This window comes from Chanodichthys erythropterus, chromosome 14 (genome assembly GCF_024489055.1).
Source record: "Chanodichthys erythropterus isolate Z2021 chromosome 14, ASM2448905v1, whole genome shotgun sequence".
NCBI lineage: Eukaryota > Metazoa > Chordata > Actinopteri > Cypriniformes > Xenocyprididae > Chanodichthys > Chanodichthys erythropterus.
The window spans coordinates 39,505,855-39,631,072 of record NC_090234.1 but is presented as its reverse complement, the minus strand read 5'-3'; the positions used below and the strand labels follow the sequence as shown (position 1 = coordinate 39,631,072).

General features: G+C 36.9%; 6 protein-coding genes across 10 annotated transcripts; 1 reads left to right on the top strand and 5 right to left on the bottom strand.

The window, feature by feature from the left end:
* Positions 1–10,096: 10,096 nt before the first annotated feature.
* On the top strand, positions 10,097–20,247 carry LOC137036065 (nucleoside hydrolase-like). 3 transcript variants are annotated; one of them, XM_067410013.1, is made up of 7 exons: positions 10,101–10,142; positions 11,133–11,215; positions 11,746–11,930; positions 17,948–18,127; positions 18,237–18,348; positions 19,460–19,596; positions 19,724–20,247. In XM_067410013.1, the coding sequence occupies exons 2-7, from the start codon at positions 11,164–11,166 to the stop codon at positions 20,063–20,065; spliced, it is 1,008 nt and encodes a 335-aa protein (XP_067266114.1). In that variant the 5' UTR covers positions 10,101–10,142; positions 11,133–11,163; the 3' UTR covers positions 20,066–20,247. The 3 variants fall into 3 exon arrangements, with proteins under 3 accessions (XP_067266115.1, XP_067266114.1, XP_067266113.1); XM_067410012.1 differs by having other exon boundaries at positions 10,115–10,802; XM_067410014.1 differs by lacking the exon at positions 11,133–11,215 and having other exon boundaries at positions 10,097–10,142.
* Positions 20,248–20,332: 85 nt separating this feature from the next.
* Positions 20,333–22,538, bottom strand: coa5 (cytochrome C oxidase assembly factor 5). Of its 2 annotated transcripts, none has more exons than XM_067410015.1 (3): positions 22,296–22,538; positions 21,755–21,859; positions 20,333–20,524 (listed from the first exon to the last, which is right to left on the bottom strand). In XM_067410015.1, exons 1-3 carry the CDS (start codon positions 22,395–22,397, stop codon positions 20,483–20,485), a joined length of 249 nt encoding a protein of 82 aa, XP_067266116.1. In that variant the 5' UTR covers positions 22,398–22,538; the 3' UTR covers positions 20,333–20,482. The 2 variants fall into 2 exon arrangements, with proteins under 2 accessions (XP_067266116.1, XP_067266117.1); XM_067410016.1 differs by having other exon boundaries at positions 20,344–20,524; positions 21,776–21,859; positions 22,296–22,529.
* A 934-nt stretch (positions 22,539–23,472) lies between these two features.
* Positions 23,473–84,866, bottom strand: mgat4a (alpha-1,3-mannosyl-glycoprotein 4-beta-N-acetylglucosaminyltransferase A). Its single transcript, XM_067410755.1, has 16 exons — positions 84,711–84,866; positions 84,011–84,327; positions 56,896–57,063; positions 54,475–54,615; positions 47,694–47,827; positions 45,090–45,136; positions 44,846–44,959; positions 40,518–40,593; positions 35,374–35,488; positions 34,207–34,337; positions 33,875–33,982; positions 33,161–33,354; positions 30,278–30,356; positions 29,753–29,813; positions 27,926–28,038; positions 23,473–26,804 (listed from the first exon to the last, which is right to left on the bottom strand). Exons 2-16 carry the CDS (start codon positions 84,102–84,104, stop codon positions 26,778–26,780), a joined length of 1,602 nt encoding a protein of 533 aa, XP_067266856.1. The 5' UTR covers positions 84,105–84,327; positions 84,711–84,866; the 3' UTR covers positions 23,473–26,777.
* Positions 84,867–89,938: 5,072 nt separating this feature from the next.
* On the bottom strand, positions 89,939–94,510 carry creg2 (cellular repressor of E1A-stimulated genes 2). The gene is made up of 4 exons (XM_067409673.1): positions 94,030–94,510; positions 91,870–92,039; positions 91,597–91,710; positions 89,939–90,466 (listed from the first exon to the last, which is right to left on the bottom strand). Exons 1-4 carry the CDS (start codon positions 94,435–94,437, stop codon positions 90,325–90,327), a joined length of 834 nt encoding a protein of 277 aa, XP_067265774.1. The 5' UTR covers positions 94,438–94,510; the 3' UTR covers positions 89,939–90,324.
* Positions 94,511–94,974: 464 nt separating this feature from the next.
* cracdla (cracd like a) lies at positions 94,975–113,034 on the bottom strand. Its single transcript, XM_067408642.1, has 9 exons — positions 112,877–113,034; positions 110,665–110,800; positions 109,320–109,481; positions 109,049–109,099; positions 108,711–108,911; positions 105,065–106,484; positions 102,388–103,358; positions 96,418–96,535; positions 94,975–96,335 (listed from the first exon to the last, which is right to left on the bottom strand). Exons 1-9 carry the CDS (start codon positions 113,017–113,019, stop codon positions 96,133–96,135), a joined length of 3,405 nt encoding a protein of 1,134 aa, XP_067264743.1. The 5' UTR covers positions 113,020–113,034; the 3' UTR covers positions 94,975–96,132.
* Positions 113,035–115,951: 2,917 nt separating this feature from the next.
* mitd1 (MIT, microtubule interacting and transport, domain containing 1) lies at positions 115,952–123,479 on the bottom strand. Of its 2 annotated transcripts, none has more exons than XM_067408644.1 (8): positions 122,954–123,479; positions 122,780–122,881; positions 120,507–120,643; positions 120,315–120,401; positions 120,123–120,235; positions 119,925–120,031; positions 119,124–119,819; positions 115,952–116,084 (listed from the first exon to the last, which is right to left on the bottom strand). In XM_067408644.1, the coding sequence occupies exons 1-7, from the start codon at positions 123,096–123,098 to the stop codon at positions 119,794–119,796; spliced, it is 717 nt and encodes a 238-aa protein (XP_067264745.1). In that variant the 5' UTR covers positions 123,099–123,479; the 3' UTR covers positions 115,952–116,084; positions 119,124–119,793. The 2 variants fall into 2 exon arrangements, with proteins under 2 accessions (XP_067264745.1, XP_067264744.1); XM_067408643.1 differs by having other exon boundaries at positions 119,971–120,031.
* Positions 123,480–125,218: the final 1,739 nt, after the last annotated feature.

Genomic DNA, 125,218 nt, shown 5'->3' with positions numbered 1-125,218 from the left:
GGTGCTCGGAATTCAATGGTGCGTAGCTTCAGATGAGTTTCATTTCAGAGTGCTAGTAAAAGAAATACCTTTTACTAGAAGAGGAGTGCTGTCTACAGTTGCTTCCATTTTTGATCCTCTTGGATTTGTCGCTCCCTTCATTTTAGTTGGGAAAAGAATCCTACAAAGGATGTGTCAAGACAAGACAGGCTGGAACAAACCACTTTCTGATGACCTCAAGCTTCATTGGGAAGCTTGGCTCCGAGACCTTCATAACCTGTCTTCGATAAAGATAGCACATTGCTATGTGCCATCAACATTCAAGGATGTTCAACAATATGAGCTACACCATTTCTCGGACAACAGTGTGTCAGGCTATGGAGGATGTTCATACCTCAGATCTGTGACCAAGTCTGGAGAAGCAAAAGCTAGGGTTGCTCCAACAAAGGTAACAACAATCCCCAGACTGGAGCTCTCAGCTGCTGTGGTCACCACAACTGGTGATCTGCTCAAAAGAGAACTAGAATTGGATGGCATTCGTGAATACAATTGGACCGACTCCAAGGTTGTCCTTGGATATATTAACAATGATGCACAACGGTTCCATTTATTTGTAGCCAACCGAATTCAGCAGATCAGAACAAGCACTGAGCCTAGTCAATGGAGATACCTTGCTTCAGATCAAAATACAGCTGACCACATCTCTCGGGGGTCACTGTAAAGGAACTCATGGGATCGAACTGGTTTACCAGTTTACCAAGATTCTTGTGGCAAAGAGAACTTCCTAAGGAGGACATTACAGTGGGTGAGGTTGACGATGGAGACCCAGAGCTCAAAAGCATCCAGCCATTCTTCCTAAAGGGCATCATGTATCTCATCTACTCATAAAACACTTCCATGAGAAGGTGCAACATCAAGGTTGTGGCATGACCATCAATGAAATCCGCTCCAATGGTGTTTGTATCCTGGGATGTAGTAGTGAAGTGTCATCTCTCATCTACAAATGCATTAAGTGTAGGAAGCTAAGGAAAAGCAATCAGGAGCAAAGAATGGCTGACCTGCCACCAGAAAGGATGGAAGCTACCCCTCCATTTACATATAGTGGCATGGACTGCTTTGGACCGTTCTATGTTAAAGAGGGAAGGAGAGATTTGAAGAAATACGGACTCTTATTCACCTGCATGTGTTCAGGTGCTGTTCATCTTGAGGTGCTAGATGATCATAGCATTTATGCCTTTCTCAACGCACTGCGTTGCTTTATTGTTATACGTGGCAATGTAAGTCAACTGCACAGTGATCAAGGTACCAACTGGTGCAAGGAGAGAATTCTTGGAGTTGGACCAAGAATGTGTGAAAGAGTTAGGCTGTACCTTAGTCATGAACCCACCTGTTTCCAGTCACATGGGTGGTGTCTGGGAAAGACCGATCCGGACTGTAAGGAGTGTATTGATGTCCATCCTAGACCAGTCTGCAGCGAGACTTGACAGTTCTTTCTTAAGAACATTCATGTATGAAGTAATGGCGATCGTAAGTAGTCGACCATTGACCTCAGAACACATCAATGATCCTGTGGGACCAGAACCGTTGACGCCGAATCATATACTAACAATGAAGCCTACTATCATTGCACCACCTCCTGGAGAGTTTGTAAGGGAGGATCTCTATCTTCAGAATTTTTGTGTAAATCGCATGTAAAGTGGTTCTGGCATAAATTTTCGTATTCATTAAAATGTTCCTATTTTCCAAATGTTAGTTGGTACGAAAGAAATCTCAACTGCTCCCAGCCACGCATAAATAGTGCGTTTAACATCCGAACATTTTGCTCATTAATAAGGCTGCATTTTAATTCACCTTAATAAGGTACATATTTACACAGCATTTTGAAAAAATATTATATATAGTAATTACATAAGTTTTTTCTTTTTACTTTTATTGTGAGAGCCAGTAATAGCATCTGCAAACAGAGCACTTTAATCAAATAATGAATTGATTTCAATACGGTTGGGCAAACTAATGGCCCCTTAATTGTTATGGAAATTGTTTCCTATAAAATGTCCAAAATCCTTTGTTTGGTGTCATAATATGATGCCCATATATAGTTGTCAGTCGGATTTGATTGAGAATGAGCGTGCACGCGCGTCCCATTTACGACTGATTGGAATTCATTAACACACACACACACACACACACACATTTCACTATCACTTCTGACGTTTACGAAGTATTTGTGAATCAGAAGAGTTTTCGGGAAGGTCTCTTTACGCGCAAATCACTCACATATTTACTTGCATATTTATGAATGTTTCATGAATGAGACCCATTGTGCGATGGTGGGAGTGTATTTGCTGTCACAAAGCTCTCTGTCTATAATGTTATTTTCCATTAGATGGCGCTTGTGTACTTCAGCACTCATTTACTAAAGCTACTTTTGACTAGTCTAATTTTGTATATTTTGACTATTTTATAATGTTTATTGTGATTTCCATACTGAACTGTTGTTTATTTGTGCAAGATTTATTCTAAGATTTTTTTGTTGTATTTTTTTATTCTCATCGTGCTTTTGTATGTCACTTCCTGTTTTGTCATCCACATGAAGAGATGGAATGATGTAATCCAACCAAGAATCTTCAAGATATAATCCCTTCTCTTAGCTCACAAGCAGGCAAAAGTGGTATGTGGATATATTTTCTGTTTATTTGTGAGTTTAATGTGATGTTTGTTTTCCATGTAACTGAATGTGTGACTGATGTTATGTTGTATATTTCATCCTCTTTTACTCAGTTCTACAGTGTTGACTAATTGGTGTCTGTGTCGATGAGTGCATTAAACATCTGTGAAAAAGGAGCCTCAGCCTTCACATTGTGACTAAGGGCAGCATATAAGGCTTCAGTAGATTCGAGGAAGGAGAGGATAACCCCATAGCGCCACCTTCTGTGACGCAGTGTCTGCTTGGGCTGCTTTTACACTATTGCCACGGGTTGAATTGACCCCAAATAATGTGATATTTAGCCCCTGGAATGCAAATTTTACCAGGGGAGCCCCGCCAAAAACGTTAAATTTACCCCCCAGAACGCAATTTTTACAGTGGGGAAAAAAGCATGTCATTTCACGCTGGGTGTGCTTGGGCGGCATTGGACGTAATCGCTGAACATTTTTTGATTTGGTTCTTCGAAATTAACAGTTCAAATGAACTGTTTCCATCACGAATGCACACACTGCTCCGGGTGTGTTCAGTACTCACTGCTGTGTGTGTGCACTTGGATGGGTGAAATGTATGGAGTCAAATTAATGCCTTAAAGTTTTGCAAAACAAAAAAAAATGAATTGAGCAATAAAAAAAATAAAAAAAAATGTTTTGCAAACAAAAATAAAGAATTGCAAAGGAAAAATAAAGTATTGAACGGAAAAAAAATAAGTTTTGCAAACAAAAATAATAAATTGTAAAATAAAATAACAGTGCAAAAATAAAAATATAATGAATTACAAAAATCAATGACAGCTGTAATCCTATTTTATCTTTGCCACATTTTTCATGCTCAAAACTACTAAATCATTTGCAACGCTCATTTTATTCTGCATTTCAGTCAAGCGTGCGCTCACGATACCGGTTTTCCTTTGCGCTGCACTTTTCTGCGCGGATCTCTTTATGGCACTGGTTTGACGTGGGGGTGGAGTCAAGAAACGGGGCACGCCCCCGCGAAACACGTCATCGGCAGGAGACGCAGATCGTAAAAACCCAGAAATAAGTTTTTATAAGCTGTCAACCCCAAAAACCGAATGTTTAAGGACACAAAGGTGGATACAGGCAGTGAGACAGAGCACAACAGGTCATATTACTATAAGAAATGCGTTGGAGGGGGTCGTAATCGGCGACAACATATGCTAAACAAACCAACAAAAACAAACCAATCATTATTTTTAACCATGTCAAAGAATTATTTCACCGATTACGACCCCCTCCAATGCATTTCTTATAGTAATATGACCCGTTGTGCTCTGTCTCACTGCCTGTATCTACTTTTGTGTCCTTAAACATTCGGTTTTTTGGGATCGCTGTGGGCCTCATTAAGACTACAAGGGGCCCCTGGGCTTTACCTCTTGAGGGGGCCCTTCATCCACCAGCACTATTACCTATATTCAGGGGTTAAATTGGGCCGGGGCTCAGCACATAGGCTTACGAGGGCTCGGCATACGCTTGTCCGGGACTGCGGGACAAGTGGATTTTATGAAGTGAAAGAGAATTTTACTTGCCTGACCAGATAAGTAAGTTAGCTTGATTAAAATGTCAGTAACAACCAAAATGCGAGAATGATTAATCTAGCTTAAGTGGCGACTGATAGTGGATGTACTGACGGTGATATTGCGCTGTTGAGGATCACGTAACCTCTTGAGGAGAATTCAAACCAAATGAGCTCTGTTCACACAAAGTTATCATGTTGCAATAAAAATGCAATGGGGTTTAGCTTGCTATTTACGACATGATAAAGTTAAGCATCACACGACCGAAAGTGCTGAATTGAATATCACCTCGACTGAAATTGACACTAATTTCATACAACAGTTCAATAAACAAGTAGTTAATATCAATCACTTACGTTTTTTGATGCAATATGCCTGTTTTTTGTTCTATTGTAGCAGCGAAAATAGTTCCAAACAAAGCAGAAGCAGCGTATCTCGCAGCTACGCTCAGCCGTTTTGAATGATTCAGCGTTTTGAACGAATCGGTTGAGTGAAGATTCAATCGCCCATTCATAAACAACTGCTTCATTCTTGATTCAGAGTGAATCGTTTGAATAAATGACTCAGTGGCTCACTCATTAAGACGGTCACTTGCCGCCATCTACTGGCGGTTTAATTTAATGTTTAAAAGTATACATTTCCCACCAGCATTTCTTATTTGTTTATTCAAAAATATTTAAAGAATCTCATAACATTATTGAACGCAGTTGTACTTTTTCAGTGTAAATTATTTAATTTGGTAACAGCCCTATGGTGTCTTACTATTTTACTTTATCAAAGAATATGAAATAAAAGATAAAAGATTTGAATAATAGTAAAAAAAAAAAAATTCCCCAGACAAGCTACTTTTTTACTCTGACAAGTAAATGACCCATTTAGTTGTCCAAAGGACAAGCACAAAACCAGGCTTAATGTTGAGCACTGTATTTTGTATTTATATCCTGTCCTTTAATGGTAGCATCACTCTTATATTTGATACTGACACAAAGGAGAAGGCACAGGCCTACAGAAATATTTTATTGTCATCAGATGTAGCTTTCACACTACCAGCATCTATAGAATGATTTTGATCAGCATTTTATTGTTCATAGCAGAGGGCTCTCTCAACTTGTTATATCAATCTTCTTAATCACAAAGTGCACGTTATCAGCCTTTTATTTTGCATGAATAAATGCCATTACCAAAACATCCAAATCTATAGGTCTGTTATAAAATATAAATATCACTGCATTAACTACATATTGGCACATTGTCTGAACTATTTGTACAGGCTACTCATTTCGAAGGCTGCATTCTCCAGAGGTCGCATTTGAAGAATTGAGACCAGCTCATTTAAGAAAAACAACTGTTGAAAGAAAGAAAATACAGCATTTTGCACCTCACGAGGAATAGGCATCAATTTTATTATGGTTAATTTTCTTAAACAAGACATCCTTAATGATGTATGCAGGCTTCAAATGCGAGCTCCGGAGGACGCAGCCTCTGAAATGAGACGCAGATTCGAACAGTAACAAAAGCGCCAGTTTTACCATTTCAATTCTAGCGTGAGTCCTTGTCTTTTGGAAGTGCATGCAAAGTGGATTTGCTTTCACACCGTAAAGATGTCATGTCAACATGTCAACAACACAAACCAAACTCTTCCAGTCTCAGCTTTTTGAAGGCGGGTCAAAATAGATGTTGTTCGCGAGCAACCGGCTGCCATTACGCAAATTTTTACATTGTTATGGGTTTGTAATAGAAAGTGAGATTGGATTGCTGAAGACTCATTTTGGCAGTTCAGAATCAATTCATTTTTTAAGGCAAAAATTACTTTTTTATCCTGTACTTTGATCTTTAAAACACAAGACAAAAACACATGCAAGTTCGACCCAAATGTTTAATGTCATGATTGTTACCATTAGTAGCCTACCATTAGTATTTGCATTAGTTTATCTCCAGCTGGTCACTTTTATCGATTCGTTGCAGCAAAGTTGCATAATTAAAACTAGTGTCATGAGAAAGCAAACTGTATCGTTATGCAGCAGACATATATAAACAAATCAGAAATGCATTTGATTTCAGTTCTCTTTTATCATTACTGCAATACAATAAATCTTATTTAAACAATAACCAGTGTTCTAAAATGGAAGCAAATAATGTATACATACATACAATGTGTGTCTAATGTCAATGTGGCCTTTGTGTAGATATTTAAAGATGGTCATCTTTAAGCATGACTGTTTTATGGATCTATGTTTTCATGGATTTATATGAAATGGTAAGACTTTATAATAAGATGCCATCTGTAAGGTTAATAAAAGTATTGTTCATTGTTCATTTCAACATTTCAACATTTTACCTCATTGAACGTTTTCAGAAACTGTATTTTTGTAAGCTATGATTTGTATTTTTATTGGACTACTGATGACTGCAGGGTTTAGTGAGTGAAGTGTCGCACATTGGTCGATAAGCATAGCGCTGCACCACGTCTTTAAAGTACACATGAAATCAAAATTGACCTTATTTTGTTAACTCAAATTGCTAGTTTTGTGGTGAACAATTCATCCGTGAAAGTCAATCCACACAAAAAAATAGTTTGGCTTTGTAATATTTAATCAAAATCTGAAAATGCTACTCTACTCTGCAACGGTGCCCCTTCTCAGATGACATCAGTTTGACGGCTTGGGTTGTAAACACTTAAACCACTCCCCTCCAACCGTTAGTCTGCTATGAGCGAGAGATGGAGAGGAGGAGCGCTAAAATAAAACCCTGGGGCACTCTATATTCCGTTTCACTTGGAAATAAGTCACAGCACTGGAGAAAAAGTCGTTTGCAACTTCCGGTTCACGCAGACTTTAAAATTCGAATACATTGTCTTCTTTGGGTCTGTTCACACAGAACGCGCTTTTCTGCGCTACTTTTTCTTTGTTTTTCTATGTAAACATGCGCTAGAAGGACGTGCAGAACCGTTGCGCTCGCGTCTTGATGGATGACATGGCGTTCTAAAGCCATGAAACAGTTCAGCTAAGTTAAAAAAGTTTTAAAAAGTGTCTCGAGACCTTGCTGTTTCCCCCATTCCACTGCCCGCGTGTTTCGCGGGGGGCGTGCCCCGTTTCTCGACTCCACCCCCACGTCAAACCAGTGCCATAAAGAGATCCGCGCAGAAAAGTGCAGCGCAAAGGAAAACCGGTATCGTGAGCACACGCTTGACTGAAATGCAGAATAAAATGAGCGTTGCAAATGATTTAGTAGTTTTGAGCATGAAAAATATGTGGCAAAGATAAAATAGGATTACAGCTGTCATTGATTTTTGTAATTCATTATATTTTTATTTTTGCACTACGTTATTTTATTTTGCAATTTATTATTTTTGTTTGCAAAACTTATTTTTTCCGCTCAATACTTTATTTTTCCTTTGCAATTCTTTATTTTTGTTTGCAAAACATTTTTTTTTATTGCTCAATTCATTTTTTTGTTTTGCAAAACTTTATTTTTGTGCAAAACTTTAAGGCATTAATTTGACTCCATAGAAATGCAGAGCACAAAATCCGAGTATTGGACACGTCACTTTCACTTTCACTTCAACAGTTCAAAAGAAACTATAGTTTTTGACCTATGGCATCAAAGTACTGCGAGAGTGATCCGAGAGCAGCTGGCTGATTCATTGGGCTGCATACATCAACAAGGATGTTTTTTTGTGTGTGTGTGTGTGTGTGTGTTTTTTTAACAATTTAAAGGGTCATGAAACCCTAAACTAAATGTTCTGAGAGGTATGTGTGTTGAACATCATTGAATACAATGTTGGCATCTGTTAGATTTAATTGTAGAAGTGGTTAATTGAGATTTTTTTCCACCATTTTCGTCTTCCGGGTTTAAACTGGGTCCACATCACAGACTATAACACTTCGATGACGCATCGGTGTCTCATAATTTTTAATGAGACTGAGTTTTCTTATCCTAGAAGACACTGTCTCTTAATTATTCAGGACACCACGTGATTCTTTCAAATGACAGACATGTCAAACTGTTAGATCACGCAGTAGATGAGAGAGGCATTCATGGGTCTTAAGTGTTTGTTTTTGTGGTGTAAAAGTTCAGGTGTGTTGCATGGCTTTCCCCCTGATGCTGCCAGGCCAAGACAGCCTGCAGGCATTTGGTTGCCATTGATGCAAAAACTTGAGGCAATGAGATCCAGGCAGTCCAGCAATGATTATGTCAGAGATAAAATTTGAATTTGTATCTATTGAAGTATTGTATCCAATAGATGAAGAGTAGATCAAAGTATAAAGAAAGAACAAATTTATGACATTTGCAGAATGAAATGAGAGGTAGAAGAGAAGAAGCAGAAGCAGCCAGAAGTAGAAGACGCAGAAGAGATGTGCAGAAAAAAAGCTAAACAAAGACCCAGTCCGTTTTATATAATAAGCATAGGAAAACTTACATCCCACTCAAACTTATGTTTTGGTCTAATAAGAAAAGGTCAAACAGACTTATCCATTATGTCATATTTGGTTTAATGGCTAGGTCAGAGTGACTGGTCAAATGCCAAAGATGAAAATAGATACAAAAGGTGTTGTTTTGACATCCTTAAGAGAATATTGCAGATCTTGCATTATCTCATGTCTGAAGACTTGGAAACAGACATATTTTCGTACAAAGGTACATTCCTGGGTCAACATATTTTGTTGATCCTGGAACAACATTCCAGTCTGAAAATTTAGTCTTAACCCCATTCCTAACCCTAACCCTAACCCTACCCATAAGTTATCCCAAAAATCAGAGGGAAGTGATAGATGATTAACACTGATGTAAAAGCACTAATTCATGATTTTAAGCCTAAACATGACATAATCTGTAAACTTGTCCCTCAAATCTGATCAGTTGATTTGAATGTTGTTCCAGGATCAACAAAAATTTTGACCCAGGAACATGTTGAACTCAGCAAAATCAGGTTCTGCAACATAACCACATAAGTCACATTGGAACACTTGAAGAACAATTGAATATAGCAAGCATACTCTTAAAGATAAAAGAAGAATAACCATAAAGGAGTACATTAAAGAGTAAATACTTGAAAATATGATGAGGATTTATAGTAGGAGTACATGAATATATTAAATGAAATCAAAAATAATATTGATAAATCACAAGCCATAAATGATTAACATTTATGCATAAAATGCATAAATATGAATATTGACCATTTTGGATACACCACATCGAAACTCTATGTGTTTAGCAAGCGTTTTTCACGAAAGAGCTAAACGGGAGAAAAGTGGACTTAAGGCTCATTCATCCTCTGACAGGCGCTTCAAACAGTGAGATCGCATACAATAAGCTACGCATTAATGGATCAAAAACGAGTGTTTGTTTTTGCTTTGTTAGAGTTTCTGCGTCACATAAGTTTAAATCAAACAGTCAGATCACATAGTGAGATAAATTTTGCATTGTAAGTTTCTGCGTCACACAAGTTCTCTTCAATATCTGTCTCAAACACAAACGCGATTTATCCACTCGCACGCTTTTCTTTAACCGATCAAACGGCTTATAAAACGCCACAAATTGAGTCTCAAGTTATAAAAGATGCAACAGCTTGTTCGTATTCGATGCAGAGAACAAAATGCGAATGGCTGTGCATTTATTTGTGTATTAAATTATAGCAAATGTGTATATTGTGTTGCATGTAATAGTAATTTGCAGCGTGCATTTGTTGGAAGCTTTTTTTATGCTTTTGTGAGCGAAATAAAACTGAATCAGAAGCCGTTGCTGTGTTGTCAGTCTGCTCATACTCCTCCACTCCGCAGCTTAACCATGCCCACTTCTGTGGCATTATTCAAACGGTTGCTTTAAATAAATATAACACCGCCTCGATGAAGGAGGACACAACTTTTGAAACGAGACGGATGTAAACAAGGAAGAGAAAGAAGAAGATCCGATTCGTTGGAAGTGAGTATCCACGGGCATCAGTTTGGACAATAATTTACACCTTAATAATGAACCTTTAAACCACGTAGTTAAAACAGTTAAATGTTAATATAAGATAATTATTAATGTTACAGTTATTCTATCCGCTGATATTTTTATGCTGCCAGATTGGTCGTGTGAACTGTGAAGATCATTGCACTTTGTTCTCTTGCGCATAGATGTAGTCCTACTTTTAGAGAAGTGATTCTTAGAAGACAACAGAGCTGGATTAGCTAAATTAGCTAAAACTTGGTAAAAAGTTAATTTCGGTTTTGTTTTGCTTGTGGGTGGGTTTATACAGTATCTCAGAGCAGGGGCGCCGCCAGCCGATTTTGCCGGGGCTTCAGTTCAGCCCCGAATGTAATGACTGTCACTGAGAAAATATGAAACTGGACAATAGCCTATGTAAACCCCCGAAATCTTAAGTTGCTTTATTTCATTGCGCTTTGGCTTTGCATATACTGCATACAGCCTGTAAAAATAGACCTTAAAAATAATCTAGCCTATAGAATACATTTCTTTGCTGTCGGTAGCCTATGGGCTACTCCGTTTCTTCCTCTCTGTTGAATATGCAGCAGGTAGGGGAGGAGCTAGCACAGTCAACCGCAAGAGTGCGAGACAGTCAGCAAGCAGGAATTTCAGGTTAGAGGTTTCTTAACAGTGTTCTCAAAATATAATTTTTCTTAACACATCTCTCTATTAAAATACGTTAAGCTGTTCAATACCGCTTTTCTACAGTATCCGACCATACACCGGCCGCGCTTTCTCTCTCTCGCACATTTGCGTGCACGATCAGCTGGTGATGATCAAAATAAAAACTCAAGGATTTATCTTTTAAAAAGAAATGAGTACAAAAATATTGTAAAAAAAGATGTTTGAACCCTTTTTAATATCCAGGTACAAGTCAATGCTGTTTCTTTGTTCAATTTGCACACTGTACATGTGTTGAAGCTCTTAATTTTGTGTTTCCAGAGTGCAGCAGATTGATGCATTTAACCTTAAAATGTACAAAATTTTCTCCCGGGGGAGCATGCCCCCGGACCCCCCTACAGCTGGTACGTTCAATAAAGTTTTACAAATTACAGTGTCAAATAATGTACATTTTCTGAACAAGAATACGACAACAAAAGCTCCTTTCATGTCAGTAAAGCTGTTAATAGAAAATTAAAATGTCTTTGGACAAACATAGATTTGGGCTAAGCCCCGAATGTTTACAATGTCTGGCTCCACCCCTGTCTCAGAGTATGGGTTAGTGCTATAGTCTAAAACATTTTTAATGGAAAACATATGAAACATAACCCCTCTTACAGATACCGAGAGCTCGCCACTGCATCAGACAGTTTTCAAGAAACTAAATCCTGCAGAGACCTCATTCATGCATGTAGTAGATACTAACCTACTAATTAGTCACTTGGCTGACATGTTTACCCTAAGTGTCCAACAGTACATTTGTGAAGTGTTTTGCTCAAGGGAACAAAGGCATGAGGGTTTTGAATGTACAACTTTAACCAGACTGGACATTAAATCAGGATACACCACCAACTGTTGTTAACTAAATGCCTTTTGTTGTCATATCGTTGTGTAGAAGCCAGCATGAAGAAACTGCTTGTGGACGTGGACTGTGGTGTGGATGATGCTCAGGCTCTCATGATGGCTTTGGCAGCGCCAGACGTGCAGATCCTGGGCATCACTTGCGTTCAGGGCAACACCTCAGTAGAAAATGTCTGCAAGAATGTCCTGCGTGTCCTGAAAGTGTGTAAGCATCTGGAGGTGAGATATGCTTGGAAAGTAGTCAGTACATATTACAATGAGATAGACATTTTTGTTATCATGAAATGGAAGTTGCAATAGTATTTTCTTTGTTATTGTGATGCATATTCGAGCATGGTTGCGAAGTCTGCATAACAAAACTAATCTAAAGTAGCCAATTGACCATATCCCAAATAACAACTTAAAGGTCCCGTTCTTCGTGATCCCATGTTTCAAACTTTAGTTAGTGTGTAATGTTGTTGTTAGAGTATAAATAAAATCTGTAAAATTTTAAAGCTCAAAGTTCAATGCCAAGCGAGATATTTTATTTAACAGAAGTCGCCTACATCGAACGGCCCGTTTGGACTACATCCCTCTACTTCCTTCTTTAATGACGTCACTAAAACAGTTTTTTGACTAACCTCTGCCCACAGGAATACACGAGTTGCGTTTGTAGAGTGTGTTTGTCTTCATGTCGTCGAAACGCTGTTATTTTCATCCCGCAGTCCAATCACTGGGTCTGATTCTGGCTCAAATTGATAGGGTAAAATTAAAGACATGTTTACAAAACACTGAGCGCGTGCATCTCCACGTTATGGTAAGAGGCGTGACCTTTCCGGGCAAGGAGCGCTAAGATGCTGTCGAATCACAACACAGGAACCGCTGGCGCAATCAGAACTCGTTACGCATTTCTGAAGGAGGGACTTCATAGAACAAGGAAGTCATCAGCCCATTTTTATGACAGTGGAAACAGCGGTATACAGATAAGTAAATTATGTGAAAAATACTGTGTTTTTTTACACGCGAAACATGAACACATGTTATATTGCACACTATAAACACAATCAAAGCTTCAAAAAACCACGAAAAACGGGACCTTTAAAATATGCCACTTCCATACCTAATATGCATATTTAACAGTCACTGTTATGCAAATTAAAAACCACTTGACTATATCATTGTGATCATGAACAACTCAAAGGTTCCCTACCAGTGTATGGAGTTACTTCTGTGTCTTTATTCAATCAGTGTGTTTGCAAGCAAAAATAACTATATTGTAATTAATTAAAGCTATTTTAATTACAAAAATAATTAGTAGCAAAACTCTTTGCCGTGTCAGTAAATATTTGTTTATCTTTGTGCAGTTTTCATCTCACACACACACACATTTGCTCTCTGTTCTGCTGTCATTGTTTGCAAACAATGACCTTTGCTTGCGAGTTGAAACGTTTTGAATTCAGAAATCTAAGCACCAGAATGAAAGACCTGCTTCTATTGGTCACTCTCCATTGGTGCAATAATTTGTGGTCCCACCAGACTGGCTATGACAGAGAGCTATGATAGCTCTTTATAAAGAAATATTAAAGGGTTCGTTCACCCAAAAATGAAAATTCTGTCATTACTTACCCTCATTTTTTTTCCACTCCTGTAAGACTTTCATTCCTCTTTAGAACACAAATAATGATCTTTTTGATGACAGAATATTTCCTTGCATAGACTGCCTTTGTAACTACCACTTTGACTCTTCAAAAACTTCATAAAGAGATCGGAAGACTAGTCCATATGAATCGAGCTGAAATTTTGCTTAGTATGTTTGAATAAAAAAAAAAAAAAAAAAAAAAAAATGACAGAATCAACTCCATACCAGTGTCCCTCCTTCACAAAACTTAACATCTAACACAGATTTATCGTTGGTAGAATATTAATATTTCAGTACAAGCATTTCAGTCAAATATTATTTATGCGACATGTCAAACCTTTTACTCAAGGTGAAAAAATAAATAATTTTTTTTTTTTTAAAAAAACACGCGTTGCAACAGTTTAAAAGTAACCCAATTCCACTGTAAAAATCACTGACTTTGCAACCCTGTAACCAATTAAATGGCTTCTTGAACAAGGGAAAAAAAAAAAAAAGGATTGTGAGACAAACTTCCATATTCTGTAAAACATGTCATATTGCTTCCGGCCTTTTGTATGTGTTTTTTTAAATATAGAGCCGTTTTACTTAAGATGGCTTTAAAGTATGAGCAAAGATGCTTTATTTGCTCATCCTTTAATAGACATTGCATAATCAATGTCAATCAAATATACAGATTGATAATTGTTTTTTTAATATTTATCTCTAACATTTATATATCCAGATCGAATAAAATAGCAACAATAAAAATAGCTAGCTACGTGTCATGAACTGCCTTGAGACACAAAGGTTAAGGATCCAAATGCAGTAGTTTGAGGGTCATCCAAAAACAGGCAATGTACAATAAATACAGGGGAAACAGTCCAAACAATAACAGGGCACATGAAAACAGGCAAACAGGGTAAATCCAAGAGACAGGCAAACTGTTGTCAATTGCTTTCAGTTAAAAGTAGCTAAAACTGGTCACTAAATGTTGCTAGATGACATCATACTGGCGAGTCCACTGATCTATATTAATATAAATATTGATAAGTGGGAGTCACGGAATCTAGATATTAGGGCTGGGCGATATATCGCATGAGATTGTCACGCGCATTTCGTCAGTAAAGCCGGTTCCCTGATTACCGCTAAATCGCCATCACCTGCTTTCAAATGGAGCGGCATTTAATAGACAGAGCCGTAGATCACTGACAAGCCACGCAATATCGCGTTCATATCGCAGATGAATCGCCTTCGATAATGAACGTGATATTGCGTAGTTTGTCAGTGAACTACGGCTCTGTCTATTAAATGCCGCTTCATTTGAAAGCAGGTGATGGCAATTTAGCGGTAATCAGGGAACCGGCTTTACTGACCAAATGCGCGTGACAATCTCATGTGATATATCGTGCAGCCCTACTAGATATAGTTTGTCCAAGAAGTTGCTAGATTTGTCACTAGGGTTTTGAAAAAAAAGTCTCAAAAGGAGTAGGGAAGTAGTTAAATCTAGCGACAAAAATAACTAAATTGGCAGCACTGAAGGCAAACAGGGTCAAAAAACCAAACAACATGAAACCAAAGGAGCACTCAGAAATGCAGTGCAAACAAATACAAGACTTCACAAAGAAGGACAGAGTGAACCAGGCTAATGAGACACAGTTGAATGCAATGAGAGCTGATGAGTCTGGGCAGAGAATCATGGGAAATGTAGTTTGTGAGGGAATGACAATAGCCTGATGTGGAGTGCTATCAAGGGCACTCCAGCTGGTGACTGTTACACTAGGTTACCTGATTACCTAAAAAGGTTAGTTCATCCAAAAATTAAATTTCTGTTAAGTACTCACCCTCATGTTGCCCCAATCCCGTAAGACCTTTGTTCATCTTTGGAACACAATTTAATATATTTTTGATGAAATCCGAGGGCATCTGATGCACACATAGGCAGCAACAACACTGCACCTTTTGAGGTCCAGAAAGGTATTAAAGATGGCAATAAAATTGTCCATTTCCCTTTTTTCCACCAAGGCAGTTTGAGTGCTGGTTCGGAGCCAGAGCCTAGTTTCAAATCAGTTCGTTTTCTTTCGACACACAAAGCACCAGCTCCAAACCAGGAAAAGTGGTTCGTAAGTAGCACCAAAACATTGCTGGGCTAGAAGTAAGAACCGCTTGCGTCAGGGGCTGGGGGCGGGGTTACCGTGACCAACAAGAAACTTGCGACCACCATTTTTGAAATAGCAGCTAATCGAGCTAATAGCAACTTGATTGTAATCTCCGTCTATATACAAATTACGGCAAGCCGTGTTTGGATGCTGATGTAGGTTTGCAAAGCCATGAGCATCAACAGAAACATCCGCGATTGTTGATAAAAGGCTTGTTCGAGATGCATCGGAGCAGCGCGGACCGCTTGGGCGGGTGCCGCGGGAGCATCTGTAGAGCATACGACTCCGTGTGCTTTTGGATCGTTCTCGCGGAGCTTTGATGTTATGCGGTGATCGCTATGCAAGAAGCCGATGCAACTCAAATATGCTGTGAAATATGAAACGTATAGAGTGACGTAAGACCTGGCTCTGTGCTTGCTCTCTAGCCTTTGGAAAGGCAAACTAGTTCTTAGAAGGCTCGTCAGTTGAACCAACTCCGAACTGGCACTAGCACTAGCTCTGAACTAGCACCCGGTTCGTGCTGGTGGAAAGGGGGTACATGTGACTACAGTGGTTCAAGATTAGTGAAAAAGGGGAATCCACACACCAAACAAATGCAGAGTTCAAGGTCCTTTGAGGCACTACAATACAATAGGCAGTACAAACAGGCAAAAGTCTCTAAAGAATGCAAGAGAGGTTTAAAGTTTCGTTAAGTCCAAAAGGATGTTCAGTCTGAAGGCCGGAACACACCAAGCCAATGCCGACAAACTAGTGGCAATGAAAGCAGACTGTGGGGTTGGCTCACGTCGGCAGCGTCAGTCCAAAGTTGGCCTGACACACCAAACCGATGGTCGACACCCGACGGCCAAGTAGCACGTCCATTCTGCGCCTGCGTGAGATGAAATGCCTTTCCGAACCAGCAGGGGGCAGAAGCTGAACAGCCAATCAGAATGATCAGATGGCCCGACTGACCGACGAGCTCAGACGCCGATTCAACATGTCGAATCGGCTGAAAAAAAGCCGATGAGGACCAACTTCAGCCGACGGTGCGGAACACACTGAGGCCGACGAACAAAAACTGCCCAACGGCCGACTGCCGGCTTGGTGTGTTCCTGCCTTTAACTTGAAAAATCCAGGGGCTTTTTTGTAGTAATCTTGGAATACCTGCAAGACACATGAATTCTGTCAATGTCACAAACAGATAAAGTATGGTTCAACCTTAATATTATGAAACAAAGAGAATACTTTTTGTGCGCAAAAACAAAACAAAAATAATGACTTTATTCAACAAATTCATCCGTCTCCTGTCATACTTCTATGCTATTTTCTTTGCAGAGCTTCAGTGTTTATATCCGAACGGTGGCTCAGTATTGGCCGGATCTGGTCACGTGAGCAGCACGATGCATGCTTGTGATGCTGACGCAGGAGCCAGTCAATACTGAACCACCGTTTAGACATAAACACTGAAGCTCTGTAACGAATATGTTCAGAAATATATATTCGGTTATAATTCTAGCTGTTTGCATAGATTGGCTGTTGGCCCTCTAGCGGTTAATAAACAGAACTGCACGCGTCTTGCGGAAGAACATTCTAGCCGGACCTACTGTTCTCTGTGTGTGTCTATGGCGAGTCACGCAGTTACTGTGATACTCTGTCCTACCAGTCTGGTCTGAAATAGTCAGAATATAAACACTTATTATAAGTGTACCATAATGATTCAGAGTAAGACAAAAACACGGTTTGGAAAATGGATTCCTGTTTTATATTCTCATTATATCATTTTTGTAAATTTTTAACACAAAAAAAGTTGCGGAATAACTTTTCAGAACTCCAAGAATAACTTTTCTTACTGCAAAGCAATAGCCTGACTTCATCATACTCATATTCTAGGCAGAATGTGAGTCTGATGCTGCTCCATTGCACTTGAATTATGGGGCGTGTCTTAACCGAACCAGTAAAAAAAAAAAACTCTGCACTCAATTGGACAGACCTACAACCAATCAGAGCAACGCAGCAAGTGACGTATGTTGAACTTGTACTTAAACTTTTGCCGAATCCCGTTGGAAGGACGGCAAACACATCTTTCCCATCGACAAATGCCTTGATTGCGGATCTTTGTTCGTCTTTTAAAATTAATGCGCTGTCAATTTCTTTTATTACAGACGTGATAGCGGAATCTAAACATCTTACTTCTCCAGCAGTCATCGTTGGTGAAAACCGATTCAACCCAAGCGCTCTTTGATGACGTGAGTGGTTACGTAACCGCAGATAGCCTGTCCATCATCGATTAAAGCCCGCCCTGGCAATTTGATTGGCTCGGCCTTCTGGAAGCCGAGCATAATTACTCCACAATGGATCGAGTCTAGACCGAACTTCCCGTCCAAAAAATGTTGTGGGCGGGGTTCGGGCTGGCACCCAGGCTAGCAAAGCAATGTATTATGGTCCAGCACATGACAGCCATTACAGCATAATCAGAAAAGCTGACTGTGTCTCTGAATTGCTAGATTCCTGTATTTTGTGGAGCAGCTAATTCATTCTTGGGGCAAACCGTTGGTTCTGGAGATTTTTACGGCAAAGATGGACTCGGGGACGCCCCAGATCCCGAAGCTCCTGGTCTGGAACTTGTCCAGAAAGAGATCGCTGCATCAGCCATGATCCGAATAGTCAATGAGAATCCTGGAGAGGTGTATATGATTATACAATATATTATTGTACAGTATATTATTAAATATTGATTAATGGAAATAACATGCATTTAGAGTATTTACCATGTGTTGTTCCTGCCTCTCTAAGGTGTCTTTAGTGGCCACGGCTCCACTGACGAATGTGGCTTTGGCAGTGAAACTGGACCCCTCATTTCCCCAGAAACTCAAAGGCCTTTACATTATGGGCGGCAATACAGACTGTGAGTCCCTAAAACTTATTTACACTTGCTGTTTTATCAGAATAGGATGGGCAATATATCCAATATTAGAGCTGCTATGTTTCATTGGTAACACTTTACAATAAGGTTAATTTGTTAACATAGTTAATGTATTGACTAACATGAACTAACCATGAGCAATACATGTGTTACTAAAAAATAGTTGTTCATTGTTTGTTCATATTAGTTCACAGTACATTAACTAATGTTAAGATTTTAATAATGTATTAGTGAATGTTGAAATTAACATTAACAAAGAATAATAAATGTTGTAAAAATGCAGTTCATTATTAGTTCATGTTAACTAATGAACCTTATTACAATGTGTTACCGTTTCATTTATTTCAGTGAAGTTTAATGTGACAGCTTTGATGAACTGATTCAAAGTAAATCTCAACAGTCAATGTTTCTCTAAAAACAGACTTTTATTTGGCAGTGATGTCAGTTTAGCTGTGATGATGGCTTCTCTCAAATAAATCTAAATGGTCACTTTAAACCAATTTACTGAAAATGAATCAAGGCCTTTAAGCAGAATCAGAAAGAGCTTTATTGCCAGGTATGTTTACACATACTAGGAATTTGTTTTAGTGACAAAAGCTTCACAGTGCAAAAAATACACAAATACAAAGATACACAGTGCCAGTCAAAAGTTTGTAATAATAATAAAGATTCTTTTAAGGTTTTTGTTAAAACAATAATATTGTGAACTATGATGCAAAGCTCAATTTTCAGTATAATTTCTCCAGTTTTCAGTGTCACACGATCCTTCACAAATCATTCTAATATGCTGATTTGGTGCTTAATTATTATTGGTGCTCTGTTATTAATTATGGTTCTTATTGTTATCAATGTTGAAAACAGTTGTGTCTGTTCTGTCTCAATTCTTCCTAATTTTTTACCAGTAGTGTATATTTTTTCAAAAGGATGTTTATTTTATGCAATGCAGTATTGCCCATCCCTAAACCTGAATCATGTGTACCTGAAATACAAACATTATAATCAGTCTGATTTGTATTGCTTTTATCTGTCTTCTATTTTAATATTTTTCATGCAGTTTAATCCGGTTAGAAAAATAACAACCGTTTCTCTTTAGCTCGTGGGAACGTCACTGTGTGTGGAGAGTTCAACTTTGCAGCTGATCCTGAAGCAGCTTATATTGTCCTGAATGAATTCATTTGCCCAATTTATATTGCAACCTGGGAGTTCAGCTGTCGCAGTCAGTTACCCTGGGTGAGATCCTCATGTCTTAAATACAGTGAAGCATATAGATGATTGTGTATAATGTAAATACTGTTGGTGTTTATAGATTCTTGTATACACAGCATCCACGTCATATAATTGTGTGTGTCTGTTTCAGGAGTTCTGTGATGTTTGGCTGGCCCAGGACTCAGATAAAGCTCGCTTTATGAAGCAGATCTTTCAGAAGATCATGGATTCCAGCAAGAAGCCTGAAAAGGAGCTGGAGGAGGGACAGGGATTCATCTCTTGTGACTCTTATGCCATGGCAGCGGCCATAGATGACACATTTATTATTGAAACCGAACACAAAGCGGTCACTGTGGAGCTTGCAGGAAACTACTGCCGGGGGATGATGGTTGTAGATCACCTCGAACTTCTGGAGAAGACTCACAAAGCCCACATATTGAAGAAGGTCGACTTGGAAAAGTTTAAAGTGCTCATGATGAATGCTTTGAAATAAATGTTCATTATCAGCAATGTCCATAATTGCATAATGTTACTTTTTTATAAAAATGTCTATTTTTATAAACATCTTTGAAGACATTTGTTTGATACTGGCTACTTTGCTTTGAAACCATGTTGTAAACATTTACCACAAAGTTAATTGGTTAAGATGGCAAACACCTGCTGAAATAAATTTTTGATAAACTACTAATGCTTTAAATATTGTTCTCGTTTGTGGATGCAGTGATTGGATGAGAGATCATTCAGAACTGGAAAGACATTTTATTTGATGAATTCTGACACTGGTGCACTCATAAGCATAATGAGTTAAGGCTTATTTTCTACAAGAAAAAATTGCTTAAAAAGCAGAATATTTACAAGTTTGAGATTTTTCTTGTGTCTTGGCATCTTTATACAAAACACATGTTGTTATTCAGTCTCCTTTTCTGCCTCTGAATCGAGATCGGGTGTCCAGCTGTAATAAAAAAGAAAGGGATTTTAATGTAGCCTACAGTAAAAGACATTCTTAATATGTTAGCATTTGCGCTTGGCTGTAGTTTAACTGGATTAAAACAGAGCTATTTAAAAAAAATAAATAAATGAAATCAAATTGGTCAACACAAAGGACCACAGTGACTTAAAACACAGTTTAACATTATTGTGGCAGTACCACAGAGTTATTGTAGTTAACTAAAAAAAAAAAAAAAAAACTTGAAATAAAATGTTGATTTTACAGTATGTGTAATTACAGCATACTTGCCTAAGAAAGCACTGGGTAATATAAGGGAACTACATGGGTTAAGGTTAGGTTTAGAGATTGGTTAATAAGTTGGTACTAACCCTGAATCTGTTATTGTAATTACTATAATAAGCACATAGTATGTACACTGCCCTCCAAAAGCTTGGAAACGCCCTAGAAAAGTGCGGTTTTGGACAATATTAGCATGAATCCTTTTTAATTTGTGATAATTTTGCACTGATAAGGGACAACACAAACTACAAACACATATTTTATTATATAAACAGTTTATATATAGAAAAAAAAATAATTTTTGATTAATCAAAATATCCACCAATAGCAGCTATCTGACCTAAACTGGGTTCTAATTGGTTCATTGTATTCTAAACTTAATTGGCAATCAATTGTTGAAGCTATTAAGGTGTGCTGACCCAAAAACCTTTTACAAAACTGGGCCAAGTTTAAACCAGTAACCAGGCATCACAGCGGACTTTGACATGTATATATTGCCATTATTATGTGATCAAAATGAAAATTATTATTGGTGGTCTTCAATGATAATGTCAGGTTACTGTAATGTATTTGCACCAAAAAATGATAAGGATTTATGCTGATATCATCCAAAACCACACTTTGCCAGGGGTGTTTCCAAACTTTTGGAGGGCAGTGTATATGTGAAAAAGGACTGTACAATAAAGTACTACCAAAATTTTAATTGAAATAAAATAAAATCTAAAACAACAAATGTTACCTTGCTAACTAAATAACACTGGTACCCCAGTATAAAGTTGCTAATAACATAGTACTGGAAGATTAACACATTTGTGCGTCAATATTCCAAGGTACTTCAAAGTTTTTAAAACGGACACTGTTTAAAAGTTTACATTTCAACAATGATTTGGTGTAGAAACAATTATTTCATTAAAATGTTGTTTTTATTTTAAGAAAAGAAAATTGTGCAAAAACCTCAGCAGCAGATGTACTGACCATGGATCTCTTGCACTCAAAGAAAGCCACCTGCAAGCCTTTGCAGTGTCCTTCCTTCAGACAGTCACTGGGCTTCTTACCTTCCTGTGGACACAATAGACCAGCAGACTTAGACACAGCTGGGGGGGAAAGCAATATCTCTTTACGTTCTGCCAGTGAGCTTTAGGTATTTTGTTGGACTTGCTACTGAATGTATATGCATCATATAGCTTATATTATGCAGTAACCTTTGAAATGGAGACCAGAATATTTTAAGGAATCAAAATGAAAACGTGCAAAAACAAAACACATAGAAAATATTCACTCAAACCAAAAGAATTCAATTATAAATTATACCATTGTGTTGACTATACTAGTTTCACAATATACATTGTGTACAATTTACCATGTTTTAAATCGTGAGTTTTATTTATATCATCGTGTCCCTATCATAACAGGAAAGGTCCATATGAGCAAAAGAAACAAAATCATGACATAGATCAGTGTTGCTGTGTAAGGTGATAAATACCGCTGAAGTTACCTTCACTACACAGTCATGCTGAAGGAGACAGGCTTTGAAATCCTCTCTTACTCCAGCGCAGGCGCGGCCATCTTCCTCTTTATCCTCGTAATATTTGGGCATTCTGTAGAGCTTTCATCCGAGTGAGTTTAAGCGAAATACGGATTTAGAAATGTGGCAAAAAGAACAAAACAAGCTACAGATGTGTCAAATGTGAGATTATTATGAAAGCGGCCATGTTCAATATGACGTATGTGCGGAAGTGGAACGGAAGTGCGTTGTGGGAGTTGTAGTTCGCGAATGTTTCCTTTGTTCGGGCCATAGATATATATATATATATATGTGTGTGTTTGGGCTTACAAATTTCAGCACAGCTCCAAGAATTTGATTGAAAATACTGTTAAATGATGTCATTTTATACTGCCAACAGTTATGCATAGATTTAAATTATTTATGGTATTACGAATTTGACTGCCCTGTAGAAGTGCAAAATATTTACATTAACCAGAAGATGGCGCTAAAATAATGATTTTTGTCCCAAAAATATTTACACACTTAAAGGGATAGTTCACCCAAAAATAAAAATTCTGTCATCATTTACTAACCCTCAGGTTGTTCCAATCCTGTATAAATTACTTTGTTCTGTTGTACACAAAGGAAGATATTTTGAAGAAAGTTTGTAATCGGGCTGCTTTGGGGCACCATTGACTTCCATAGTAGGGGGGAAAAAAAATACTATGGAAGTCAATGGTGCCCCAGAATTGTTCAGTTTCTCACATTCTTCAAAATATTTTCCTTTGTGTTCAACAGGTATACAGGTTTGGAACAAACTGAGGGTTAGTAAATGATGACAGAATTTTCATTTTTGGGTGAACTATCCCTTTAATCGAATGCAATGGCTCCCAAAAAGAGTTAGTTAGCACATTTGTTTGCAGATGTTTTTGCAGAATTTTTTGTTATCTAATGCAATGAACATTCATAGATGTTAAGTGTGACTTTGTCAGGCCACTGTGCATGACATTAATAATAATAATACAATTGTAAGAAAATATTGTTTAGGCTCTAAAATGGCATAAATCAAAACTCTTTGTTAATGTCACATCACACCTTTTCAAAACATGAAAATGTCGCTCACAGTTGCACGGTTAAATGTGTAAGATGCAATGAGGTGACAGTGTAGATGCAGAAAATGATGAAGTATGTCAAGACTGGTTAATTTCGGAAGAGTTTATTCAAATCAATGTCAGAGCTGGAGAAAGACAGATGAAGGCACATGAAGTCTACAATGCACCACACAAGAGGAGCATGTTTCATGTCTGATTCATCTCAATGTAAGACAAAAGGGTGGATTTCAAGATGGACATCCCAGATCCCAAAAGGGAAATGCCTCATGAGAGTTTAATAGAGGGCAACAGATATAAATCCATCTTTCAGTGCTTAAACAGGTATGGAAACAGATCACTGAGCGCAAATCTGCAGCAATAAAAAAGGCAGCAATATGGCAAAACACTGAAAATCACTCCATTGTGTTTTCACTTGTCAGTTCCCTAGAATTCACGTCACATGAGCAGGTAAAGTAGACGGATGATACAGTGCTCTACATCAGACCAAGGATTTACCTCAGTCTCTCCTATCAGGAGAGATCATAAACAAACTGTAAACAAATGCTATGACAGTACATTGGCTTTCTATTACAAAACACACATTTCTCAAGTACTGCAATTCACATGCAGCTCCAAGTAGTCACAAAAATGAGGGCATATGTAACTAAAAAGGATATGCTCTGAAATTTGAAGCATCAAGGATTATACAATGACACATTATGTCAGGCTGAACCAAAACTTTTTTTAAAGATATATACAATCACATGAGATGAGAGCACTTTGGAAATCTATACAGCAGTTACCTCACCATCAAGTCTCTATGCCAGGAGCTACAAGCAAAATAAATAAGAACCATAGGTTTACAATGTAATAAAAGTGTAAGAAATCCAGGGGTTCAAAGCAGTACACTCAATACTACTGCAATGTTGCTGTTCCATTATGGTTCTGGTAATATTTTGCTTCAGACCAGGCCCACACCGAATCTGCACCTGCAGAACTCCATAGAAAGCTTTGAACGCCGTCTACACGTTTTTACATACTGTGGCTTAATTGATTGTTACAGAGCCCTTAAGTGGACATGGTGATGGGAAAAATATGAGACGGGAGGGAAAATTATGTCTCAATGCTTTTACGTTTCTTCGTTTGAAATTATATTTCCGAAGTATTGCGTTCCCCGAGACACTTTGCATTGGCTGGCCAACTTTTGCATTCTCTCACTAAAGTATTGCGCTCTCCTGAGAAACTTTGCATTTGCTCGCAAAAGCATGGAATTATAGTTTATTTTTTCTCCCACCTCATATTTCAATCACAAATGTTTGCGTTCTGTCGCAAAAGTAGTGCGTTCCCCTGTTAAACGTTGCATTCGCTCGCAAAATTGAGTTCCCCTGATAAACTTTTCATTTGCTTGAAAAAAAAGCACTGAAATATATATATTTGCGTTCTCTCGCAAAAGTATTGCGTTCATCGAGAAACTTTGCCTTTGCTTGCATAAGCATTGAAATATAGTGTTTAGGGCTAGGCAAATACATTGATTCTGAGCTTAGTTTTAACAGCAGATGGCGCTCTAGGCAAGTTTTTAACCCCACACTAAAATGCTCACGAAGAAGAGTACTGGAGAGCGCTTGTGCGTACGGATGATTCATGTAAGTGGTTAAATATTCTTGCACCTCGGCTCAGAATGCTTTTATGACGCAAGATTAATGTAAACACAGCCCACTGCGAACGCCCTAGTAATTCGCTTTAACCTTTTCGAACTTTATGAATGATTATTTTAGGTTTAAGTGGTGTGTGTGAGAGAACTGGAAGCAAGCAGAGTATGGGTGTTTCTGAAGCACATTGTGCCATCTGCTGTTCAAACTAAGATCAGAATCGAATCGAAAGAGGATCGCGATACATTGAAAAATATCAGAATCGATCCAGATTCTTTGTATCGCGAATTGAGAATCGTATTGAAATAGTTTTTCAATGCTTTGAAATATAATCTAAGTTTCCACATCACCATGCCCCTTTAGGGGCTCCGTATATTGTGCTTTCAGATACCAATATCCTCTCCTAGCTTCATTAATCATTTTACCACACAGAAAAAAAATCTGCAGATTCCATCTGGACTTAATCATGACTCACTGAACATTCAGATACTTGTGATACAGCATAGAAAGAGGAACATTTTCTGACTGACATGATGAAAGCAGATTATTTGAGATGGAAAATGCTCAATGAACAAAGGAAAATATGAAAGATTCTGCAACATATGGACATGTCATGCTCTAAACTTAAACATCCCACTTAATTCAAGCATATAACAAATTGTCCAATTGTAAGATTTAAGCGTTTTGGCAGGGTGCAAGGCAGTCCTTTACCAGGCCCCCTAGGGACGCTGGATGTTAAGGCACAGAGGTGGGCGGCCCTGCACCCCTCTGAACTACACAAAGATACAAACATCAACCATCTTCACTCGACTTCAAGCCACAATAAATTCTCTGCCATGTTATAAATTTCCAATGAATATAAAAGCATTTACTTCTTGTACAAATTAAAAGATTTATTTCAAATAAATTAATTCACCTTCATAGATCGTCATAATAATAATAATAAGAAGAACAACAACAGCAATTAAAAACCTTTAGATTGAAATCCATGATTGACTGGTTGACAAGAAACTGACAAAGAGGAAAATCCACTCCTGTTGACCAGGTAGAGGCCTAAGATATGCTGTTCATTTTAAGAAATATGTTTTTAAATTTTGGCAAAGTAGTCGATAAAATAAAAAACTTTTTTCAAAAAGTTCTTAACAGAGTGCCAACATCAACAACCTAAAACAAAAAAACAACTTTGAAATAAAAACTATTTTGACATTTCTGTCATCCTACTCGTTCATCTCTCAGCCGAAATCCAGCCGTGGTCACCTGACCCAGGGTTTGAGGCCAGTTACAGTCCGTGACGGCAGATTGAGGACTGAGGACATTCTTCATCAGTAGGGGACGTCAACTTATTCTCCAGCATTGATGCAGTCTTGAATCCTGAACTTCAAACCTTCATGACAGCAATGATTGCAATTCTTCACGACACAAATTTAGTGTCTGGAAACATTCAGTCAAAGTGTCTTTTTCTGTACAGTAGTAGTCACATTCACAAAACAGAATTCAGGGAAAAGTAAAATGAAAAACAAAGTCTGACGATAGAAGGGAAAGCCAAGTAGAATAGAAGACAGAGTGACGAAGCTACCAGAGGAAGACGAAATAACAAAAAAGTAAGGAAAAAAATCAAGTTTAAGAGGTAAAAAAACAAAGCGAGGGTTCCTCTGATAATGTCACTGTCACACTTGAAGCGCTGTAGATGCGAGTAGCACGTCCCTGTCGAGATGACCAAAGGGCCTCAATCACTGGAGACATTCAGGTAGTTATCCAGGTATCCTCTTGATATGGATCTGACAAGAGACACCAAAGAAGACATCAGAAACCAGATCTATGAATGCCATCATCATCATCATCATCTATGCAAATCCAAAAACATATGCATGTTTTTTTTTAGACACTCAAGATTTCTTTGTGGGCAGGGTTAACCAAACCGTGTCAAAAACAAACATGAAATCCATCATGTGTATCAAATGTCATAATGTGCGAGACAGTGTTGACTGTTATGGCTGGTTATGACAAAAATGCATAACATGCGGATGTGTGTATGTATTTATGGCTTGATTTTTTATCACATCACACCTAAACCTTAAAATATTTTTCAATATTTTAATTAAAAGGGAAAATTTTGTAATAACATGGTAATAACATGTAACAGATCAAAACATCTCATTAATGAGTGAATGCACAAAAATGTCAGATACAATATGGTTTTAGTTGAAAAAATATTAATTAACAATTATATTTTACAAGCTTAAGTTCCACAGGGTCAAAACTGACCCGGGAATGCAAACATGTCGGCCTTTTTCAGTAAAAAGGTTTTGAATGAATTAAGAAGGTTAAATACACCTTCAGGTTTATAAGATATTCAATACATATTCAATGATATGATGATTCAAATGATTCACAGTAAAAGTATTAATGGAGAGATCATGTGATTAGCCTAGGGTTGGGCAGTACAACCAAAATATTAAAACATTTTATGAGCAATTTCATATTACAGGAGTGGTATATATCACAATATAGTTATTTATGATGGAGATTCAATGAACAAATAGTTTATATATTAAATAATCCTGTAGTATTTATGAATAACTGGATTAAATAATTAAAATGAAAAGATATTTGTTTATTTTGGCATTTAATAAGTATTTATTTATTAAAGATATTTATTATGTGTTTCATTTACAAGGTATTCCAAAGCAAAAGATAAGATTAAATAAGATTATTCATAACAAATAAATGTTATGTCTGGATCAATCCACATTATGCAACACTTGAATTAAAACAAAACAAATAATAATTAAATTTAATGAAATGCAAACAACAACAGTAATACAGCAAAATCTCTACTAGCATATCCTATGATACTGCCCAACCCTAGACTGGTCTAAAGCAAATGCAGCAAGCAGACCTCGCTAATAATCGCCCATACGGCGGAGTCCTTCTGAACCGTCAGACGTACAGCCACCACAGGGTTAAAGGCAGGCTCAACCGTCCCCTCTGCCACTCCTTTCTCAAACTGAGCTAAAGAGAGAGACAAAGAAAAAATATTGTAACTTTAAAAGAGGTGAACAGGCGTAATTGTAAAATTTTACATTTAGTTATTTAGCAGACACTTTCTTAGGCGACTTACAAATAAGAAGCAATTTGAACAAGAAAACAACACTTGCAAATACTGTGATGCCATGTAAGCTAGAGAGCAGCACAGAAGAAAAAAATGCAGTGGGGGGAAAAAAACGTTTTGTTTGTGGTTTAGTTAATAGAAGAGGTGTGTCTCCAACGGTTTCCTGAAGGTCACAATGGTGTAATTCTGGGCATTTATAAAACGGTAAGTTCCTGTCCTTGATTCTGATTGGTCAATAGCTGTGTTTTATTCACGATAAAACACAACTATGAGCGCTTCACCCAACAGGTCTGTGTATCGCTACACAACACCCTTAGCAACCACTCTTAGCAACGTAAACTGTTTGTTCTCAGTTGATATTGTTCACTGAAGCTTACTGTATTATGTAGAAGAGTATTGTAAGAAAGAGATCGAGTGAGCGAGTTTATTACCTGCATTCAGATTAAGCTTTTTCCTTCAGGTCAGTCCTATGTTCATAATAAAAAATCTGTTTAAATGTCTAATGTATTATCTTGTCCTTTTAACAGTTAAGGGGTTTTCCCGTGACTGACAGAGCTAGTCAAAGCATTTGTCAGTTGCGTCTAGTTCCGTGTTCACAACAATTCAGTCTTTTCAATGTAAAAGTCTTCGCCTCTGATTGACACTCATAAAGACAGTCTTTGCCGCCATCTAATGGTGTAATAATGTAACTTCTGTTGCTGTTCACGGTCAGGGACTATTTTTTCCAGCGGAAGGAAGGCTTTTAGTGAAAGTTTACTTCATGAAAGTTGCATTGATACATATTTTTGGCTTTAATATTTGTATTGTTTGGTAACCGTTATAAAAGCGATAAGGTACTCGAGGCTAGTGCTGTATCGTGAGTAAGTCACAGCTGAAGGGGTTGCAGGCACTCCACGTCGTGCCTAACAACGCCCTTTGATTAAAAATGTTTTCTTAGGCAGAGAGAGAAATGTACTGAGCATATGCTGAATAACTTATCACTGTTTGAGCATGAAAAAGGTCTGCAATGTTACAAAGCACAAAGTCACTCCAAAGGGAGTTATTCTCTATATCAGCAAGCACGGTTTCTGAACTCCCTGAAACGCCTTGAATGTAAACTTGAGTTTTCTTCTGGGAAAGTAAACGTTGCAATATTCCTCATTAAAATATTTCCTGCCCATGACATAAGCCTGGATGAGTTGCGTTAGTAGTGTGTTGAAACTTGTGGTTATGGTATAGGCCAGGGGTGGCGAACTTCGGTCCACAGAGTGGCTCTCCAGGACCGATGTTCGCCACCCCTGGTATAGGCCGTGACATATCCAAAAACAATCACAACACACTGGTCCAGCCGACAAATCAGAGCACATTGTGGTTTTCGGAAGGAGGGTCTTCATAGAGACAGCAACTAAACAGAGCGTTACAGACAGACTGGCAAGAGAGATGCTGCAACAACATAAAATATGTAAAAAATAATGTGTTTTTTGAACATTCAAGCATAAAACCCTATACAAGTAGAACCAAAAACAAAAGCAAGACTTTGTAAGAGAGTAAATAGTCTCCCTTATTTGCAAGCAAAGCACAATTATTTGCTTCAAGTGCAAAACTGCTGATTTGAGGATGCATGTAATAACTCACCAAGTTTATAGAACCGATCTTCTGTTCGTTTGTATTTCTCTTTGGTCTTCAATTCAGCGTCCTGCAAGAGATAACATCCTCATTTAGAAGCACTTAAAGAGCCTGTGTGCAAGGGACCAGCACTATGATAACAATGTTAGACAACTGTGAGAGTAATGTTTGCATACTATGATAAAATTATAAGTAAAACCAAGCACACAAACCCATTTACACAAACTTAGATGTGTTACCGGTCTCATTTATTCAAGGAAACTCTTCAAGAATAAACATCAAAGCCCATTTGAAGGCTTTTTAAGCTCTGTATCACAGCAGGATGGCAGTACACTGCCTCATTACCGCAGTAGCTCAACCTGCGATTGACTAAAATTAGCCCTGGTGGCAGCGTACACAGGAGACCTACACCAGATATTCCTGTCAACCTCCTGTTAACTCTGACAAACCTGTCACCCCGGGGCTTGTTTGGACATTTAAAGGAAACCATATAAATATAATTGAGAACATGTTTTTTTTTTGTTGTTTTTTTACCGAAAAGGGCAGGATCTCGACAGTAGTGTTCTCAATTTTGTCTCCTGGGTGCTCCTGGTTTCCACTGCGAAAAAGGAACCTGTCAATCAAAGGATGATTGTTAATGAATATGCATGTACAGGCACAAACTCATGAATATTCGTCAACACGCATGTACAAACACTGGCAGGACATGGACAAGAACTATAGCAAAAGCTGAGTCTAACTTAGACAGCAAGGCCCGAACACACACTGGCATGCACACAGTCTGAACAGGCCCCTACTTGAGCTGCTAATTAAATCCAGTCACACGTGAGTAAATTGACACTTCATCTTGTTAGCACAGTTTCTACTCAGACAAACACTTTGAACAGGTCAAGACTCTGTCAGACAAAGAGAATTAATGGCCAAACAGCATTAGTGCCTTTCTGCATCTATATCTGAAATACCCCTTGTCTCTCTATCTAATTGTAAGGATGACCGATGTCCCAGGACCAGTATGAGAGTTTTGGGACTTGAAAAAAAATGCAGTAAAACGTCATAATGTGAATTATTATTACAATTTATGTTTCAATATGTTTTAAAATAAAATAAAAATAGAAATAAAAATTTCTTATTCTTAATGGTAAAAGAAGTTGTGCTGGTAATTATTTTTGTGGAAACTGATACTTTTTTTCTTTGTACTAAACAGAAATTTAATGTGACATTTCACAGAAAAAAAAAAAAAAAAAATCATTTCAGCATTCATAGTGCCTTCCAAAACATGCAAGCTGCCCATACCGTATAGTCAAGTCAAGCTACCCTTATTTATATAGCGCTTTTTACAATGTAGATTGTGTCAAAGCAGCTTTACATTGATAACTGACATTAATAACGTACATAATGTTGGCTAGAGGGCGGCTCTTAAAGAATAGTGTCAATGCAGGCAGATCAAAGCACTGTTGAATATCAAATGTCAAGTCAAATGTCAAGTGTCCCCAACTAAGCAAGCCAAAGCGGCAAGGAACCCAAACTCCAACAGGTGACATCAGGTGGCAAACAAGTGGCAAATAGGTGTTAAAATGGAGAAAAAAACCCTTGGGAGAAACCAGGCTTAGTCGGGGGGCCAGTTCTCCTCTGGCGAACAATGACTTGTTACAACTCAGGTTGCTATCATAAGTCCGATAGGATCGCAACATTCAAATTATTTATTTCAGTTCCATCCAGTTGAGGATCGTATTCATCACGCCGGTATGGACAGTCTGTTGAGGAGCTGTGCCACTGGTTGTCGTGTTGATGAGGCCTTCACAATGGATGATCTAGTTTACTCAATCTCTGCTGATACTTCAGGGCTGCGTTGTGGTCAGGGCTGCGACTGTGTATACACTTATGCACCCCATACCATCAGAGATGGTGGCTTTTGAACTGAACGCTGATAACACGCTGGAAGGTCTCCCTCCTCTTTAGCCCAGAGGACACGGTGTCCATGATTTCCAACAAGAATGTCAAATTCAGACTCTGACCATAAAACACTTTCCCACTTTGAAACAGTCCATTTTAAATGAGCCTTGGCCCACAGGACACGACGCCGACCATGTTCACATATGGCTTACTTTTTGCATGATAGAGCTTTAGTTGGCATCTGCAGATGGCACGGCGGATTGTGTTTACCGACAGTGGTTTCTGGAAGTATTCCTGGGCCCATTTAGTCATTAGGACCCAATGTCATTGACACAATCATGCCGATGAGTGATGCATTGTCGTCTGAGGGCCCAAAGACCACGGGCATCCAATGAAGGTCTTCGGCCTTGTCCCTTACGCACAGAGATTTCTCCAGTTTCTTTGAATCTTTTGATGATGTTATGCACTGTAGATGATGGGATTTTCAAAGCCTTTGCAATTTGACATTGAGGAACATTGTCTTTAAAAGTATTCCACAATCTTTTTACGCACTCTTTCACAGCTCTGCCCATCTTTACTTATGAGAGACTCTGCCTCTCTAAGACAACCCCTTTTATAGCTAATCATGTTACAGACCTGATATCAATTAACTTAATTAGTTGCTAGATGTTCTCCCAGCTGAATATTCTCAAAATTTCTTTCTTTTTCAGCCATTTGTTGCCCCCATGCCAACTTTTTTGAGACCTGTAGCAGGCATCAAATATGAAATGAGCTCATTTAGTCGATAAAAGTGTAAAATTTCTCAGTTTAAACATTTGTTCTATCGTGAATAAAATATTAGCTCATGTGATTTGAAAGTCTTTTAGTTTTCATTTTTTTTTTATTTAAAAAATGCCCCAACATTTCCGGAATTTGGGTTGTATTTTTATTAACTAACATTAATAATAATTAACATTAATGAACACTGTAACACATGTATTGCTCATAGTTAGTTAATGCATTAACTAATGTTACCATATTTTCTGACACATACAGATACATTGCTAAAAATACAGGCACCTCTGGCAGGGCAACTAAAATTCAATGTAGGCTACTGACCCAGATTGGGCTGCAACAAATTTTATTTCATAGAGTTCTGTGTATTTGCTCAACAATATTTTCTCTATTACACCTCTCTCTGTCTTCCTCTCCGGAGGTTTTTGGTTGCAGCGTCTTATTTTAGAAGCTTCTCATTAGCCACCTCTACTCCCCTGTGAGGACACTGAGACATGGAGACGTGTGAACGATGTTTCCTGATTAGAGCTCTGTGAAAATCACTTTTAGGAGAAGGTGAGGATTATAGAAAGAAATCATTTGGGTGTGTGTTTGTGTGTGAATAGTGTATAAAAGGAATATGTTTGAATGCATAACCGGTCTGGAGTTTTGCTCCTCAGGCTTCTCTCACACTGGCTACAGGTTATGAGGCCATCCTTACCGCCCAGCCCTGTAAATGTGTGTATCTCTCTAAGTCGCAGACAGACTGACCTTTCTATGTTGACAGGCCGATCAAACTTGAACAAGACATAGTCTCCAGCCATTGGAGTAATTGCCCAGAAGAAATCCTCGCCCATGTAGGTCTTCTCAAGCGTGTGGCCTTGATACACTTTAAGAGAGGTGGACACCTCCGCCGGTGGGTTCACATGAATCTTATGCAGTAGAGGTTTCAGGAAGTCTTTATCCTGACAGAGCAGAAGAAAAGGAAGTTATGATTGAAGTCAACAGGATGTGCGGCTGATGGCCACACTGCTTTTTAACCGTCCTTAATAGTTAAAACAGCAAATGAGATTCGAGAAAAGATCAGCTATTCAAGAAAAAAAAAAAACAGGATAAAAGGATAAGACAAGATGTTATAAGATAGCAGGAAGTCAAAGTATCTTTCTATGGAAGAGAATCAAACTTTAAGAGCAAGAGGAAAGATCTGACAGTTGTGCAAGGTCATGAAGATCTAGCTAGCTAGTAATAATATCCATGTCAGGTGATCTGATCACAAGTTGTCAGCGATAAATACAGGTGTGCAAAAATCTATCACTAAAACAATTTTTGTAATGTAAACAATAATTAGGTCCATCTACTGGCTTGTTAGCCATCCATTATGCTAAAACAAGAGTTTTAAACTTTGCTGGTTAGGTCATCCAAGGATGTTTATACTAGGTGTAAACAGTGGATAGAAAAAAATAACACTCATGAATTAAGAGTTACCGTGAGTTTCTGGATTTTCCCAGCAAGGGAGGAGTGCAGGCCTACATGCTGAAACAAAGAGGGCCTGAAACGAATGCGCAGACTCGACTTCTGTCTCTCACAGTGTTTCTGAAGAGATAAAGACACGTACATTAAACTGTGAGAATGAAGAAATAAAAATAGTGACATAATGTGTGTGTTTGTAGAGAGAAATAAAAAATAATAAATCAAAAAAAAAAAAAATTTCCGTTCATCTATGCTAGAGGTGTGAAAAGCCTCTCCACTGCCTGACGCAAGCAGAGGCTGGTCCAAGGTCACAGAAGTATGCACTGGCAGACAGAGCATTAACTTACGGCATCTTTCTCTGGGTTGCATACTTTGACCCAGAGTATGTGATCTAGCAGCCAATCGATGGGCTTCTCCTTATAAAACATGAAGATAAACTCCACGATTAGATTTAGATCCGGGGCTTGGAACATTTTACCTAAGAGGGGGGAGAAAAAAAAAAAGGTTTGGGGTTGTAAGAAAAAGGCAGCATTTATTTGATCAAAAATAGTATAATATATAATATTATTATTATTATTATTATTATTATTATTACAGTTTAAAATAACCGTTTTCTGTTTTAATATATTTTAAAATGTAATTCATTCCTGTGATGCAAAGCTGAATTTCCAAATTTCCAGTCTTCAGTGTCACATGATCCTTCAGAAATCATTCTAACATGTTGATTTGATGCTCAATATACATCATTATCAGTGTTGAAAACAGTTGTGCTGCTTAATATTTTTTTGGAAACAGAGATACATTTTTTTTAAGGATTCTTTGATTAATGGAAAGTTCAGAAGAACAGCATTTACTTGAAATAGAAATCTTTTGCGACAACGACAAAAAGTCTTAAAAGAGACAGTTCACTCAAATGAAAATTATGTCATCATTTACTCGTCCTTATGTAATTCCAAACCTGTTCTTTCCTCAGTGTGACACAAAAGGAGGATAACACTTTATTTTGATGGTCCCCAACAGACATTCTACTGACTATAAGTAACTTTGCAACTACATGTCAACTTATTATATTAACCCTAACCTAACAGTCTACTAATGCTGCCTTCATGTGCTATCGGAAATCTGGTAATTCTCACTTCTAAAGTCGTGAAAACGAGCTCATTGCATTCAAGTTTCAAAATGGGAGGGTGTTCATGTGCAGTTTTTACCCTAAGAAACTTCTGATTCTGAGAGCACGTGAAGGCAGCATAACAGTCTACTAATACTCTACAACTACATGTCAACTAACTATTAGTAAAGTTATTTTAAAAAAAGTGCCTCTGTTGTATGGCAAAAAGCAGTCAGTCGGATCCTTATTTAAAATTTCTCTTTTAGTGTTCCAAAGAAGAAAGAAAGTCATACAGGTTTGGAACAACATGAGGGCGAATAAATGACAACAATTACACAAGTAAATTGGTATATGAATAGCTGCACATGTTAAACAAATAAAGATATTAACAATATAGAAGTCACACCAATGAAGCCCAGCTGTGAAAACTCAAGGATCATCCAGTCCTCAGTGGCGAGTTGTAGGGCAAAGTTTTTCATGGTGGCAAAATAGTTGGGCTTAGCGACAATGTCATCCTCTAACTGTAAGAACAACAGGAAATGGAAATGAATCATACAGAACAGCTCATAAACCAGACACATTTACTGACACAAGCTGTACTTACTAAAAATATCACTTCTAACCAAAATCAACCCCAAGAATAAAACTAACAATAATAATCACACTTAAACACAGACACTCTTGCCACTAATAAAAGCACACACAAACACTAAGTTAAAGCATGTTGTCCTATACTTGAATTCCCAAAAAAAAAAAAAAAAAAAGCAATACCTTTCCCCTCTCCTAAGATAGCACAGCATGTATTGAGAGCACAAAGACATGGAGACACTGGAGAGATTTATTGGCACGGCACAGAGAAAATGAAACCAAAAAAAAAAATGGATGAATGAAAACATTCAGCACTGTTCAACACACAGACAGACAGAAGCACGTGAGGATGAGGAAGACATGAAAGTTGAAAGACATAAATGAACATTAATACAAGATTATGCTTTTTTTGTCTTGGGAAAAACATTAGGCAACAAAAGACACAATACACACAACCTCACTACCATTCAAACGTTTGGGGTTGGTTAGATTTTTTCAAACCTGAATATTCTTATATATTATTACAATTTAAAATAACTGTATTCTATTTGAATATATTTTAAAATGTAATTTATTCCTGTGATCCAAGCTGAATTTTCAGCATCATTACACCAGTCTTCAGTGTCACATGATCCTTCAGGAATCTAATATACTGATTTGATGCATTGGAAGGAACATTTCTGATTATTATTATTATTATTATTAATGTTGAAAACATTCCACTTTTGTGGAGACCATGATACATTTTTCACCGGATTCCCTGATGAATAGAAAGTTCAAAATAACAGCATTTATTTTACATAAAAATATTTTGTAACATTTTGTAACAGTAAGTGTCTTAACTGTCACTTTTGATCAAAATAACTCAATCGCTCCTAAATAAAAGTATTAATTTCATACTGACCACAAATTTGGAAAGTGTAAATGTAATAAAATACATTAAAAGTTTAAATAAAAGCTTTTCATCAAGAACAATTGGAAAAGGGTAATTCCATGTTAAATCAACCACATTTTGGAAACTGCCCAGACTAAAATTTGAGCACTGTATTCCAACAGTGACAGTTTACATGCCTGTAACTCAAGAAGTATTACAGATATCTTAATAGCCTTTTAGATTCTGGTTCTTAAACTTTTCTTTTGGTATCTTCATTTTAAAGGCTCTATATGGTTCACTCCCAGAGATATGGAGATCTTAATGCAACTCCATGAGTAAATCGGTCAATCGTACATATTTTCAGTGGTCAAAAAAACAAACGTGGGTCACTTTTGCATACAGTTGATATTCTTTTAAAGAGGAATATATGAACAACAAATAATGTTGAAACTAGAATTGTATTTTGTATTTTGTTTTTCTTTCTATCAACACAATTGCATAGAACATAGCTGTCTGAGTGCCATAAATACAGTCTGGATTTCTTCTTCATTTATGTATTTATTTCACCAGAAAAAACATGATCAAAATCTAAATTTTTAGCCGGGGACATCTGGTTGAGATGATACAGAATGACCCAAAAGAAAACATTTTATAAAACCTCATCATCCTCTTTTCACAAGTATCACAATAAATGACAAGTTAAATGACCATCATGTGATATCGCATATCCTTAACATAATTTGGGACAACTATGAACATCAAAATGCATTTAATCGTCAAAGACTTGTTGCACCTCATAAACTGTGCCAAGTATGGCTTGGGACATAAATATAATTTATATTATTTGCATAATTTTGACTGTAACTGATTTGCTGAAAAGCAGACATTGGTTGCCGAGCACTAACCATGTGGGTTTACAGTGTATATCTTGCACACTGCCAAAATTACCAGTTGGCAGAGGCTTCTGCTTGGTCTCTTACAATAAGAGGTAAATAAGAGGTGTCACGTCGAGTGTTACACTCCGTTAAATCTGCTGCGACCACGTTCAGCTGCTCTGAACGTAGCGAATTCTTTCCCCTGATCATATTTCCAGCAGTAAAATCATTATCACTCCATAAAAACAGAAATCCCCAAACCGAAGTCAAGTTCCCATGACAACCGCTACAGAGCCAAAGTGTGTCTTTAGGGTATATCCAGAAATGAACGAGTTACCACGGCAACCCTTGAGCAAAGAGCTTTTGGGGTACTTTATGTCTATCTGATTCTCAACTGAAGAGCTTCCAGTGGGGATCTGGCACACTAACTAGAAACCTAAACTGAAATATGCACCGCTTGGGAAGCTGACTGTAAGAGGAGAATTCAATCAAAATATATTTCATAAGTGTTTTAAGTTTTACACAATGGTCTCAGTTCTTCAACCACATGTATATGTGTGACATGCCGTCACTTGGACAGAAAAGACAAGACATTTGATTCGACAGTATAAATGAATGGGACATACAGTACATTACAAGCATGTCAACCCATGTCACAGGAAGTGAAGGTAAAGCTGGTTATTTTCACTCAGTAACTGTGATATTAAGAAAGGATGTGATGTAACATCTGTAAAGAATTTTTAAATAATTTAATAGCTAATGTAACTTTGTTTAATTTTTACTGAAGAATTTAATTGCTGTAACAACAACATATGCATCTTTTAGTATTATTTATAAAACTGTTAGTTCCTGTCCTTGATTCTGATTGGTCAATAGCTGTGTTTTATTTACGATAAAACACGGCTATGACCGCTTCACCCAACGGTTCTGTGTATCGCTACACAACACCCTTAGCAACCACTCTTAGCAACGTAAACTGTTAGTTCTCAGTTGATATTGTTCATTGAAGCTTACTGTATTATGTAGAAGAGTATTGAGAGAAAGATCGAGTGAGCGAGTTTATTACCTGCATTCAGATTAAGCTTTTTCCTTCAGGTCAGTCCTTTGTTCATAATAAAAAATCTGTTTAAATGTATAATGTATTATCTTGTCCTTTTAACAGTTAAGGGGTTTTCCCATGACTGACAGCACTAGTCAAAGCTTTTGTCAGTTGCTTCTCCTTGTTCACATCTTTTCAATGTAAAAGTCTTCGCTACTGACTGACACACTCATAAAAACCGCCATCTAATGGCATGAAAATGTAACTTCTGTGGCTATATTTTCCGGCGGAAGGAAGGCTTTTAGAAAAAGTTTTCATGAAAGTTGCATCGATACATATTTCTGGCTTTAATAATTGTATTGTGTGATAAACGTTTTATAAAAGCAATAAGATACTCGAGGCTAGTGCGCCGCTTCACGTCGTGACTAACAACGCCCTTCAGCCATGACTTATTCATGATAAAGCACAGCCTCTCGTACCTTATTGCTTACTTATAAAAATAAAAAAATAAAAACTTTAAAAGTATATATGTTCAGTTTTCATTTTAATTTTAGTTACAGTTATAGTATTTATGTTATGTGCTTTTGTCATTTCATTTGAGCTTTCATTTATTTTCATTTTAGTATTAGTTTTTAGTATTTTTAGGACTACAAATTTTTTTCATTTAATATAGTTGAAAGCATTTCTAATTTTCATTTGAGTGTCTAAAGTTTTTCATTTAAATTTATATTTTATATTATTTCACTTCACTGACAAGCATGTAATGTAAATGTAAAAACGGGAACAAACATGTGCAATTAAATATCCAATATATATATATATATATATATATATATATATAAATAAACCGATGAGCCAAAACATTATGACCACTGTCTAATATGCTATTGGTCCTCTGTGTGCTGCCAAAACAGCACTGACCCACTGGGGCATGGACTCTACAAGACCCCTGAAGGTGTGCTGTGGTATCTGGCACCAAGACATTAGCAGCAGATCCTTGTAAGTCCTGTAGGTTGTGAGGTGGATTCGCCCTGGACCCAACTAGTAGGTCCAGCACATCCCACAGATGCTCAATTGGACTGAGATCTGGGGAATTTGGAGGCCAAGTCAACACCTTGAACTCTTCTTCATGTTCCTCAAACCCATCCTGATCAATGTGTGCAGTGTGGCAGGGCACATTATCCTGCTGAAAGAGGTCATTTCCTCCAGGGAACACCATTGTAATGAAGGGGTGTACGTGGTCTGCAACAATGTTTAGGTAGGTGGCATGATTCAAACTGATGTCCACATGAATGGCTGGACTCAGGGTTTCTCAGCAGGTCATTGCCCAGAGCATCACACTCCTTCTACCGGCTTGTTGTCTTCCCACAGTGCATCCTGGTGACATCACTTCCCCAGGAAAACGGTGCACACTTACATGGCCATGTGCACTCTGATCGATCTGCGGCTATGCAGCCCCATACACAGCCCCATACACAGCAGGGAGCGATGTTGTTACACATTCCTCCCATAACAATCCTTAAAATTTTCTGTGACTTGTGCCACAATAGCTTTCATTGCCCTGGTGCATTAATGAGCCAAAAGCCCTGTCACCCATTTGTGGTTTGTCACTCCTCAGCCCACTGTCCATAGGTTCTTATCATTGCTGACCAGGAGCATCCCACAAGACTTGGCCTTTCAGAAATACTCTGACCCAGACATCCTGCCATAACAAACTGGCTCTTGCCAAAGTCTCTCAGGTCTTTACTCCTGCATCCATCACATTGACTACAAGAACTAATTGTTCACTAATCAAATAATCTACTCCGAACTTGACATGAAAAATTGTTAGTAAATGATCAATAGTTTTCATTCAGCTGTGAGTGGTCATAATGTTTTGGCTCTTCAGTGTGTGACTGATGTAACTGTTTCAGAGACAAATAACTTTCTACCATTTTGAGTATGTTTTATATGCAGAAACAGCTATAAGCAAGCTATGCGTAGGTTGCCTTACCTAAAGTGTGTAAACACTAAATGGTACGAGTTTGGGGTGGGACTCTCCGTTTACCAACTAACAGCAGATGGGGGAGTGTTTTGGGAAACTGTATGAAAAGTCATTAATTTTTCAATTCTGTTCAGTGACACTAGTGGTACAGATATTAAACAATTGACCTTTAAAATTATCAATTAATTACCTGGACATAATAGACCCCTTTGTTGACGGCATACATCATTAGAAAGGAATAGTCCAAATTCTGCTTGGTCCTCCATCTACAAAGAAACACAAATTCAAAACATCATACATATGTTCAAAAAGGGAGATGCACAGTACACTTTCAGTAGCCCGAGAGCCATGGTTGAATGTGGAAGTTAACCTCTTGATGAGTCAGCTAACTGACTGGGAGTGTAACTCTAGATGGCTGGTGTATGACGAATGTGACTGACAGTTACAGAAACCAAAACATACGTACACACTCCAAAAGCTAAATAAGGGCAGGTTGAGGGTATATAAAAAAAACACATCACTCTCATGTACTCAATATAACCTTTGTTATTCATTCGTCTTTCACAGTAAGGGGTTCAGAAACAAGATTAAATATTCAAAAAGAATATTAAATATGAGGGGCATCAAAGCCACTCATTTCCTTTGATCAAACTGACTAAGTGGATGAGAGAGATTGTGGTACAGAATAAGAACTCAAAATCACACACACACACACATTTATTTTAGATGGCATCACTGGGAATGTGTTTAATGCAAGATAAATGCCATCTTAGCAATGACTTTGATAGTCTAAAATCAACACTAAAACACCAAAATCAAAAAAATGTTTTGGCAAGTAATTAAAACAGAGATACTTGCCAGCAGCCATTAATTTTATTAGGATTTCCTAATACATGAACTGAAAACATGATAGGCTGACCCTTGCTAATGAATAAAGTCAAAAAAAGAAAAAAGTAATGCTACCAATCATTCTACATTAACTGTAATCAAGTACAGACTTGATTCACTAAAGTGCAACCTGCTGTATTATTAAATATTATACGATACTGTTCAAAAGTCTCTTATGCTCACCAAGGCTACATTTATTTAATCAAAAATACAATAAAAACAGTAATATTGTCAAATATTATTAGAATTTAAAATAACTGATTTCTATTTCTGTGATGTCAAAGCTGAATTTTCAGCATCATTACTCCAGTCTTCAGTGTCACATGATCCTTCAGAAATCATTCTAATATGCTGATTTGCTGCTCAAGAAACATTTATGATTATTTTCAATGTTGAAAAAAAAGCTGTTTAATATTTTTTTTTTTTTTCAGGATTTTCTGAAGAATAGAAAGTTCAAAAGAATAAATATTTTGTACATTATAAATGCCTTTACATTCACTTTTGATCAATTTAATGCATTCTTGCTGCATAAAAGTACTTTTAAAAAATAAATAAATAAATAAATAAATAATTAAATAAATCTCACCCCAAACTTTAACGCACTGGAACAAGTATTTTTCTGTAAAGCTGCTTTGAAACAATATGTATTGCGATAAGTGCTATAAAAATAAACTTTAATTGAAAACTTTTGAACAATAGTTTGGATAATATTGTCTGAAAAAGAGCACTTATTGCTTAAATGTTTTACTAATTAATTGCCATAGCTGAATAAATAATTGAAAACGTGCTTATTTGAAAAAAAAAAACTTGTTTACTTAATTTAGAAACAGTTGAAGGCTACATGGCACTGATTTGATTTAATTTAATTTAATTTAATTTGTTATATTGCTATTTAATTTCAATAAAGGAGTGCATTGAATAGCATATTCACTGCTACTGAATATTTCTGTGGTATTTAAATTGGTATTGAGAATAAAAATATTCGGCATTGGAACAGACCATTTTTCAATCATGACAACACACAGAATCCAAGTTATGAAAGAGGCAGTGTGACACCAAAAGATAGAAGAGGCAGTGAAATAAAGAAAGAGATACCCAGAGTGATTGAGATTAAATTGAGACAGCTGTGGATGAAAGATTTAGGGAGAGCAGAAGATGAGAAGAGGAGTCCTTTTAGGACAGAGAGAGAGAGAGAGCAGGAAGGAAGGAGGGAGTGAAGGAGTTGATGTCTTTGACCTTGAGCTTTACTCGCTTCCTGTCTCACAACAAATCTGCAAAGCCTCTCTCTCTGTCTTTCCCTTCAGAAAAACTCACTGACATCTAATCACATTTGTGACAGTAAATCAGCTCTGACTCTGGCACTGAAATATGAGATCCGGGCTAATCAAAACTTTATTTCACCCTCACCACAGAGATTGCCCGCATAAATACTGTCACATGCAGCTGCCACAGCGACGGGCAGCACAACAAAATAATAGACCACAATCAATACACCTATGCACACCACCGGTCACACTTGACTGAAATTATGTTCATCTTGATCTTATTTTTTATCTAAATGTTTAAAATTAGATTGATGCAACTGACATCTTTTTGTAAAGACCAAAGATTTTCCTTGCATCTCAACTCATAAAGCTTGCTCTTTAGTTAACATGAACTAAGAATGAACTGCACTTCTACACCATTTATTATTAATCTTAGTTAATGTTAATTTCATCATTTACTGATACATTATTAAAATCAAAGTTGTATTCGTTAACATTAGTTAATGCACTGCGAACTAACATGAACAAACAATGAATGACTATTTTTATTAACTCACATTAAGAAAGATTAATGAACACAGTAACAAATGTATGGCTCATTATTAGTTTATATTAGTTAACACATTAACTAATGTTAACAAACGAGACCTTATTGTAAAGCGTTACCGAGAGTTAATGTGAAGTATGTTTAAAATATGTATACTATTTTGGTCACTACACAATTCAAGTTATTATTTTGAGGGGAAAAAAACCCCAACAACAATGCATACTATTGTTCAAAAGATTTTTTATTTTTTTTTAAGTTATATTTATGGGCTTTCTGTGCCTTTATTTGGAGGGGACAGTAGAGAGCAGACAGGAAAGCATTGGGCAGGATCGGCAAAGGACCTCGAGACGGGAGTCAAACTCGGGTTGCCGTGAACGCATTTGCGCCATATGTCGCGCACTAACCACTAGGCTATCAGCGCTGACAAAAAATATAATTTAAGAAATTAATAGTTATATTCAGTAAGTAAAATTGATCAAATGTGACATTTATGCAAATTTTTGGGGGATTTCAAATAAATGCTGTTCTTTGGAACCTTCTATTCATCAAAGAATCCTGAAAAAAAAAATATTAGTTTTCCCAAAAATGTGAAGCACAATCATTTTCAACACCAGCTGTGTTTACATGGACCCTAATAATCTGTTTGTAATTGGACTAGTTGCACAAAAAAGTCACATGTAACCACGTCAAATCGGGATGAGTTGGCCAAATCCAATTGAAATTTCATTTCGGATTGTAAGGGGTGGTTTAAACCTTTTCTAATCCGATCAAGAGGACATGTAAACAAACCTTGAAAGTTCTACACATGTACAATGATGTAGAAATGGCTAATGACTATGACGCACAGAACGAGCTGTTGTTGTTGTTGAGTATAGTGTAATAAATGACTGCGGTGTCATTCTGAAATTCTTCAACTCATCATCTGTGAAGTGGTGAAGGACAATATCGCCACAGCAGTCCTTCTTTTGGACTCTCATCCACAGATGCCTTGTTTTGGGCGCGTTTTTACTGCTTGATATATATAAGCAGCACGGCACAAAGCTTCATGTGCTCGTCGTCTCCTAATCAGGACCTGAAATAGATAAATGTTAAGTCTGGTTTTTTTTAAACAAAGAAAAGAAGTGATGGCAGGATGATGGTTAATGTGGGGTAACAGCAGGAAACTCTGTATAGTCATGCAGTGAGCGCATATCAATAGTTTAAATCCGATTCGAAGCATGTGACAAATGTACACATCATTCCATCACTTTATTTAGTGTTCATGTAAAAAATAAGCGTTCAGAATGCTTTAATTCCGGCTGAAACAAAAAGTGTCCATGTAAACGTAGCTACCGATACAAATAAAGAATGTTTCTTAAACAGCAAATCATCATATTAAAATGATTTCTGAAGGATCATGTGACTGAAGACTGAAGTAATGATGCTGAAAATTCAGCTTTGCATCACAGGAATAAATTACACTTATATTTCCAACTTGAAAACAGTTTTCCTTTTTTAAATTGTAAAACTAGTTCACAATATTACTGTTTTAACTGTACTTTGAGCAAATAAATTAGGCCTTGTTGAGCATAAAAGACTTCTTTCAAAAACATTTTCAAAATCTCACCAACCCCAAACTTTTGAACGGTAGTGTATGTTGCAATTTTCAGGTAATAAAGGAGTCATTTGCAGGTAATAAATGTAGCTAGATGTTAACATTTACACTATGCAACAAGGGAAATGTTTATCAAATAACCAGAGATATGTACTTTCACATTCTTTTAGTGTGTTGTACAAGTATGTAGCTACTGTAGGGGATAATGTTTCCTGAATACTTACTTCACCCTCTCTTTTGAGTCACCAAAGGTCTCTTTTAAATTGCTGAAGTCTGGATAGTAGCTGGCAGGGGGAGATATGACCTCCAGTAACCCAGAATTCAGTTCTGTGTAAAACCTTATGAACCATGCAGTAAAAACAACAGTTAGCAAGATTAGGTTAAATGTACAGTTTAGATCATAGTCATGCAAAAAAAAAAAAATAAATAAATAAAAATGAGGAAGTGACAAAAGAAAATGTCACCTACTCTTTTTCAAGGCCTGCAACCACGCTGTTTACGTAATCTACGTCCGTCTGTGAGGAAGCAAAGATAAAGAACTGGTGAGAACACACACGCAAAGGCTCAGCATAAATACAGGTGCAGAAACAACTGGAAGTAAATACAATTCCAGTGCCTGACAGCCTGGAAAAATAAGAGAATTGGACTAGCTTTGCTCTGGACAGTTTGTTATCTCGTTGAGGTGGACAAATTTTTTCCTTACTGATTTTGTTCAGTCTGCACCATGTGTGGCAGCAAGTAAAACTCCAGCAAATGATGTGGAAAGGGATATCCTCCCTCTCACACACATGTGCTAGGCTAACAAGAGCTTCATTAAGGGTTCTTTGCCACTGGGTGTTCCCTAACTAAAACACTCCGAACTAATGACTACCATTGTTTCAGAAAGCCACAAGAACGGCTGAGGACATCAGCTACCAGACCTAACCACAGCCCACAGACACTGAGGCGGAACAAGCACTGGACGACAAACTGGAGGGAAATAACCGAATTGATTACGCAGAGACCGGTAATGCATCGGAACACTGTATAAGGCTCCAACTAACGATTAATCTAATCATTTGTTTTCTCTTCTGGTTGCCTTTTTTTCCCCAATACTGTAGATAAGCAAATGTACACAGTATGATAACAGTCAATTTTCATACCGTGAAATACAGCGAGACTGATATACATCTGTCTCTCTAACATTAAAAGTGCAAATCATCAACACACTCCACACATATCAACGTTGTCGATTACATCAACGTGTCATTTCATCCAGTGTACAAGAGGATGTTTCTAGAAAAGCCCAGTAACTACAATCTGATTATAATTCTTTAAGGAGTTGCTAATGCGGACTGGTTGTAAATGATTAGAAGAAAAAAAAAAAAAAAAGCCTTGTTTTATATTATAAAATCAAGTTTTTATTAGTAACAAGCACTAGTAATTGGCATTTTGATGGAAACCATGAAAACTGAATTAAAACAATTATATGTTAATGTTTTTGAAAGAGGTTGTGAAACATTTGTGCTGCTTACAGGAAACCATGACATTTTCTTTTTCAGAATTCTTTGAAAGTTCAAAAGAAAAGCATTTATTTGAAATAGAAAGCTTGTGTAACATTATAAATGTCTTAACTGTCACTTATTCCAGTGTTTCTCAACTGATGGGTTGCGACCAGACGCAGTTTAAGTAAAGAGTGCCTGAGAAAAACACGTTATCCTGATTCAGTATCTGAGGGCAGATACAGAGCAAAATCCCCAGAGTTAAATCAACTCTGCTCAGAGTACATATGGTCCCTTTCTAAATACTGTTAAAATAATACTGAAGCAGAGTTAAATTTAATGAGATAATTAAGCAATTAATTAAGTAATGATTGCGCATTAGTGATGAACACCTGCTGTTAACAAGCAGAATCACTGAAAAAATAAGAAAAAACACAATAACAACAAATGACTTAAGTCACAGCCTTATTAATTGCTTAATTATCTCATTAACTTTAACTCTGCTTCAGTGTTACTTTAACACTATTTAGAGAGGGACCATATGTACTCCAAGCAGAGTTGATTTAACTCTAGGGATTTTGCTGTGTAAGATGTTGTCAGGCTATATGTCAGTGTCATTATGCTAACGTTATTTTCGTAACTTGTTACAAAATAAAAAGTCTCTCACCTCAGAAAAATTAACTTTCTTGTCCTGTCAGACTTTTGCTTATAGTGTGCACTCTTTAATTGCACATGCAAATGTAGAGGTATGCACTGTATATCACTTCACTATATACAGTATATAAGATCAAAATATAGATGGCCCACTTCAAGCACTGTTTTATATATATATATATAAAAAATTCCTAAAAAGTTGCAGCTTAATGACCATGGGAAAATGTGGGTCCCGTGGCCAAACCACTGACTTAATCAATCTTAAAGAAAAGATAAGATTTTTGTTTTGGAAAATCATAGGTAAATAGTGCTTGCAACAATATCTGTTTAGCTGAAATGACCACCCAATCAATTTCAGAACGAATACAGAGTTAAAATACAGAGAAATAATTAAACAATATCACTATGATTCCTCTACTTTAAGACTTCCTAAACTCAAGATAAAGGTTTCCCTCCCACTCAGTGTTCAACAACACTGTTGCAACAGATGAAGCGAGAGACAAATCCTGCCGGGTATGTCTGCATGTCTACTCCTTTTATTCTGCCCTTCAGACAGCATCATAAAAGCATCAAGACCCCTGTTCTCAGCGTGAATCGCCCAAACCCCTCCACGGGTGGTTACAAGAAAACAAATCGTGTTGACCCAATTCAACCATTCACAAAGGCAGTGATGGTCTCAGGACCCAGATCTTACACTGAACATCAAGTAGAGCTGCAACACAAAACTATGTAAGCAGAGCAAAAGTAAACAAAACGTTCTTAAAATGCTTTTTCCCAGTTGTCACTAACTCCATTAGAACATGGTTAAAAACCACTTGCGTGTCAGCTCACAGTATTTCCCTCGAAACTACTTATTTATCATAAATCTTTACACAGGAAGACAGACCAAGCCACAACCCTCACACACAAAAATACCCTTTCTCAAACCAGTGCTCACCTCACCCACAAACACTATGATGACGCAGTCGAGCTTCTCCTCCGCTGAGAGTTTATCGATGAGCGAATGAAGTGTCTCTGACAGGTATGACTTTACTTTCCGCTTCACCGTGGGGATGCCCATCACCATGGAAACTGCATAGAAAAGAGAACAAAAACTTAATTTTTAAGTACATCATGCAGTCAGCTTGTCAGATGACAAACTACTCTAAATAACATGAAATGGGCCAAATCCACACAAGACAAATATATGACCCGGAGGTTCTGGCTGTACTGTTCTGACTAGAGATCTCAAATCTGAAATAGAAATAGGGCGGGGTGGGGGGGGGTTTCCACAGTGGCATGGTGAAGTCCAGACATGAAGGACACATATGGAGGTGCCAAGGGCAAACACATTACTCTGCTCTATTGTAATGCATCTCAGATCATCCTAAAAGGAGATTCTGACTCCTGATACAATCAGAGCATAAAGACCCCAATATACTTAAAGTGAAATCGAAGAACAAACTGGTGTGATGTCATTTCGAACAAACCCAGGCCAAAATGGAGAAGTTAGAAACAGCTTGCCAAAGCGAACTTTTCTGAAAAGTTCGGTCACCTTCGAACTACCTTTGAGTCCATGACAATTATGTAATAGTTAGGTGTGTCTTCTTTGACATGGAAATCTTCTCCGGTTAATTTCGTCTGTTCAGTCTGTCGGTCAGAATTCGTTCCCATGCCTTATTGCCACATTTGATTAATTTGTTCCCTTATTTTTTGTTAAAACATGGCCATGTTATACTAATTAATTCCCTCATTTTAATGTAGTTAAATCAAGACCATAGTTTAACTTAAGCGAGGGAACAATTTCTTAATTCATGGCCAAGATAATATATTTTTCCAAAAATAAGATGGGGGAAAAAATTACACTTTAAATAAAATAAAACATTAATTAAAATAAGAACTGTTTTTTTTGTTTGTTTGTTTTTGTTTTTGGTACCAGTGTTAATTTTGACAGCAAATTTTGATTTATTTTTAGTCATAATCTTTTGACTAAAATGCCATTTAGTTTTAGTCATCAGAAATCGTTTTAGTTTTAGTCGACTAAATCTACAGTTGATTTAATCAATTAAAATCTAATTTAGTTAAATTGTAATGCATTAAGCATTTCTCTAACAATACACAGATCCAATACATTGATATACTCTAAAATGTTTATGTTAACCAAGGTTAAGACATAACCAACTGTACTTTACTCGCCAAAGCGGATGGTTTTTGACCGTTCAAGTGCAAAAAGACAAGAAAGAGAGCTCATTTCCGTAGGCTACTTGTCAGGGACTGACACACTTTTGAGGTACTATTATAGTTTTTGTTTAAAATTTAGATTGCATTTTTAGTTGTTCTGCGCATCTTCCACCCAGAACAGCAGTCCTGACTAGATATCTTCCCAAAATAGTCCTTCTCTATCATTTTTGTCTCGTTTATATTCGTTGACGAAAATTAGAGTAGATTTAAGTCATAGTTTTAGTCATTCAAAACGCATTTTATTTAGTCATCATTTCGTTTTTGTCCGTGAAAATATATGAAATGAACACTGTTTGGTACAAATTGTATATTTTTTCCATTCTTTTTCTTTTATCATAATTTTTTTTAATCATTTTTTTGGTACATGCAGTAAGGTGCACTGAACCTTTGTGCATATTTTGAACCTTTATGCATTATACAAATTTGTATAATGACATGGGTATTACGACGTAAATCTGAAATATGAGGACATTTAACAATGTTACTAAACAATGTTTTATTAAAAATGTAAAAAAAAAAAAAAAAAAAAAAAGTATAAAAACCATTACGCCTGTGGAATGTCAAAACAAACCTCTGTGTGCGTGTGCGTGCGTGCGTTTTTGTGACATATCAAGACACAAATTTGTATAATGACATAGGTATGACATAGTATTACAAGGAGAGGGTGACTTATGAGGACATTACCCCATGTCCCCATTTTTCAAAAGGCTTATAAATCATACAGAATGAGTTATTTTGTGAGAATGCAGAATGTTTCCTGTGATGGGTAGGTTTAGGAGTAGTGTAGGAGGATAGAAAATACAGTTTGTACAGTATAAACACCATTACGCCTATGGAATGTCCCCACAATTCACAAAAAAACAAACCTGTGTGTGTGTGTGTGTGTAAGCGGATTTGAGTGACAGACTGACAGAAGCTCTGTCACACTTCATCAGCACCAAACGGAAGATAGTAAAATATGTCCTCGTTTTGCACTGCTTCCCACTGGAAGGCAGAAAAGAGTGTTTTTTCAACACCACGTGGTGAAAGAGTAAAGTAGGTTGAAGATCAAAGACAGAGAGAGAGAGAGAGAGAGAGAGAGAGAGAGAGAGAGAGAGAGAGAGAGAGAGAGAGAGAGCACATGAAGGAGATGAAATTTATCAGACAGAGGTAAAACACCCGAGACACCAAGAAAGAAAAAATGAAAGGAGCATTTAAAAAAAAAAAAAAAAAAAAAAGGCAGCATGTTTTTAAGTTAACGTGCATTCAACACAAGTCATTCTCTCCTATGCTACATCTTCTCTTTCACAAAAGTAGTATTTGGCCTTCAGGCACTCAGTTACATAAAGGGATGCTGAACTGCATCATTCTCCCAGAATGCTCTTTCTTCTCTCCTCAGCAGCAGTATGAAGTCTTTATGCTTCTCTTTGAGACAGCCACTAAACATGCCTTGAGACTAAACTATGGCAAATTATATTCAGACGGTCTCCAGGGATGTTACAGTGCCTTACTGAGGAGAAAAGGAGTGTTTGAGACATTAGGGGTTCCACTGAAACCCTGTATGTTGAGCATTTTCATTTTCCAATGGGAGCGTCTCTCAAACAATCCTCTCAAACGTGTCAGTCTGCTCTTTTTCCATTGTGTATATCAAGAGTTTTCATCCTTTGCAGGTTCAGGGACCCTCCATTCAGACTCTCCGCTAACCCAGGGACCCCCAAAATGAAAAGATAATAGATTTCTCATTAATAATTGATAATGAATTTAATTTTTTTTTTTTTAAATAACACCATTACATTACATAATAAATGGCATGAAGCTCATTTATTGGATATGTTTTAGTGCTGAATTAAAATTCATTTTGATATTTAGGGGCATAAAGACAAAAATATCAGTGATACAGCTGTCCTGGTATCAAAATAATGAAACAAACAAACAAACAAACAAAAAACTAATAACTCATAAGGATGAAACTTTTGAAATGAAAGCCTTGATGAGTTTGACATATTCCTTATTGTTATTTTTTAAAACAACAGTAATATAACATTGCTTATTTAAGAAAGTTTGTCCGTCAAATTAAAGTCACGCGATGTGACAAAAAAAAAAAAAAAAAAAAAAAAAAAAAAAAAAAAACATGGTGTAACAAACATGCAAAAGCATGCAGAAAAAAAAAGTGTGTCAATGTCAGGAAGTCCCTTAAAGGGATAGTTCACCCAAAAATTCTGTCATCATTTACTCATCCTCATGTTATTCCAAACCTGTAGGAGTTTTTTTCTTCTGTTGAACTCAAAAGAAGACATTTTAAAGAATGTTGGAAACCAGACAGTTGATGGCAGCCATTGACTTTGATTTTTTTTCCTACTATGGAAATCAATAGCTACTGTCAACTGCTGAATTACCATCATTCTTTAAAATATCTTCTTTTGGGTTCAACAGAAGAAAGAAACTCATACAAGTTTGGAACAACTTGAGGATGAGTAAGGGATGCCGAAATTTTCATTTTTGGGTAAACTAACCCTTTAAAATTTGACCTTATTATAATGAGACATAGTCAGTTGTAATAAGTTAGAAAATATCATGTGGTGCAACTCTCCAAAAACATTATTTTTAATAATTTATAATTTTAAAAAAAGTGCACACATTTAAGTTGTAAAGAAAATAAGATATAACTTGATGGTTACGCCATAAGCATTATATGAAGAAAAGGAAATAAAATTAGACCATTAATTAATGTTCATACAAATGTGCTAAATATCTCCTCCATGGGCCCTTGACTTTTCATCTGTTTGGGTCTATATCAATAAGGGGGAGGTGCTAAGTGTGAGATATGGTGCACAGTCTCTAGGGTTTGGACAGAAGAAGATGTCCCCATTTACAGCTCTAAAAATAGCCTCTCCTAAGCCACGATCTCACTGAAAAGAGAGGGACCGCAGGCATAGGCAAGAGCCAGAGCCGGACGCAGTCTTGCCACACTGACAGTGTGAAAAGAAGCGGCTGAGATTACAGTTTGCCAGTAGGGGAGGTCCGTCTGTGGGTTTGGAGGAGGCGGGCATAAAGCATGGGTGGGCTTCAACTGTCCAAAAACAACAAGTTCTCACTGTTTTTCCCATATGCTCAGAAAAACAACCTCCTCGTGTGACAGGGGTCAGTCACACAAGGTTTTTTTGACATTCTCTAACGTCATTGTTGTCATTCACCGCAGTCTGTCCCAGCATAGAATGTCGCTTGTAATAAAGCCATCTAGCCGTTGACTTAACTCATCTGTCGTTAACCCACATACTGCCTGATATAGTATAGTGCGGTACAATGTGTCATACAAACAAGAACAAAATAGAGCTCACCACAAAAGAGCACGACAGCTCCAGGCTTAAGGTGTCGACTAGCCAGATCAGTGGTGGATTGGTCACTACGCCAGTAAAAAAGCCTAGTCAATCAACAGGGCTGCAACCACTATAGACACTGAGTGGGACACGGACCCCACAATATTTACATTAACAGTCAAGTGATTCTTAAACTTTTACATTTTGTTTCCCAATCTTATGCATTTGGTTGCAACCAGGACCGCTATAATGCTTCATTCTAGTCAGCTTATGGATATATTAAATACTGCAGAAATACATCATAATTTATTTCCTTCTTCCTCAGTCCCATTTCCTTCAGACAATTTATTTGAGGTAATTTAATCCAGTAGTTCTCATGTGATTGGGTGTGCTGCACATCGTTGCACATCTGCACTGGTAGGGCAGAAAAACAAGTGATGCAAAATGCAACTAACCACATACTTGTGAAAAACAAATAGGCTTTACAACTCAAGGGAGGAGAAAAAAATTATTATATCTATATCTACTGCGTGCCAGTACAGATTTAAGTTCTTTTTTGCGTCTTTTCGTGCTTGAATGGTTTAATAGCACTTGAATGAAAGCATTATTAACTTTTTTGCTCACCACCCACTGATTGACCACCTAAATCAAGACTAGGCCTACTTGGTATATCAGCTGGTATGTACGGGTGGGTAATATGACCATAATATGATCAATTTTATAATTGTACAAGTTATTTTTGTTAGGCTACATAAAAAGAACAACAAAGCAAATTAGCAAATTACAAATAAATAGCCTAAACTCTTTTTTCAGACACAGTATGTTTATTTAACATTTATTTAACATCTTTTGTTGTTTGATTAACATTAATGACAGACAGGTATTTAATTGGGCTGCTGAATGCATATATGTAATTTACTGACACATATCCAGTTTTTACCCACGTTTACATCCACTTAAGCCATAACCAACTGTATTCATGCAAGATACTCCACACGATGGACATTTTGACATCTCTGTGTGTGTGTGTGTGTGTATTTGACTATTCAGGCGCGAGGAGAACTGATCGCACACGAGAGAGCGCTTCTGTTGCTAGTCATTCAGCGTGATTCCGCCTATCCCGCCTTCACTAACTGCAAGTTAATCGATAACAAATTGTGATTGAATTGTAATGTTGTGCTACGAAGAGCTTGGCTACATCTGATTAGGCTGTAGGCTGAAATTAAATTCAACCAATTCCACCAAAGTGGCTAGTGGGAGTGGCTGTCTTACCCGCCACAGCTGAAATCTACCCACATTTGGCGGGTGTTAATGTCAAGCCCTGCATATAAATGTAACGCTAGCTAAAGGATGACGGAAAAAACAGATGCTGTGTTAACTGCTTTAAATATTTTAAACATGTTAAACTGAAAAAAAAATCATTGCATGTGCTAACACGTTAATTTTGACAGCACTAGTTAATATCCCATTTTTGCAGCTTTCACCATTACTTCCTATACGTTCATGTCCTCTTACTTCCTATACTAGAGCTGTCCTCTCCATAACCCTTGCTGAACCCAGGAGGGCTTGATTCCTCTAATGAGAATCTGATAGGCCTGCTGCGGGTGTGTGAAGGAGTGACAGAAGGTCTCTGCCTCCACTCAGGGCTGCTGGCGGCAGCTTCAGCTCTGACACACTGACCAGGCCTGTGACAGCCCGTAGATAACAGGCATGTAACAATACGACAAGCAAGGACACGGAACACAGTCACGCCCCATTGTTTGGGTGAAAATGTGAGAAATGGAGAGTGAAAAACAAATCCTACATGACAGCTCTGAGCCTTACTAAGGCCATAACAGTGTTTAGCATTTGTCTAATGAACTTGGTAAAAGGACAGTGAAAAGTAGCACATTTTAGTCATTAATCAGTGTTGGTTTAGTCATATTCAAAGAACATCTGAACTTCAGTGCTGATTTAAAGGGAACCCATTATGCCCTTTTATAAAGTATTGATTTTGATGAATGTTTGAATATTCAAAAAACTAGGGCTGGGTATTGTCACAAATTTCACGATTCGATTTGATTTTGATTCACAAGCTTGCATTTAGATTAGATTTTTTCATTACATTACACACTAAAAAAATTGAAAATGTAAAAAACAGACTCTTTAAAGAGAATGCTATTTATTGAAAGTTTGAGATCACTGATAATGAGTTTTGCTCACCTCCGGTACGTCCCTGGCCCACCTGTACGGCAGGGTGCAGACTGCCCTCATTGTTGAGCAAGTGAGGCAGGTGGTGGTAGATATTTGGCACCTGGAGGGGCTTCCTGTGAGCCAACTCCTTCAACAACTTCTGCGTCTCATCTGTAAGAAACCAGGAGTACTTCAACATTATTAAAAGGATACATAAACTGTGTTAAAAAAACAATTCTAAGTAAAAAGTAAAATTCAATACCCTAAAATTCATCAAAACTCTCACTTATCGATCCTCAGTACTTAGAAGCAGGTGAGAGTGGTTTAAATACATAATCCAAAAAAGGAAAGCAAACAACACACAGGGCACAACTGAATTATCAAGTATAAGAATGATGTTCATTGGAAACATAATCAACAAGCTGTGCGTTTCTCCTGTTATTAACATTTTACAAAGAAATCATCCAAGGCATTTGGGAGTCGTGGACATATTTTCTGTGCTGACTATGGGTGAAAATGTGCAAAATGTGTAAGACTGAGCTGGAATTGGAACCAATTCAATTGGTTGATGAAAGCATTATCAAATTAGTCAAAATATTCAGTAATTGAGCTTAAAGGGTTAGTTCACCCAAAAATGAAAATTATGTCATTAATGACTCACCCTCATGTTGTTCCAAACCCGTAAGACCTCCATTCATCTTCGGAACACAGTTTAAGATATTTTAGATTTAGTCCGAGAGCTTTCTGTCCCTCCATTGAAAGTGTTTGTACGGTGCACTGTCCATGTCCAGAAAGGTAATAAAAACATCATCAAAGTAGTCCATGTGACATCAGAGGGTCAGTTAGAATTTGTTGAAGCATCGAAAATACATTTTGGTCCAAAAATAACAAAAACTACAACTTTATTCAGTATTGTCTTCTCTTCCGGAATCCTTTCCATTGAATTGATTCCATTGAATCTTTTCATCTGTCAGCGTTGGTAATGCACTTTTACGTCGCCGTGGTTGTTTTTGGCGATTAGGACATCCGCGACATTTTGAAGCATCGAAAATACATTTTGGCCCAAAAATAACAAAAACTACGACTTTATTCAGCATTGTATTCTCTTCCAGGTCTGTTGTCAGTCCGCGTTCACAACTCCGCTTCTTTCCTGTTTTACGGCGGTTGGCATCCAGCTTAATGGTGCATTACCGCCCCGTGGTTCACAACTCCGCAGTGACACTGCTGACGTAAGACGCTGCTGACGTGTTATCCGGTGCGCCCGAGCTTCGTTTACAGTCTGAGGGAGATGCACGCTGTATTCAAGCTATTCTACATTGTTTGTATTTTGGTATTGCTATATTTTTTAAAATGGTGCGTAAGTGTGCATGTCACGGATGTCCTAATCGCCAAAAACAACCACGGCGACGTAAAAGTGCATTACCAACGCCGATAGATTAAAGGATTCAATGGAATCAATTCAATGGAAAAGATTCAGGAAGAGAAGACAATGCTGAATAAAGTCGTAGTTTTTGTTCTTTTTGGACCAAAATGTATTTTCGATGCTTCAGAAACTTCTAACTAACCCACTGATGTCACATGGACTACTTTGATGATGTTTTTATTACCTTTCTGGACATGGACAGTCTACCGTACATACATTTTCAATAGAGGGACAGAAAGCTCTCGGACTAAATCTAAAATATCTTAAACTGTGTTCCGAAGATGAACGGAGGTCTTACGGGTTTGGAACGACATGAGGGTATTTATGGGTAAACTAACCCTTTAAGGTCTTGTGTAGAAAAACTGAGTGCAAAAATCAGGTTCTGGAAGTAAATATCCTATTCATTTTCTTCATATGGGAATTGATTTTGAACATACATTTTTAAACATTTAACAATTAGTGTAGTCCCTTACACTCTCAAGCTACTTAAATACACACACGCAATAATCATAAAATATGCTGTTTCTTTATACACAACCAACATCTTTAAATGAATGGTTTCATATTTCTTCATTGTTTTTTTTCAGGTTATATTGTTTGCAATGCTTCACAGGTTTGTAGTTCTTTCCTTTATTAAAGCCACTAAGTACCACGTAGTTTTGTACCTTCGTCTTTTTGTCCAATTTTTAAATACTTCTTTTTGCTTCAATGTTCAATGTTATAATTCACCTCATAGCTGGGTTGCTTTGATTCATGCCTTATAAGTCTTTAACAGAGTTTTTTAAAAATCTCAATGGGAAAAATGAATAGAAAAAAATACTTCCAGAACCAAGGCCACTGAAAAAGTGGACAGGCACTTTTGCACTATATAATAACACATAGATAAGTGAATTCATTGCAGGAAGCAGCTATACAAAGCATATATTTGTTCCACTAATACATGTGGAACATATGCCAGACAGATAATAAGTCAATAATGACACACACACACACACAACTCTTTTGTGAACTTGTTAACATGCAGTAACCTGAGAAGTTGGAGAGAGCATCTTTGCTGCCGTTGGTCTCTGCGATGGCACGTCTGAACTGCTCAAGGATGGCGTTGAGCTCAGAGGAGCGCTGAAGGGTTCGGTGCTCTGCCACGCGCAGGCGCTCCCTCAGGGCATGAAACTCCCTCTGATAGGCTACCAACTTTTCTACAGAGAGGATAGGAGGGGTGGACAGAGAGAGAGGGATAATGTGAGACCAGAATGAAGCAGTGCTTAAGTCATCATAAAGGAAAGTGGGGTTTGTTTATTTTGTTAGTTTTTAATGCCATCACAGCTTCTGTGGCTATTTTCATCATAAGAAACATTTTATGGTAAAAATATAGGTATTTATAATTTATTTTTGCTAAAGAAGTTGTTCTCTAGGCCAGTGTTGTTTTGTTAACGAAAACTGAAATCTGAAATTAAGTTGAAAATACAAATACAAATATTGGATTAAAAAAATATATATATAATACAAATTTCAAATGTACATAACAAAATGATTAAAACAACTAAAATGAAAACTGCAAATATAAAATAAAACCTAATAATATAAATAATACTAAAATAAATTAAAGGTAAAATTAATACTCTGAATTATATAAAATAATTCACAACATTTGTTTTGATAACAAAGGTTCAAATGACAAAACATGCCCAACATTAAGGGTAAACTGTGTCACATCAAATGGTAAGTGGGTAAGTTGAATCATCAAAGAGAGAGAGAGAGAGGGAGAGAGAGAGGGAGATGGAGGAGAAAGTGATAACACCTAAACAAAAAAACTAATGCCAATCCTATTCCAGCCTTATTGCGTTGAACATTATTTGCATTTTCATAGAGCCAATACAAGGCTTACTATTTAAAATATTTGGATCTAGAGCAATGATTTATAATAGTATTTGTAACAGTTGGTTGCAAAAAAAACAAAAAAAAACAAAAACAGAACAAACATCAACATGGGATTGTCTCAAGTTCAGAGCTGAATAGAAAAAGAAAAAAAAAACCCTCCTTAACGTTAAAAAACTGCAACTGTCCAACATCTGAAGTCAGCAAAAGCATTATTTTCAGGAAACAGACCTGCCGTTTCCTAATTGTGTCAGTTTCGGTGTAAACATGGCTTTCCAGGAAGGTTATGTTACGCTGCTCATCTTGAAGAAGAGCGAGAGAATAGAGAATAGACAGCTTGTGGTCTGAGGCAGAGCCAGTGGGAAGTGCCCTCTGCTACAGCAGATTAGCCTTGAGTCACATCGCCTGCTTTATTTGCAGACTCAACATGCTACGAGTCAGACCTCACCCTGAATTGCATCTGAAAGGGTCTCAGAGCTTCAGGAAGCTCAATGTTTTGGGTCTGCACACAATGTAGACTGAGCTTTGTATCTGACTGAAACAAACGGTCAAATCAACTTTGATTTTCTTCTGAGGATCGAAAAGCTCACGGTTCAGTTTTTGTGAGGATGTTCATGTCCGATTTTGCACAAGAACATCATTTTGTGTCTGTGTAGAAATGTCAGACTCTTTTCATACAGACGGGAGCCTGATCGCTTTGAACTTCTGCTATGACAGCTGGAAGAACGATTGCTTGTTTGACCTCAGAAAGTCTCTCACGGTTTTTCTCTTGATCTCTCTTTTATCCTAAGCTTCTACATTCCCAGCAAGTTCTTCATCTTACAGTGGAAGGGGTTTTGTAAGGATTCCTGCATCTCAGCGTTTTAACTTCCTCTTCAGCTACAGTAGGGCAGGGTTTATATCAAGGATGTCACAGTGTGGAAATTATGTCAACTTGTGACGCCAATATTACAGATAACACTGGGATGGGTGTGGGGAGAGGGAAAAAACAAAAAAACATCTGTGTATAGGTCTATAATTTGCAATCATCAGTGAGCTGCTTTCTATATGCAGGGTATTGAAATTGATTTTGAATGTGGCACTCGCTTTTCACTTTTGCTTTTGAATTTGTGATTACGCATGTTCTGTGTATAGGGAGCGGTGGTACTAATTGCACATTTTACAAGAGAAGATATTTGTCAATTTATATACTAAAATAGTCCAACCATGTTTATATAGTACATGCATAAAATGACAACTGTGCATTTTTTTTTAAACGTCATGAATAGGGGTGTGATGAGACTGGTATCTCATGAGACGAGACGAGACGAGAGATTGAGTTCACGAGACGAGACAAGATGGCGAAATACATGACTAGAAAAAAATATTCTGCAGGTGTATTTGAAATGTTTTAACTAATCATCTTGTAATGAATGTCATTTCAGTTCTACTTTCTGAGTATGAATTATCATATGCAGTAAAAGACAACAATACTCAAGTACTGTAAAAGGTTTTGCCACTCACTAAACTGACTGACTTCTCTCCTGTATGATTTCAGTTCTCTTCAGACCTTACTGTACATGAATTATGAGCTTCTACAACTTCTGACCTCCTAACTGAACTCCTTTCCACAAACCGACCATAGAAATAAAAACAGTATAAATAAAAATGGTAACACTTTACAATAAGGTCTCATTTATTAACATTAATTAACCAACATCAGCTAACAATGAGCAATATATGTGCTACAGTATTTATTCATCTTTGTTTATGTTAGTTAATAAAAATAGTCATTCAGCAGTTCATGATAGTTCACAGTGCATTAACTTATGTTAACAAATGAAACCTTACTGTTTGTGCTTAATAAGATTAAGAGAAAACAGTTATTCATTTCTATGGTAACACTTTACAATAAGTGCAACCATAATCAAAGCACTCTCTCAATATTCAAAGTGCAAACAAGACCAAATTTTTCTTTGATACAGAGCTGAGAGATGGTTACAACTACACTGCCCAGCCTAAAATAGCTTTCATATTGATAGATATTTGTATTCATCAGGGAGCCGCTTTCAAAATGCGGGGGGTATTGAAATCGCGTTTGAATGCGCGCTTGCGTTTACTTTCACTGAATTAAATGTTTTGTATTTAAATAAAAAGCAAAACGACAGTGGAGGCGTAATGTAAATGAAGCGGTGGCATATTCTTTCCTAATCATACGAACACTCATGGCAACATCACGAGACTACTTTTCGCCTAGACGAGAAATCTCATCACATTTTACTCTCGTGAGATCTCGTGACACCCCTAGTCATGAACGTTTCTACACCACCTCTCAAATTTAAAACATATATGCAAATAAAATGGCCTTTGCCTTGCTAAGGCTAATTTCAAAGCTAGCATTGTATGTATCCTCATTTGTAAGTTGCTTTGGATAAAAGCATCTGCTAAATGAATCAATGTAAAATAAAGCAATATGCCCCAAGAGGCAGTGGTTTACAGTGAATTTATAACAGCTAAGGCACGAGATACCCCATTAAATGAGCACAAGATCGCAGCGGACATTTAAACAGATTTTTATTATGAACATAGGACGGAAAATGGTAAATCTGAATGCAGGTAATAAACTCGATCTCTCTCTCACAATACTCTTCTACATAATGCAGTAAGCTTCAATGAACAATATCAATTGAGAACAAACATATGTTTACATTGCTAAGAGTGGTTGCTAAGATAGACGCAGCAACATATACACTCAGTTGCGCAGCAATACTTATGTAATGTGATCAGCTGTATGTTTTTGAGAATGTTACAACAGCTTTGAACGTGGATCAGAATCAAGGGTCGGGACTGTTTTATAATGTATCCTAAAATCTTTCAAATCTTTGTTTTCTTCACACAATACACTAACGTTCAAAGGTTTGGTGAAAGATTTATATATTATAAATTTACCTTTATAACTTTATATATTATAAAGTTTACCTCCAACTTGACTCAACACACCTGCCTGGAAGTTTCTAGCAGAGATTGTATATTATAGAGAGATGAGAGGGTCTGTATCTCTTACCATTGGAGAAAGCGTAACGGCTAACTTAATTATGTGCGGCACCTCTCAGCCTATCGTGTAATGGCATTGACAGTCACAACCTAGTCTGCCTTCTCTTCAAAAATACATTTTTATCAAGCTAAAATCTACATATAGTTCCCGACTAAAGTATTGTTTAGTGTAAAACATGCTGAAGATTAGCAAACAGGCTGTCGATTAATTAAAAGATTAGCTATTTCCCCACAAAAGCCATTTAATCAGCATAGTGAATCCATCCATTGACATCCATTTAAAAAACAGCCTCCGGTCTTCTTCCCTGCGCACCGCCAGAGGAGGAGCGTTAGCATTAGCCGTTACGCTTTTTGGGCTAAAGTTTGCAGGCTTGCCTTCCAGTGGCTTTGCCTAATAGACCTTGATTAGCTGGTTCAGGTGTGTTTAATTGGGGTTGGAGCTAAACTCTGCAGGATGGTGGCCCTCCCGGAACAGGATTGGATACCGCTGCTCAATAGTGATGGCCAAGACATTTATAATGGGCTATATTTCCATTGCAAAATGTTGTTCTTTTGAATAGTTTCCACAAAAATATTAAGCATCACAACTGTTTTCAACATTGATTATAATAATAAGAAATGTTTCTTGAGCATTAAATCAAAATATTAGAATTATTTCTGAAGGACCATGTGACTGGAGTAATAATACTGAAAATTCAGCTTGGCGTCACAGGAATAAATTATGTTTCAAAATATATTCAAAAAGAATGCATTAATTAAAATTGTAATAATATTTTACATTACTGCATTTTGATCAAATAAAGTTAGCCTTGGAAAAAAACAAAATTGGTAGTGTTCTTGTATCCCATTTTATCTAATGCATCCTCTCTGACACTACCTTTTGAAAGGACCCTTTATTAATGGTAAAATTGCTGGTTGTGGTGGAAATTATTCCATATTATTATTCCATAAAAGCATCTAAAGTCACACAGCTCACTGTGCTCAATACTACATTACTGATCAGTCTGAACTGTTACTGAACTCCATTGTGGTTTGGGCAGGCGATCAGCCAGAACTATAGGGAAACTCATATTCCAAAAGATAATGACTTTAGTATGTTGGAGAGAAAAGGCACTCCATCCAACAATAACAAGGGCATCAAATTACATGTCTGTAAGCAGATCAGCAAATTTTCTTAATACATCTTACACCATCTGCAAACAAAATGTAAATGTTGCTGTAAAGAAACTGACATTACACGGAGTGTGGGAAGGATGTGTTCTAGGCTTCTAGGTTGTAATCTAAATTAAGAAGGCGCACTTTGAAGGGCAGCAGGCCTATTATGTTTTAGTGTCATTCTCAGACACACACACACATACACACATATACGTTAAGTAAGATGCACAGTGTTGCTGCAGCCCTAGGCAGAGAGCTTGTTGGGGGCTGAGTGTTCAACAAGAGAGAATGGATGTGTAGAGAGAGGCAGCTGCTTCCATCCTTAAGGGCTTTATACCACTCATAGGATGAGAAAGGTATACTGAACACAAAAACATTGTATCTATGCACATAGCATTAATAATTGTATTCAGCAAGGATGCATTAAAGTGGTCAAAAGTCATTTGCATTAGAAAATTATATTTCAAATAAATGCAGCTCTTTTGAACTGTCTATTCATCAAAGAATCCTGAAATGTACCACGGTTTCCACAAAACTCTTAAGCAACTGAAAGATCATGACTGATAATAAGAAATGTTTCTTGTGCAGCATATTAGAATGATTTCTGAAGGATCATGTGACACTGAAGACTCGAGTAATGATGCTGAAAAAAAAAAAAAAAAAATGTTTACTTTATTTTTGATCAAATAACTACAACCTTGGTTATAGGTTATAGTTTAGAAGACTTCTTTCAAATAAAAAAATAAATAAATCTCTGACACCTTCTCAACCCAAAGCTCCCTCCTCAGTACTCTCAGTACCATTCATGCTGCAAAAACAGCTCCTTTGGAATTTTTTTTTTATGATATTGACGTCAGAACCGAGCACTTTACTGCCTTGTGTTTACATATCAGTGGCCCTGCAGTGTTTAGTAACTTCCCCACCCTGATGAAAGACATATAGTTTCACATGAGGCTAGCCAGCACAATTTATTGAAGTCTTATAGTTAAAGTAACAGTAAAAATGCATTTAAAAAAAAAACAAAAAAAAAACTCTTTAATTCTAAAGCCCAAGAACGTTTACATGCACAGTTATAAGACAGTGTTGTGTAGTAATGCAAAAGTCTTCATTTATCTGTCTGTCTTGGTAGGTATACATAAAACAAAGCATAAACAAATATAATTTAAGGATTGAATACGTCGCCTCTCACTTTCAGAGCAAACGCACAAAGCAGAGGCCAACTGTAGTCTGGATAACATGAATAAATAATTAAATTATTTTATCAGTCCAAATGAAATAAAAATTTTAAAAGGTGCTAAAGAGGATCTTTTCGTCGACTGAGAAACCAAAGACTGAGTTTTTGAAATGAGCGCATGTATAAGAACATCCCCCCTCCTTCACAGCTCATTTCGAGGGATCGCCTCCCAAAACTCGTGCACGAGTATTTGAACACGAGTGTTTGTTTACCACCGGCATTCGCTGTGTCGTGTTAGTGGATTCATTATGTCGGACTCACCGCAGGTAACTCATAATCTGCAGTTGTTACTCCTGACAAAAACATTGCATGCGGCGCCTGTGGAGTGTGGAAAGTTACTGGAGCGCGCAGCTGCGCACGTCTCTCACAAAGAACGTCATGGCAGTGATTGACAAGCCAGAGGGCCAATTATTTGATGTTTTTAAGGCCCTACCTCGTGCACAGATTATGTATATTAATATTATTCCTTTCAGTGCACCTAATAAATAATCTTTTATCAGTTAGTAAAGACAGTTTCAAGTAATATTGCAAAAATGTATAAAACAAAACATCTTCTTTACCACCTTTAAAGTGCATGTGTGTTTGGAACAGATCAGTGGTTCTCAACCTTTTTGATCCAAAGTCCCCCTTTCTCATATAGGTATATATATATTATATATATCACACACACATAATAAAAAAAGCTGGTGTTTTCCAACTTTGTTTATTAAAAGGTCCCGTTCTTCGTGATCCCATGTTTCAAACTTTAGTTAGTGTGTAATGTTGTTGTTAGAGTATAAATAAAATCTGTAAAATTTTAAAGCTCAAAGTTCAATGCCAAGCGAGATATTTTATTTAACAGAAGTCGCCTACATCGAACGGCCCGTTTGGACTACATCCCTCTACTTCCTTCTTTAATGACATCACTAAAACAGTTTTTTGACTAACCTCTACCCACAGGAATACACAAGAGTTGCGTTTGTAGAGTGTGTTTGTCTTCATGTCGTCGAAACGCTGTTATTTTCATCCCGCAGTCCAATCACCAGGTCTGATTCTGGCTCAAATTGATAGGGTAAAATTAAAGACATGTTTACAATAACACTGAGCGCGTGCATCTCCACGTTATGGTAAGAGGCGTGACCTTTCCGGGCAAGGAGCGCTAAGATGCTGTCGAATCACAACACAGGAACCGCTGGCGCAATCAGAACTCGTTACGCATTTCTGAAGGAGGGACTTCATAGAACAAGGAAGTCATCAGCCCATTTTTATGACAGTGGAAACAGCGGTATACAGATAAGTAAATTATGTGAAAAATACTGTGTTTTTTTTTACACGCGAAACAGGAACACATGTTATATTGCACACTATAAACACAATCAAAGCTTCAAAAAACCACGAAAAACGGGACCTTTAACAGAAGTTCGGACTATTGATATATTTAATTAACCACGTTTCATTTTGTGATTCCAGAAATTTCAAGAACTGTATATTCTTCAATAAATTAAATGGGTTATTGATGAAGAAAAAAGAAATATATGAAATATATGATTTCTACAGAGCCCCTAAAGGGACATAGTGATGGAAGAAAATATGAGATGGGAGGAAAAAGTATACGTCAATGCTTTTGTGTTCTCGTGCAAATGTTTGCATTCTGCCGAGAAACTCTTTGCAAACCGACGAAATGTATGCAAAAGTTTTAAGAGAGAAAGCAAATGTTTTGTGAGTGAATATAAAATTCTCATTTAGATTAAAGTTAGACATTTTAATATCTTAATAATTAATTCATTTAAATACTTAAAATCAATCTGCGGCCCCTTTGTGGACCTATAGTGGGCCCTGGCCCACTAGTTAAGAACCACTGGTACAGAGGACTTCTCAATTAATTCTTTACTGCATTACAATGTCATGCCAGCAATATATTATAGTGAATTTTGCAAGGATCTACAAACCAGCCCTTAAAAACAGCCCTTAAATCAGTATTACCATAGTGTCTGTCTCAAACACAGAAAGTCCATCCAATATCCTGACAGACTGCAGTCACTCTAAATGGATTAGCACATAAACTGTTGCACATCCCACTAATCTTGTTATCTTTTTCCCTGCCCCTCCATTTCTGCCACTCTTTGCATTGTTTCTCTCAGGCCTTTACCCAGATGTAAGTGCAAGTGATGGATGGGCCAGAGTGTGCGGGGACATTCTCTGCATTTCAGGTATAATACAGAAGTATTACAAACAAGTTTATTTTACTAAGACCTGTTGATTTACATATAGAGGACAAAAAAGGGACGTATTGTCCTATCACGCCGTCAACCTGCCTGCCGACAGCATGTTAATGAGCAGCTCCAAGGAAAATAACCTGAATTCTGCACCAAATAGGCTTTAAAATGAGGTTGTTCCTTCTGTATTTCATTGCACTTAAACATATTTGATGTGTCTTGATGCACATATGATAGTCCATATATCACCAAAATTCAAGGAGTTCACACATCTGGAGGCATGATAGAAATCAGAGTTATTTGACTACAGAAAACAGCATTTGAAACCTATTAAACTTACATAATGTGAAACATGCCTGAGTGAAAGAGAATATTGAGGTGGAAATAATGTAGGGCAAGAGCTGATTTTATCCATCGGGATTTGATTGAAGCCCGAAGAGGTGAAATACTGTATATGTTATGCAATTAATTAAGGCATAATGTACAGTCATCTGGACATAAATCACAATAGTGTTCACAATAATGACTGGCTGACTGTATTAGCTCACTTATTACACTGCAAATTGAAAAGATATGAATCTTGTATAGTTATGAAGGAAATTAGCTGAATATGACAATTGTCATTTATGGAGTTTAGCAGTTACAGTATATATGCCACACACATATGCCTCACACTCAAGGGCACGCATAAAGCTTGCCGCAAAGCACTAGCAAAAGTAATGTTTATGAATGTCGCAGAAAATATTAGTATAAAGTATTATTATAAAATAATTGTTTATTAATAAACTAGTGTTTTCTGAGCCAGTATTGGCTGCAAAGATGCAGTTGACGATGCAGACTCGTCATCTCCACAATAACACGCCTTATTGAATTGATTCATTTAGGTGAATTGGTTCATTTAATTTTATTTAATTTGGTTCAGTAGATGGTTCAGACATTCTATAGATATATTTCTTATGTCTGTGAGGCAAATAGCCTATACACTGAGTTTCGGTTCATTTATGTGACGCGCTGTTGTTCAGGGAGATCGAGACGGCAGAAAGTACTTCCTGTTTGTTTTCTTTATTTTACAAAAGCACAAAGTTTTGTTGTTAATGTGCCTGTGTTGGAGATCTGTCAACCAAGCCTCTTCTAGTCAAATAACGTTTAGGTGACTATTAGGGGGCAGCCCCAAAATTATGTGACTGACCAGTCAGAATCAAGTATTCCAGAGCAACATGTAATTAAGTATTAATTAAAGCTGCAGTCACATTAGTGAAATTGTGAAATTTCATGGGCAAAAAAGGTCCCATTGTCCATGAATGCATGAAGCACTGCTTACACAGAACTTACTTTCAAACCAACAGCTTTCTGTTGGTCAACATGACAAATCTGCGCTAACAACTTGAACACGGGCGAAATCTGTGTGAACTTTTTTTGTCCAATCCGGATTGCCTGATTAAAATGAATGGCAACGGTAAATGTGATAACACAGTACTTTATTAGCCTTAGCGATGGAGCTTTAGTTATAAAAAGAGTTCAGAGGCGAAAAAAGATTTTAATGAGGGGGATTATGAATTTGTTGATTTGTTTTTAAAATGGTCAAAGCATCAAGTAACATTTTTAAATCTGGGTGTCAAATCTATGATCGGTACATTTATTTTTGTACCAGTGCAAAAAGTGCAAAAAGAATTCTAAAAGTATACAGGGAAAAAATATAATAGATTGTCTAGTTTTTTGTTAGGGGTTTATTTGGTAAAGTATTATTTGATATTGCCCTCTATTTTTGTTTGATAGAGGCTAAATGAGTATTTCTAGCAGTGGTGTTAGTATCACAGTTAGTCAGTGCTGTTCATCCCTAATAACATCATGACATGCTGACCTTAGTGTTTTTGTCTTGTTTTTGTTGCTACTTTGTTAATAGTTGTTTTTTTTTTTTTAGACCCGTTTAATTTTTGTTAGTTTCAGTTAACTTTCATCTTAAGTCTTTCTTTTTTTTTTATGGACTTTGTTTGGAAATGACTATATATCTGCCCCTGTATATTATTTTTGTCCTTTTTGTTTGAAGAAATAAACCTCATCTGCTCACTTCCTGTCCCGCTCGTTCTTGGTCTCGACCACCACAGACAGGGAGTTTTTTACAGGGAGTTTCTTGTTTCAGGTGAGGACAGTGTAGTGATGATGACCATGTGACCTGTTCTTTTTTCTCTGCAGCTGTTAAAGCTCTTCCCTGAGCCCTCTCTAACTCAAACACACTTCAGGAGCGCTGCTCCAGCCTTTCACACTCCACCCTCAGGGATTACTTAGGCTGAGCACTGAAATTCGTCATAAGAAAAAAAGAAAAAAAAAAAGTCACTTACAGCGGACATCAGTGGAAAAATGTAACCTGTGGAACAGAACAGAGAAGAGAGCGACTGGCTTTGTTCTGTCGTATGATAGAGAGACGCACTACAAAGCACAGAAGATGAAAGTCCATAGGCAACCGCAGCAGCAGGAACAAAATAAACCTGCTTAAGCCCACGCAACAAGAAGCTGGGGTCATGAAATATGAATCAATGTGCCAAAAATGCAGTTCACTTCCATCATGGGAATATCAGCTGATGTTCTCAAGGGGCCAGAAAGCTCTCAAGTAGCATGTTTTTTTTTGGGTGAAACTCTTGAAAAGTCAATATGACACCGTGTTCACAACCGATTTAATTTCTATAATCTCAAATACTGTACCTGATGAGCTACATCACTAAGGACAAAGTAGTGGAGATTTAAAATTTTAAACAGTCTAACAGTATAACTTTTGAGTTTGACAAATGGGTGCGATATTAAGCAACAACTGTGTTCAACATTGATAACAACAAGAAATGTTTCTTGAGCAGCAAATCAGCATATTACAATGATTTCTGAAGGATCATGTGACATCGAAGACTGGAGTGATGTTAATAAATATTCAGCTTTTCCATTACAGGAATAAAATATGGATTAAATATTTGCCCTATATAGACAAATTATATATAAATTTTAATACAACTACCTCAAAATATTGTGAGGGCCCCCAAGATATGCCAGTAGTGTGGGATTTCATTTTGTCTATTGGGAATTGAGTGGAAAATAGGCTGGACTGCATGCAAGTTTGCTAAAACTAATATTACCCACTAGACAGTGTGGACTAAGTGATGTTAACTGATAAAGAAAGTTATTGTATTTCAAACAAGCGTTTATAAAGAAACATTTTTATTCGGAATAACAAGCACTTATGAATCATTCCATTTTGGACCAGAAATGCACATTAAGAAATGAAAATAGACCAAAATTGATTGGATGTTGCACCAGTTGCCAGACTAACCCCACAAAAAACAGATAACTGAAAAAACTGATGACTTTATAATTTTTAAACAGGAAGCCTCATAGCTGCTTTGGAGTGGAAATTAGATTTTGCTAATTTTTTAGTGATGAATACTGAATGTTAGAGGAACAGGACATTATTTAAACAAAGTTGCAGAACAGACCAGCCCTTTTGAGAATCACTGGGACAAGGGTATACAGCAACACAAGGTCATCAGTGTGTGTGTGTGTGTGTGTGTGTGTGTGTGTGTGTGTGTGTGTGTGTGTGTGTGTGTGTGTGTGTGTGTGTGTGTGTGTGTCTTTAGAGGACAAAGTCACGTGCTTTTAACACATGGTTTTTAACAAGGACAGGAGTACAGAGGTCAAGACCCAAAGGGATACACAAAGTTCACAACATGCTCCTTCTGTTGCATTCACAATAAATGAGAGAGACTTGCTGCTGATTGCAGCCAAGATCAGCTTGCCCAAGGAAACTAACCCACCCTCTTTATTTCCTCCTCAACGTCTCCTTTACTGTAAATAACCTTCATCCTGAAAAACGTTAGTAACATTAAGGCTGTCAAAATTAACTCAACGCATGCGATTATTTTTTTCAGATAAACACATTAAAATATTTAACAATTAACGCAGCATCCGTTCTTCTGTCATAATTCGGCTAGTGTTACATTATATGATCACGCTCTTATTTACACAAATGCTTTTAAACCACAAATGCTTCTGTGGCCCTGTCCAGACGAACTCGGGTATTTTCAAAACGCAGCTTTTTCTATGCGGTTTGGCCGTTCGTCCACATACAAACGCAGTATCCGGTCACTGAAACCAAACTTTTTCCTGCCATGGTGAAGATTTTTAGAAACTCCGGTTGCAGTGTTGTCATGTAGACAGTGAAATCTGAGATTTTGGCTTGTGACGTCGGAACCGGTAATAACCAGGCTTCTGATTGGCCAACATGGCTTTACGGTTAGGGCAGGGGTAGGCCAGTTCGGTCCTAGAGAGCCTGAAGGAAACTCTGCAGGACACCGGCTCTCTAGGACCGAACTGGCCTACCCCTGGGTTAGGGTTATATGGCCACCTGTTGGTTTGGCATGCTCTTCACAGCACTTCATAGGATGTTTTTATGTGACACAGAAAGGCATGCACCAGTATCAGGTTCTCTTTGCACTTGAACAAACAATAACACACAGAATTATGCCAAAACGCCCGTTTTGTCGAGTATCCTCATAAAAGCAGGAAGCTTCGGAGCGTAATGAATCAGTGTGTTGAATCAGCTGTTCGGAATGCCAAAGTCACGTGATTTCAGCCGTTTGGCGGTTTGATATGCGGTCCGAATCATGATTCGATACGCTGATTCATTATGCTCCGAAGCTTCATGAAGCAGTGTTTTGAAATCGGCCATCACTATATAAGTCGTTATTTTGTTTTTTTGGCGCACCAAAAATATTCATCACTTTATAATATTAATATTGAACCACTGTACTCACATGAATGGATTTAAATAGGTTTTTAGTATATTAATGGATCTTGAGAGAGAGGAAATGTCATTGCTGGCTATAGAGGCCTCATGGAGCCATCGGATTTCAACCATAATATCTTAATTTGTGTTCCAAATATGAACGAAGGTCTTACGGGTGTAAAAGGGTACGAGGTTGAGTAATTAATGACAGAATTTTCATTTTTGGGTGAACTAACCCTTTAATAAAGTTCTTTGATCTTTCACTAAAGTTTGTTACTCCCACCATGAAGCGAGATCTATGGCATCAGTTTTCACTTTCAGAGTAAATCCTTGAGTTTGGCATCTCCAAATCAATCGCATTGAGATCATGTTTGAATTCATCACCACTAGGCTTGTTTAAATGAAGCTAAACATTAAATAGCCTATGAATGAGGGAATGGGGAATGCAGACAGAGACATTGTGACACAATCACTGTGTTGGTCATATGATATGTGGGTGAATAGTTTTGAGAAAGAGCCATGAGCAAGAACAAAGGGAAAGGTAGGGGTTTGGAATGGCTGGGATACAAATGCAGTTCTCAGACCGTACAAACAATGAATGAGCCACTTCATCTTTCCTCCTCTCCTAGTTAGCGTATGTGCCGGGAAAGCAAGCAAGCAATGGCATTCATTAATTGCAAGAAATATAGAATGATGAAAATGCTCTATTCTAATAAATTGAGACACAAGAGAGTGTGTAAAAACAGTTCAGCTCATGCCACCGATAAAGGACATGTAAACTTGTTAGACAATCTGCAAGATGTTTAACAAAAAAATAAGACAGATCATAAAAATTAGATCTTGTTTTTCATGAACTGCCCTGAAAAAGCTTCATAACAGATATTCCACAAGACAAAATCTTATCTGAAATCAGACAAATAAAATTATCCTGTTTAAAAGTTTACATACCCTTGGTTCTTGGCTGAGGTTTAACTTTTTACACACCTTTTCACAAGGCACAAAAGATCAAGATATTTTCACATTTTATTCTACGATTTATAATACATCAGTAATACGGCTTGTGGTTTTTTTAAAGCTTTTACTTTGAAATAAACCTTTGCTAACAAGTGGCTAAATGGGAACTACAGAGGTTGTCTGGGACATTAAACAACATCAGCTGAACATCTCACTAGTTTCTTTTCACACACTTACAAACTATTATAACATGAACTTTCAGGGAAAATGTTTTAAACAAAGACTGAAAGAGTTGTTGGAAACTTTGTGATGGTGACGTTGAAGTCATGTGACTGTGGTGCAGTTTAGCTTTTGACTTCTGCCGATTGTATTTGTGCTTCAAAATTCATAAAAGTTGTGTTCATTTGTTGAGATTACCATGAAACATCTAAGAATCACAAGCTTTTATAAGTCACAGACCTTATTTTCTGCAATAATACAGAATGGAAATGGAAAATCATATTGGGTTTTTGTCGAGGGAATCAGGGTGACGCTAACTTCTGGGTTGGTCTACAAAATTTCCCTGCACCCTTCTATTAGAACCAAGTAAAAAAGAGAATAACTTAATTCAGTTAGTATTTTGTCTTGTGGAATGTATCTAAATATCTGATGGCTTCATCAAGGCAGAACTAAAAAAAAAAAAATTATGATCCATCCTATTAAAAAAGGTAAATCATGTTGATTCTGCAAGCGGTATCAGCAGAATTCTGTATTTATATAAACAAAAACTGCCATAAAATAAACAGATCAATGACGAAATATGAGAGAGTGGAAGATCAAATAGCTGTAAATCTGATGAGTAATCACATTAAAACACACACCGATGCAGTGTCCATCTGGAAAACACCCAGTCAGGCCCACTGCACATATACAAACATCGACAAAAAAATGACAGCACAGCATTATTATGTTTTCGGTAGTATGTCTCCAAAAGGAAAGAGATAAAAATGGAATGAACGTCAGAGAGAAAGCAATCTAAAGAAAATTACTGCATAATATCCTGGTTTACTTGAGGATAAACATAGTTTTCAGATTCAGCCTATCGTGTTAATTTTTGTTGGGCTTATGCAGTTCAATATTAAAGGGTTAGTTCACCCAAAAATGAAAATTCTGTCATTAATTACTCACCCTTATGTCGTTCCAAACTAGCAAGACTTTTGTTTATCTTCGGAATACAAATTTAAAATGTTTTTTTATGAAATCTAAGAGATCTGTTCCTCCATAGACCACCACATTTATTCACATAAAAAAAACATTCATCAACAGCATGTTTGCTTGACATGCAAGAACCAATGAGGTTCATTCTCATGTGTGCAATGTTTGAGCTTCTGCAAGAAGTTTGTTCTCGTTCATCAAGCAGGTTAGGTTGAGCTTCTCTTTATGTTCGCTGATCAAAGTGTATATGTGAATAAAAGCCTAAATTAAATCTGATCATCATATAAAGTGATCGAGTCTCTTCAGAAAACTAAATCGCTCAATTCATAGGGATTAGTTAGCGATCTCTTTATGAACTTTTTGAATCAAAGTGGTAGTCACGTAGCTGTCAATGGGGGGGACAAAGCTCTCAAAAGATCTTCATTTGTTTTCCGAAGATGAACGAAAGTCTTACGGGTAGTGATCGACCGATATATCTGTTTACCGATATTTTTCCCGATATTTAAGCATTTTTCCATAATCGGGTATCGGTTTTGTAATATCGTATTCGCAGATTTTACAGCGCCATCTTGTGGCCGTTTTGAGATTTTCCGCCATTGCAGCCCGGGCGTCTGAGGAGATCAGTCAACAACAACTCAGTGCACAGGTAAAGTATATGTTCTACTTGGTTTGCTTTAATTAATCAACTTTATTTAACATAACAGATATGCACAAATGAGATCTGAGACATAAATTCCTGATATAGTTAATTTATGCAGCTTGTTTCTAAACAATTGAGACGAACTCATTGAGTCACGTAGTGTAATTCGTCATGTCCTGCCCCAATAAAGACGTAACTTTACATGAATTAAATAAAACAGACGTGAATGAGTGCATGTTGAAAATAAAAGCGCTGAATTTAATTCTCTATCTGTTGTATTTGCTCACCATTAGTCTAGAAGAAAAAGTTCGTTCATATTGCTTAGCAACTGACGGATGATCAGGAGGCTTAAGCACGGCCACTGAATGAAACTTTTGACAAGATTATCTTGTTTAAACACCCTAGATTATATTATCATTTACTACATAACATTTTTTTCGCTAATACACATATAAATGTAGCCTACCGCTTTGTGGAAATTAATTATTTATTATCTACATGCGCAATCGCGGTTGATTAAGTTATAGTCAAACAGCACTTTGTCAGTTGGCATTTCATGATTTAACGTTAGATTAAATTTAGATCATAAAATGCCAACTGACAAGTGCTGTTTAACTTTATATAGTCTCGGAAAAAAAAAAAGTTCGTTCATATTGCTCAGCACCTGAATGGGTTGATGATCAGGAAGCCTCAAGCACGGCCACTGCATGAAATTTTTGACAAGATTATCTCGTTTAAACACCCTAGATTATATAATCAATTGATTTACTACATAACCATTATTTAGTTAATTGCACTTTAATTTTTTGGACTCAGACCCCTCTATTTGTGTATAAATATAAAGTTTTTTTTTTTGTATGCAAGGAGGGAGTGATTGTTATAAATAAAATGGTTTGTTCAGCTCATTTGTGTTGTAATAATTGTCAAAAACAGAAGTATAACAGTAAATAAATATCGGTTCTGCATATCAGTTATCGGGTACATAAACATGCAAATAATCGGTATCGGTAATAAAAAAATCAATATCGGTCGATCACTACTTACGGGTTTGGAAAGACATGATGGTGAGTAATTTATGACAATTTTTTTGGGTGAACTAACCCTATAATACATATTGACAAAGGACAAACTTTACTAGGGCTACCCCCGACTTAAGCTTTTTCTAGTCAACTACAAGTTGTTCATTTAAGCCATTAGTTGACTATCTGGACGTTTATAATATTAATTTAATTACTTTAATATATACCATCGGAAAATGGTTTGATTTTCATGGCTGAGAAAAAAAAAAAAATATTAGGCCTATATGTAACATTGCTAACATTGTTCTACGAACGTTTAGTCGACTATGAGGGTGCAGCCCTAATCTTTACAGTGCTGGGTCACCACTTGATGTCTAAGGTAAAAACTAGGTCCTGATTCTCATTCAGATGTGGAGGCAGTCTGGGAAACATTCTTCAATTCACTTCCTTAACTGATTCACCATGCCATTAGCCATGCACATTCATTGGACTAACCATCTCTGTGAACCGCCAGTGTAATATGGGCTTCTAAAAGGCGTGACACAAGGCGACGTCAAAGAGCTATCATCGCTGAAAACTGTGTTGTCGCCTCGCATCGGTTGCATCTGTGCTTAAACACAAAGATTACAGCTGTCTGCCAACTAGAACATGCATTCTGCACCTGCATGTAGGGAAATGGCTATCTATATCAGCAGGTATCAATAGTCTATATCCGTTATTCAAAAAGGGAAACCGAAACTAGGACCGCAGATACACAAACTGTAAACAAAGCAGTGCTTGCTCATTTAAATATCAATCATGCTGATCATGTTGTAAAAATATTTGCATATTGGAATGCTAATGTAAAATTAGAACAGCTGTCTGTGCAGTCTTGACTTCTTTGCCAAAAGTTTTGGGACGTCTGCCTTCGCACATGCTAATGAACTTCAATGACATCCCATTCTTAATCCGTAGGGTTTAATATGGAGTTGGCCCACCCTTTGCAGCTATAACAGCTTCAACTCTTCTGGGAAGGCTTTCCACAAGGTTTAGGAGTGCGTTTATGGGACCTTTTGACCATTCTTCTAGAAGCACATTTGTGAGGTCAGGCACTGATGTTGGCGAGAAGGCCTGGCTCACAGTCTCCGCTCTAATTCATCCCAAATGTGTTCTATCAGGTTGAAGTCAGGACTCTGTGCAGGCCAGTCAAGTTCCTCCACACCAAACTCGCTCATCCATGTCTTTATGGACCTTGCTTTGTGCACTGGTGTGCAGTCATGTTGGAACAGGAAGGGGCCATCCCCAAACTGTTCCCACAATGTTGGGAGCATGAAATTGTCAAAAATGTCTTGGTATGCTGAAGCATTAAGAGTTGCTTTCACTGGAACTAAGGGGCTAAGCCCAACCTCTGAAAAACAACCTCACACCATAATCCCTCCTCCACCAAACATTACACTTGGCACAATGCAGTCAGGCAAGTACCATTCTCCAGGCAACTGCCAAACCCAGACTCATCCATCGGATTGCCAGACAGAGAAGTGTGATTCGTCACTCCAGAGAACACATCTCCACTGCTCTACAGTCCAGTGGCGGTGTGTTTTACACCACTACATCCGACGCTTTGCATTGCACTTGGTGATGTAAGGCTTGGATGCAGCTGCTCCGCCATGGAAAGCCATTCCATGAAGCTCTCTACACACTGTTCTTAAGCTAATCTGAAGGCCACACAAAGTTTGGAGGTCTGTAGCTATTGACTCTGCAGAAAGTTGGCGACTTCTGCGCACTGTGCGCCTCAGCGTGCGCTGACCCCGCTCTGTGATTTTACTTGCCCTACCACTCTGTGGCTGAGTTGCTGTTGTTCACAATTGCTTCCACTTTGTTATGATACCACTAACAGTTGACTGTGGAATATTTAGTAGTGAGGAAATTTCACATATGGACTTATTGCACAGGTGGCAACTTATCACAGTGCCACGCTTGAATTCACTGAGCTCCTGAGAGCGACCCATTCTTTCACAAATGTTTGTTGAAGCAGTCTGCATGCCTAGGTGCTTGATTTTATACACCTGTGGCCATGGAAGTGATTGGAACACCTGAATTCAATGATTTGGAGAGGTGTCCCAATACTTTTGGCAATATAGTGTATATATATACCAAGCGTGCAAAACAAGTCCTGAAAAGTGAAGCCAAAGCATCTCGACTCCACAAAATGTAATGGGACGCAAGACAAACTAAACAATCAATTTACACTTTAAATTTTTTTTTTCCAAAGACTGTTTCTGATATTTTTGGCACCCTGGTGTTAGTTCAAGTGTTTGTTGTTTAAATAAGTTTGTTTTTAGTTAGTTATTTGATGCTACTAAAACAGGGGTGAGACGTCATGACTGACAGCTGAGGTTGACAGCTTCTCTGAGTGAAGTAGTCACTGAGACACCAACTGACTTTTTTTCTAGATCTTTGCGAGCTGATTGGAGCTAACACTTTAATTTCTACATTTTGTTTATTTCACACCAAAATAATGAGTTGTTCTGAGTTTGGGATATCGCGGCTCCACTTCGTGCTCACTACTGCGCAGATTCAGGCTCCACGTTCACTATGCATAGACTCAAGACTCAAGATGTCAGTGCCATATACACACACTGGCAGATTCCGTTACAATGAAAGAGAGTGTAGGTGTGTTGTCCATATTTTTTTACAGTCTATGATATATGCCATATAACCAATCAGAGTGCTGAATCAGGCACTCCTGCCAATGTGTGGAACACACTACAAAAACTAGCCCTACAGATACTCGCCAACGGGCTGACGGGCTCAAAAAGAAAAATAAAGTGGTCTTTCTTATAAGGATGCTTTTATTTATGGAATAGTTAAATTACTTAAAAAAGGGGACAATATGATGGTACCAGTCTGCAGTATATAACCTAAACAACATGACAAAGCCTAAAGCTAGCTTTTATTTCAATATATAAAGTTACCAATGTTTTGCTGATATGAGAAGTATATTAACATAGTAAAGTTGGCATTGGCTATAAATTGCTAAATTAATTTAAGGAAACAAATGACACCTGCAGAATTACCCTTCCTCAAGTATTCAAAAAATGGGAGCAAATGTCATGAAAACCAGACCGTATTTTCCGGCTCTCAATTACCAACCCTACAGAAAAATAATGTAGCACACATTATTTTATACCTACATACCACCTGACATGGAATGTGTGTGTGTGAGTGTGTGAGAGAGAGAGAGACAGGTGACACCTGCCAGGAATGACAGCACAGAAGTTAAAATGACAGCTCTCGAGAACTGCAGCCGTTGGCAGTGGAAAAATGGGGCGCATGAGGTGGTGAAACTGAAAAATGTCAAGGGCTGGAAATGTACAAGGACTCAACGACAATGGTTGCGTTCTCCAGCCTAATACGGAGGAAGAATGGTGGGGGATGCCACACTGATAAGAGTGTAATGGTGACTCAATAAGGACTTGTCTGGAATGCTGACAGTAGAATGATCTGGAATGATCTTGGAGCCAGAGCAGGGAATTGTGCAACTAACATGACTCTGAAACAAGACGATGGTTATTAATGAGAGCATCATCACAGTCAGAAAGGTCAGGTTCCATGCATGCAGAAACTCTTGCTCTTAAATAGGGATGCACTGAAATGGAAACCGAAACTTATGGATGCATTTCGCCAAAAAGCAAAACTGAAAAAGCTTATTCTTATTACCTTCTTAAATGAACTTTAGTATAATCGTATTAATACTTTTTAAAGGGGTGGTTGCATGCGATTTCACTTTTTTAACTTTAGTTAGTGTGTAATGTTGCTGCTTGAGCATAAACAGTATCTGCAAAGTTACAGCGCTGAAAGTTCAATGCAAATGGAGATATTGTCTTTTAAAGTTATGGCAGTTTATTGCCTACAAAAATGGCCGGTTTGGACTACAACGAGCTTCTTCCCGGGTTGGTGACATCATAAACCCTTGCTATTAACATAAACACTGCCCCCGGGAACACGCAACAAAGGGGGCGAGGCCATGTGGCGCAGCATAATGAAAGCGGAAGAGTTGTTTACACCGAACGCGAGCTGCGCGACGCAACGCGTCAAAAGATATAGAACCCATTATTATCTGTGATATTTTCTACACTGGATCCGTTGCTGAAGACAGCTTCCTGAATCTACACGAGTTCAATGCTGGATTTACACAAAGACTTTTACTGAAAGATGAAGCAGTTCCCACTTTAAAAGCAGAAGCTGCTGTTTATCAGCCCCAAACTGTAAGTAGGTTTATTGTTTGTCTTTTAAACGTAATGTTATAGTTCTTTTGCTATTTTTAATGCATCTAGGACGTATACAAAGAGCAACTCGTTTTTGCTAGCCAGTTAGCTAAATTCTAGTGCAACAAACACCAACAAACTTCTATGTTCATAGACAAACAGTTGTTCATGCTATAAATTAAACGCTACCTTTACAAAAATGCGACTACTCAGGCATGTATTTACTACAGGAAAGCTTTAGTCATTTATATTGAAAGCTAACAAACAGCAGTGACAGCTTATCTAAACACTTTGACACAAATACTAAATGAAATACCATTCATAAACATCCTTCAAAAGCCGCGATTGCAGAGGTTCTACTTTTTCCTCTTCATCTGGGTCTGATTTGGCTCAATTTGATACAGCAATGTAGGCGCTATTATTTACTTTCCACCTAAGCGCGTAACTACGAATGGTAAGGGGCGTGGCGTTTCCGGACGCTTCAGCGAATCATGACAGACTGGGCCAGTTACCAACCTGCTGACCAATCTGAACTCATTGCGTATGTCGGAGGGAGTGGCTTCATAGAAGCAGGAAGTCAAACGAGCCGTTCATATGACAGTGGAAACAGAGGTGTAGAATTAAGATAAAATATATGAAAAATACAGCATTTAAAAAAAAACGAAGCATTAAGACATGTTTTTTTTCTAGGCTTGATTGTGTTTTGGGGGCACAGTTTAACATGTAACCACCCCTTTAATGAAAAGCAATAATTTCAACGATACTACTTTTATTGAAAGTAACACACTAAAATTGGACAGAAAACATTAATATTAAACATCAATATATTATTCTTTATTCAGTTCTATGCAACAAAATCAGATTTAACGCCGAGGGGCAGGGCGGGGTGGCATATATTTTCAACCAAAAACTGCATTTTTGGCAGAAATTTCGGTGCATCCTTACAGTAAAAGTGTCAGAGTTCATAGGCTTTCTATTGTAAACCCCTCACTCTCCTGCTCTCCTCTCGACAGGGCACACATGGGCTCCTCCCGAAGCTAAACAATCCAGCCCCAACAAATGCACAAGCATTAAGTGTATGTGATGAGCGTTTAGTCTCTCCTCTCCATGAGCTCAATTAGAAAACTGTGCCCTCCCTCACTGCTTCTCCTAGGCTAATCACGCCGTCCCTCGCCCGCTATTTTTGGCCCATTGTGTTTTCCACACACCCTGAGGATGCAAAGCCTCAGTGGGCTCAGTGGAGGTGAAGAAAAGTAAATAGGAGGAAAAAGCCAATGGTGCAGTTCATTTTAACCTCTGGTACTAGAACAGGAGAGCAAGTGCAATGATGTAAGGTGCCATCTAATTACTAATTTGATTTAGCTGTCACTTTTATCCAAAGTAACTTCCAGCAAACATATTAAAGGGACCCCTGGAGCAACTTAGAGTTAAGTGCTTTGATCACAGGCATAATGAAGAGTCACAGATCAACACTTATGGGCTCTGAAGCTATAACCTTTCATTTAAGAGGCCTGATCTTTTACTATGCCACAGTAAACTACAGAAGCCTATATAATATAATATAATATAATATAATATAATATAATATAATATAATATAATATAATATAATATAATATAATATAATATAATATAATATAATATAATATAATATAATATAATATAATATAATATAATATAATATAATATAATGAGTACACATTATGTAAACAAACTTATTTTGGATGCGATTAATCATCTGACAGCACTACTAATATGCCGATTTGGTGCTCAAAAACACATTTTTTCTTATTATTAAAGTTGAAAACAGTTGCTTAATATTTTAAACCATAACTTTTTTTTTTATTCAGGATTCTTTGATGAATAGAAAGTTAAAAAAAAAAAAAAAAAAAAAAAAAGCATTTATTTGAAATATAAATATTCATAATAACATTATAAATGTCTTTATACATGTCACTTTAGATCAGTTCTTGCTGAATAAAACTATCAATTTCTTCTTACAAAATCTTACAGAGCCCATAAGGTTTGAATTGTAGTGTACATTGTTTTAACATGTTACATTAAAATGAACAAAACACTTTAAAATACTGTAAGTAAATATAAGTTGCTGCTGTGGTATTGAAAGTGTTAAAAAAAAAAAACATATAGCAACGATCATTAAGTTTATAGAAAGACACAATCCCCTCCCCCATTCTTTTTTATTATATCGGAACAAACACTAACATGTGACATTTACATTAAGGCTAGGCTTGTCATGACACAATACATATGTGATTCAATACATCATAATGCATCACAATATCATAACTGAGACTGACTCAGCACAGCACTATTTTACTTTCCATTTCATGTAGCATTCACTGAAGTGAACAAATCAGTTACACCTACAGGTCGCTACTAACTATCAATGAATACCAGAAGACACCCACAACAACTGCAAATATGTTGAACTTCTAGTCAGGCTGAACTTTAACACTTAAAGAGCAACTTAACAGTGCAATCAGACTGAATATACAAGATTTTAAATTTGTTTGCCCATATAAACAGTGAACACCACTCGATATCATGCACAGTGGGTCTGACAGAGAAAAGGCAACAGAGCAGCAAGTCAATAAGAGAATTATTCAGACCTGAGTGCCATCGAACTATGTGATAATGAGTCACTACATAACATCAACACCCTCCACAACCAGGCTTCTGAGGTGTGTACACATGTAGGAGGGTTTCATGTCAATGAATACTGTGAGCTTTCTCTCTTAAAGCTTTTCCCAACCCACTACAATATTCATCTGCTAAAGTTGTGCATCACATTTTTTAGATTTAGCTTACATTTCTGAGATCCGTCCAACAAGCTGACACACAAGTGTCTCTTTGTACTTCAAGCTATAAACAGGATCTTCAATAAAATTAGCCATAACAAGATCAATGATTAACCTTTTCCCAAAGGGAGGTTAAATGTGATATAAAAACAGATTATAAAACAGGTTTTTGAAGGAGAGGGATTTTTCTCAGATTCCTCTCCAGGACTATGGTCTACTATACAGCCTTAAGTCAAAAGGTTAATTTAGTAGAAGATACTGAAGGTGAAGGTTCAAAGAGAGACAAATATAATATATACAGTAAGCTAAATGTCTGTATAATGTGAAAGAGTGAACTGCTTAATAAAATAGTAGAGAGAGAAAAAAAGGAGACCTACAGACTTGCAAAACTAATTACAGAATTCAATTCACCAAAATCAGATTTACAAAAACAAAATTCCCAAATGCTACCTATTATAAAGAGTAAAAATGTCACTCAACCACTTAGTTGCATGAAAATGGAATTAAATATCTGTGATAACCAAATGCATGTCACAACATCCCGTAGCCATTACAAATGTTTTCCCATTTGTTTGTGTTGGGAATGTAAATAATGAGGAATGCAAATTTGTCAACCTCCACATTTGGCTAAATCCCAAGGAGAAAACTTGCATGAAACAGAAGCAAAGATCAGAGTTTGGTAAAGATCATCAACAAGCATATAGCTAGAACTGTATGTTCTGCTTTATATCACTCTAATCAATACCGGGATGGATTTAACTAGAGAATGATCGACCACAGAGCAGCGAGCTGTCACAATGTGCACCAGAGCTCATCGATTTCCAAACAGAGTACTTGGGGTATTATTCTAAACTCAAATTTCCAACATTAAGACATCTCCAGAGTTCCCTTTAGACACTTTATGGCAAGAAAATATGAATTCCTTTAAGATTAATATCAACTATTGCAGCTAACTGGATGTGTTCCCACAACCTGTGATGTCCATTATCAGTTTATTGATTCCCTCTTGTGAGGTTTGAACTTACAACCTTTTGGTCACCAGCCCAGCTATTTAACCACCTTGCAAAATATTACCACAGTATTCAGTAGTTTAGGCCAAAATAGCCTAGTTACAACAATTAATAACTGCAATAAAATTTGCAAACTCTACCACTTTCATCAAAAATGGAAATTAAACCAAAAAAAGAGTCTTAGTCTGTTTTAAGGAATTGCATATTGTTTAATTACAACCTCCAAACAGACTGGTGAATTGGCATTCCAAGAATGTCGATATTTAATATAAAAAGCACTGAGGCACTGATATCATATTCATATATGGCAGAAATGGTAAGAGTAGTATGCTATTCCGATTTCAGCCTATGTGAGTAATGCTGAGGAAGTCACACAGTCAGTCCTTGTGTTAATATGTAGGTGGAAAAAACAGTATATGAAAAGAGTATTATGTCAGAATTCACAGTATTCATAAAACAGATGGCGAAAACTACCCAGGGAGATTACGAAGTAAAGTACAGTAGAGTACAGTACAGTAAAAATGGACATATTACTATTTTTAATGTTTTTGAAAAAAGTCTCTTATGCTCATCATAAAGCCTGCAATTATTTGATTAAAAATATAGAAAAACAGTAATATTGTGAAATATAATTACAATTTAAAATAATTGTTTTCTTTAAAATATAATGTATTTCTGTGATGCAAAGCTGAATTTTCATCAGCCATTACTCTAGTCTTCAGTGTCACATGATCCTTCAGAAATGTATTATATAATATTCTAATATACTATAGCTGTGCTGCATAATATTTTTTATAACCTGTGATACTTTTGTTCAGGATTAAAAATAAATAAATAAAAATAAATAAATAAAATAACAGCACTTAAAATAAAAATCTTTTGTAAAAAATATACACTACAGTTCAAAAGTTTGGGGTCAGAATTTTTTTATTTCTTTTTTTTTAAATAAATTAATACTTTTATTCAGCAAAGATGTGTTAAATTTATAACAAAGTGATAGTAAAGAATATTGTTACAAAAGATTTCTATTGAATGAATCGTGAAAAAAGTATCACAGGTACCAAAAAATAATAAGCAGCACAACTGTTTCCAAAATTGATCAAATCAGCATATTAGAATGATTTTTGAAAGACCATATGACACTAAAGTCTGGAGTAATGATGCTGGAAATCCAGCTTTGCATCACAGAAATAAATTATATTTTTAAGTATCTTAAAATAGAAAACCATTATTTTAAATTGTAATATTTCACAGCTTTACTACTTTTTCAGCATTTTTGATTAAATAAATGCAGGTTTGATGAGCATAAGAGACTCAAAATCATTAAAAACAGTTATGTGTCCAAACTTTTGACCGCATATCTGGTGAGATTACGAAGTGCTCTTCCAATGGACACTTTACTATCCCATGAGGCCACAGGAATTGTGAATGGCGGGGAAAGGGATGTAGTACCTCCAGATTTCAATCATAGGCCAACTACTTACATTCATACCATGTAGACTTTGTAATCAGTAGCTACGCAAGTTCTTCATCAAATATTCTACCAACAGAGACACAGTATGCAATTTCAAAAGCAACAAGTGTTTGTTTTACTCCATGTCATGCTCGCTTAGAGCGGGTTTCTCTCACTAGAGTGTCAAATGAAAAACCCGGAGCTGGAGAGGAGTGATTACAGAATGATTCGAGTGGGCAGCAGTTTAATCTCTGTCGACCCGTTCCACATATACATGACATTCAAGACCAGATTTTAGACTCAGTACTGATGCTTGGTCACTATAGACGCTGGTGACACGCAAAGTTTGTTGGTTTCCATAGGAACAGTTTCTTTGGCTGGAGAAGTAAACCAACTAAAAGGCCCACTTTAGTCTGCACTGTAAATTACTGGTTAATAATAAAATGATCATTGAACTTTTGTATAAAACTTGCACTGTAGTACTGAAGAATATTAAAAACAAAAGCATTCTCGCTCATGTGATGTAGCATAACTGAAGATGAACTCACCTTTGCCATTTTGCCAAGCCGTGTACCAGGACAGACTGAGAAACGACGTGAAGAAAACAATCGCAGTGGCAACAGTTCCATGTCTGAGCCTCATCTCATTTCAGCGCCTCCCCGTGCAGCTGCCTCTGCTCCCCCTGATCCAGACGTGCATAAGCGCTTCAGAGGAGCGGACAGGAGGTGACGGGCCCGGATCATACACTGTCTGCACCGCGGTCCTCCTCCTCCTCCTCCTCTCGGTCGCTGCTGGAGTCACGAGGCAGCCCAGCGGAACTGATGCATTTCAAGAGAAAGATGTGCAATCCTCATGCCTGCATTTACTGGAAGAGATCCCGAATAAATGAAAAAAACACGGAAAGGAACAGAAATCGACATGAAAACATATATTGACTTGGTTTCGTTTTTATTTTTTAATTTTTTTTTTCCTTTGGCGGACCGCATTGATTACAACATAGTTACATTACAACATATAGCTGTTTAAATATGTATGCAACCATATTTCTTAGGGGAAATGAATCACCCAGAGACATACAGAAACACTGCAGAGGAAAATGAATATAGCGGGAGGGTGATTGGGTAATGAACGGTTAGAAAAAGCCACATAATTCGGGACTGTAAAATAAACAGAGTTGACTACCTGTCGGAGGACCCCAAAATATGTCAGACAGACATTATCAACAGCCCTAAGTTCAGCACTTCTTACCTTTCAGCCTGTTATTGAACAACCAGCCAGCTCGGCTCGATCTCATAAGAACTATCCAGCCACAAACCGAGCAGAAACACGTTTTGTAGGGTTCGTTAAAATAGCAAATTAGACGCACCGTCCTGCCACAATCTCCAGCGGTGATGTGATCTCTCAATCAAGCTTTGTTGAAGACCACACCCACAGAGAGCTACGATCGCCCACCCAGAACCATGATTGGCTGGAGTCATCAGACCCCGCCCATCTCTGACGTTGATTGGCTGGAGTTAGCACGCAGCTCCTGTCTGCCGCCACACGGCGAGCTGAACCCATTGCATACTCACTCAAGTATTATTTATTTATTTACTGATTTTTTTGCTGTTACTATTATTGTTGTCATTATTTTGTATTTATTTGTTGTGTGATTTGTCACTTAATAACGCACTAAAAAAGTCACTTTGGTATTTTTTTTTAATTAAATAAATAAATGATTCTGTTTAAATTATCGAGTGGCCTTAAAGAGTTAGTTCACCCAAAAATTAAAATTCTGTCATTACTCACCCTCATGTCGTTCTACTCCCATAAGACTTTCGTACATCTTCAGAACACAAATTAAGATATTTTGATGAAATCTGATGTCTCAGTGAGGCCTGCATTGACAGCAATGACATTGTAACTCTCAAGATCCATAAAAGTACTAAAACATATTTAAATCAGTTCATGTGAGTACAGTGGTTGTACCTCAACATTATAAAGCGATGAGAATATTTTATGTGCACCAAAAAAAATAAAAAAATAACGACTTTTCAACAATAAATAGTGATGGGCTGATTTCAAAACATTGCTTCGGAGCTTTACGAATCGAATCAGTGATTCGGAGCGCCAAAGTCACGTGATTTCAGCAGTTTAGCCATTTGATAGATGATCTGAGTCACTGATTCAATTTGTAAAGCTCTGAAGCAGTGTTTTGAAATCGGCCCATCACTATATTGTTGAAAAGTCGTTATTTTTATTTTTTTTTGACGCACATAAAATATTCTCGTCGCTTTATAATATTAACCACTGAACTCACATGAACTGATTTAAATATGTTTTTAGTACCTTTATGGATCTTGAGAGTTACAATGGCATTACTCTAAATAGTGGCCTCACTGAGACATCAGATTTAATCAAAATATCTTAATTTGCATTCTGAAGATCAACGAAGGTCTTACAGGTGTAGAACAACATGAGGGTGAGTAATAAATGACATTATTTTCATTTTTGGGTGAACTAACCCTTTAAATTTCAGCTGAAATGTATTCCATTGTCAAAGTGCCTGTGCAATGTACAAGTATTCATCAACAAGCTCACATGGCTCATACTAACCAATAGCACATTTCATATTGGACCTATTTTTCAATTAAGGATATGATACTATATATGGAATAAGAAGGATACTGAATACGAATATATAATGAAAACTGAATGTTGTATAGTCAGTAGTCAGTCATTAAATTATTTTAAATTCACATTTAAAAACCCCATAAAGAAGAATCGGAGTAAAAGTGGTATAAAGATAATTAAAAAACGTGAAATTTAAATATTATTATTATTATTATTACTACAAGGAAGTTGCATACATCAAGTGAAAGTATGACATTTTTCATTTTATATACAGTGGCATGAAAAAGTATGTGAACCCCTTGCAGAATCTGTGAAAATGTGAATAATTTTAATAAAATAAGTGAGATCATACAAAATGCATGTTATTTTTATTTAGTACTGTCCTGAGTAAGATATTTTGCATAAAAGATGTTTACATTTAGTTCACAAGACAAAACAATAGCTGAATTTATTAAAATAACCCCATTCATAAGTATGTGAACCATTGATTCTCAATACTGTGTGTGGTTACCTGATGATCCACGACTGTTTTTATGTTTTGTGATGGTTGTTCATGAGTCTCTTGTTTGTCCTGAGCAGTTAAACTGAGCTCTGTTCTTCAGAAAAATCCTCCAGCTCCTCCAGATTCATTAGTTTTCAAGCATTTTTGCATATTTTAACCCTTTCCAGCAGTGGCTGAATGATTTTAAGATCCATCTTTTCACACTGAGGACAACTTAGGGACTCAAACACAACTATTAAAAAAGGTTCAAACATTCACTGATGCTCCAGAAGGAAACACGATGCATTAAGAGTCGGGGGGTGAAAACTTTTGAACAGGACGAAGATGTCACAATTTTTCTTATTATATTTAAATATCATTGTTTTTCATTTAGTACTGCCCTTTGGAACCAACAGAAGATACTTGCATGTTTCCCGGAAGAAACATTAAGTACAATTTACCTTGATATTTCAATTTAAAAGTTTTCACCACCCGGCTCTTAATGCATCTTGTTTCCTTCTGGAGCATCAGTGAATGTTTGAACCTTTTTTAAGCAAGTGGTTCACATACTTTTTCATGCCACTGTATTACTTTAAAAGCTACTCATACATACTGCAAGTCAAATAATCTTTCTGAGAATACTTATTCTACTCATAATAACACTACTCATTTGGAACACACACCAAAAAAGTCATCCGTCATATTTAGATATATTTAGATGTGCGTGTATGGCACGTATGCGGTCTGAATGTGGGCGCCAGAGGGCATGCACATTTAATGAATAATTGATTGGCTTAACTGACCTTCACTGTCACTGATCGCTTGTAGGCCTGAACCTTTATTGTATGCAACCATCTCTCATATCTTTCATTTAACGTCCCCTAATCCTGTTATTTCAATGTAGTATCATCAAAAGTGGTATTACTGCGACCCACACCAATTGCAGTCTGTATTTAAGCCTATACTTTTGCCTATGCCGTTCCTTAATCTCTCATTGACCTAGTCATCTGGAATTGAAGTCCTCTCATAGACTGCACTCTTGCTCCCTAGTCTATTTTTATTTCTATGCATATCTCTTCCCTTTTCAACACTAAAGTCTGCAGTTTAATCTTATATTCATCTATTTCTTGTTCTGTAACTAACAGCAGTGCCTTAGATGTGTGCTTATGTGATTATTTTTACTCTCTGCTGACTCACATTGAAAACTAGTTATTTATAATTCTAGATTTCTATGATTCAAATTTATAATTCAGGTTCTGTTTCTCTGAAAAGTTTGCTTTATGAGAACTTGTAGGCTGAGGGCAAAGCTGAAATCTTTTAGAATAAAGTGGAGATGATTAATTATAACCTGCACAATTTTTAATTTTACTCAAGCCAGATCCTGTGTTACATAAGACACTTGGCAATACTATTTTAAGCTTAATTCTGTATTATATAATCATATTACTTTAATCAATCCTTTTTGTAATCTACATTATTAGTTCTTCATTTACAGCAAAAGACTAAAATGCAAACTGCAAAATATGAGCAACAGCTCTTTCCACACAATATATAATTTCTTAATATGTTTTTATTTTATTTGTGCAGCACATGTATATCATTGTGAAGAGGTAATGCAAGGCACAGACAGATATTTGAGAAATTTCATTAAGGTGTCAATTACATTGTAATTACATTAGGTACGTAACATATGAGGCCATGTACTGTACAGTAAGTCACTGTTCTTGAGAAGTTAATGCAGACCTAAAACTGAACTTGAAGTGTAGGAAAGAATTAGATGCCATGAATACAACTGAAAAACTCTCTTTTGCATAACTTCCACACTTCAGCTGTTATTGAAATGTCAGACCTCCCAGTAGTGAGTTTCAGAGAAAACAGGCAAACATTTCTACAATATTTAGGACAGACCTTTTCTTTGTGTACTGAAGTATTACTACTACAGAAATTACATTTCTTTGTGAAGGCCTATGGTAGAAAGTTTAAGATTTGAATGGTTGTTTCCTTTCCTTTCAATACAGTGTCTACATAGCATATATCTGATAAATGTCTCTAAAGTGTCCATATTATGCTTTTTCAGATATTTCCTTTTATGTAGTGTGTAATATAGCTGTTTGTGAATGTAAAAGGTCTGCAAAATTTAAAGATCAAAGTACACAATAAATGGAGTTATTGTCTCCCAAAAGAAAGAATCGATTCTGAAGTGCCTGAAACGAGTCGTCAATTCCAGTCTTGCTTCCTGCATGAACCCGATGCAGGTTTGTAACACATCTGTATAATGCCAGCCTATGGACTTCAGTGGCTGCCCGTGAACAATGTCTACTCTGACCCGCCCTCAAACACTGTAGTTGTAGCTGAGGACTGGAAGAGTTTGGTTCGTATCATCAACATGTAGAGAAGATGCTGTTTTATGTACTGCGAAAGCAAATCCACTTTGCATGAACTTTCAAAGAATGTGGACTCGACGCCATCGCTACTGTTCATACGATTGCTGAGGAAACCTCTGCGGCCGAAATTCAAATATGGGTGTGGGCGTCTTGTTTCCGATACATGCTGTAAGCGGTGGACCAGTCACAACAGAGTTAGCCATCTGACCAATCAGAGCAGAGTAGGCTCTAGGAAAGGATGTTGTTCCAAACCCGTAAGACCTCCGTTCATCTTCAGAATACAGTTTAAGATATTTTAGATTTAGTCCGAGAGCTTTCTGTCCCTCCATTGAAAATGTATGTACGGTGCACTGTCCATGTCCAGAAAGGTAATAAAAACATCACCAAAGTAGTCCATGTGACATCAGTGGGTTAGTTAGAATTTGTTGAAGCATCGAAAATACATTTTGGTCCAAAAATAACAAAAACTACGACTTTATTCAGCATTGTCTTCTCTTCCGGGTCTGTTGTCAATCCGCTTTCACTCCAGTGACGCTGCTTCTTCTTCTTTCCTGTTTTACAGCGGTTGGCATCCAGCTTAATGTTGCATTATGGCCCCCTTCTGCTCCGGATTGTGGTTCACGACTCCGCAGTGACGCTGCTGACGTGTTATCTGGTGCGCCAGAGCTTCGTTTACAGTCTGAAGGAGACGCACGCTGTATTCAAGCTATTCTACATTGTTTGTATTTTGGTATTGCTATATTTTTTTAAAATGGTGCGTAAGTGTCGTGGATGTCCTAATCGCGTCACTGGAGCAAAAGGGGGCAGTAATGCACCAGTAAGCTGGATGCCAACCGCCGTAAAACAAGAAAGAAGAAGAAGAAGCGGAGTCGTGAACGCGGATTGACAACAAAATGTATTTTCGATGCTTCAAAAACTTCTAACTAACCCACTGATGTCACATGGACTACTTTGATGATGTTTTTATTACTTTTCTGGACATGGACAGTGCACCGTACATACATTTTCAATGGAGGGACAGAAAGCTCTCGGACTAAATCTAAAATATCTTAAACTGCGTTTCGAAGATGAACGGAGGTCTTACGGGTTTGGAACAACATGAGGGTGAGTCATTAATGACATAATTTTCATTTTTGAGTGAACTAACCCTTTAAGTAAATGTGGAATTATTCTAATCAGTAATTATAGGCTTCCTTGAACATAATTCATACATTCAACAAATCCTCAAGAACATGTTAGGAGCAAAATCCAGAGGCACTGAACCGGTATCATGGGCAGGACAAAAACCACTAGTTGGAAGTAGTTTGTAATAAAAACAACCACCTTCTGTCCATAATCAGTTCAGTTCTGTACCTTGTTCATTATAGGATGCTGCGTTTTTTTCTCAGAAAGGTGTCGCTTTGAAATATTCTTCAAGCGGAATAACAGAGACTCCTCCAATCCAGTCCTGCAGCCAAACTTGCTGCAAAACCAATTTCATGAAAAACCAATTATGTCCAGGGGGCCACTTCTTCATAACAGGATGCCTAAAAGCACACACCAAAATTAATACATTTGTTCGCAGACACACTGCTTACTTAACTAAAAAAGAAATAAAAAATATTCTATTGGTTAGTAACATATCTTTGCATGCATATCTAGCAATATATTTCAGATATACAATAAGCTACGTGCACAGTTTTAGAAAAACATAATGAAGATATAATTAATTTTGAAGTTTTATTCAATGTTAACAATGAGATTATTTAGTTTTTATACTCAATTAACACTGCATGTGTCATTTTTTACAAGATTGAAGTCATTTGGTTTAACCAAAATTTCTGTCTTACCGAATGACGATTTTTTCAATCAATGCTAACAGGCTGATATCTAGATAGCTAGCTAGCAAAAGGACAATCAAGCATGTTATATTTAGTACAAGTTTTTAAAATATTACAACATTTTCCATGGTTTATAGCGGTTGTACTGAATGACCTGATGTTTCGGGATGTGTATGAGCAAGTGAAAACATGAAATTATTCATATAGTTAAAAGACCATATGGTCCTTTGCAGTTGTCTGAATGATGTCACATCCTGTCACATGATATTGACTGCATGACTTGATCCAAAATGGTCCCTTTATATTGGTTACTCTGAATGACATCAATGACATTAATTTTTCTGGACATTATCATAATAAAGCAACGACTTCTACACATAATTTTAATACCATTTTGCAATATCTTATATGATGTTATAAAATCATGCCAGAATAAAAAATATATACATTTATTACATCTTGAGATATTTTAGTCACAAATGAAATGGCTGTATTGGCCTTTGGACGGTTAAACCGAATGACCTTTTGACACTTCAAAATCTTTAAAATACCTTTACATGTAGCAAATATAATTAAAACCTTTTGGATTCAATAAAAGAGATCTAGTTGTACTACCTTACATACTTTGGATGTCATATCTTTGCTTTTTATTATTATTAAGGCCTATGGACAAAAAAAATTACCCATCGTGTCACTGACCCATCTATAATAATTCTTTACCAAGAGACACAAAGGAACACTTTCTATACCAGAAACATACAAACTTTAAAAAATGTATTAGGATTGTGTTTTGCTGCCTTCACAGCTGTATGTATGATTTATCATTTTTATATTACCTGGAGAACATTGCCTCTTTGGCAAAGTCAAGCTCCTCTGGTCCCACTTCCACCATTTTACCAGTCAAAGTGAGTCTAGCACATCTGGGGTCCTCTGGGTCATAAACCTGCTTCCTTTTTACAAAAAAATATGAGCACAGATCAAGACACATCAATTAATCATTACACAAAGCACATTCGGTGACTAAAGTGGTCCATGTCAAAGATACTCTGTTTTGCTAAGTATTAAATGTAAAAGCTTTTAATTCCAATTATATATGCAAGTAAACACACCTGCAGAAATCTCCCTCTGCCTCAGAAAATGTTAAGGAGGCAAAAGGGAAGCTGCGAAGATCCGTTACAGTGTTGTCCATCGGTGTTACATAGAAATAAGGAACACCGGTGCTGTTGTCAGCTGGACCGTCACTGACAGAGAAGATATTTCCAAACGGAAGTCCTTTGATCTAAAAAGATAATGGGGAAAAAAAAACCTGCCTAAATTAAAGACATCTCGTACATGGAAATGCCTTAAGATTGCACTTCTCAACCTTTTGTCCACAACATTATTCAAAGGCCCCATGACTTTTCCAGTCACACATGATTTGTTGAATAAGGATTAAAGTCAACATGAAATCAAAATGGAAAATTCTTGTTTTTTAATGGAATATTGAAGCATTTATTATAAAACAATGTATCTGTGCACATCATTTTATTTATTTATTTTATATATATATATATATATATATATATATATATATATATATATATATATATATATATATATATATATATATATATATATAATGTTTTTGAGTCTCTTATGCTCATTAAGGCCGCATTTATTTCATAATAAATACTGAAAAAACAATAATATTGTGAAATATTATTACAATTTAAAATTATGGTTTTCTATTTTAATATACTTTAAAATATAATTTCTGTGATGTAAAGCTGAATTTTCAGCATCATTACTCCAGTCTTCAGTGTCAAATCATTTTAATATGATGATTTATTATCAATGTTGGAAACAGTTGTGCTGCTTAATATTATTTTATAACCAGCGATACTTTTTCAGGATTCTTTGAATAAAAAGTTATCAGCATTTATTTAAAATAGAAATCTTTTGTATCAGTATACACTACCATTTAAAAGTTTTGTGTCTGTAATTTTTTTCTTTTTTTTTTTTGAAAGAAATTAATACTTTTATACAGCACGAATGTGTTAAATTGATAAAAAGTGATAGTAAAGATTTATATTGTTAAAAAATATTTATATTTTGAATAAATGCTGTTCATTTGAACATTTTATTCATCAATGAATCCTGAAAAAAGTATCACAGGTTCCAAAAAAATATTAAGCAACACAACTGTTTTCAACATTGTTAATAACGGAGTATCAAATCAGCATATTAGAATGATTTCTGAAGGATCATGTGATACTGAAGACTGGAGTAATGATGCTGAAAATTCAGCTTTGCATCACAGAAATAAATTATATTTTAAAGTATATTAAAATAGAAAACCATAATTTTAAATTGTAATAATATTTCACAATATTTTTGTTTTTTCTGTATTTGTTATGAAATAAATGCAGCCTTAATGAGCATAAGAGACTTCTTCAAAAACATTAAAAATAGTAATGTTTCCAAACTTTTGACCGGTAGTGTATATACACACACATGTGCCCTTGTAATCTTTAATCAAAATGTCTTCCCCTCCCTCTTGCAGCGACATCTCTTCTCTGATGATGTGTTTACTGGTGTGAGGGCGGGATCAACCATGAGATCGACCAATAGCAAACCACAACCATCCAATCAACTCCCCATGGACAAAATCAAGTCACGCCCTACCTATTTTTCTTGTTCGAGAAGCTGTTTCATTCAGATATACATCTACACAATAGCTAAAATAAAACTATTGTAACTTCCGTTTCATGCTGACTTTAAGGATAAGGATTTAAAAGCATTTTATTCACAGTTTCTACCCAGTAAAATATTTTAGAACTCGGCATAACAAAAAAAAGTTAATTATAAAAACACCAATGAAGCCCTAAGATTTTATAAATTATAAATATATATTATTCACTTGTTCTTTTTTAAATCATTTTATGTAATCTTGTTTCTTGAGGGCCCCTAGTGCATTATTTCCCAACCCTGTTGGAGACACAACAAAAGTACAGCTCTTCCTAATCAAACACACCAGATTCAACTCATCAGCATATTAGTAGAGACTCCATGGCCTGAAATGGATAGGTCAGACAAAAGAGACATGATTTTGCAAGGATATGGTAGAGTAGTATAGCCTTCCTAATTGTGTAGTGTTGGTGTGCTTCCAGGAAAAACAATAACTTAGTAGGTTTGTTTGTTTTTTGATAGCTGAAATGATCATAACAGAGTTGCAACTAATGTTTGCAGGAAAGCAGATCTCCAGGAGACCGACTCGAATAAAGCGTCACCTGATCCTGCGTGGAGATGGTTGCCAGGTGACCCCAGTCGCTATAATGCGCCATATATCGCGCTACTTTCGCCGTCTCCTCGTGCGGTGGAGGTGTAGGGATGCTGGACGGCGCCTTCACCTCCTCCATACGGTATGAGAACACACGGGAGGCGGATGACACATCCTCGCTTTTCGATACCTGGTCAGGTTTCTTCTCGGAACCGTCCCGGTACACAGAGGACGGATAGGCTTGTTTCCAGATCCCGATATTATCGACGAGCACAGCTGGCGCCTCGTCCGAGTGCGTGTCCAGCTCTTCATCCACCACATCATTGGTGACAGCCCATGAAACAGAGCTTCTGATGGTGTAACTCTCACCGACACATAATAGTGTCTTTACTACAATAACAAGGTGAAGTAGTTGCATAGTGCTTCAGATTCAAGAGCGCTGCGCCCTTTCAAACTGCATGTTTGTTTCGCAACTATAGATATGGCGTTACATGGTAGTGGCCAGGCAGAAACTTTGTCGCGTTTGAAACAGCGACACCACCTGGACCGCCTGAGAACTGCGCCTGTGCTGTTACTTTTGCTACTTTATTTCCACACTTTCTCACCTTAACCATCGTTTCCAAATGTATGTGGTATTTCCAAAATTATGTGATGTTTTATTATGTGGTATTATGGGTGTAATTTGGCATAGAATTAAAAATGTCGGTATAAAAGTCAACATTGTTAACAAAATAAATCTAGAACAAAAAGGAAAAATTTATTTATTTTTGATTGTATTCGTTCAATACAAAAAGTACCATGGTATCCATCATTTGGTAATTTGTCATTCCAAATGTGGTGATTTGGCATAAAAATATTTTTAAAAATAAAATAAATTAAATATTGATATCCCCTATATAGAATAAAAAGTCTATTCTTTTTGTATTGATGATTGAAAAAAAGAAAAAAAAAGAAAAAAAACCCTGGTGTCCAGTTTGGTAATTTTGCCATTTCAAATGTGGTCATTTGTTTATATATATATATATATATATATATATGCATAAATGAAACTGAAAAATCCTGAAAGTGTCTTAAAGTAAATCCCATTTTAATTTAAAACAATATTGATATTGTTGTCTTAGATCTAAATTACAAATCACAGGTCTCATATTTAGTAAGTTGAATTTATTTGCCTAGGAAGTTGAGTTGGTATTTTCAAAAGCAAGCTCAAAGTAATGTATTCTTTACAGCCACATAATTTAACATTTAACATAAAATAACAGAAATCTAATAGGAGTCAGAAAATTACCAGGTGATACATTGTCACAATACATACAAATTCTTGGATGGATTTCATGGAAATAAATAAAATGTGTAATTGGAAAGGAGATAATCATTAATCAATTAATACTCAACATTTTTACAAGAAAACAATGACACGAGGTGTTAAACCTGAGAAACAATGAGCAACATATTACATGGGAGACAGTTCTATAGTTGTGTGTGTGTCTGCACACGTGAGAGTGGGTAAAACACACCATCTTTTTCTATTCCTGAGATCTCACTCAGGGTGCTTTTGCTTGAGTCTGAACCTGAATTTATTTTCTAATTTTCTGTCCACCTCTGATCTTCTTTCACTGTGTTCTGCTGTGCATTTACAAAATACATTACCAGTAGCGGTTAACCAGTGCTGAGAATAGAGAATGTGGCTTTAAAGCTCAAAGTACACTTCTCCCTTTTGTTTTGTTTTATTACAAACATGTTGGTACCTATTTGCTGTGTATACATTCGTACTTCACATGGAGAGAACACAAGCAGTTCACAAGAGAAGGTTTTAGAAGGCAAACAGTATTACGATGAATGACTGCTGATTGTGCAAGTTTTCCTTAATAATATACATAAACAATAGTGGTTCATCAAGACCACACTGCTTTAGCATTAACTTCAAAGTCTACTGAAGTTCACATGGAGCAAACCACTAACTTGAGTACAATTCTTTGGATTAAAGTTCAGGATGAAAATGTCCTCCTTTTCAACCTTATACACAGACTCAACCAACTCATAATTGTTCTGTCTTGCACGTGTAAACTCTTCCTCCATGTTTTTTTATAATGTTTTTTTTTTTTTTTTTTTTTTAGTCCATAGTCTTATCACTCCATGCCAGGGATTTCCTCTTGGCCAGCTCCATCCAGGATGGTTGAGCACTGTCACGAACAGACTGCACAGGAGATGATGATGGTGATGATGAAGGTGATGATGATGATGGCAGCACTGGTTTCTGCTGCCATTTATCCTCTCTGTCTGTTGATCTCATGGGAACAGAAGTGACTGATGCTTCTAGAATTATAAACACCAAGTATGAGCATATAACTGAATTATATAGCAATCATCTAAAACTTATATTGTATCTCACACTTACGCATTGACATACTTGGGTCGAATCCTGTGCTTGTACTTGAGATTTTTGAGATCGGTCTGAGAGGAACTGTTGATTGAGACGTGCTTGAGGACTCTGATGTGGCGTTCTGCTCACCTGTCTATTGAAATCAGTAAAAAGGAAATCTGAAACAATTCACAAAACAAAACACCACAAACACAATATACACAACTGTACTAGATAGTATGAGTCCTTTCATTTTAACTTATAAATGTATAATTATATATTTATAATTAAAGCTCAAAGATCTGTTAAAGCTTAATCTGCTCTGGCCACTAGGGGTAGTAAAACCTGAGGTAATAATAATAATCTTATAATTAATAATAATCTTATAATATTTACATATACAGCACCTTTAAATGTTACATCTCAATGCACTTTACAAAAAATAAATAAATAAAACAACAAAATACACTATATAAAAATTATACAATAAGAGATACATTCAAAACAATTAAAAATAAAATAATATAAAATAAATACAATATTCAAGTAAAAGCTACCCTTAAAAAAAAAAAAAAGAGTTTTAAGGCGAGATTTAAACATGTTAAGGGATTTAGCTTGCCTTATCTCAATAGGTAAAGAGTTTCATAGTTTAGGAGCTAGTGAAGAGAAAGCCCTATCTCCCATCAGTCTTAAACAGGACAAAGAGGTGCCAAACCATGCAAAGCCTTATACTGTAAGTAAGCATCAGAATTTTAAAATCAACCCTAAACCTAACAGGGAGCCATTGCAAAGACCTAACTATCCTAGTTCTAGTTAGGATTCTAGCAGCCGAATTTTGCACAACCTGCAATTTGTTTAGGGTAACTTTTGAAACCACAGCCAAAAAAGCATTGCAATAGTCAATACGGGAAAATACAAAAGTTTTAATCAACTTCTCAGCAACAGGGAAATATTTCTAAGATGAAAAAAAAAAAAGATGTTTTAACAGTATTTTGAACATGTTGCTCAAATGTTAGAAAAGCATCAAAAATCCCCCCCCCCCCCCAATTTTTTCATTTTGATTGAAACTCCATGTTCGAACCATCAACAGTTGAGGTAACCAATCCAACTTTACGTAGCTGGTGGGGTGAACCAATGAGCATAATCTCAGTCTTTTCACTGTTTATATGTTCAGACCCTCGCTGTCGTGTTTAATTTACCCCACCACAAACAACTATATCAATTATTTTTTTAAACATTTAAAACACACATATATACATGTAGAATGCTGTATTAAACAATTTTGTAAGGGGAAAAAATAAATAATAAATCAGCTCCATTGCGGATTCCAAGTGATCAAGGGCTTAGGACGTTCCAGTTCAGCCCATACAAAGGTTCCGCCAGAAGTGGGCACTCATGCAACGTAAGCATCCGAGTCAACGAGACCAAGTGAAGTTAGTGAGGGAAGGGCATTTAAAAACCGAACTGGAACGCAGCCCTAGTTCAAGATGAGCATTTATGGTTAAAATGTATAAAATTTAAAAAAAATTTAGAAAATGAGTGATGGTTTCTCTAGATAAGACCCTTATACCGTTTGGAGGCCAGTGAAGTCCATTATATGGAGAAAAATCCTGGAATGTTTTCATCAAAAACCTTAATTTCTTTTTGACTGAAGAGAGAAGGACATGAACACATTGGATGACATGGGGGTGAGTAAATTAACAGGAAAGTTTAATTTGAAAGTGAACTAATCCTTTAAGACAAAGAAAAATTTGCGACATTCCATTTTTAAATATTAGACATACATTGAGAAAGAAAATCCACAGGAACAGTATCATCAGGTTTTGAATTCATATCAATTTGAGTGTCATCTGCATAAAAATGAAATTTTACACCAAGAAATTTCAAAAGCTGACCAAGTGGAGAAATATAGATGTTAAAAAGCAAGAGAACCAAAATTTATCCCTGAAGTACTCCAGATTGCACGAAACCAGCCTCAGACCTAAATCCACCCATGGTAACAAACTGCTTATGATCTGTGAGGTAGGACTTAAACCAATTAAGTGCAGTATCAGAGACCCCAAAGACAGTTTCTAGACGAGTAATTAAAAGAGAATGATCTACAGTGTCACAAGTGTCAAGAAGGGTCAAAACTGAAAGACAGCCAGAATCTGAAGCAATTAATTAAGTCATTAGTGACCTTAACCTATGCTGTTTCAGTTCTATTCAGATGCCAGATTGCAAGGGCTCAATTTTCAGTTACATAAGAACTGAGTAGCAAAAACTCACTCCAAAATTTTAGCAAGAAAAGGGAGATTGGATATGGGACAGAAATTATTATGGTTTCTTCATAGTCAATGGTTGTCTTTTTTGGTACAGGGTTAACCGCAGCAATTTTCAAAGCTGTTGGCACAACACCAGTACACAGAGAATGATTTATATTACTCAAAACAACAGGACACAAGGAAGCAAAACATGACTGAAACAAAATAGTAGGTATGGGATCAAGTAAAGAAGGGTCTGCTTTCATTTGAGAAACCTCCTTTTGAAGGGAATATGAGTCATGTGTGCAGAGGTGTATATGGAGTTGGGATAAGGGATAAAGGGAAGTATGAAGAGAGCATGCTTTGTTGTTGCTGCAGTTCTTTATATTAGTTTATAGCATAAAAGTAAGACACAACATTTTGGCGACAACTATGGCAGCACTCAGTTACGATGCCTGCTTTGTTTTTGCCGTGCCCAGGTCAGCCCTCAGTAGTACCAATTCATACTTGGCAGAAGAGGCTTGAAAATTATCTTTTTGCCATCGATGACACTGGAGGTCCATGATCAGAGGAGAGGAAACATTTTCTTCTACTAAAGTGCCTGGGAACCGAGGGGTTAAATGTTTTCTACATGCTGCTTAATACAGTTTGGACAGTTGCCAATGCTTTCAAAGCATTAGAGCAGGCTTTCTCAACCCTTGTCCTTGAGGGCCACTGCCCTGCAGAGCTGAGCAACAACCCTAATCAAATACACCCGAACCAGCTAACTAAGCTGTTCATGATTACTAGAAAGCTATAGGCAGGTGAGTTTGATCAAGGTTGGAGCTAAACTATGCAGGACAGTGGCCCTCGAGGACCAGGGTTGAGAACCCCTGCATTAGAGGAACATTTTCAGCCTCAGTGTGCATCGTGACTTCGGTAATCATACGGGCGAGATGATACGGGATCAATAAGTGGAGAAAGCATTCTCAGCCTGCATTTGCGAGCGACTCTTGCTACAGCCATAGAGCTCCTAGTAGACAAGGGCTTCACTGTTTCTATCCTCCCTCAAAACCTTTATAAACAGCATTTCAGTACATCTCCCATACAACCCCCTGGTGTAAAACTGGTTACTTAAACGAAAGCGGCACTGCCTATACTCAGATGCCTACCTGCGCATGTAACATAGTGGTTTCACCCTCCTTGGCCTTGGCACCAGCAGCTTTTCAAAAAATGATGGTAACAATACTGAAAGTACTTTATGGAGTCCAGAACAACCTGGATGTTGTGATTGTGTATGGACACACTGCAGTCGAGCATGACTGCAATCTGCAGGCTGTTTTAAAAGCACTATGGCATGCGGATCTCATGCTGAATCAAGCGAAATGCAAGTTCAGCTGCACAAGCCTTCCTTATCTGGTACACACTATTACTGCGCAAGACCTGTTACTGAACCACTGCCGCATTCAGGCTATCTTACAAGCTCCAGCCCCGACAGATCCAGCCAAATTATGCTCATTCTTAAGACTAATTTCTTGGTATTTATAGTTCACGCAAAACTACTCTTCAGAGGTGGAGCCACTGAGGGCATGCTTAAAGAAAGTGGGTGTTTTCAGTTGGACTGAGGATGCAAAGAAAAGCTTTGAGTAATTGAAGGAGCTCATTGTGAACAGCCCAGCTCTGGTAATCTTTAATCCAGCACTACATACTTAACCTGTGAGGCCTCTGACTATGGAATAGGGGCAATGCTAACAAAGATGCTGATAGTTCTGAGCGTACCATAGCACATCCCGCTCTCTCTCTCTTGGTAGCAGTGCAGAAATATGCCATAGTAGAGAAAGAAACTCCAGCCTACATCTGAGCAGTGGCAAACCTTTTGGTGGTGCCGTTGGTTCACCCTTCATACAGACCATCAAGCAATAACTACTCTGTTGGTATCTAAAGGTATGGGCCGTGCTGGAATGCACAATGTGAGATGGTCTTGCACACCTGCTCTGCTTCAACTATGAAGTGTTGTACACACCAGGATCTGCCTCTCACATCTACCCTTGCCTGCCTGTGAGGATGCTGATTCTGCCATCGAACCTGATACTACTTTCTACTGAACCGTGTGCACTGTCATTGGAGGAGTTTTCCAAAGAAATGCGCTGCTTGCCCTAAACTAACAGCACTGTGGCATAGCTTCTTACAGGCTGGCCTAAAAACAAGAAAAAACTTACACATGAGCTGGCATCATACTTTCATGTCAGGGATGAACTTGCAGTACAAGACAACCTGGTCTTTAGAGGTTCATACCGCTTGGTGGTGCCCATATCCCTGTGTGGGGCCCTAATTCATTTAGCTCTTCAAGGTCACCAGGGCATTGCCTGGCATGGACCACTTAGCCTAATTTGCAATCTCCTCATGCCACCTTTGCCAAAGCCATGACAAAAGTGCCAAAACACATACGCCCCCCCCTTCAGCCCGTACAACTCCCTTCTGGTGCACCGTGGGAAAATGTTGGACTAGATATTGTCGAAGCATTCGAGTTAGGTACCTGGGATTGCAGGTGTATACTCACTTTAGTTGACTTTTACAACAAGTGACCAGAAATAGCATTGACCAGCAATGTCACTACTGATACTGTCACTGACTTTCTTGCCACGATGTTGTCATTTTGGCAACCCTTTGGAAATTGTGACTGACAGTGGTGTATAATTTACATACATTGCCTTTGCTGGTTTTCTTGCAAACAGGAATATCAAAAATGCTTGTACCTTCCTGTACTTTCCTCAAGCTAATGAGGCTGTGGAGCGCATGAACTGTGCCCTGAAGGATTGTGTTTAAATGGCAAGCTTGGAGGGTAAGCCCAGGAAAACTTCTGTGAGAGATTTCATGCTGCATTATCATGCTACACCTCATGCCACCACAGGTGTTGCTCCCAGTGAACTCTTGCTTGGACACAAACTGAGAACAACCTTACAAATTCTAGCTTGGGTCCAAGCCCGCCAGTCTCAAGTCACAATCTACACTCACATCAAATGGGTAGCGAAGTCATCTGCTTTGAATATAGTCCACGTTGTACAGTGCAGGGGAAAAAAAGGACAGGACACATATATCCTTGATGACAGGAAAGTGTGTAACGCAATGCACCTTTCACCATGTCCTGGCCAAAGTCATTCAGATAATGACCCTACAAAGGTATCAATGCCAGTTGTCACACCAGTAGCTCAAGACAGTTCAGAGTCAGACACCCACCAGTCTGGCAAAAAGACTTTGTTACATCATCTTTACACACATTCACACTAATCACAACAGTACACCATTGCTGTTAAGTTGTTCATTTTTAGGAGTTAAATATTTGGTGTTGAATGAATCTACACTGTTCTGTTACTTCTGTGATTGTATGGGTTTGTGTTAAGATATGTTTTGGGGTCCGCAATTGTTGCTGGACAAGAAGAAATATGCATTTCTTTACGTTATGAAATAAGAGATCTTAAAGGGTTAGTTCACCCAAAAATGACTCTAACACTTACAATATGCAACAACTAACATGTAGGATGAAATAAACTGAATTTAGTAAATTCAGCTCAACTTAGACATGCCCAAATAACTTGATTCAATCAAGTTCATCCTACATGAAGTATAACATGTTTCCATCATTTGAAACCACTGTCCGTGATTGAATCAATTTTAGCAAAAGAGTTTTTTTTGTTTTGTTTTTATTGTAGTAAGTGTTATCTCTCTGGCTTATATATGACTGAAGAAACAAAAGTGTGTTTGGAGATTGCATAATAAATGATACCTTGGTTGCAGCAGTGGTTTGAGTCTCCCAGCGCTGCACCAGCGAAGTCTTGTTTCCTAATCCTGCTGCCCACACTGGTCTGCCATCCTCGAGCCCGGTCCCCTTGCCTTGAGGCACAGACACCCTGTCCGCTTTCCCTGAGATTATGCTGGACTCTCCCCCCTCATTCTGAGGCTGATCCTTTGACATAGTATTGGCAGACTGTTGGGAGACTAGGTGGGATGTTAACTTTGGGCTTGTCGACAAGTGCGGGTAACCTGGTGGAGGTGTGGGACGCATTATAGCCTGTGTGGGGGTCTGTGATGCTGCTCGCAGTGGTGATGGCTGTGGTGCAAATGCTTGTGATGGCTGTTTTGATGTGGGTATGGCTTGAGTGGTGGATTGTATGTTTAATGTACATGTAACTGTAGACTGAGTTGGTTTTGTTGTTGAATTACAAATTTGAGTTTTGGACTGAAACTGGACTTCTCTGGTACTTTCAATTTGAGATTGACCAGTGGTTGAATTTGCTGAAGTTTGGCTTGTTGTTGCTCTAGTCTGAGGTTCCATTGGAGTGAACTGAGTGGTGGATTGTGTGGATCTTCCAGAGGGCTGTGCAGATGGCAGTTGTTTTGTTTCTGCAGGTCTCAAAGGAGGTTGTGTAGCTGTTGGCTGGCTTGTAATGTTCTGACTGATTCTTGGATTGGCTTGTGAAGTGGATGTTTGCATTTGTGGTTGTGTTGTGGTCAAGGTTGTTGGTCGTGATTGCAAGCTAGGAAACTCGGGCAGTCTACTGGTAAAAAGCTGCTGTAGACTTCTGGTCTTCTCTCTGGCCATCTCCATCCAGGACAGCTCTGAAGCTGTAGATGTTGGTGCGTTCTCCTGAGAGGACACTGCTGTAGTCTCTTCTCGAGGCAAGTCTATACCTTCTTTAGGGGGTGAAGGTACAATCTTAGTGTCTTTTCTGGTTGATGATACGGGCTGAGGAGGTTCTGAAAATACATAAGAATGTATATTTATCAGAATACCATGCAGCTTATTTCAGCCAAAAACACCCATTTTTCAGTCAAAAGGAGTTGATTTAGAGTTGATCTAACATAGGTGAACTCGGGTATAACTTTGAAACAGTGGAAAGCTGTGCTCAAAGATATGTTATTTACATGCTACTAAGATTCTTAAAAAAAGCTAAAGATTCTGTAGGTGCATCGCAATTCGAAAAAGTACACTTCAAATACCCAGATGATGCATTTAATTAACTGAAGTGTGGAATGTTCTTCATGCTCTCAACTCACAAACTTCCTTAAATAGCAGTAGAGGAGGGATTATCAGACTCTGATGTTGGATGACAAAATAATCCTTATAAAAGTCATACACTAGAGTCACTACTCAAACTAGACAGTTGAAGTATTGGATAGTAATAACTCAAGAGTTACTACATAATTCTAAAGAAACTACTACTTATTTGTATCATTATTCTTAAGTGAACATCATGGTAACCCACTAGTAATGACTTAAGTGTTACCAAATACATAAGAAGGAATTACTGTACAAAACTGTACAAAAACCTCAAAAGTTCACAAAGACTTCAGTAGTTACTAGAGAGTTATAATGTTTCTCACTTTAGAATACTGATACAAATAATTAGTAATTCCTTCTGAAAGATTTGGTAATACTTCAGTCATTACTAGTGTGTTACGATGACCTTCACTTTAGAATTAATTATACATTATGCATTATTCATGTTAATAATAAACCTGTATATAGTAGTTCTTAGTAGTTCTCTGGGAGGTGTAGTTACTGATTAGCTAATAGTGAACTACCACCTTTAACTGAGCACTATTACTTACTAATTCATTAAATCAGAGTTTCTTGTTAGTTAATAGTACTTACTAGATTGTTAATAATGCATTACTCATTTGTTCCTGTGTAGTTATTCATTAATGAAGGATCAGTATTCTAAAGTGTTACCAGCTGTTATTTTTGTTTTGTTTTTGCGCACAAAAAGTTTTCTTGTTGCTTCATAGCATTAAGGTTAAAGCACTGCAGTCACATGAACTATCTTAACAACGTCTTTGCTGCCTTTCTGAGCTTTGAAATGTGCAATGACGTTGCTGCCTATGTGTGGTTCAGAAACCTCTAGGATTTCATCAAAAATATCTTAATTTGTGTTCCGAAGATGAACAAAAGTCTTACGGTTTTTGGGACGACATGAGGGTGAGTACTTAATGACAGAAATTTCATTTTTTGGGTGAACTAACCTTTTAAGATTCCCTAGCTTATTTATGTAATAATCGTGCATTACAACTCACTGTACTGTTCTGCTTATCGCTACTCTTTTTAATTATACTAAAATTGACAAATCATTAATAGGCATTAAAGATAATAAAGACTTTATTGGTTTAATGATTTAGTAAAGTCAATTGTCAGTTCAATCAGAAGAGGTATAACTTGAACAGAGATGTATGAACACAATCTGCCATTTGTTTACTCAGTTGAGTAACCACTATCAGTGTAATCACAGACACAGTTAAACATTTGGACAAAGCAGCTTTCTAAAAGCTTTGACTCAGACAAGCACACAGACTGCTTCCTCATATGACCTGGAACATCATCCTAATAAGATTTGTTGTATTTGCAAACTAAATAATTCTGAGGATTAATCTTCAAGCACCATGGGAAACCGTAAAAAGAAACTCACCAGCATGTCTGAGGAAGCCAGCTCTCTCTTTGTCTCTAAAGAAACCCTTGGGTGGTGAACTGGAGGAGTGAAATGAAGTTGAGGACTCATCGATTTGGAGAGAAGGATCTTTGAGTTTAGCATGGAGTCTTATAGACCCCAGGCTAGAGTGTTGATCTTCAGGTTCTAAATAGCTGGTTGAATCAAGCTGTGAGGCCAGAGGTTTTGTCTTGTCTTCTGACTGAGCTTTGTCCAAACGAAACTTTAGCGAAAGAGAGGTAGAGCGAAGCTTGACTCCAAATGCATTTGTAGTCTCCCTCTCTTTTCCCGCCGTCATGTCTTCCACCACATCCTCAAATGCCTCTTTTGCCAACTCCTGTACTTCTTCCTCAGTAGCCTCTACACCAATCTCCTGTATCTTGTTGTCCTGACCCTCCTCGTTTGTTGGTATCACTGAATCGGTGACCGTTTTGTCTTCCTTCTTTGATGCTGGTGGTAAGTTAGCACACAGGTCTTTTATTGTTTTCTCAACTTGTGAACTTACCTGCCGCTCTATCTTGAAATTTAAAGGTTTGGTAGCTTCGGTAGCTTCTTTTTTTGGTCCAGCTTGCCCAAATACTCCAGTGAAGCTTGCAGTCCTCGGCCGCTCTTGATTCTTGTCTGAGGAGACACTGAAGTGGAATGATCCAGACACAGTTCTCTCTCGCTTTATGGGTTCTGTTTGAGTGTGATCTTCCTGACTAACAGCCGACTCTGTGCTGCCTGGCTGAAGAGTCTTGGACTCTTGTTTTTCATCTGTAGATGGTACATTTCTCCTCAAAGATGATGGTCTTAGATTTACTCCACAAATCACGTTGGCTGGAGCATGAGTAGAGGCCAGACGATTTTCTATATTTAGTGCACTTTCAACACTATATTTGCTCAATGTGTCCATCTTGTTTTGTATTAGCGTAGCATTAGACTTCTCATCTTTTATGAGACTCAGTTCTGGTCTGGTACTCGTGTTTGGTCTTACAGGTGACACAAGGTGTCTTTGGCTGTTCTTGTGAAGTTTGGAGCTACTGAGCATCTCACTTACTTCTCCTTTTCCCTTTTTATCAATTGGCACCACTGGGATTGGCGGTTCAGCTACTGGTGACTCAACTGGAGTCATCTCTCTTAGGCTAGGGATCGGAGGTGATGTGGACAGAATTTTTCTCTCAAGCTCAGGTTCAGCAGAAACTTGTCTACTATCTCCAGCAGTCTGCCGAGACATTAAAGGTGAAACTGGAAAACTCTTGATTTGTGAAGCCGTAAGCCTCTCCCCCGGGCGCAAGACCTGAGAGGAATAAGAGTGAGCGCGAGGTATCTCTTTTACATGAGCCAGCTCTTCCTCTTCCTCCCTCATAGTCAATGAACAGTCCAGATTGTTCAAACTCTCAGATCGTGATCTGCTCACAGCCTGCACAGGAAATACAAGGTGAGAGGAAAAATAAATATCATTAGGAAAATCTATTAAATATCAACTGTTATAAGGAAAAGAAAAAGATTATTCAAAATTTCTGTTTTTCCAAAACCATTAGAGTGCTGCAGGAATACTTCGTAAATCCGGAAATGAGATGGGATTTTTGCACTTCTGGTTCCATCATCCTGAAGTCAATGGGTTTTTTGGATGGGTTTTTAGTTAAATGCCTGAAATTAGGTCTGTGTTTAACACAAGCTCATGGCATTTTCAAATTTTTCTCTGACAAAAAATAAATCAGTAATACTCCAGTCGTGATTTTTTTTTTTTTTTTTTTTTAAATGCGGTTGCTAACAAGTGGCTAAATGGTAGGTTAAACAGAGGTTGTCAGGGACAATAAACATTGTAACTTTTACAACCTAGTTGTGTTCATAATCAAGCTCTTGCAAACTATTCTAACTCAAACTTTACAACTTTTTAAATCAAGATCAAAAGACTTGTCTGAAGCTTGGTGGGGGTGACGCTGAAGTTGCACAACCATGGTGTAGTTCGTTTGCCTAACTTTAGCTTTTTACTTCTGCTGATTGCATTTAGGCTTCAAAATTTAGTGGTGTAAAAGTGGTGTTTAATTGTCAAGATTTTCGGTATGAACAAAATGTGCGACAATCATAAACCTTTGTTGGTCACAGAGCTTTTTTTTCTATAATAATTCAAAATCCAATGGAAAAATTCTGTTGGGTTTTTGTCGAGGGAACCAGTGTGATCCTAACTTCCAGTTTGGCCTTCAAAAATACAAGACGTTTTTTACATTTGAATAAAATGAAAACTAAAAGACTTTCAAATCACATGAGCCAATATTTGATTCACAATAGAACATAGATAACATAACAAATGTTTAAATTGAGAAATTTTACACTTTTAACCACTAAATGAGCTCATTTAAAATTTGATGCCTGCTACAGGATCTCAAAATAGTTGGGACGGGGGCATGTTTACCATGGTGTAGCATCTCCTCTTTTTTTCAAAACAGTTTAAAGACATCTGGGCATCAAGGTTAAAAGTTTCTGGAGTTTTGGTGTTGAAATTTGGTTCCATTCTTGCCTGATATAGGTTTCCAGTTGCTGAAGAGCTTGTGGTCGTCTTTGACGTATCTTTCTCTATAGGTGAAAGATCTGGACTGCAGGTAGGCCAATTCAGCACCCGGACTCTTCTACGACGAAGCCATGCTGTTGTAATAGCTGCAGTATGTGATTTTGCATTGTCCTGCTGAAATACACAAGGCCTTCCCTGAAATAGACGTGCATCTGGAGGGGAGCATATGTTGCTCTAAAACCTTTATATACCTTTCAGCATTCATAGTGCCTTCCAAAACATGTAAGCTGCCCATACCGTATACACTTATGCACCGCCATACCATCAGAGATGTTGGCTTTTGAACTGAACGCTGATAACACGCTGGAAGGTCTTCCTCCTCTTTAGCCCAGAGGACATGGCATCCGTGAGATCCAACAAGAATGTCAAATTTGGACTCATCTTACTTTAAAACACTTTCCCACTTTGAAACAGTCCATTTTAAATGAGCGTTGGTCCACAGGACACAACTGCGCTTCTGGACCATGTTCACATATGGTTTCCTTTTTGCATGATAGAGCTTTAGTTGGCATCTGCAGATGGCACGGTGGATTGTGTTTACCGACAGTGGTTTCCGGAAGTATTCCTGGGCCCATTTAGTAATGTCATTGACACAATCATGCCGATGCAATTTGACATTGAGGAACATTGTTTTAAAAGTATTCCACAATCTTTTTACGCACTCTTTCACAGATTGGAGAGCCTCTGGCCATCTTTTCTTCTGAGAGACTCTGCCTCTCAAAGATATCCCTCTTATAGCTAATCATGTTACAGACCTGATATCAATTAACTTAATTAGTTGTTAGATGTTCTCACAGCTGAATCTTTTCAAAATTTCCCCCGTGCCAACTCTTTTTAAGACCTGTAACAGGCATCAAATTTGAAATGAGCTCATTTAGTGGATAAGTGTACAATTTCCCTGTTTAAACATTTGTTATGTTATCTATGTTCTATTGTGAATAAAATATTGGCTCATGTGATTTGAAAGTCCTTTAGTTTTCATTTTATTCAAATTTAAAAAACGTCCCAACATTTCCGGAATTCGGATTGTACATCATTACTGTAGCACTCTATAAAAATGGATAATAGACTTACTGAAGTGACCACCTTCTTGTTCTTGGCACTGGCCCTTTGGTTCTTAGGTTTAAGGGACATACGGTGACGGGCAGCAGAGTTGTCCAGGAGGGAAGTGAACTGTGGAGGGGTGCTAAAGTCCACCCCTGAGCCAGGGGCAAGTGAGGAAAGGGGTGCGGGTGCTGGGCTGATAGGTCGAGGAGAGAAAGGCTGTGAAGAGGCCTGGAAGGTGAAGAGGAGCACACAATTAAATAGACATTAGACAATATTTCAAATAAACCATTCACATTTAGGCCATGATTTAGATGTATGAATGACAGGCATAATGTCTACACATAGATGAAATAGCATCAAGCTACCTGTTCTTCCTCCTCACTTCCTGTTCCAGCTAAGCTCAAGGTGCTATGCTTCTTGGGAGTGATATAAAAATGTAAACATAATGACATGGAGGTTTACATCATATTCAGACAGGGATAAGGACAAGAACTGGTAGTTCCAGCAGAAATGGAGACACAAAATGGATAACAGGTTTAGCCACAAACTCATGCAGATGTCTGATCAATGATTGTTTAGTCTGAAAGGCCAAAGCTGTGAAGATTTTTTACCAGTGCTATATTATAGTACCAGTACCTTGTTCGATATGCTCATGTTTAATCCTTCACCCCTGGACACTTCAGGGGGGCTATGAGGAAGGCCATCATCTTCTGAACTTCCACCTAAGTCTTCACGACGTTTAATGGGCAACAGGATGGGGGGAGGACCTAAATGCATCTTCTGCTGCTGGAGTTTCATCTGATCAACCGAAAAAAAAAAGAAAAAAAAATTCAGTGTCTTAAAGGGTTAGTTCACCCAAAAAATGAAATTTATGTCATTAATTACTCATTCTCATGTCATTCTACACCCGTAAGACTTTTGTTTATCCCCCATAGAAAGCCACATAATTACCACATGCTCCAGAAAAGTAGTTAAGACATCGTTAAAATAGTTTATGTGACTACAGTGGTTCAACCTTTATGTTATGAAGCGATAAGAATACTTTTTGTGCACAAAAACAAAACAGAAATAATGACTTTATTCAACAATTTCTTCTCTACCCCGTCAGTCTTGTACAGAGCTGACATAGTGAACACAGTGCAGCACTTCCAGGTTCTATGTCCAAATGCCGGCTCAGTATTGGCCGACGCTGTTCACGTGAGCAGCACGATGCATGCGTGTGATGTTGATGCAGGAGCCGGCCACTGAAGCCTGCACTGTCAATACAATGTAAATAGCATAGGGGAATGACAGGGGAGAGATGAAATTGTTGAATAAAATTATTTTTGTTATGTTTTTGCGCACAAAAAATATTCTCAGCGCTTCATAACATTAAGGTTGAACCACTGAGGTCACGTTGGCTATTTTAATGATGTCTTTAGTACTTTCTGGGCCTTGAATGTGGTAATTGCTTTCTATGGGGGATAAAAAAAAACCTTGGATTTCATCAAAAATATCTTAATTTGTGTTTCGAAGATGAATGAAGGTTTTACGGGTGTGGAACGACATGAAGGTGAGTATCTAATGACAGAAATTTCATTTAATAAAAAACAATTGAAACATTTCTGTCAATCCCATTGATGCGTGTTTATAAAGTGTGCAATAATTAAGCAAGAGTGATTTTTAGATTAGATTAGATTCAACTTTATTGTCATTGCACATGTAAGGTACAAGGCAACGAAATGCAGTTAGCATCTAACCAGAAGTGCAATAAGCAGTAAGTACAGAATATACAGTGTTCGCAATATTTACAAATGTACAATAAATATATAAATAAGGCAATATTATGGATATAATTTACAGATTTTAAATACTATCAGTACAATAGACAGATAGGTGTGCTATGAACATACTATACAGATGAATTATGTATAAGTGTATGTACACTATAAGCAGAAACAAATGTTTAGAACAAATATTACTGAGTTTTGTGTGTACTTACCTGAAGAGCACGAATTTTGCCATGAATGTTCTCTTGAGACAGAATTCTTAGCGGTTCAGGGTCTGAAAAACTTTGTTCTGCCTGAAAAATGCTGTCATGTGAAAATGCCCGGGATCCCAGCATGCCTTTAGAGCAACTTTGAAGAAAAGATGTAAGAAGCAAACAGGTACATGTTATCCCTTCTGAAAAAAAAGTACACTTTGCCATACCTTTATAAAGAGTACTTATTGGGGAAATAATACAATTTAAATTAATATACTTAAGTGGGAATGGAATCTATTTTTGGACACTTAATTCCATGTTAATTGCGCTTAAATGAAAATGTATTGTAGTTTAAATGTATATTAAATGCAATTAGCTGAACTTTAGAGTGCTTTTTTGACCCACCGAAGTAGGTAATTTTTTTTTTCTGTCTTTGAAACATGGTTAAAGTGTACTGCCAGATGTACTAACAAACATTTGTGGTAAACTAAAATATACTTTAATCTCATTCTACTGAAACTTACATAACATTTATTTAAATACATTTGCATGTGCATTAGTATTAGGGGTGGTTAATCTGTCTGATTTCCCGATTCGATTCGATTACGATTATTGAAGTCCCGATTCGATTACAGTCGATTTTCGATTATTAACGATTCTCGATTATTGATTTTCCATTTCACAACAGTAAACGAAAATACACTACAAAGTGATTGCAGTATTAAAAAAAAAGTCAGCTACTGAATTACTTAACTCTTTCATTGAGTAACAACAACTCAAAGCACTTTCTGTGTCTTGTAGTTATAACTTCAGAATTATTTGTATGTAGCTTATGTTCTGTAGAACACAGAAATGAATACATCACATTGTGTTGTGACTCATCAAGTTGAACTAAACAATAACAAATAAATGAAAGGCTTATTTCCTTTAGGAAGTAGATCAGAACCAACATACTGTAGAAATTGGACAATTTTCTTCTAGAAAGACAATGTGTTCAGGTGGAGGAAGACTGCAGGTTGCAGTCGAAACATGTCAAGGTAAAGAAAAAGTTTCGGTGGTTTAAATCGGCGCTTGTGACTTAAAGTCGAGTGCTTTTACTGTAATTTAGGCAGGCGCGCTCATAATAGAAGCTCATGGTTGCATAGCAACGACAGACGCCACTGGAGCGAAAGCGCATTGGAAAGGAGAAAGCGGCGCGGACGCGATATGTGAATGCCCCTTAGAACGGCGACTTTTTCTTTGCATATCAGACAGGTAGCAACTAGAGAATAAGAATAATTTAGCGGGCCGGATTATGTTTTATTTTTGAGATCAGTTGCGGGCCGGCAGTTTGAGACCACTGATCTAACGTCTTTGCTGCTTACTTGGCGGCCACGGCCAGTGCAGCTGGCATCCAACTTAAAGGTGCATTGCTGCCCCCTACAGTACTGGAGTGTGAAACAGATTAGTGGGGGAAAAAAACAGATGATGACTGCGTGCGTGGCGGTGGGTGGTGGGCCGGCCCGCCGGCCGTCCTGGAGTACCGGCCGTTCTGTGATTCTCCAGATCACACAGATGGCCAGTCCGCCCCTGGCTGGGTGGATCGGTTGGTTGCTCGTTCCTGGTTCTTCCATTTTACACACCTGCTCTGGCTGCCGTTACACAAGCTTGCTAACTGGAACTGGGCGCGTTCGTGACGTTCAACTCCCGGTATAACATTTTTTACAAAATAAAATAATGCAAATAAATAAATAAATAAATAAATAAATAAATAAAAAATCGATTTTTGAAAATTTAATAATCGATTCATACTCGTCCATAACATACTCGCGATTAATCAATAATCGATTTTTTTCACCACCCCTAATTAGTATGTTAGTAAAATCATCAAAATAAGTGTACTTTTTTTAAAGCACGACAAAGGAGTATTAAAACATGATATAAAATGTATTTTAAAGTAAAACTTTTAATTTGACATTATTACAAATTAATTTGACATTATTACTTTTTAAAAGTGTACTTAAACGTGTAAAGAAACACTTAAGTGGCTTATTATTTTATTATCAGCCAGTACAGTTTTTTAAAACATACTTTTAAGATTCGAAGTACACTACAAATGCACATTCAATAAAATAAGCACACAAGGGATCATCAAATCTTGCTGAACTTTAAGTGGTTTCAGAGTGACACCATGCATATGTGAGTGCAGATTTTAAGTCACACCATGCTGACAATCAATGTGAACACTTACTCTGAATCTTCCACACCCCATGTGATGTCACTTTCAGACTGACTCTGCTTCATACCACCGTCGTCCTCTTTCCTCTTTATCTTCCCAAACAGGCGTGACTTAAAAGACTTTAACCTAGACTTCTTCCTTCCTAAACATATCATTCCTTTAGATTATTTTCTATAGTACTGTAAACTGACAGTAAAATAAAAGAGACAATCATTTACTGACATAATATTTATTATTTTTTAGATCTGTCTGTACTGATGATGACAGCACTGAGCTTTACTGAAAGACTTCTGACCTGTTAAGTCGTCACTGCCTTCTCCCTCTGGGTCTCCTGAAGCCTCCAGGACATTCATCTTCACCGGTACAGCTGTTAATGAGGACAGTTACACAGAAATCAGACAGAAGATAGAATGAGGAGTAAAAAAGAAATACAGAAGGGGTTGGGAAAACGTCAGAGGAATTGTTCTAGAAAAGAATAGAAAATTATAGTTTCGCAATTATTAACTTTTTTTTAATTATTTTATTTAATTATTACATTTTTATTCTTAAATTCACAACAAACTAAGAGAGATGTTCTTCAAAGGAGAACAGAAGCAGAGTAATATACTGACATGTGAAATACTTGAAGAATCTTATATCTCTGATGTGGCAACGTGGCTAAATTCTCTCTGCTTGCGATTTGTATCTGATAAGAGAACGCTGTTCTCAACCCAGCAGAGACCAAAGGTTTCTTTTGAAGTCATATGTTCCATGTGACCAGACTAGTGCTTTCGTCTGCACTACAGAAAATTATGAGTTACTTTAGAACATACACTACTGTTCACAAGTTTGGGATCATTAAGATTTTTAGAAGAAATTAATACTTTAATACAGCAAAATGATTGGAATTGACAGTGAAGACATTTATAATGTAAAAGCTATTTTTTTTAGTTCAAATAAATACTATTCTTTTGAACTTTTCTTTCTACAAAATACCCCGAAATTATGAATCATGGTTTCCAAAAAAAAAAAATATTAAAGCAGCACAACTGTTTTTAACATAGACAATAAGAAATGTTTCTTCAGCAGCAAATCAGCACATTATTAAAAAAGCTACCATTGCCACTCAAACAAGATTAATATTATTTATTTAGATAGTGGTAATCTTTCCTCATTGTCAAACAGTCCTTTTTATTGAGAAACTGTGCTACTGTACTGAACCATGCAGCATGGACACAATTAAAATGGTCACTTCTTGTCAAAAAGGTTTCCAACCCCTGTGAGTTCCCCCAGGAATCAGTTGTCTTGTTCACATGGAAATTAGGTGAAATGTGTGAGACTGTGTTTTGAACAATGTGCGTCACACTTATTTCAATCTTATGGGTGTCCGTGACCTTTATTTTGACAACAGACCTTTCTTATCACTGACCATGCCTTGATAATGCAGATATGCACTAACAGAAAAAAAAGCAAAGTCCACAGAGTCCTTCCCTTTTAATGACATCTGCTGTCTACTGTGAAAAAAGTCAGTATCTAATCAGTTGGTAAATCTTAATGTTTGGGTACACAGGATTCTTATGTGGTTAAGGAATTTTCTTTAAAAAACAATGCACACTATGCAGTGGATAAAGAAAATGAATACATAGCATGTAACAGCTTGTCAACATGTGCCATTTTTCCACGTCAAAAAGACTGATGCCTACAGTACTATCCGACACAGATCACATGGAATATGAAGATAATCTTTGGGCTGGATGACATTGCATAGAGATCACTGTAAGATTTCACTGAGCACTAATCCTACAACTATAAAATAATCTTAAAACTACTGGCACAGCCCACGAGAAAAGGGCCAGAATGCTGCCATGACAAACAAATACACACAGTGGCAAAAAAACTGTGGATCAGAAACTAACCTTGTTAGATTTGTTCAAAAGTGGGGGTTTTTCAGTGCCATATGATCCTTCAGAAAACATTCTAATATGCTAATTTGGTGCTTTAGAAACATTTCTTATTATTAATGTTGAAAACAGATGTGCTGCTTAATATTTTTGTGGAAACTGCAATACATTTGAGTATTGCCAAAAGTCCAAAAGAAATGTCACTTTTAATAAATTTAAAGCATCCTTGCCTAATATTAACTGACACCTGAACATTAGTGTACATTAATACTAATGATTGATTTTACTGTTTAAGTAATTCATATATTAAATACAGTACAAATGATGAAATAGTGATAAAATATACTCTAATTACCCTGGACAACAAAGCATAAGTACTTCAAATAATATCAAAGGGTTAGTTCACCCAAAAATGAAAATAATGTCATTTATTTCTCACCCTCATGCCGTTCCACACCCGTAAGACCTTCGTTCATCTTCGGAACACAAATTAAGATATTTTTGTTGAAATCCGATGGCTCCGTGAGGCCTCCATAGGGAGCAATGTCATTTCCTCTCTCAAGATCCATTAAGGTACTAAAAACATATTTAAATCAGTTCATGTGAGTACAGTGGTTCAATATTAATATAATAAAGTGACGAGAATATTTTTGGTGCGCCAAAAAAAACAAAATAACAACTTATATAGTGATGGCTGGTTTCAAAACACTGCTTCAGGAAGCTTCAGAGCATAATGAATCTTTTGTGTCGAATCAGCTGTTCGGAGCGCCAAAGTCACGTGATTTCAGCAGTTTGGCGGTTTGACATGCGATCCGAATCATGATTCGATACATTGATTCATTTATGCTCCGAAGCTTCCTGAAGCAGTGTTTTGAAATCGGCCATCACTATATACAGTAAGTCGTTATTTTGTTTTTTGGTGCTCCAAAAATATTCTCTTCACTTTATAATATTAATATTGAACCACTGTACTCAGATGAACTGATTTAAATATGTTTTCTTTATGGATCTTGAGAAAGGAAGTGTTATTGCTCCCTATGGAGGCCCCACGGAGCAATCGGATTTTATCAAAAATATCTTAATTTGTGTTCCAAAGATTAACGAAGGTTTTACTGGTGTAGAACAGCATGAGGGTGAGTAATAAATGACAGAATTTTCATTTTTGGGTGAACTAACCCTTTAAGCAAGAAAAAATACTTACTTTGTCAGTGAAAATCCTTCTTGTTCCTCTTTTCTGTGTTATTTAGCTTTTGTTCTTGTTTTTAAAAGATACAAGTCCTTACATCCAATGAACCGCAACAGTTCTTTCCCAGTCACAAACATGCAGAGAGATAGAGGAACTGGAAAACAGACCGGAGAAAGAGCAAAATCAGGATAGGAACTGGCAGAAGAGAAAGCAAGGAAGAGGTAAAGGAAAAGCAGCAATGTTTGGTAGTAAGGAGCTGGGCATGCACTGACTGTCAAACTCTGTGACATTTCCAATACATGCTTTTCCTGCACGCTTAAGCTCTTTACAAAACAACAGCTTTTAGAGCACTGAGAGTGTGCTAGTGCTGGCCAAATGATGAGCTGACGAAGGCATCAGTCAATATAACACACCACCACCAGCACTCGAGCACCAAGAGAGTGTGTGTATGTTAATAGAATAAACATAAGGAAGCTATTTGGTCAAAAATGAACATTAACAGAGTCACTAAATCCAACTGCAGGTAGCCAGAGCATCACATCCGGTATATATTCCACTTGTGTTTGTAAATGATTTGTTAATGTGATTGTAAAGACAACGTCAATGTCAACGTCAACAACAACTGTCGTCTGTCATGCATTTGCATCAACACGTCAGAGTAGGTCAGTTTTTGTATGCAAATCATTTAAATACTGTCACATTCCATTCAAAGGTTGCTGGAGGTTTTTTCTTTATATATACTCACTATCATATACATTTTTTGCTTATACACACTACAATTCAAATGTATGAGGTCAGTAAGTTTATTTTAAGAAATGTATCCTATTCAACAAGGATGCATTCAATTGATCAAAAAGTGACATTAAAAACATGCATAATGTTACAAAAGATTCCCATTTCAAATAAATAGGTTTTTTTTTTTTTTTTTTTACAGAATACTGATTCCACAAAACTATTAAGCAGCACAACTGTTTTCAACATTGATAATATTAAGAAATGTTTCCTGAGCAGAAAATCATCACATTAGAATGATTTCTGAAGGATCATGTGACACTGAAGACTGGAGTAACAATGCTGAAAATGCAGCTTTGCCATCACAGGAATAAATTACATTCTAGAAAACGGTTATGGATAAGAGACTTTTTTCAAAAACATTTGAAAAAAATCTTACCAACCCCCAAGTCTTGAATGGTAGCGTAAATGCAACACATGGAACAAATATGGGGCAAAATATTGTATTAGTATTAGCCATATTACTTGTGACAGATTAATTTTGACGTTATCCTTTCTTTTAAAATTTCATAAGCCTATTTATTTTGCTGCCCTAACTATACATGGTTAGTTGCATTTTATTATTAATATTTATCAGGAGTAGTCAGTTGAGAACCACTGCTTAAACAAATCTGAACTAGACTCTATATTGTCAGTACTGTGTATGACAAAAAATAAACAAACTGACGGTGCTAATCTGTAACATTGAGACCGTAAGCATGTTTAAAATTGTACAGTTAGGTGTTATGGTGGAGTTAAGCAGATGATGTGCTTCATTTCCTTCTGTGCAGACTGTGTAGACAACGACAGGAGCTCTCAACTCCCTCCTGTGTGTTACTATAAGTAACTGTGAAAGTAGGCTACAGCCTATTTGAAACGTTTAAAAGGTAAGATAAAGAAATGACAGACAACTGACTGACAAAAGAAAAATCCTCAGCCCATTATACTCATACATCTACACATGTACGTCTCCCTCATTGACATTTTAACCATAAAAATGTTACTCTGTCATTTAACTGCCCATTATCCCAGAGGAATGAACGTTTTGTATCCAGCACTCCGCAAAGCTTTGCCCCAGATACAGGCATAAATCTGTGTCAGGATCCAGAGTTGGCCACAAATCCCTCTCCTTTTCTCCTACTGGACAAAAGTCAGATCAGCATCTGGGTGACTTTCAGCCAGCCTACATTATGCGTCTGGCCTTCAAATATAATCCATCTGTCAATTTAAATTTTCGTATTCAGACATGCATATTGAGGGGGGTGCAAAAGTAATCTGCACATATGTCTAATTTAATGTAAACCAAATCTTCCAATGAACATAAGTGATGCTTAATTCTCTCCAATTACTGCAGGACAAGGAAATACATTACCATTGTATGCTAAACTGTTTCAGATATTTATAGCCTGCATGCATTCATGTCATAATCTGAGATGTGATTTTATATTTTACTTTTCATTTCCTCATAATCAGCAGTGTGGTCTATGTCGGAAATATTCAACATTAATATTCTAACATATTTTGTACATGTTTTATATATTTATATAACTGAAAGCACATTGCACACAGCTTAGTGTATGTGTTACACTTTATGTGTGTGTATACATTATATATATATATATATACACATAAATAAAAAATAAATACAAATTAAAAAGATGTTTAATTTAATAAAATTAGAAGTTTACATATGTATATTTTTTATAAACACTTCTAAATCCATTACTAAAATACAACAAAAACATTATATATATATATATATGACATGTAAATAATAATGTAAATAATGTAATAATGTAATGTAATAATGTCCTAATTCAAAAATAAATCTTAATATGTCCTGGATATGTTTCATGAGACTCATCATCACTCTGTTCTGTTCCCTTGAGAGATGAATAGTGTTATTTAGAGACAACTCTCAATATTTTTCATGAACTGAGATGAGGAGCACATATCGAGTCGAGATTAAGGGCGATTATAGATTTAATCTCCTCCAGCAGGGAATTCATGGGTGTTTCATTGTAACTAATGGTTTTGAATATGACAGGCAAAGCATCTCAGACAAACATGTCCAAGCAAACAAACACAACACAACACAACAGCGTCTACTACAGTTATTCAAATCAACATGACTGACCAATCAGTCAACAACAGTCCTTACCCTTCACAAACAGCAATCCTTTTATAGTTTGAATGTCCCATATAAATATTACTTCATATAAACAGATATTCAATAACCCATAAAATACTGTGGGTTATCGTTTGTGAATTAAGTGTGCACGTCACAGTGACGGATATTAGTAAGTTTTAATTAAAAACAAAACAAAAATTACCACTATAACAATATCTCAAATCAAAATGAACACGACAACTGACTGTCCTGAAACTTAATATAAATATAAATGTAGTCGCGTATACTCACATTGTGATGTAAATCGCTGAGAAAGTGCCGTTGGTGTGATCTCTGGCATTCACTTGCTCTTTAACTGAGCCGGTGGAGCAAAACACCGTCATATCAAGCGATACGTGACGCTGAACACAAGGTGTAATATAACGCAAATCATTCCCTCTTACAGGATGACTGAAAGTTCACTCAGTGAACACAGGATGGCGCTGCTGTTGTACAGAATATATATTTAATCGAAATCAGCATAGTAAAACAACAGCCAAACAAAACATTTTAATTAAGGGCATGAACATATTTTACACACTATTAACTTATTTACAATGGCACCAGATAATAAACACCAATATCAGTGTGCAGAATGTATAAAAACAGCAGAATTGAAGCAATGAACCGAGAGTAGTAGGTCTCAGGAGCCTCCGCATATTCCCCTGCAATTCATATCAGCACATTATAAAAAAAAGACAATAAAATGAGTTCTTTTGCATAATTAAAAAGCTCCAAATGGGACCAAAAGGCACATTTCCGGTCGTCCAGGTAGGTATGTGAGGACTGCATATGAAATTAAGTCCCATAAACATGCCAGACAGTGGAGAAGCTTTTGAGGCAAGCTTTTTAAGAAGTCTTCTTAGTGTGTTTAGTGTGAAAAACATCCATGGTGGTTTCATGACACTCTCTCAAATCATAATCACAGTATCCTAGAGAGAAGCGACCCTTAAAAAAAAAAAAAAAAAAGAGGAACAGTTTAATATATTTATTATGCAAACACTCACAAATAGTAGGTTCTTCTTTGAACATTTCACAAGTATAAATGCTTACTGAACATGATTATGCAATCCTGATAACTGTTTAATTTAGGTGGTACCTTTGGTTTTTTAAAATAATCGAGTCCTCTGCCGATCTTAATTATCCAACCATTATTAAACCTGAGGAAACAAAATGAATGAATAGACAATGTTATGACATTATTCCCCAGTGTGTTTGCTGTAATATACAGTCAATGAGAGAAAGATGTACCTGATCTCCCTGTCATGAATAGTAGAGGAGTACTGAATGTCCAGACAGATATTTTGACTCTGTAGTGACTGTTTTATTTCTGCCAGGGCATTGGTTTGTTGAGCGGAGCTGTCCTAAAAAACCCCACACATGATTAAGCTAATGCATGTCAAATAAATGATACCACTGATGAACGATATGATAAAACTTTACCTCATCCTGTGAGGTCAGAAGGTGAATCGTCTTTACTTTACATGGACATTTCAGCAGCATTTCACAGAAACGAAGAAAATTATACAACTGCAAAGCAAAACATTTGTTATGTGTTTCACTCTGTAATACAGTTCTTTTGTATTTCAGCATTTTATTGACTCCTAAATCTAGGAGCGTCACTGTAGTCTCTACCTGATGGACGTGCCGTACATAGGGGTCTTCCACCCAGACTTCAGTCAGTCTGTCTCTGATGTACGGTTTAAAGAGGGATTCGTAGCTGAAACCAGTGGAGCTGTCAGCTATCCTTATCTGCTCATGGTATTTACCATCTGACAGATGAGATAACAATGAGAAAAATGAACAGTTAATGTGAATAGTAAAGGTTGTTTAAACAAGACAAACACAAATATGATCATCCCCACTCTAAAATTTAAAAGGCAGCTATATATTTTACTGTAAAACACCCAATTTATACTGTGAAAAAGAGGTATTATAAATGGGTCTCATTCATGAAACATTCGTAAATATACGAGTAAATATGTGAGTGATTTGCACGTAAAGAGACCTTCCCGAAAACTCTTCTCCTGATTCACAAATACTTCATAAACGTCAGAAGTGATAGTGAAATGTGTGTGTGTTAATGAATTCCAATCAGTCGTAAATGGGACGCGCGTGCACGCTCATTCTCAATTACCATAAATCCCGCCCATTAAATCCAACTGACAACTATATATGGGCATCATATTATGACACCAAATGAAGGATTTTGGCCATTTTATAGGAAACAATTTCCATAACAATTAAGGGGCCATTAGTTTGCCCAACCGTATTGAAATCAATTCATTATTTGATTAAAGTGCTCTGTTTGCAGATGCTATTACTGGCTCTCACAAAAAAACGTATGTAATTACTATATATCATATTTTTTCAAAATGCTGTGTAAATATGTACCTTATTAAGGTGAATTAAAATGCAGCCTTATTAATGAGCAAAATGTTCGGATGTTAAACGCACTATTTACGCGTGGCTGGGAGCAGGTGTCGATTTCTTTCGTACCAACTAACATTTGGAAATTACGAACATTGTAATGAATCCAAAAATTTACGCCAGAACCACTTTACATGCGATTTACACAAAAATTCGTTCTGCTCGTGTTTCATGAATGAGACCCAATGTGTGTAAAGTATTAGTTGGAAAATATATAGTTTCTATTTTGTTACATTGTTACATTTTTTTCTACCCACAGTACTGTACTGTTAGATGCATTATTTATTTAAATTAAAATAGTATTATTTGTTTTAATTCTTTTTTTAGTGCTGTCAAACGATTAATCGCGATTAATTACAGCCAAAATAAAAGTTTGTGTTCACATAATATGTGTGTGTACAGTGTATTTTTATTTTATATATAAAATAGTTAATTTATATATAAATATATATACACAAGTAAATATTTCTTAAATATATACATGTGTGTGTGTATGTATGTATATAATTATATATATATATATATATATACTGTACACACATATTATGTGAACACAAACTTTTATTTTGAACTTATTTTTTAATCATGATTAATTGTTTGACAGCAGTAATTTTTTTATTTTCTTTAACCAAATGTATTCATTTATTTGTTTATTTTTACACTGTTTTTCTATAAACTTTTCCACAGACAAAAACTTTTTACACCGTTTTACAATAAACTTTTTTTCAGTAGTTTCAAAGCCTTCATCTGATCTGATTATACAGGAATTCCAGTATGTGTCACATTTTTTAACGGCCACCTTCCGCCTTCGAGGATATTTATTCATATATATTTGACTGTGTTTATTAGAAGGAAGAAAGTCATATACACCTATGGTTGCTTGAGGGTGATCCTTTAACAACAGTGACAATGAGCGCTTATCAGGATCAAATAAATGCTGGATTTTCAAAAGTATGTTAAGTATACGAAGTTAACAACATAAACTCTTTAAAATACGATCATGATTTTTACACACCGGTCTGTTATTGTAGGGACACAGACGTTACATTTTCATGCCCCTAAACACGATACTGAACAAAACAAATTATGTTACTTTACATGTCAGTCAGATGGCCTCTGAGCAGTTCTTGGCCAATGAAAGCTGCGATGGAGACCAGACAATCTGCCACAGTCTGAAGGTCTGGCTACACGAGACTATCCTAGCCAGTGTTGGGAGTAACGCGAGTTACGTAATCAGATTACTTTTTCAAGTAACTAGTAAAGTAATGCATTATTTTTACATTTACAACAAATATCTGAGTTACTTTATCAAATAAGTAAAACAAGTTACTTTGTTTTCCAATTAATTGACTGACACCTCTCCTGTGCCTATGCAATATTGTAACGCATTACTTTACTTTTAAAAGTAAAATTTCCCAACACTGACCCTAGCACTCCATTGCTGCCCCCTGCGCCTGCAGTTTAAAATCTTTCTTTACCTTCTTTCAATTTGTTCACATGGTCTTTGATCTGTTCTGCTCGGTCCATGTAGCCCTTGATCTTCTCTCTGTAGTGGACCTTCTTTGAATCATCTTTAACAGCTAGGAAAACAGTGATTATATTCAGACTTCCATTTCAACTTTACATTTACCTTTCCCAAACTTTTGGCATACCTTTCAGTACATCCAGCAGGAGCTGGATCCCTTCCTGGTAGCACACCAGAGATTCCTGAAAGCGTGAGCTTTGATCAAGCTCCACAGCTCTCTTCAAGACAGAGATAGCAGAGCTCTCCATGCCTGGGAGGAAATCCTGAGCCATATCTACCTTCTGTGATGGCTGGAGCAACAGAAGAAGCAGCAGTGCAGAAGAACACAGTCCACCTGACAGTGATTCTTACATGTGCATTATGTTAGTGTGTGTCATATAGCACATAGGTCTGCGCTTGTTTATGCCTTTCAAAAACCTAAAAGAATTGTCACACCATTGTCAACACTATCCAAGAAAATAAAACTTGAAAACATTCAAATTGTGTGGGCTTTCGTGGTCCAATGTTACACTAAATCAACAGAAGCACATTTACTTATTTAAAATGAATTAAAATAATTACGTGTCAATTGTCTTCGAACGCGAATACAACTTTCTGAGTGAAATAACCAGTTTTTAATCAGACGACACTGTACGCTTCCTGTAGGAACTAAAGTGTGGGTACACCCGTGTCTATTATTCTGAAGGACCAACTTCCGTTTCCGTTGACCGCAGCTGACTAATAAAAGTCCACATATTATTATTAAAAGTCAATAACATGGTTTACCCAGTTACGTTATAAATTATAACAAATGAATATAATTAAACTATAATATTAAATGCACAAATTTGTTAATTTGTCACAAAATGTACTTTATATATTTAAATTTTATTTTATTTAAATAGGCTAATGCTCATATCATGGAATCATTGTTATATCAGTCTATTACATGAATGCATAGGAAACACTAATGTAGCTAAATATAAATGCACTAATATAATAATATTACAAACAAATAAATGCAACATAGTTAGCTCTAGTTCTTTTGTGTAGTGTTAGTCTAGTGAATTTGCTAACTTTTGTTCTTATTGTCAGACTGGTCTTTTTGTTTTTGGAAGTTCTCCAAGAGTTCCCTTTTTGTGTGAGAAAAACACTCTCTAACCGCAGTTTAATTACAGTATCTTATGGAGAGATGACTCTTCAAAAACTTAGAGAGATGTAATTAACATAACAGGATTCTCATCTATCAGTGATACAGCAAGATTTTACTGCGAAACATTAATAATGTTTACTGATTTGTAGGCAAAACATTAAAAAAAAAGTAGTTTGTGTATATATTTTGGGGGAAGAATATAAGTAGGCTATAATCAATAGCAGCAATGCTAGCCAAAGAATAGAAAACATCTATTCTACTATTGCTATATAAATTCAATCGATTATTTATTTAGCTTTAACTCAGTATTGTTTATTTGAGTGTGGTAGTAGTTTTAGCCTACTGTATTATGGTAGCTCAGTCATGATCTGTCTGTATGGTTTAATAAGACAATAATCTAATCTGTGGAAAATGACATTCACACTCAGATCGGACTGAGAGGCTAAAAGGATTAAGAAATGTTTAAATGTGACAGTTAATCATTAAAACTAGTAAAAGGGGATGTTTTGCAAATTAAAATATGATTCAAAATGAACTGACAATACAGGATTTTCGGCTCATCTGCTGAGTTCTTACCACAGTCAGAAAATCAACTGGTGTTGACATCTCATGATGTTGACAAAATTATTATAAATTATTGAATAATATTCAGTAATATTGAATATTATAAATTATATTCAAAACTACATTTAGTACACTCTTACACACTCTTCAAAATAAAGGTTCTAAAAGGGGGTATTCACAATCACATCAATGCCATAGAAGAACCTTTTTTTGGTTCCCCAAAGAACCTTTCATTAAACAGTTTTTAAATACTTAAAAGATTTTGAATAAACTAAAGAACTTTTCCACTATAAACCTTTTTTTTTTTTTTTTTTTTTTTTTTGCTATGGAAAAGTCCATGGATGTAAAAGGTTCGTAATACACCCATAAATGCCAGTAAAGAACATTTGGCAGTAAAGAAGGTTTTGAAATGGCAAATGAATTAAAACATATTTTTGCATATTTATTTTGCCCTTCTATTATTACTCATTGACTGTAGTTTGCATGAATATTTTCTCTCTCATTATTGCTCTTTTTCTCTTGCTTGTTCATAAAGGGGCAACGATGACCACAAACAACATCAGAACATGTGAATGAAAAGCTGGCTGGACTGCTCCAACAATTTTAACAGCCAAACAAGCCAGTTTTATTCACTGTTATGTGGGTGCAGTAGGGGGTGTTCTTTTAATGTACACAGTTTAAGAGTTGGGTGGAGCC

Bases quoted from the DNA above. Each gene is read 5' to 3' on its own strand.
- LOC137036065 (XM_067410013.1), top strand. From the start codon at position 11,164: ATGTACAAAATTTTCTCCCGGGGGAGCATGCCCCCGGACCCCCCTACA. The intron at 11,216-11,745 runs GTACGTTCAATA...ATCGTTGTGTAG, and splicing joins CCCGGACCCCCCTACAGCTG to AAGCCAGCATGAAGAAACTG. The intron at 11,931-17,947 runs GTGAGATATGCT...CTGAATTGCTAG, and splicing joins AAGTGTGTAAGCATCTGGAG to ATTCCTGTATTTTGTGGAGC.
- coa5 (XM_067410015.1), bottom strand. From the start codon at position 22,397: ATGCCCAAATATTACGAGGATAAAGAGGAAGATGGCCGCGCCTGCGCT. The intron at 21,860-22,295 runs GTAACTTCAGCG...TTGTGTCCACAG, and splicing joins AGCATGACTGTGTAGTGAAG to GAAGGTAAGAAGCCCAGTGA. The intron at 20,525-21,754 runs GTTTTTGCACAA...TTTTTATTACAG, and splicing joins TCAGTACATCTGCTGCTGAG to CTGGACACCCGATCTCGATT.
- mgat4a (XM_067410755.1), bottom strand. From the start codon at position 84,104: ATGAGGCTCAGACATGGAACTGTTGCCACTGCGATTGTTTTCTTCACG. The intron at 44,960-45,089 runs GTAGGTGACATT...ATGGTTCATAAG, and splicing joins GTTGCAGGCCTTGAAAAAGA to GTTTTACACAGAACTGAATT. The intron at 30,357-33,160 runs GTCAGTCTGTCT...TTTGATTGACAG, and splicing joins CGGCCTGTCAACATAGAAAG to GTTCCTTTTTCGCAGTGGAA.
- creg2 (XM_067409673.1), bottom strand. From the start codon at position 94,437: ATGCAACTACTTCACCTTGTTATTGTAGTAAAGACACTATTATGTGTC. The intron at 92,040-94,029 runs GTGACGCTTTAT...TTATCTTTTTAG, and splicing joins CCATCTCCACGCAGGATCAG to ATCAAAGGACTTCCGTTTGG. The intron at 90,467-91,596 runs GTAATATAAAAA...GTGTGCTTTTAG, and splicing joins AAAGAGGCAATGTTCTCCAG to GCATCCTGTTATGAAGAAGT.
- cracdla (XM_067408642.1), bottom strand. From the start codon at position 113,019: ATGATATGTTTAGGAAGGAAGAAGTCTAGGTTAAAGTCTTTTAAGTCA. The intron at 110,801-112,876 runs GTAAGTGTTCAC...TTTTCTTCAAAG, and splicing joins TGGGGTGTGGAAGATTCAGA to TTGCTCTAAAGGCATGCTGG. The intron at 103,359-105,064 runs GTGAGTTTCTTT...ATGTATTTTCAG, and splicing joins TGGCTTCCTCAGACATGCTG to AACCTCCTCAGCCCGTATCA.
- mitd1 (XM_067408643.1), bottom strand. From the start codon at position 123,098: ATGGCTCAGGATTTCCTCCCAGGCATGGAGAGCTCTGCTATCTCTGTC. The intron at 122,882-122,953 runs GTATGCCAAAAG...CTGTTTTCCTAG, and splicing joins CCTGCTGGATGTACTGAAAG to CTGTTAAAGATGATTCAAAG. The intron at 120,644-122,779 runs GTAAAGAAAGAT...CTCATCTGTCAG, and splicing joins TGTGAACAAATTGAAAGAAG to ATGGTAAATACCATGAGCAG.